At 37.6% G+C, this 132,790-nt stretch overlaps 3 protein-coding genes across 5 annotated transcripts; 1 reads left to right on the top strand and 2 right to left on the bottom strand.

The window, feature by feature from the left end:
* Window positions 1–22,357: 22,357 nt before the first annotated feature.
* Window positions 22,358–111,541, bottom strand: znf385a (zinc finger protein 385A). Of its 3 annotated transcripts, none has more exons than XM_065285623.2 (9): window positions 111,215–111,541; window positions 56,628–56,773; window positions 55,714–55,839; window positions 46,751–46,861; window positions 36,805–36,979; window positions 29,322–29,651; window positions 25,235–25,419; window positions 25,033–25,125; window positions 22,358–24,921 (listed from the first exon to the last, which is right to left on the bottom strand). In XM_065285623.2, exons 1-9 carry the CDS (start codon window positions 111,468–111,470, stop codon window positions 24,694–24,696), a joined length of 1,650 nt encoding a protein of 549 aa, XP_065141695.1. In that variant the 5' UTR covers window positions 111,471–111,541; the 3' UTR covers window positions 22,358–24,693. The 3 variants fall into 3 exon arrangements, with proteins under 3 accessions (XP_065141695.1, XP_065141697.1, XP_065141696.1); XM_065285625.2 differs by lacking the exon at window positions 111,215–111,541 and adding an exon at window positions 99,469–99,997; XM_065285624.2 differs by lacking the exon at window positions 55,714–55,839 and having other exon boundaries at window positions 111,215–111,535.
* Window positions 111,542–114,301: 2,760 nt separating this feature from the next.
* birc5b (baculoviral IAP repeat containing 5b) lies at window positions 114,302–115,581 on the top strand. Its single transcript, XM_065285628.1, has 4 exons — window positions 114,302–114,474; window positions 114,866–114,975; window positions 115,255–115,372; window positions 115,475–115,581. The coding sequence occupies exons 1-4, from the start codon at window positions 114,349–114,351 to the stop codon at window positions 115,553–115,555; spliced, it is 435 nt and encodes a 144-aa protein (XP_065141700.1). The 5' UTR covers window positions 114,302–114,348; the 3' UTR covers window positions 115,556–115,581.
* A 10,370-nt stretch (window positions 115,582–125,951) lies between these two features.
* Window positions 125,952–129,102, bottom strand: neurod4 (neuronal differentiation 4). The gene is made up of 2 exons (XM_065286669.1): window positions 128,932–129,102; window positions 125,952–127,718 (listed from the first exon to the last, which is right to left on the bottom strand). Exon 2 carries the CDS (start codon window positions 127,710–127,712, stop codon window positions 126,660–126,662), a length of 1,053 nt encoding a protein of 350 aa, XP_065142741.1. The 5' UTR covers window positions 127,713–127,718; window positions 128,932–129,102; the 3' UTR covers window positions 125,952–126,659.
* Window positions 129,103–132,790: the final 3,688 nt, after the last annotated feature.

Here is a 132,790-nt window from a genome sequence, read left to right as displayed (position 1 = left end):
ATCGCATGATTCAACGCATAATTAGCCAAAGTCCGTATATTTATACAGGGGCTGCATTTTTTGTCGCAGCATAAATTGCAGATTTCCATGCGCGAAGTATGTGGGCCTTGCATGATTTCATAATCCCCGCATTTTCGTAGCAAAAATCAAATATATCGTAGAAGACAGTTAAAAAATGTGGTATTTACTTCACACAAGGGCAGCCATGTCCATTGTTGCCATGGGAACCGCATATTCCATCGCATTTTTTAAGAAAACGTGCCACAAGATCAAGGATTTTTGCCTGCAACAATCACAAAAAAACTCTGCGACTGAATATACGTAAAATAATAAAAATTACTACAAAAAACATTCTTCTGTACGCGCATGCATGACGTACACATACAAAGTTGCATGTACACTGCGAGTGTACTATTCTGATGACAAAATATGCATCACATTCTGATGACAAAATTTGCGCCACGTGCACTGAACGTGGACCCTAGCGTATGCGTCAAAACTGAACTATACTTTTGGCTTTAGAGGGAAACAGACTTAAATATCTTCATGTGCAGTCAATATTGTCCACATGTGGTCTAATTTATGTTTCATTTAGAAATGACACATTTCACCTTTATGCAGAAAGTTGAAAATGAATTGAATTATTTAAATGTAAATATCTATTATAATAAGAATATCCTTTTAAAGGCCCGGTTTAACTGGGAAGTGTGCAGATAAAGCTTAACTCATGATAAAACAAAATTAAATCCAGTGCCATTTTCTTGTCGACTTCCTTCTTTCATCAATAAAATGCTGTTGAATAGCTAAGATATGCCCTGTTTTACTTCAGCTGAATGTACGTATGTGGTGTGAATCTGCAGCTACCTCCATAAGTGAAATTCAAGAAAAGATTGTGGTAAACAAAAGGTAACATCACGACCTCCCATCCGCGCGAAGATAAAAATCTATAAATACGGAGGCAGAAGGCCGTTGTCGTTCATTTCTGCTGTGTCGGCTAGGGCCATGAGACCCCTATTTCTACAACTTGTATTAGACTTTTCACATTAAAGTTCAAAGGCATGTGTCTATTGAGGCATGGTATGGTTGGAATGATTGTCACCTCAAGGACAAAATGACAGCCTTGCCGCATATCTACCTCACGTCTCCTCGCAGTTTTTTGTCTGCTTTTATGTATAGCGAATTTTTTCACAGAGATTGACTTTTTGTTGCAGAAAGCCTACACAACTCGAGAGTTATTTAAAAGTCAGGGCGGAGGAGTGTCACCGAAGCTGCTAAGCTTAGGGGACCTAAATGTGAAGACAGCATCCAGCAGGGCATCCAAGGGTTGATAGCCAAAGAAGCGTTGGGGGTGGCCGCGTGTGTCGGGACGTGTCTAACAGTGGGGTGAGCTCAATGTAGTGCAGAAACCCCTGCTGCTCGTGTCACCCAGAGGCGACACACCAGTGCCAGAAATAAAACGGACAGGAGAAAGTCCAGTCCTTTCCACTGTATATGTAACCTCACACACACTCATTACACTAATTTGATTGATTAGCTGTAATAGCTTGTGAGACGCAGCCGTGCCTCCTTTTCAGTTTCTGATACCCGTGGGTCTTTTGTGATAGACTACAACCTCACAGTCTTTTCCTCCCGAGTTTCCCTCTCATTGACTTTTAAGGTTTTATGGTCATCTAAATGTTAATTTGAGTCTGATTGTTTCCTCTTATCGAAAGAGATGAGCGTTCTGCACTTCGAGACATTTAGGGCTATTATATAGGCACCATCTGTCATCCCTATCTCTTTAATACACTCTCCAAATCAGTGATATGGGACAAAAGGAGTCATGTAAGTGGAAATGCAAGTCTTGCACTTTTTTATTTGGCCCATCAAAATGCTATTTAGGCATAGAGACTTCAAAAGAGAGAGTCTTTGCTACATTGTTTATTCATAGTCTGTAATGCTAATGCTGGAAACTGTGTCGTGATATCCAAATGGGTTTATGCGCAGTTGACTCTTTTGCAATCAATGCATCTCTATCCATGGTTTTATATGCTTATTTGGGATAGCTATGCTGTGTGAGCAAATGTAATCTTTAATCATCACTTTAAAAATTTTTTGGTTGTCAACGGATTGCCTCAAAGCACTAGAATCCTGCCTAAATCGTCACATTAAACAACAGCAGTGGTGAGCACAAATGTTGTTTACCAATCTACCATGGCAAGAAAGCGTCAACCAGGATGCTTTATTTTATTTCTTTAGCCATACGACATGCATCATTTTACTTGCAAATTGAAGAAATGGCTTTGCTACCCAGAGGCAAGCAACATTGTTCAATAGAGGGTTAAATATGTTGTTGCAAAGTTCTTGTAATGGTAGCCATTGGAGAACAACAGTTCCTATATGCATAAAGGGCCGAGTATATGCAGGACGGCATTTCTGAGCAGGCATGAGCACATTTGTGTTAATCTATTACGACAAAGTTTGTCAGTCTGCACTTTATAAAGGTGTGGGACAGTGGCCGACAGCAAAGTTCCTTGCTTGAGCCTGGACTGGGATTGGGAGGTGGAGGTGTGCATGTTCTTGCTGTATATTGTCCCATTCAGACAGCACTTTGAAACTTTTAGTAAAATTGGTAGAAAGACTTCTGTGTGAATCTCCTGGGATCGCTCCCAAAAAGTGGACCTAGTAACATTGCCATAACATTCTAGAGGCATAAACAATGCCGTAAGGTGGGTGCCGCAGTGGGACGCAAGTCATCGCAACTTGAAGTTATGATTCAGCTCTTTGACACAGGGATTTAAACCCAGATCAACATTCACGTCTAGAAATGTCAGAAAACTGGACTGAAGCAGAGATTAGTGAGCTCATCACTATCCGCAGAGATCAGTGAGCTCATCAATATCCACACTGAAGCTAAGAACATTCACCAGCATGACAGAACAGTGCATCATGTGTTCCTTATGATCTTGTCATAAACTAAAATGCACGCACATGGTTTCTCGAGAGAGAAATCATGGATAAGTAGCGAACTTTAGGTGCTGTGTAAAAATACGTCACATATTTTTCTTTACGGGATCCTAAATGTGTGTGAATGCACGTACAGATTCCGAAAAATCATTTGCAGTGTGAATGAACCAAAAATCAAACAATCCGGGACAAATCCCGGACGCATTTTCTGTGTATTTTCTGTAATCTCTGTGTGAAAAGTGTTTCAATGTGGGTTTACTCTAGATAATGACATGTGGACTAGGGAACCTGGAGATGCCAAATTGTCCTTCCCTAACTTGTGTGTAGATTAACCAGTTATTGGCATGAATATAGCCATAGATGCTGGAATCGTAAGAAGAAATAAACAAAATTTTACTTTACAAATGTCTGTGTGAACATTTTATCCAAGCAACTTAAAAGTGCATTTAAGCTATAAGTGTGCTTCCTGGGAATCGAACCTCTAACCTTTGCGTCGCCACAACAATGCTCTACCAATTGAGTTAAAGGAATTGAACAGGTTTATCCATTACTCACAAAACAACTGGTAAATACCTTTCTTTTTAACGTTCATAAAGGATAGCAGTTGTCCCAAAATTAGACGTCAATCCACAAACTAAGTTAATGGTTAATTTTAAGATTGTATGCTGCAGTGTAACAATCATAAGGATTGATTTTAAACAACATGCTCTTGCTTTTGATTATGCAAAGACACAAAAGGAGTAACAGATGGTTTTGGGGAGCCTACATGAAATTTGGGAAAAGCTGTCAAAGCTGTTGAGGGAAAATTTTATTTAGTTTCTCTTAGTTTTTCATTTTTATCAACAAATACACTCTAAGAAAGGATGTGTTAATTTTTAACACATTGTTATGTGTTATTTCATGTTGATTTTGTGTTCAAATAAATAAAAGGGACAACACAAGATGTGATAAAAACAACACAAATTTAAATGTCTTGTCCTTAACACAACATGCGTCGTTTTAACACATTCATTTTTAAGAGTGTAGACTTAATTTTTAGAATTTTTTTTTCACTGTTGATTTTAGTTTGTAGCAATCTTGCTGAGACCATTTGTCATTTATATAGTTTGTGTTTTTTTAAACTAATTAGCTATTTAGTTACATTTATTTTTATCTCTACTTTAGTGTATTTTATTTGATTTTAATGAACATGTTTTTAATAGTTTTAGTTAACAATAACTTTTATAGACAATTTATTTTCATATGAGTAATACTTTCATACGAGTAATATTTTCATATTTAATATTTTCATATGAGTCATTTTCAGTTTTACATCATTTTTGACATCATGAGGACCTAAGCAAGGGCCACGAGGAAGCCAATCAGTGCCAAAGACTATTTGGCAGTATTTTTTATTGTTCTTCAGCTGGATAAAAAATACTCTGAAAGTGATTCCAACAATATCGTTCGGTATACTTTAACTTTAAAATAAGTTTGTATTTGTTAACAGTTTAGTTAATGCATTATCTAACATGAACTAACAATGAACAATACTTCTACAACATGTATTTATCTTAGTTCTTCTTAGTTTCAATTTTAGCGTTTACAAATACATTTTTCAAATAATAGAAACTGCTAACATCAGTCAATGCACCATGAATTAACATAAATATTGACATTGACTAACATTAACAAAAGTTAATAAATGCTATATTGTTCATTGTTTGTTCATGTTAGTTAATGCATTTACTAATGTTTACTAATACAACCTTATTATAAAGTGTTATTGTTTTTCAGTATTTTTCACACTCAAACTTTATCGCCTTAATGTGAACAGATATTTAATGTGTTTTTCACAGTAGACATGATTGACACAGTAAACAAGTCCTACTGTATGTATTGAGCAAGGCAGATGCTAACAGCATGGCCACAGTACTATAAATACAACAGGAATAGATTTAAGAGTTGTGAGAGCCCTGTTTTGAGCTTTGTAATGTGTTGACTGTTCGATGAAGAGGAAATCTGTGATTCAGGGAGTACTCACATTGCTTTTTACAGGAAGTAGTTTAGTGAAAGTTTTATATGCGTATCCCGTCATAAAAATATCAGGTCCGAGATTTTTGATAAAATTAAAGGGCAAAACTCATTAGCACATGGAAGATGTTTAAGAGGTTTTTGTGCTGCTAGGGTAAAATAATCCATCCAAAATGCACTCTCTTGCCAGCATTTAGTCTTAATTTGTTAACACGGACTGTAATTTTTCTCACTTCAGGGAAAAACATTGCGCTGGCCAATCAAATTAGAGGATTGTAACTAACTATTGTATAATACATATCGTTAAGCAATTCTCACAATACAGCCTTTTATTAAAGTGCAAAACAAACTACTGTTTTGTAGTTCAGTAAAAGTCTCATCTGGATCATTCTGTTTTATTTATGTCCTCCTTAATCTAATTAAATACTTTTGTAAGATCGTAAATTAACACTTTAACTGATAAGTAATAACCCATGTTGCTTTATCAATGCAATAATGTATCTGTTAGACCTACTCATAATGAAGTCTCAGTGTTATAATAAAACTATAGCATCCTTTGATACCACCTTCTTATTCAAGCTTCTTGACATATTATGTTACTGATGAGATTCATTCTTCTAGTTATCAAAAAGGTTCCCACTGGGTTTACAAAGACTGTCCTATTTTATGTGAAAAAACCATGCCACAACCATATCACAACAGTAGATGTTTTTAGCACTTCAGACAGGAAATGGTTGTGTAACTCAATCAGTATGACACAGAATGTGATGAATATATCTGCTCTTTTGATGCCAAATAACCTTGCGGCTTATTTCAGTGATATGCACCATTTGCTACTGACCAATCACTTCCTAACCAGCCTCAGATAAGAGCCCCATCGCTCTCGACTCCTCCGCATCCAACGGCGCTCATCTAAAATGTTTAAGGGAAATTGCAATACTGCAGGGATCAGGATAGGCCAAGCAATAACAGAAAGTCAGATTGAAAAGGATTAAACTTGTCTGACTGCCATTATGCATTCCCTGATTGCAGAAGGGGGATCAATCTTTACCTGATTTCTTCTTCTTCATTTTCTTCATGCTCAATTTGTTCCTTGCTCATCGTTCGACCCATATATGCCACAATTGTGTCGCCACCCAATCGGCCCCACCCGACAACATCCATTAAATATTAAGATGCCTGTCAATCGTGCAATTATTTAAGACCGATCACGTCTGCATAACTTCAAATTGGCCCAAAGCTTTGTTTTTGAATGATCTATGTCGTTTCATGTTCTATTGGCTTTATAAACCAGAGAATTGAATGCGTCTGTAAGACTGAAGGATAAATGCACCAATAAACAACATGGTCAGACTCGTGAATAACCAGTAGGCCCTTAGGCTTTCCGGAAGGTGATTTATTGCTATAGCAAACCATGGCTTCCATGGGGTAAAGGCCACGGGTATAAAAGTAATTTACAAAGCAATAATACGGCTCTCACCTACTCATTACTTTTGACATTTTTCTCTTTTGTTTCCTTTTTGGAAATTGAGCATCTATTAAAGACATTATTCTTGCTCTGGAACCTAGATCCATTACACACACATACATATGAATATTGCTTTGGATACGTTTGGATATGATGCTTAATGATTTCTGACAGAACGCAAGGGATAACTCCACCTGAAGCTCTGCCCTTGAATTTTCTCATTAAAGTTTTGCGATGAAGCAGAGGTCATATTGGTCTAACAGATTGAAAGTGAGGTCTGAGAGTTGTCAGATTAATGATGTCCATAAATAAGGCATTAAGAGATCTATTTTTCTCATTTCTTTACACATTCATATTCTCTGTATGTTTGTGTAACAGTTTGGTTTCACTTAGCTTAACCAAAGGTTTCCAAACAAAGCTAAGTTCCTGTCATTTTACAGAATAACTTGATCTTATTTGGCAACTTTTCTTGCCTGTCAGTTGGGATGAAGCTATTTGGTGATGCCCAGCATGTGAATTTTCGTCTGCGTAGATTGATGCTTTCGGCTAAATTGACGTCTTTCGCTTGCTCGGTCACGTTGATTGAAGTAGATGAAGCACATGAAAAGCTGGTAGTTTGTCAACACCACTGACTTAAATAAGATGGTATGATTGAAAGGTTACAGAGCAATTATTAACTTAACCATGGATTCATTGAAATGTTTACACTAATTCTTTCTAAATATATTTGTAAGCAAAGTTGAAATGTTTAATTAATCTGTCTGGGCAAATAGCTGGAAACAGATTGTGATTGTCCTCTGCCTCATTAGCTGGGTTACTTTTTCAATTACAGATGTAGATGATGATGATGCTTTCAATGCCACTTCTCATTACTCTGAATCAGTGGCAGCGGTTACTTTTTTCCCGAGGGAATATGATGCGAAGCTCTTCATAATATTTAGCACGTCATGACTCATGTGCGTGGTTCGTCATGTCAAAATATGTGTTTGACGCATCATGTAAACCATGTGCATCAAGCGTCTTGTCAAAATAAGTGCCTGCTGCACATGCGCCTAAAGGTTTATGATAAAAGTGACCCTTGGGTGATTCTCACGAAATCCAGGTTTAGAAGGTGTCCAGCATCAGAATTTTTAAAAAGCCCTTGAAGCCAATTTTTTGCACATAAGATTTCTTCTTATGAACTTACTATATCCATTATTTTTAGATGATTTAAAAAATATTTCCTATAGAATTATTAAAATGTTTAAGATTATCATTATAAAAATGTATCATTACCGCAACATGATATTATATTAAATATATGCATTTACAAACTCATGTTTCGGTAATGAGAACTAAAAAGTTGTCTAGGTACTATGCAAAACAAAATTTTAACTTTATCTGGAGAGATAAAAAGAAAAACTGCTTATCTGGTAGCCATCTTGAGTGTCACAGTCAATTATGTCCCTTCCAACAATAAAAAAAAGGTTAGTTTCTTGAGGGCTTAAACAATGATTAAAAATTGTTGCGGAGGATGAGAAAATTGGTCTTGGACACATTTATATTCATTATTATTATTTCTACATTTACCAGTGATTATCAAATACCACATGTTTCTTTACTGTAAATGTTTATAGTATAACATGCACTGAAGCTTTTTATTTTTTATATTTTTTAATTATAAATATTTCCATGTCAAAGAACCCAAATCCAGTCATGGACACGTTGCGGTAATGAATATTTTCCCCTTAAATTTGGAAAAAACATTTGAAATTATGTGCAAAAAAGTACATGAAGAAATGTTTATAACTGTATGCTTATTATTTTGATAGCATTTACTTTTATTATCAAAATAAAACCCTAACCCTAACCTGCAAGTCTAATTTCGCGATAATCACCCGCCAGATACTCACTTAATCTCATGTGCAATCAGAGTAAGTGTCTTGCGAGTATTTTGTGAATGTGAGCGTCTCTTTTATCATAAACCCACAGCAGGCACCAATTTTGACAAGATGCATGATGAACATGACGCAACGAACACATATTTTAAAATTACGACTTTATGACACTCGAACACATATTTTAAAATTTGCGCCCCTCGGAAGAGAAGTCACCAGCCACCATTGAATTATAAAGAATGTTTATGGACTGGATTATCTCAGGCACTTATTCATGATGGTGATACAACTATGACCAGATATACTTGCTGTTCTGTATCTTCATCGATACATTGTGTACTCGTGATTTTTATATGTGTGGAGTCTGGTAAAGATCTTTCTTTTGGCTTGACAGGTTGTTGATGGTATCATGCCCTAATTTCCCACTGGCCATGCCCACAATACACGCAAATGAAACACACACATGTTCAGTTGCACAGACCCTCACACACAGAATGTCAATTGAATTCAAAATGAATGACCACAGGCACTCTATAACAGACAAATGCCATTCATAACAATCAGTCCAGCCCATCGTGATTTGATTATTGTCATAACACACACAGTCACTGTAAACAGCCTCTTCTCTAGCCATCTGTCACCAACTGGGGTGTTCTAGGAATAAATCTGAAAAAAAAAAGGTAGGGTAACTGAAAGTTTTGAAAATATTTCATGATGTGGTCACAAGATGCTTTTCAAACTTAAAAGCATCCAGCACAGTTTTTGCTACAGACTAAACGATTACAGTACTTTTACAACTGATCAGATTAAAAAAAAACTGTATTTGATTTTCAAAGATTTATTATTAAAAAGAGAATTTTTTCAGCAAAATGCAATAAACCTTTTAAACGAATATATAAATGTGCATTCATCTTTGCCATGTTATATTCATTTAGTGGTATAAACTGATAAAAAAAATGGCATTAATCAAAACACTTTGTCATATTAATAACACTATCATTGCTGCTATCATCCTTGAGACGTCGTCGCTGAACTTTTTTGAGTTCGTTGTTAAATGTTTTGGTCCTGCTCGATTTCGTTGACTTTGAGAAAATAAAGGAAAGTTTTTCGTAAGATCCTCTGCGGTCAATGTGTTAGCATGACAGAAGCTTGATGCTTTATCAGGTTTATTAATGCCATCAAAAGTATTATTTTGTTTTTGTTTGTTTGTTGATCACGAAGTACAAAGTAGATGAGAAAAACTAGGATTCCGTGTGTATTCAAAGTCCCGCCATTGTTGTTTACAATGCGTGGAATGGTGCGCTGTGATTGGTTAAGCGGATTTATTCCATTCTGCAGAGAAGGAGGACTGGTGTTTGTTGCGGTTTGGGAAAGAGTAAGAAAAGATGACAGGATGACACGGCGAATATCGGATTTTGCATAAAATTAAGAATTTACTTTTTAATACTGATCAGATACAATACGGTAACATTTTTTTTAAAATGGCGTTTTTCACGCTTTTTTGCATCCAAACTCTTTATTTAGTATATAATTAGTGCTGGGCAAAGATTAATCACGATTAATCGCATACAAAATAAAAGTGACTTTTTGCTTATGTGTCTGTGTTGTGTGTAATAATTATTTATATTTAACCACAGACACATAAACATTTCAGAACATTTTTATTTATATATCAATTTTTTTTGTTTATATATAATATAGAATATATAAAAATATAAATAAATATATATATATACACATGTAAATGTTTCTTAAATACATTTAAGTGTATTTATATATAGATAATAATAACACACAGCACACACTCATATCTTATGCAAACATCAATTTTATTTTGTATGCGATTAATTGCGATTAATCTTTGCCCAGCACTAAATATGTTTATATTAATAATATAAATATAATATGCGATATTATTTGACACTTTTACAAGAATTTTTATATTTCTTTCTAGTATATCTGTTCATTTAGATTCTAGTTCAATCAATTCAATAAATTTCCATATTTCTTTACCAAAAAATAATTATGGTTCTTAGTGATGTGTAAACTATATTCTGTTCAATGGTCTGCAGTTTAAATAGAGAAACGCAGGTTTTAACCCCCATGTTATTTTAAAACATCTTTGTCTCACAACACAAAGATGAAATCTGTGAGAGATTCTTTGCCTGCTTTCCTGTGTCCTGTTGTGGTTTCATCCGCAGTGAATGCCCGGTTCAAAACTGCGTCCTTGAGACGTTAATGGAGGACAAGCAAAGAATTATATTGAACAGAATGTATAAGGTCTGATCCAAATCAAGTCACCTCTTTTCTCAGAAATTGCATTTCACTACAGTAATTGGTTTACAGTAAATCCTGTGAGGCCAAACCACCTTAATATATAATATATATACACAATAAAGCTCTGCGTTTTCATTTGACAAGATAATCATGTATATTTTCCAAGCTAAAGCAAATCTAACAGTATGTGATTTTGGCTACTGTATGTACAGTACATCTAAATGTATACATTTAAAGTCACAATGAAACAGAAGTAGCGATTGTCTTATTTAACGTATATTCGAGTGAAAAAAGTAGGGCTTGACTTGAAATCTTCCTTTGACATTTAATTGGATCGTTGGAAGTTGATACAAGTTTCTAATTGCTAATCGCTGTAATATTTTCCCGGGCCCCGCCCACCTGTCATTCCTCATGACCGGAATGAAAGAGAAATTGTTTCGAGGAGGGAAAGAGATTCATTTTTTTGATGAAAGAATATGAGGGCATGATTTTTTTTTTAAATAATGAAGCTCAGATAAATCATTTGTAAGAAAAATAATACAATATTCCAAAAAATTTCAATTTTAGCCCCAGTCGTTTATTGTTTATTATGTCTTTTCTAGTTGCTAAAAATGTTGTTTGTGTCAGTCAGTACAGTTGTGTATAGAAAGATTAGTTTAATTATCACTGTAATAAGCTCACACCTGAACCTGCCAGCTTGTATTGTTTAGTTGAAGCATCTCGGGGAATCTGAGAAAGATTACAACGTCCTCTATATTGAAGACATCTGGATGCAGACAAACACTCACATATGCACGCAGGCAGCAAAACAGAACTTCTGTCATGTGGGGGAAGCACAGAGTGATGATGGGGGACCGAGCAATTGCAAGACTGTCATACCAAATTAGCACATCATAATTTCTGATGTGGGAAGTTTTTTTTAACTCTTTCTGTATTCTGCAGGTGTCACAAATAATATCTGACTCAATCACTGTAAAGTTGTTTTTGCTGTCTTAAATTTTTTTTATTGGCTGTAAAAGTCTTAATGTGTACAGTATAAAACAAAACATATCAGTTTACATTATTAAGATGCAACACCGTAAACATAGTTTTAATGAAGAGCGTGCATTTTTCATTTCATATTTGTGTGGCTTTCAAGCCGCTGCCACTTGAGGGAGAGCAAGTTTCATGCTTAGGAAATAAATTCATTGTGATCATTACAGGCATCATAATGGACCTTTTTGCTTTTCATTATAATTAAACCTCTTCAATTACCAGGATTGTTTGCTTTCCTTTGAAGTCGGATTGTAAGATACAAGCACGATTCAAATTGATCATTGAGGCAGGGTCACTCAGAATAATTGTGACAAAAAAAAAAATCCTGTCAAGTGTCCTTTCCAACAGCCATCAGGACACCCCCTATACCCCAGGGCTGTGAGTTATCCAAGCATTGTTGCTCTCTCTCTCTGAGGTGCGTGTCACACTGTGAAATTGAAAGCTCTAGAGGAGTGTAGCTTCCAGCATTCGCTTGACATGTTTGATGCTACCGCTGGGATGTGTGTGGAGTACATAAAGCCATGTTCTCTAACACAGATGAGAGCAAACAGAGTAACACGGGAGAGGAGAGCACTGCATCTCTATGGGAATGAAGGGAACGGCTGCTGAAGGGAGAGGGGAAATCAATACCTTAGTATTTAGGCATAGTGCATGGTCAATTAACTTCCCAGAAACGTAGGGAACGCTTGTGTGTGGAACGCAAGGAGATTGGACACAGATCCAGCTACAGTATAGTAACTGATGCTTTCGGGTAGAGAAAACGGTTGTTGGTATTTAAAAAGTTGCAAAAGAGGGTCCCTGTGGCAGTCATGAATGTACGGCATGGCGAGGCATAAAATCAATTCAAATTATTGAAATTAAAATAAATCCACTTACAATGGCACACCATGAGCCCTTTATTTTCTGTTTATTATTGAATGTACAACAAATAGAGATCACAGCAGCTAAAATAAAATCCTTTTCTTTCAAAATTACCATTAGGAAGGGAATTCATTTAAAGGGAATTAAGTGCTGTTTATGGTTTAGCTTTATTTAACAGACGATTTTTACAGAATTTTTTTATAGTAGTGTATTAATTTAATTACTGCAGTTATTATTAATTTGAAGGACTTTGTAATATAATTTGTATGCATAAATGAAAAGGCAAAGCAAAACGTGTTTCATGTGTTCACAAATGTGCACAGTAATTTTACACAAAATCTAAAAAGAAGAGTGCACAAGAATTAGTTTGACTTTAAAAACAGTAGACTATAAAGGAAAATTTATAGTCACCAATGATCCGATTCACAATTTTACATTTCCTTTGATGTGTAGGTGTATTTTAGTAGGGGAGAGCAGGGGCGAAAGAAATTTTTTTTAGAAAAACATAACTTTAAATAATAATGTTTTAGACAGAGATATATTTTTGCTGTGGTCAATAACTCACAAGTGTGGTCTATCAATACCAGGTGAAATTTTTAACAAATGTAAAACGACTTCAGTATAATTTTACTTTGAACATAAGTAGCACATTTTTATTTTTGACCCTGTCAACAGGGATTTTAGGAATTTACTTATCAAGGAAATAATGTGATATTTGTCAGCTCTGCCAAAGGTTGCGTGCTAAAGATGCTGTCATAGTTTGGCATGCAAATGTTTATCAGGGCTAGGAGAAAACCGCTTTGTTACTTTAGTCCGGCATTACTTTCGTGCTGGTTCTCACCTACATTTTAATGATATGCAAAAGGTACAAACCCCAAAGTAAACGATGGCACGAGTTATCGTCTCCAATGTAAATCTCTTTTCTTGGACTACAACAAACACACAGATTGTAGGCTGTAACAGTTTACTTCCTGTGATTGGTGATGTAGATAAGGATGACATTATCATAATTCCTCCCACTTTGGACTCACAGCCTGTAGCATTGCAATTTGCGCAAATCTTTCAAACATGTTAAGGAGCGTCACATTTCTAGGCGACGTTAGATGTATTCAGGCCAATCATAACGTACCGATTAGCTGTCCAATCAGCAGGGCAGGACTTAACAGGGTGGAGGCCCCTGGGCTTGAATAAATTTTGGGCCCTACACTATCAGAACAAAAGCTGTCACTGGGACGGTACCCTTTAAATGGTTCCTAATATTGACCATTTAGGTACAGATAGGTACATTTGTACCCATTATATGCACTCTTTAGGTACAAAGGTGTACTACTTGAAAGGGTGCCACCCCAGTGACAGCTTGTGTAAATTATCTTCTGAGAGTGCACACATACAGTAAATAACCTAAAATAAAAAATATATCATAGAACTAAAGCCTATTTTAGGGAAATTTCCCAACAGGGTTTAGATTAATCCAGCACTAGGCCTATTGCTAGGTTATATTAGGGCATTCAAGTTTTTACAAACAAACCTTACAAAAAACATTACTGGTGTGCGTCAAACATGCATTTTAGTCTGGGACTAGGATAAGACCTGTCTAGGAAACTGCCCCTATGTCTCTATAGCAGAACATAAGCCCAGTCTAAAATTAAATCATGTATTTTTAGGGATGTCACAAATCCAAATTAATCATGCACATTAAAAAATACCCCATAACAACATTTAAAATCATTGTGTAAGGCTTAGCTTAAGAAAAAAATGATATGTCTTGATAAACATTCACCTTATTACACACCATATAATGTTATAAACATAATCAACAAGTGTATTTTGTGCATATAGTCTAAGTGGTGCAGTGTTTACCAATGAAAAACAAAAGATTTTAGGATGTAATTTAATAATTATGACAAGACCATCATATTAGACACCAAAAACCAAAGTGGAGAAGATGATCATTAATTAATTTTTGCGTCTGATATGAACGTAATACATTAAAACCTTGAAGGTAGATATAAAAATCAACACTTTTCAGAAGTTTAAACTGTGATTCTGTTAGCAAACATGCTGAAAGAGAAACTACAGGAAAGTTAGGCTAGCTAGTATATTATTTTAAAACCATCAGGACATCAACATGGCCATAATTTAGTGAATCCTCACCTCCAGATGAAGTAATAAACTGGACTGATGATTTAAATGTTGATATAATATCATGTGCGTTGTTAACTCTCCGGATTTTGTTATGTTTCGTAGCTCTACTACACTCGTTTATTTCTCCACAGGGACTGTTTGGTTAGTGTCGTGTGAGCTGCAGACTGCGAGCAGATTGGATTTCATTTGGCGCTACGCAGACCGCTTGGTGATGTCAAAGTACAGCGAGAGCGATTAGAAAGCAGACTTCTCTGTGTGATTTCTCGAATCGCTCTCGCGGTACTCTGATGTCATTCTTTTGTGAACAACATGAATACACCCGTCTGCTTTACAGTCACTTTTGCGCCGTGATAATTTGATTTCATATGATGATCGGATCGCGCAGTGGCGCATGAAGTCAAATGCACCAAATACCAAATAGCCGACTGTATATGAGGTTAAACCCGCCAAAGTAGCAATTGGAGCATGCGAATCGTGAGTGATTCAGATGTCAATTTATGAATGAAAGTGTCAAAGGTTTGTCACACACTGTTAAGTATTGTCACGCTTTTTTAATGGGTATACGAAAATCCTTGACCATTAGTGGGTAAATTGCATATAACGGCGTATCGTTAGATTACAAACAAACAAGAAAAAACAGAGTTACAAGACCATAGCCTCCTCTAGTAATCTTTTTCATACTGAGCGCTTCATTTTCGCGTTGCTCTTTCTCATTATCTGTAAAGCTCATTCATGACTCCCATTTTGCGTATTCGCTACTAGCATCTATGGTTTTCAAAAGCGGTAAACTCAGCGCGTCATGTTCAGCACCAAGATGACTGACATATATATATTAACGAATTAGATGCAGCACCAAACAATTCCGCACCAACCAATAGGCTCTTAGGCTGTAAAATAAAAAATGAAAACGACTGAACAAATTAAACGAACACAAGCAAGCAAGTCGGAAGGCCCCTATTGGCCGGGGCCCCTGGGCTCAAGCCCAATCAAGCCCAAGTCCGGCCATGCCAATCAGGGACGCAGCGCTTTTAAAATCCGTGCATTTTAGGCAGAGTGTGAAATCTGGAGCTACAAAAATGTACGGTATTTGAAAAATAATGTTTTTTATCCAAAAACCATGCGAACACATTGTATTATACCAAATTCACATAATAACGTATTTTAGCAATGAAATAGATGCTCTTTAAGTTATATGAATGTCAGGTATACAATAGTGTCAAGTATAATAGTGCATTAAACTTCCACCTCCAATCTACTGCACTTCTCCTTCTTGCTCCCATTGTCTTTAATTCTCTAAGTGTCTTTCACTTTTCAATGTATTGGTGTTACTGTGTGGATAATTGAACACAAGTAACAAATACATTAAGGTTTGGCCTAAAAATCTTTTATAAAAGCTCAAGCACGTTTCTCGGCTAATGGAGTTCTCCATTTGTTAAGCGCGTGAACATTTCAAAATCTGACATGCTGTCGTTTAGAGCTGTGTCTCTCTGCTAGAGCTCTTCCTACTTATCTGCTCCTCACCTGTCCTCTTTACCTCTATCAAAAACTCCAAATGTGCTCTCTTTAAGTCTTGAGTATCATGGAGTGGATCTAAACAGACCCACATTTCGGTACAAAACAGTTCCAGATTTAAAAATAAATGAAGGGATCAAATTTACCAGAAAGTTTGGACCTCGGGTACACCCAGCAGTAAAGATTCCTATTATGCCTTTATTTATTTTTTTTAATTTATAAAAAATGACAATCAGTGTTGGACAGCATGATAAACAACCTGTAATCCAGTGGCGGCTCATGACTGCTCATCCACAGGCCGCAAATTCAAAATAAGTGTTTGGAGTGTCATGTGTGTTGCTTGCGTTTTCAAAATATGTGTTTGTTGCGTCATGTGAACCATGTGCATCTCGTCACGTCCATCATGTGCATCACATCAAAACCGTTTATGATAAAAGAGATGCTCTTGTTCACAAAATACACGCAAGACACTCCCTTAACAGTAAAATCTGATTACGCATGAGATTATGCGAGTATCTGGCAAACCCGAGCGTCTCTTTTATCATAAACCATTTAGACGCGTCTGCAGCAGACACTTATTTTGACAAGACACGTGATGCACACAGGATCTCTCGACGCGCAGAACACACATTTTGAAATAAGGAACCACACCGATGACGGGCTACATACATGTTGTGACGAACTTCACATTGAGTGCCCTCGAAAAAGAAGTCACCGGCCGCCACTGCTGTAAACCCCCATTTTATAATAGCAGTCTGCCTGTATACTCTAAGTATTACCCAGTGCAAAATATAAAATAAATAAAAATAAAATATGATAAACCTCACTGTGCTGTGTTTATCATTTTGAAATGCTTTCTTGAAACAAAAAATTGATGGCTAAACTGACCAAACACGTAGCTTTCAAAGCTGTAAGCCTTTGTCTATCATTTTGAAAAATGTGTCTAATAAAAACAGTGACCAGCAAGATCACACAAGTTCAAAGTTCAATTCTCATATGGCAGGAAAGATAAATCTGAGCCCTGCAGCTAACAATGGCACCTGACCTCCCATACAAGCACTATTATGATATTATAAACTGAAATGTGTTCATGGACTTGCGGATGAAAAGGGAGGGATATAAAACTTCATGTGTTAAACTTTCACATTCAAGTGCTACAGAGCAATATTTAAAACATTTATGAGGGGTTTAGCATTAAAAATGTAATCACACTGCAATTCAGAACAAAGCACAAACACAAATATCTGAATAACAGTGTAATTCAAGACATGCTAATGGTCATTTGATCTTCATCTCACTATCAGAACATAAAGTTTGGTCTTTGTGCAATAATAACAGAAAGCAGTTTTTTTTTAAATCAGGTTTATGCTCTATAAACAGAATATTTGGTTATCGTCAGGCTTAAATAAAAATCAGAGTGTATCCACGGAGTAAGTGTCTGATGCATTTAGCTTATCAGTCTTAGTGCGCCATCTAGCGCTGTGAAACAGATATTGCACACAAGTGAGACATTCTCAGTCGCTTTGGTACATTTCTCGATTCATCTCGACATTTGCAAAACAATCAGGGCATTTTTCAAAACAATTTATACAAATAGAAAACACTATGGATAACCTGCAAAAGCTCTTGCTCAAATTCCTTAGTAGTTCATCTTTCAAAAGTAAATATCTGTGTCAATGAACAGTCAGTGCAATCAGAATAACAAGTCATTGTGTATGCTCCAACAAGTCCAATTACTTAGTCATGTTATCAATATAACAGTTTACTTTTATGACAATTATTGTGTAGGTTACACCTTAGTGTAAGTTATGTGGGAGTTTGGTTGCAAGAGACTGGACAAGATTCACATTAACGCTTTTACTGTTTGTACTGTAATTTGTTGATAGACCATGTTAGACAATGTCTAATGGAAATGTATAGAAATATGTTTGACCATACCCTGTATTATGTTCAACCATTTTGCATGCAAAGACTTATACTATAAACTAATGCCTACATTTTGTGGGGGGTGAGACTGTTCAACAGAGGCCCATTATAATAGACTTTGATCAACATGACATAAGCAACTGATAATGTAGAAAAAAGCTGAGAATTGTACATAATCATTTGCACAGATGCACCAAAGCATTTGCAACTTCTTCAAAGAAATGTGAAACTGCTTTTTGGATGTGCACAAGTGACACAATGATGTGAAGATTGAACAGGTTTTTTTGAGAATTATAATTCTGATATGTACCAAAGTGACTGAGAAAAACTGTAAAAAAGTATACTTGAATGCACTACAAATAAACTTTAAAACCAGCAAGTAATTTTTTTTATTTCTGTGCATAGTGGAAACGTTACACTTTACTAATTAAAAGTTAGTAACTTTAAATTTAAAATTTAAATAAATACCAGTACTTAAACTGATTTTTAGTGATATTAAAATTAATGGTGGTTTAAACCTAATTACATCTAAGTGCTATTTTATCTTAGAAGGACTAAAGACATACCAGTAACGCTTCCTTTCCACCCTCATTTTTCGATGGGGCTTTTAATATTTGGAAGTCTCAGGGTCTAGTTACAATTGATCAGCTATTTATCGATAACACCTTTGCCTCATTTGACCAACTTAAAGATAAATTTTCTTTGTCCAACTCACATTTATTCCGGTATTTTCAAGTTCGGAGCTTTGCCCGTAAAAATTTTCTGGAGTTCCCCTCTGCCCCTCCAAGAGGTATTTTGGAGTGTATATTAGACCAGCATAAATGCATAAGAGGTTCCATATCAAAGATTTACAGTACAATAAATGACAATCAAACCCCATCTAGCAGGGCATTAAAATCTCTCTGGGAACAAGACTTGAGTATTGCGTTAGAAGATGAAACCTGGCACACTATCTTAAAAAGGATACATTCTTCTTCAATTAGCTCTAGGCATAGGCTTATTCAATTTAAGGTAGTGCATCGTATTCATTGGTCTAGGGTGCAACTTGGCAAGATATTTCCTAATTTTGACCCCACCTGCCCACGGTGTGTTGCTGAGCCAGCCTCTCTTTTTCATTCTTTCTGGTCCTGTCCTAAATTATTAAGGTTTTGGGGAAGAATTTTTAGTTGTATCTCAGAAATTCTTACCACAGTAATAGATCCCAACCCATTGACAGCTTTGTTTGGGGTCCTTCCGGATAATGTTAAACTTACAGCTTTAGAGAGCGATAATATTGCACTTTGCACACTGCTGGCTAGAAGACTTATACTAATTAATTGGAAGCTGCCATCTCCACCAACCTATCGTCAGTGGGTTTTTGACCTACTTTTTGCCCTCAAACTGGAAAAGATAAAATTTGGAGTTAGAATGAAACCCGATCTTTTCTTTAAGTCTTGGAGCCCTTTTTTAGATTATTTCAAGGAGACAAACTCTGGATAAAACCCTTTGGTTTTTTTTGTTTGTTTTTTTTTCTCTCTTTCTCTGATTTATTTAGTTGTTTATATGTATATTATGCATATGTTACTATGCTTATGTTTATTTGTATACGAGTATCTTTTATGCATGTTTAATTCTTGTTTTTTCCCCTTCATTTCATTTTATAATATTCTCACACTTGTACTGTGCTTGTGATGCTTTTCATAATAAATAAAAAAAAAATAAAAAAAAAAAAGGAATTACACTTCTAATTGTTTAAAGCATTAGAAATATATATGTGCAAACAAAAAAATGTCATTTAACATGTTTTTATATCTTTAAAGTTCATATATAATCCATTACTGTTTTGTTAAATTTCTGTATAAGCAGTTTAGATTAACATATAAATTATTTATGACTCAAAAAAAAAAAAAAAAAAAAAAAAAAAAAAAAGAAGGACTAAAGACTAGTTTTTGTATATTACGGACAAAATTAGCACATGAAAATTGTACATTTAAGAAGTGTACTTAAATAAAGTGTATTTTAGTCCACTTTTTTCACTTGGGGTTACTTGAAGTGTTTCTTAAATTTTTTAGGGCAACAAGTTTGCTTCATTTTTTTAAGTAATGATTACTTAACAACTTGAGTGAAGTTAACTTAAACATAAGCTGTTCTAACAACAATTTGAAGTGGAATAGACTTATTTTTTTTAATTTCTTCCAATATCCTTGCACTCTTAACCCAGATTAGTTGACATTACTAGAATTTTGTGAGGAACCCTGTTGCACTAAATAGCATACGTTTTTACCACTTTATATTACTTTTGGTGTTATAAATGGTATTTTAACACAAAATTCATGACTGCGTTTAAATCAATAATTGAATAAACATGATTCTCTAAAGAAAAACACACAAAATTGTGTTTTTGACATGCATTGTCAGTACTGTGGAGAGAAATACAGAAAAGGTTCTGAACAGTTCATGTACGGAAACACTGATCACCTGAACGGTGACTTCACAAAATTATAATTTACAACAAAACAACATTAATAATATAAGAGCTTAAACCTATATGACATTTTATTAACAAAAGTTCTTATCAGTTTTTATTCTGTGAAAAAGCTGAAAATAATCAAAATATTCAGGGGCAAAGGATTATGGGTATTTCTCACAACACGAACTAATAATTTTAAGTTCAGTTTACTTGAATGTTTTAGTTTAATGAATTTTATACTCTAAAAAGTTTTGGCTTCAAAACACAAAATATTAAGTGACGTTTACTTCATTGTTTAAGTAAAGACAATATTTGAGTTAAGAGTGTAGGGGACTTAGGCCCACTAGGGGGCGCAAGATTATTTAAAATAAGAATATATATATATATATATATATATATATATATATATATATATATATATATATATATATATATATATATATATATATATATATATATATATATATAAATCTATAACATTTAGATTTTTTTTAGTTTCTAGTTATGTCAAACTCTAGAATTGTTTTTGGTCTTAAAGTATATATTTAGAAATAAACAAAATCTAATAATATAAGAAATTATTAAACTATTGCAATACAATGTACAGCACATCACTTGAAAAAAACATTACACATGAATTTTAATATTCTTTATTGATTTATAGACATTGATTTTTTTTCTTTTTTCCCCTGTGGTAAATCCAAGTATCTCTGATACCAAGTATTTCCATAATGTTCCGCGTTTTATTTAATTTACATCTATAATATTTTACTCACATATGCATCTATTGGTTGATTTCCTTATTGCAATAAACAAGAGTAGCCGGTATGGGTTGAATATTGCTACGTTCCATCACACATGTTTTCCCATCTCACGATTCAATTTAAAAATAACATTATTGGCAAGACGAGGTTGGACCAAGGCTTCTCCATCTTGAGGCTCCTGGAGAAGCTGGGGTGGAATAAGGCTACGGCTAGACTTCACCACTAACATTACACCTGCCCTGAAAGGTTGAACAAACTATTAAAGAGCTCTAGACAATTCTGTACAATGATAACACGCCTTCAGGTATGACTACGGGATGAGCATGGTCTTTACAGTGTTGATGAATGGGACTGTGTGGAGTCGGAGTGTTAGCTAGGTCTTAGCTTTTAATCTGATTTTTAATGGGGCACTGGACATCCGGTCTCAAACTATGGGTCAGTGCACAAAGCGTTAAAGTGATAGTGCACCCAAAAATTCTGTCCTAGTTTACTTATCCTACTTAAACCAAATCAGGAAGGCCAAGAATCTGAAAAAGTTTCAATGTGCTATCCATACAAATTTAGCACAACATAAGGGTAATGAAATTTATTAAATCATTTATATTTTAATGCATTCCACTAGGGATGCACCGATAGGATTTTTTGGGCCGATACCGATACCGATTTAAACAGACAACTTCTGGCCGATACCGATGCCGATACCGATATTAAACACTTGTATACAATACTATACAGTTGGTCTATTTGCTAGTTTATTTCTGCATCAAATTATTTTTACTGAACATGGATTGGATCTAATTAACATTCAACTGACCAACATAATAAGATAGACACAAATTAAGCTAAAACAAATATAATAAGACAGCATGACAACCTTCAAAGGTGGTTTTTGCTGTTCAGCATTTATTTTATTAACAACATTAACTCTTTTTTTTACATATAATGGATTTCTTTATGCAGTTAATTAATAGGCCGATACCGATTGTTTTTCTCGTGCTATTGCCGATATGCCGATGGTTTCAAATTCATCAAAAATCGGCCGATAAATATCGGCGGCCGATACATCGGTGCATCACTACATTCCACTTAAACTGCACATCTCACATCACCTGAATATATTGCTTTAGAGTAAATGGTGACAGAATTTTCATTTTTGGGTGAACTATCCCACCAATTCCATATTTACAAATATGGCTCGCCCCAGGCTATCAAATCTTTTTTTCCCCACCGGGTCCTGTCTGAACGCACACAACACTACACGATACACACTGACATGAACAACAGCACTCATATTAGTGCCTCAATAACTAATAAAAAACAAAATACATCTCCAAACAGAGGTAATTCCATCAAAGCACAATGGTGGATGCTAACCGCAGCTAGCACGAAGTAATGGCATTATCATGATGACGTACGAAACCTGTTTCTCACACGCAAACAATGCCACAAATAAACAAAGTGAAACTAATCTACATACAGGTACGTAAAGGCTATGGCTGACTTATACCCTGTCACCCACTCAGACATTGATAAGACCCTTTAATATGAAGAGCCCGTCCCTTGAGTGGCCCATTCTTGCTTTAAACTCCCACCCTTTGTACTGTAAAGGCTTATATTTATTTCTGTGGAAGAACATGAAGGCCTATCTGCAGGAGTAAATACCCATTGATAAAACCCGGTACAGTAGTTGTACGCTAATCTACAACAAATGACACAATTCGATTTCTTATTGCATTGCAATATCCAAAGTACAGTAAGACGATGCACTTTTCTTGTCAATGGAAGGGTTCATCTCCCGGATGCGTACGATGTGTCCATGTTTAATCCGATCCCACCCAAGTGCACATTTGCAATCTTCCATAGAAAAATATTCCCGTTTTTTGTTTAGTTTAGAATTTCCATAACAACATTTGTTCAACGTAACAGTGTGCTATGAAAACGAATCAAAATACAATAAAACAATAGCAGTAATCCATCATAACAAAACAAGAAATCATATGCATTGCATGGCTTTAGATTCACAACAGGAATACCAAGAAGAGGGAAATTGCACAGTCATGTCCGCCGTGACCTCGCGTCCTCACTTCTGCCACTGTGTCAGCCCACATCTTAACTCCATAATCACTTTTATTTAACTAAACCGTTCGTCTTGTTGGAGAGGCTGACATGTGCCGTCAGTCCTTGATGTCTTGTGAGACTGAACATAAAAATCGTGCAGAAAATGAGAAGAGGGCCGTATTGCTTGTCAGAAACTCTTCACTCGGGGTTGCATAATGTCCTTTCTTCACAGAAATACATAAACCATAGAGCATTTATTGTACATGTGTGTGAGTCCAAGTGTGTGCTTAGGTTTGTTGCCTTTCTCTGAGTATCAAAGTCTACCCGTCTGTCTTTTCAGCTTTTGCTAACAGTTACATCATTCTCTAGATTTTTCCTTTATGAATATTTCCTATCAGTTTGGAGGTTCTGAACTAAACTACTGTACGCTACATACCAGAATAGATAGACATAAACTGATCTTATATCTAAGATCTAAGAGGGGTATGGAGGTTTTCAGTGAGGTGACATACAGCTATGTGGTTTCTCTGGCATCTTTTTACTCCTTAAAAGATGCAACTGATCGGAGGAATCTTTTTGACAATGCATCTAAAAGGTAAATTTGGTCAAGATGCTTCTACACACTACCAGCATAAGGAAAGAGTTGGGCATTATTAGACTTCTTTTCTCATGTTTACCCATAATCCCCTGCTCATGACATAGCAACTGGTTAAACTGCATTAGAAATTGCAGTTTGTTTTGCTCTTGAAGGCATCAAGACGCTTTGGGCATCTCCAAAGCTAAAGCCAGACGGGGCATGAGCTGAATACAGCGAAGACCAAAACCTTTTTTTATCTTGGTGTATTGAATGAGATGGACAGAGAGGATGAAACAGTTAATTGTAGTCTTGGTGTGTATGTGTCTGTTGTTGTTTTGTTTTTTGGGGGGGGGTCTTATAAGACCCCAACCCCACACGTACCTAACCCATTTCCAGCATGTGTGGCTACAATGCTGCCAGCTCACAGTACAGTTTTTGTAGAAGATAGAATGTGATAAGATAATGAACGAAGATGTCAAATGCATCAAGCTTATTTATTTATTTATATATTGCTCTATTCCAACAATCCCTGCATGTGTCCAATCATCCATGAGTGAATGAATCACTCTATCCGGCAGGTTGGGATGATGGAAATCGGGTTGGAATGCCTACTGAGGTCTTTTCACACCCGCCCTCACCATCTTTATGATTGATTTTATTTTCAGTGAGTCGATTGTTGTCATTGCTGTGGTGTTTCGCTATTATTTTCTTGAATTCTTCACAGTGTGCTTTTGGAGGTGAGGCTCCGGACTGGCTGTGGTCGGCTAAGGGGGTCGGGGGTGGAGTCAGTACGGAGAGAAGAGGATCGGCCCGTGCGAGGTGCGGATGGGTCCGGGGGCTGGTCTCAGGATGGCGTGGCTAAGGGGTGGGCCTTGCAGGAGGTGATGATGCGGATGGGGGGCTGGAGCTCCGGCGCGGAGGGCAAGCTGGTTGGATGAAGCGGCAGCGGCCATCGCCGCGGCAACAGCTAGGGGACTGGGCAGGAGGCCGGCGCCTAACGCTTTGGTGAGATCCTAAACAGAGATAAAACTTGGTTAAATAGAGATACACTACTACTGTAGTATTTTAATGTCTTACACACTATTTATAGATCTATATGCCATTGAAAAGGATTCGTGACCTACCGCAAGGTCAGCTCCCCTGTGCTTCTTGTGTCGGCTTAGGAGAGGGTTGGGCTTTCCTGCCACTCCGTCTCGGTGCCTTCGACTTGATATGTGCTGGGAACACAGACCAGACATACCAATATTAAGACAGTAGAGCAAATATGCATAATTTTAGATTTAGTAGCCCTACATAAACACACAGATTGGCCATGTCGACCCACACCTGTTTGAGCTGCAGTTCTGAGTTGACCCGCACATTGCAGATCTCACAGTGGAAGGTGCGTTCCTGAGTATTGGGGTCCGTGGCCCCGCCTCCCTGCTCACCGCTGGGCTTCGGACCCAACCGTGGGTATGCCTTAATAGGGCCCAGTCCACTCCGGGCTTCCAGGATGGTTTTGTGTTTAGTGCCTGAGGAACACAGAGATGGTTTATAAATTAGTATTTTTATTATTAGCTCAATTGGTAGATCACTATGTTCATGTACGTCTATAGCAGAGCTAAATGCCTTTTGGGTTGATCCCAGGAAACACACTGATAAAAGCTTTTACAGCTTGTATTGCACTGTAAGTCGCTTTGGATAAAAGCATCTGCAAAATGCATAAATGTAAACATAATATCACATGTAATTATATCATAGTTTTATACTGTATTTTAGTACATTACCAAGCACTGTTATGCATCTTATATTGCACTGAAGGTACATTTTATCAGTCTCTGTGGACTCAAATCTAAAATCTTGGCAATGGTAGTAGTGACATGCGTTACAGTTGAGAAACAGAAACCACTGTATTTATTTATATATAAAGTTAACACAGATATACAGTACAGTTCATATTGTACATGTATACCAGACAGCATTGTAATATCCAGTCTCAACCACTAGAGGGATCTTGAATCTTTCACTTTGAATTACCCTTTAAATACTGCGGCTGCTCATGCCTGTTCTTATTCCTGTATAAATGTTTCCTCTCTATTCATCTCTGTTTTGATTGGATGTCATGTATGAATCATCTACAAATGACATCCGTTCTGATCATATGTAAATCACAAAGTATACAAATGTTTAAACTGTCTTACATTTGGACATTTGGCAGACACTTTCATGTGCATTCAAAAAATACATTTTTATCAGTATTTGATTTGAGTTCAAACCCACGACCTTTGATCTTAAAACAAAGCTCATTAATTTTCCATTTCCTATGTTTGAATGCTTGTAACACATGGATCTTATTAAATGTCTCACCGTAATGTTCCTGGCCTCACAGTCAATAAAAACACAGCTTAGATGTAGACAAAAACACGAGACACCCACACGCTTGGGCAGCGGAGCACTGGTGTCTATTTTGAACGAAAAACATTTCTACACGTTTTATGCCAAACCACAAAGTGCAATTAATATTTTTCCTTTGACCGCCTTTTGCTCTTGAATTTGGGTAATAGCTGGAGAGTAAAGAGAGAGAAATAAAAAAGCCAACATACAGTAAATAACCCCTGTGACAGAAAAAATGTGCTCTTGTAATATTTCCATCTAAATTTGTTGCGGCTAAGTGAAACAACGGTTGTTTATTGTCTCCTGTCTGGCTGTTATTTATAAACAGCATTGCACGAATAAACAAAAGGATGATACAGTAAATGACAGCTCAGCTGAGACTGTACAGCACATACATACACAGCTTTAGAAAAAAATAACCAAACAACCCACGCCTTAAACTTTTCATTCCAGGAACTCCTAAACTCTCTGTGCTCGCCTGCACAACATCTGATTTGATTTTTGGCCTTGGTTTGAGTGTAATTTAGGTAATGGACCATATTGATTCCAGATTGTGATTATAAATTTGACTTTTCCATAACAAGTTTTTAAGTTTACAAACAGAAATGCATGGATTATTTTAAAACTCAGCGTTGGGTCAAAAAGCAGGGTTCCCACACCTAAGTTAACTTCAAGTTCAAGGACCTTTCAAAGACTTTCCAGGTCCAATAACCTCAAATTCAAGGAATAAATGTGGGGACACGTTTCAAGTGAGAGCAAGGTTACATTGTGTTACCTTTTAAGATACATTATTACAGTTCCCTTTCGAGGGAACTCGCGCTGCGTCACTACAGTGACACTTTGGGGACGCCTCCAGGGGTAAATGCGTCTGAATGTGTATATCAAATTCAACCAATGGTGAGGCTTAACGACAAAGACAGGGTGACGCGGGAGCCAGGAAGTATATCGCTATCTGATATATTGCCAAAGACGGCGTTACAGGGACGCAGGAAGTATGGCAAGGGAGACGCAGCGTCTCGTTCCCTTCTCAGGGAACAACAGTTACATACGTAACCAGAGACGTTTCAAACACAACTATGCAAAAAAGCATTTAGGTATGAATCAACATTCGCATACAGAAGATGTAAAAGCGAACAGTTTAGCACATGTGCTTAAAAAGTCTGGAATTTTTATGATATTATCCTACACTACACAGGGAATAATATAGATTTTTTCCAGAAAACTTCTTGCATAAAATAGATTCAAGCACTTTCAATGACCTGTATCTATGTATGTGGATGTTCAAAAACCTCTCAGGGCCTTACATTTTCCCCCCCAACTTTCAAGGATTTCAAGAACCGTGGTAACCCTGAAAAAGGGACAAACACGGTGGGGTTAAATTAACCCAGAAATATTTTATATTTAACCCAACAGCATTTTGGGTTGAAACAACCCAGGATAGGTTAAAATTATAACCCAACCAGTCTGGCTCGTCCCTTTTTGACCCAAAGCTGGTTGAAAATAACCCAGCATTTTTTTTGTGTGCAATAATGGTGTGGAATGACTTCCATGTGGCGTCCGTGTGTCAAAGTGCGAATGTGTGCTTTTTAAATTACCAGACAACGTAAACAATGCCAAACGCCTTATGTAAAATGCATTTGTTTCATTTGGCCTTATGTCGAACTATTTACAAGCCCAACATGAAATATTTTGAATCCCTGCTGTTTTCCTTTATTAATAAATTATGAAATCAATAATAAATTAACAGATGCAGTTGTGTGTCTGTCAACATCCGTCCCCTCCTCAAACAGAGTTATTTATGTCGACACAAACTGAATAATACAGCAGAACGACAAAGATCTGCACAGGCATTTGATAAACCACAAGTTTTTGCACCTCACTGTGGGGAAAAAACTGATCTACCTTTTGTTTTGGGGTGCACTTGATAGGATTAAATTCAGATGTAACACTGTGTGATTTTAGACGTTTTCGGAGGTTGTTCGGTGTTGGATGTAATTGCTGGTTTTCCCTTGGGTGATGCCTTGAGCTGCAGTATGCAAAGCACATTTCTGCAGTTCAAATCTTGCATTTTATCAAGGCGAGTTTTTAAAAATGATTATGTCTCTAGCAATACTTGCCGTCAGGGAAGAAAGAATATGAATTATTCATGAAAGGGACGATTCTGCTGACACTATAGAATTGAGCAACATCTTTCACTGCAATTTTTATCTGGCTATTGAGTTTACAAAGACAGTGAATAAACGTATTTTAAAAGCATGTAGGTGAGTATTAGGGATGCATAATGATTAATTACGATTAATCTATAGCAGAATAAAAGTTTTTGTTTACATCATATATGTATGCTGTGTATAATAAATATGTATAGATTAATATGCACACATGCATGTATAATTTTAAGAATTTCTTTTTTATATATTAATTATTTATATTTATATATAATATAAATTATACATAAATATACAAATGTGTATACACATGTAAACATTTCTTAAATATATAGATGCATAGGTGTATATTTACTTATACAAAGTTATTATACACACATCACACACACATATATGATGCAAACAAAAACTTTTATTCTGCTACAGATTAATTGTGATTAATTGTTATGCTTACCTAGTGAGTATTCATGCTTTTACTGCTAGGAGATGCCCAGTTTCAATTTATCAGTATTTAATGGTGTGACATGTAAGAACATTAAGAGCATTAAAACCATTCTTGGTTAACACAGATGTGTATAAATCACATCTTGGATATGCTTTAGCACATCTGTATTAAAAAATACTCATGTTTTGCAATCAAACAGCTGTGCTGCATATGACATTGTGGAGTCAAAACACGAAATAGCTTTGCGAGAGATTTCCATCATAGCGGTAAAAATTCAGAGATTGCGTACTCTAGGTTGGCTGAGAAATCTGTTCAAGGAGCATTTGAATTTATGTATGAGCTATGAGTGTCTTTTTACACGATAAAGGATGTTCGGCGCAAGTCAGCATGATAAGTTATTGAGTGTAGGTATTATTGAACAAATCTTTACCTTTATTGTGGGCCTCCAACTGGGAGAGCGAATTGACGGCCACTTTGCACAGTGAGCAGTAAAGCAGCTTTTTGGCTTTGTCCTCTTCAGTCTCAGGATTGCCGGGAGTGACTGATGATGCTCCAGGGGCACCGTTGCCTGTTTGATCCGAGTTGGTGGAGCCACAGCCGGGGGATGAGGAACTGGCCGGGGGTTGTTGAGGTGTAGCAGGGGTGGAAAGAATGGGACAGGTAGAAGGGTTTGGAGAATCTGGGGATGGGGGAGCAGAAACAACCACCGGCCCCGAAGCCACCGCAGGTCCGTTTAACTGTAAAGCTGACTGCATCTCATCTGCAAAGCAAAGAACAAAAACAACAATTACATGGTGTATTTAAGGGAGTTAATGGGCTTTACCTTTTCATCTTGAAAATAACAACGCACAGACACCACAGAAAGTGTTTCTTTCCTGTAAACTGTAAACCAAGCCTACCTCAAATCGCTTGTTTCGAAATACACAAGACCAGCTTTTATGGACCACATTACTTTGTAAACTGTAATTATTTGCACATGTAGGGATTCTTACCCTGCTCACAAACCGAACGTTACAGGGTCAAAAGCAAATCTTACAAAAACATAAGGAGTTAATCATACAAATTAGCCATCTCATAAAATAAGTATGAATTGCCAGATATGTTGCTGTTTTTGTTGCTAAACTGAGAGAAGGACAACGTAATGCAGTGTTCACACCAGACGCGGTAGAGGCGGCAAGCGCGAGTGATTTACATGTTAAGTCAATGCAAAGATGCGATTAGGCATCCTGTGGTGCGGTACGGATGGTGCGTTCCACACGTATTGAGCGTTGCCGCGGGAAACGCACCAGTTTGAAAAATCTGAACTTCGGCGGATTTCCGCTCCGCGTTAACCAATCAGGACCTTGCTGTAGTAGTGACGTGTTTACAGGAAGCGAGCGGAGTCTCAGCGGAGTCGCAGAACCCAATTGCATTACGCGAATTTCCACATGAATGTCCCGAATTACTTGAATTTCACGTGCGAATGAGGTGAGTAAACTCAAATGTTTGAGCATCCAACTACGCTTGAAAAGCCTGTTTTTGTCACGTTTGAGGCGTTAAATTCGCGTCTAACGCATCTAGTTTGCTGCTTGAACATTTTGAGTTTACTCGCTTCCTTTGCGCGCATGAAATTCTAGTCATCAAGAAATTAACGTTAGCGTCATGGGAGGGGCTTCTGCGAATCCGATCGCTTCCTGTAATCACGTCACTACTACAGCAAGCTCCTCATTGGTTACACGGCGCGTGTTTCCGCTAAAGTTAAACATTTTCAACTCGCGACCTCTAGTCACGCGTCAACGTGTCTTCACATCGACTTAACATTGAAATCACTCGCTTGATGCCTCTACCGCGGCTGGTGTGAACGCAGCATTAGAGATGCCTGAAAAGTGAAACGCCTTAGTAATTTCCCTACATAAAGTTATTACAGAATTAATCAGACACACACGCACATGCTGCATACTCGAGAGCGATTTTAAGGGAGGAAACTGCATACGCAATAGCTTTGGAATTTACATTACTTGAGTACATCCAGTACTAAAACCCACACTTCCAGCTGCCCCTTTCAGTTAAAATTTTGGGATATCACAACAATCCAGCCCCTAGATTAAGGTTTTAGATGGATTATATGAAAGTATCCCCTAAACAGTGACTTCATTCCACAATTGCCTTGCGAGCATCATGTATGTTTTTCTCATTTTACAAACACTTGACTACATGGTCCAACATAAATTATTAGTCACACGGTTTCATCTGTCTCCATGAGCACCATAAACAATCAGATTAGTTTGACCTCATACTGTCTGTATAATATAACCCAGAATTACTTTTATATGCAATCACAGAAAGATCAGATAAGGTGGATTTTTAAACAAAAGTTTTACACGATCTACAGTTTTGAGTAACACAGAAATTATCTTTTTTTACAGTTTAATAGCCTCTGCTATGGTGACTAATCCATGAATGGCAGGTGGATTAGAGCCAATCAGATTCCTCATTTAAAAACAAAACATTCCTCTCTCCAGTGTTGTATTCAAGACCAGCTCAATCTCACTGGACCATTGCGTTTTATTGCACCGCCATGGGTATGTCAAGTCATGGCAGTGCAAAGGCCGAGTCAAAATGCTCACGAGTCCATGACAAGACCAAGACAATTTAAATATGGTCTCGAGTCTTGAGTACTACAACACTGCCTCTCTCTTCATCGAAAATCCCTCTCTCTGTTTGTGGAGCAGATGAAAGCCTGTGCTGTATTTCTTTTGGTCCTAAGCTACTTTCAGCGGCTCGTAAAGATCATCTGGATCAAAGCTTAAGGGTGACGGCACATTGCTCTTGGAAGATACAGGATGTTTCAGCAAACTGCCTGGCCCTTGAAAGAACCGTCAACGCTTGATCTTTGCGTGAAGACTTGTGGCTATTTCAGAATAAACGATCCGGAGGGTGGGATTTGGACTATAGGTGCAGGTGTGGTACTGAATAACCTAAATATGAACTCTGAGCTAAGATTCCCAGTACTCCTTTTACACAACCCGCCCATTCCTTTATACCCCCCACCCACCCTTATTCAAACACTCACTCGGTTACACATTACGAAATATGTGGGTTTGGCTGCACGCATGTGGTTTTGGTTAGTGGATGTTTGTTTCAAGGGAGTGGGGTGCGTGTAACGGGGATTTCAGAATCCTGGATGTTCTGGATGTCCGCCATAGCCACCAACATCATTTACATGTTCCTGTGCTGTACACCCGCCTGCCCCCCGTTTATTCTTTGCTCTGCATATTTAAGAACGTGGTTACACAACGTGCGCTCATATTTATTTCATAAATCACAAGTGCCTTCATTTAGCTCCTGCAGAAGTCAGACACTGTAAACACTAGGAAGCGATGACATAAATATTTGCTAATAATGCTAATATTGCTTGACTGTTCAAGCTTCGCATGCCAAAATTGCACATGGAATAGCAAAATTATGGCATTGCATTACATTTATGTCATCCAAAAATATTTTTTATGATATTCGGGTCACGGTCGGGTCGTTTGAAATAAAGATGCCAATAGGCTTTATGCCCAGCTGCACTACTTTCTGAACTTCAGCCAGCTCCTTGTTTCCTGTCTGCCATTATTGGACAAACTGATTAATCCAGGTGTGTCTGATTAGTGTTGTTGTGACCACTGAGGTCAAGCACACCTGGATTAATCAGTTTGTCCAATAATGGCAGACAGGAAACAAGGAGCTGGCTTAAGTTCAGGAAGTAGTGCAGCTGGACATAAAGCCTATTAACTATTTGAAACAATTACTATTTTTAAAAATTGCGGGCGGGGTACAATATTTTTATTTTATTTTTTTGTATGTTGTTTATACATGGACCCGTGCATCACTGGTTCATATCCTGATAGAGGTATGACACAAAATGCAGTGTGCAATGCGGTAAGGCGGGGGTCTGATGGTGACCCACGTAGGTGGATCAAATGTTCCAAGGGTTAGGTAAAAGCTCCCACCCTTCCCAACATCAATAATTAATAAACCCTGAAACAGGACACTCGAATGAGCTCCTGGATTTATTAAATATTCAGTCGGGTGCATTCGTTTACCACGCTTAGATCGCTGTTTTCCAGATGCATCGTACAGCAGGGTGAATACTTGTCGTTTTTTTGGAGTCTGGCTGTAGTTCTTTTGCCACTGGTTTAACACCGCAGCAGCCGTTGACAATGAAAAAGACAGACACGCATGCACGAAAGTGTCTGTTTCCAGATGTGTTTATTTCAGCAGGTTGGGCACAGAGTGCTGGACAATTCAATGCCAAACCTCCCGCGCCACCTGCCAAGTGTCCCTGGCATTGCAGGACCTGTTAGCCACATCCAAAGCTTGTAAAAAAATCCTAAATACTCCCCACAACAGGAAATGTAAAAAGTTAAATATAAGGAGCATGCTTACTTCAGAAATGCCTTCTAAAAGAGAGCAAAATATATACTGTAGGTTTGGCATTAATGTTCGGCTTCAATTTCATCTTAGACATGCAGTAGGCAACTCGATAAGCTCTTAACCAGTGACACCAATGGTCCGAGTATTGTCTTTCTCGCTCGAAGAAGAAGCCGTATCTGCTGATGTGTGAAGAAAAAACCATCAATAAATTACGTCTGTGGCAGACGAACTTCAACACGGCCTTGTGTTTCTCATGAAGCGTGGGAATCTGCTCTTGTGCCTTCACACACACATAGAGGAAAGCAAGCTGTGTAGACAAGTGAGTTAAAGAGGTTAGGGCCTCTGCTGCATCCCCAACATCAGTCACAAGCATTTAAATTCACACAGACAACACTGTTAACAAGAATAGAGAGATGTCGAAAAAGCCGGTGAGCTCTAACCTTGTACAAAATGACTTTACACTGTACAACCACACACACATTTCTCTTCCTCTGCGCAAAGGGCTTTAAATGTCCAGATGGAACTGCAGCTGTCAGGACTCAAGGGCTAGAAACGCAATTAAGACACTGTTGTGAAAGTAGTTTACGAAAAGGCATCAAAACAAACCGATTTCTGGGATATACAAGCAAGTGAGCATTTGGCCTGCAAGGGCCGAGGTCACGGCGGTGAGGTTTGGACGGAAAACAGCATTCTTTTAAATGGATCTGGTTTCCCGGATGATTTGCTTTGGCACAATGCCATCAGAATTCTTCCTGGGATCAAGACTGTAGTTTTTTGTATGCAGACAAATCCCTCAGTGAAATAGACAGCTGTAATCTCATCTTCGTCCATAGCAGCCATATTTTCCTACTTATTTTAAAAAGGAGCTGAACTCCAGTGACTTCCGAGGGGTGTGAATTCAAAATATGTCATGTGTGTGGCTCGTCATGTCAAAATATGTGTTCGGTGTATCATATGAACCTATGTGCAAAAAAAATCGCAAGACACTAGCTTAACACTAAACTCTGATTACACATGAGATTAAGGAGTATCTGGCAACTTTTTATCATAAACCCCTTTGTAGCATCTGCAGCAGGCATGTATTTTGACATGACGCATAATGCTGATAGGTTCACATGGTGCGCCGAACGCATATTTTGACATGACGCAAGCCTTCCGTTAAGTGTTAACGCTTACGGCGCATTCACACGGGACGTAAGCGTAAACGCTTAACGGAAGGCTTGTCTGAAGCGTGGCCAACAGCCAAGCACAGTGGCCGCTACACATGCTCTGTTCTTCCATAAATGTAATTGGCTGGCTCTGCCTAGGTTATTTGCATAAGGCGATCTGATTGGCTGACGCACGTGTTGCCGCTTGAAAAGTTGAGAAATATGTTCAACTTCTGCCGCAAGCAACGGCACTGACGCGGTGCTGACTAACTATGTAGTACATGCTTTGGACGTGTGCATTGTAATAATGTACAGGGAGACTTGTAAAGTGATGTTTTATCATTAAAATCTGATAACGTCCATTGATTTAACAGAATGGTTAGGCATACCAACATGGCGGCGAGTGGCTTCACAATTGTGACATCATTCGCAATCCAGTCATTTATATAGATCAGTGGTTGAAACGCACAAAATTAATATTTGCACAATAATGTAATGTCTTAAAGGAAAACACCAACGTTTTTCAATATTTTACTATGTTCTTAATACAAATTAGATAAATTAATAATGATAATGATAATACATGCCTTTCTTTTTTCAATCCGTACACTTTATCTTTGTACAGCGCGTCGTGAATGTGTTAGCATTTAGCCTAGCCCAATTCATTCCTTAGGATCCAAACAGAGATGAATTTAGAAGCCACCAAACACTTCCATGTTTTCCTTATTTAAAGACTGTTACATGAGTAGTTACACAAGTAAGTATGGTGGCACAAAACAAAACGTGGTGATTTTTTTAAGCGGATAAAAATAAGAACTATAATGTGTGGCGGAAGAGCACTTAGTTTGCAGCACTTCGACCTTGGCGCACAGTAACATCATCACTCCTGACTACTCCCCCTCTCGTTCAAACTTCTGTCAGTATTACTGCCCCCGAGGTCGAAGTGCTGCAAACTAAGTGTTCTTCCGCCATACAATATAGTTCTCATTTTTATCCCCTTAAAAAAATGCCACGTTTTATTAAACTTACTCCTCTAACTACTCTTTAAATAGGGAAAACATGAAAGTGTTTGGAGGCTTCTAAATTCATCACTCTTTGGATCCTAAGGAATGAATGGGGCTAGGCTAAATGCTAACACATTCACAATGCGCTGTACAAAGATTAATTGTACGCATTAAAAAAAGATAAGTATGTATTAATTTGACTAAGTTGAGGTAAGAACATAGTAAAATATAAAAAAATGGTGGTGTTTTCCTTTATTTGGGGGCAATATGGGGGCGATACTAATTTGACTAATTAATCATCTTATTATTCATTCAATTAAATGTATTTATTGATTTAGCCTTAGTAATAGCTATAATTTTTGTCTGATACACATTTCAGTGGTGAAAGTGCACATACAAATACAGCTAAAAGTTTCCAAGAGCCATTAAATCAATAATTCTTCTTAAGGCTTTTTATATGAATTTGTTTTGGCATCCACGGACAGTTGTCTAAAAATGAAATCCAAAAACATTCATAAAAGGCTACTAGATGTGTGTGTTCCTGATGGTTTTCATCATTCGGCAATGATACAGTAGAAAAACCTAAAACAGACCAAAACAGACGAAACCGAGAGAGACATGATTGATAACTGATGACATTATAAACTCCACACCTCTTTTCACCTCACCACTATTAAAATGCTCCCAAAGTTTAATCGCTTCTCATTAAAGGAAGATCATCTGCCTTAAATGGTTAATCCTCAGACCTCTAAACGTTTTATTTATCTACCCTCTCCCTCTCAACAACCCTGTCCTTGTCTGACTCGCTGCTCACCCTTTGCACCAACCCAGCCTTCTTAATCCCTAAGTTTATCCTGATTCAGAGACAATGTGCTTCTAATATCTCATAACACAAGTCCTTCAGCTAGGCCTTCATAATAAAGCTGTAAAACACGTGGCTTGCAATAGAAACGCTTTTATTGTAAAATTAGGCTCTGGATGTTTGATACCCTCATCCAGACCTCCTCTGTGTTAATGTTTCAGGGCAATTGCTTGTGACAGATCCCAGGCCTTCAATGATAGGAATGTCTGATTGGCTGGCTCTTATGCGTGAAATCAGACCACACAACTACAGAAAAATATTTTGTGTCTTAGTCTGACTCATAGAGTGAATTAACATTGTTTTGCTATATTTGTTCTAAGGATTAAAAAAATCCACCACGGCATGAAGACATGATTTAGTACTTCATATTGTTTAACTTAGTGTAGAGTGTTTCATTTTGTGCAACCCAATAATTCCTTTATAAACTAAATATTGACGTTCTACATGCCGCATGTGTAATTCATTACAGTACATAAAAGCATGCATGCACCAAAAGTGTACCTGATTTACTGGGATCCGTGTCCGAGGATACGGCCGGCAGAGATCCTGTAGGTGACGGAGAAGAGACGGGTCCGGGAGGTGGTTTGTCACTCTCTTGTGGGCGGCTTTTGGACGTCTCGATGCCTTTAAGTCTCCGAGCATGACGGTTCCCTTTATAGTGAGCTTCTGCCTGACTCTAAAAGTACAAAAGAGGAAAGAGATATGCTTGATCAGTCTATGAGTGCAAATTTTCCAATCTAAGAGGCTAAAAAGATCTGCACCCAAACAGAAGTTAGGCTTTACAGTGCAAATGGAGCCTAATAAACCACGTATAATACTTTTTTTGATATAAAATAGTGTATTTAGTTAGCTGCTTTGGTTATATGAACATCACAGAAAACAGTCTTTATTTAGCTGCCTTAGTGGCTCGAATCAAACCAAGAAAAACATAAAACAGCTGACTATTGTGAAGCTCTAATCTACATAAACAATTCTTTTCTCCAATCTAGTCCAGTCATTCATCAACGTGACCTCTAGTAGGAACACATGAGGGATAGGAACATGGGATATTTTTCCAAAAAAAAAACATCTATATACGGCATTGTCCCGGCAGATCGCTTCAAACAGATCACCTAGCGGCAGCTTCCCAGAGCTCAAACACAGGAATGCATCCCATCAAGACAGCCATGATGACTATTAAGTGGCTGGATTATCTGTGCACGAAACTGAGAATGAGTTGACAACAGCTCAACAGACACTGGGAGCTGGACCAAGAGATTCATGCCAGAGTGTCATCCAAGACTTGGACGATAACAATATAAGAGATTTATTTATACAGTGTTTGGGATTGACAACTATTCTGTATTTACTGACAGGTGTGAGTTTCATACTGGATACAGACATACAAAAGTGCATACAAAAACGCACACAAGAGCAAATGAGATAATGTATACGCAAGATGACCACTTGATAATGATAAGCTATATTAAAACATTAAATAATTAAAGGTTATATTGTATCTTTAAAGGAAAACACCACCGTTTTTCAATATTTTACTATGTTCTTACCTCAACTTAGATGAATTAATACTAGGGCTGCACGATTTGGGTAATTTTTCCCATTGCGGTTATTCGTGGTAATATTGCGATGTGCGGTTGCGATTATAATAAATGGTATCATGAGTCAACTTGATGGGTTTTAACGAAAATACACACACAGTTTAGTGATAATGCTAAAATGTGTATTTGTAAAACTAGTGTCAGTAATCTTAAATCCAAAATACCGCCATATAACAGACATAGAGTTTTTTTTAGCTACCAGATCACTGTCAATCTCCTCTGCATCCATCTTCGCTCTGGTATTTCTACGCTGCGCACACACAAGTGACGACGCACACCAAACACGTGCATGCCACACATGCACTGCCTTTTTTGTTAGTTTTTCTTTCTTTTTTAAACAGCAAGGAAAATCTTCAAACTGTTATCAGAAAGTTTGTGTTAACAAGTCCACACATTTATTAATTTAATATAATTGCAACATTTTGCTATCATATAATTGCACAGGCTGACATTGCGATTGCGATTGCGATGCGATTAATTGTGCAGCACTAATTAATACATACCTATCTTTTTTCAATGCGTGCACTTTTAATCTTTGTATACAGGGCTTCCCGAATGTGTTAGCATTTAGCGTAGCCCCATTCATTCCTATGGCCCCAAACAAAAGTTTTATTTTGTGCCAACATACTTACTCGTGTAACTACTCATGTAAAAGTCTTTAAATAGGGAGAACATGAAAGTGTTTGGTGTCTTCTAAATTCATCCCTGTTTGGAGCCATATGAATGAATGGGGTTAGGCTAAATGCTAACACATTCACGAGGTGCTGTACAAAGATTAAAAGTGCACGCATTGAAAAAAATAGGTATGTATTAACTCATGAAAGTTGAGGTAAGAACAGTGGTGTTTTCCTTTAAAGGTGTTAATAATAAACAAGTTTCAAATACCTCCTCTTTATTTGGTCATATACTGTAATGGTCTCTCCCAAAACTCACACTAGGCTATGTATTATTACCAAAAAGCATACTGTATTCTGCAGCTGTGTGTGTGGTGTAGTTGAGAACTTACTGGGAACCTTGGGAATTGAATATAATAGGATAACCCACAAAGGCATTTGGGGTACATGTGAAGTGGGGGATGACATTAGGCTGGGTCTTCCTGTCTGTGGTGGCAGGTTGTGGGTTGTAATTGGTGATGACGGAGCCTTATATAGCTGTGGTGGTCTGTAATCGAAGCCTTCGGGGGTTTGAAGGAGCTGCCTGTCTAAAGTACTAAGATCAGTGCGGAGGACACTGAGGGGAAAATGACTAGAGGAGAACAGATCTCTGGGATCAGGAGAGAATGAGAAGAAAACCCGTGGGATTCATAACCCTCACCAGAGCTCTATTGAGTACTACTGAATTAGTCTAAAGGTATATACTGTATTTATAAATGTTTCACCTGGCCCTGATGAATTGGACTGAATAATGAAAAAAGCAGCGAATACGGACCCATGGGAACTCCTTCAATACTGCACAGTCAGAATAAATGGTCCAAAGATGTCACTGCGGCAGTACCCTTTGGAAAGATCTTAAGATGTAGCATTTAGGTAAAGATATGTATAAACTTGGTACCAATATGTACCTCTAAGGTACAAATATAAACTCTTAGGGGGAGTGCACAACAAGGCATTTAACCGCTGCTGAAATGCCAGGTGGACGCCGACTATAGGCGCTTGCCAGCTTTTTTCAGCTGAGCGCTTTGGTTATGATACTTCTGCTTTGTTTATCAGTCATTGAACGATGCCCCGGTTGGTTGTTGTGATATTTCCCCGCCCCACCTCTACTGTGATTGGATGGCCGAGTGAATTTTATTTTGACAAAACACGTGATGCACACAGGTTCACTCGACGCGCCGAACACATATTTTGAAATTACCATCCACACACATGACGGGCTACATACATGTTGTGACAAACTTCACATCGTGCGCCCTCAAAAAAAGAAGCCACTGGACGCCACAGCCCAAAGTTAAATAATTTTCAAACTCTCGGTGCTCAGCGCTTAGCGCAGAAAAAGCCTGCCAGCTGCTGGCATTTTTGGAAACAATTAAAAACATACGCCGGCCGCTGGCGTCAAAAGCCTTTGTGGGCATGCCCCCTTATACTGTAGTTGCAAATGTGCAGGTACTGCTCCAGTGAACCATTTTTTGGCAATTTTTTCTGACAGTGTGTTTTAAAACATCTTAGGGTGAGAACTTTAGAAGCTGCTTGATAAAATGCCAACAAAGCATTTTTACAAATCAGGCAAGGGTGACTAAAGATGCAACATACCGTAACATACTGCAGTTTTTCACATAATGCCCAAAGTTACATTTTTGTTATTTCACAATTTTGATAAGCTTACCATTATTCTAAAATGTGCAAAAAATGTTAGTAAAGATTAAAGAATTAATAAGTGACCATAAACCTTTGACCGGAAGTGTGTACAGTATGTGTAAATGTGTATTAATATACTGTAAACCTACAGTAATACTAGGCAATTTGAACACAGTGCGACAAAAAATAACAATATATTTTTATGTTACTTTAACTTAAAAATCAAGTAACAAAAAATTCTGTTTGATTTTATAAAGTATGCCAAAACTTAAAATTGACTTGCAAAACCAAGTTGTTTAAACTTCATGCTGCATTTTTTTTACAGTGTGCCAAATTTGCAACACATCCAAGAATAAATCAAATACAGGATTGTTGTCTATGACTTGTGCAAGAAAAAGACTTAAAGCAGTCTAGAGTCGTAATTGCAAACATGGGGTAGGGACACTGTTGGAAACAGCTAAAAATAGCAATAGCATTCCTAACATATTACATTTTTCAGTAGCATGACAGCTGTTTAATGCTGCCATGCTTAACTAAATCATCCCTTTTGTGCAAATATCTTAAACACTGAGCTTTTGTGTTAGTAAAAAGGTTACTTGACTGTAGTTACTTAAGCTTTCCGTGCAACAAGATGCTCATACGGTAGCTTAAAATGGCTTCAACAGGACTGGTAAGGGAGATAACAACATTGGCAGGGCCACAGCTATAGGAATGATGGGTGGCAATATCTCTATAAAGGGCTACTGTTAAAGAGACACTCCACTTTTTTTGAAAATATGCCCATTTTCCAGCTCAATGAGGTGCAATAATATTACATAGTGCGTGAAAATAGTCCCCTGCTATTGAAAGATACTAAAGGGACTATTTTCGGCTGCTGCGTAATATCATTGCACCTCCTGCAGCCATGTTACAGCAGTAAAGTCTTTGATTATTACCCAGAATGTGAGTATAGTTCCTAGCCATATCTGCATAAAAAATCGCAACTTTTAATTTTCTGTCAGTCTTAGTACATGATGTAACTACAGAAGAGTCACGTTTTGAATAGAAAACTAGTTTTTAAATAGGAGATTAGTTTCTCAGAAGTACACATTGGTGTCAATGTATACACATCTGCACCTAATGATACATACTGTATTAGGACCTTTTTAAAGGGGACCTCCCCAGTGACAGCTGGGGTACATATTTTGACCATGCTGTAAGTTCAAAGGGGCTCACAAAAATCTTAGCTATGGACTGAAATATTGTAAGTGATAGCCTGTCGAATAAAATAACACTATTATACTTTAGAAAGATACTTGTGTTTAGTAATCATTTTGGCAGCTAACTAAATTACTGCAAAATGCAAAAATGCTTAAATGGATGTGAATTAGCAATACAAACTCAATTATCCTACTTAAACCCTTTGAACTCATATACAGAATTCAATCATTGAATTTCTCAGTGAATGCTTTCTTAATGAGGAGAGTGCATACATTATGTGTGAATAATACCTCAGCCATTAGATATGAATACAAATTGAGCACCATGCCAAATTCAAGATATGCAAGCTCTCCTTTGAGTGCTGTGATATCTACAGAATAAAGAAATGAAGAAAGTTCATGCCCCGAGTTTTTCATAAATGAGATGAGTTAATCCTGAGAGCGTGGGATGAATTCTTTTAAGATCAAAGATGGAAAAACAGAGCAAGCGCACAGAACTTTTCCAGGGACAAATGAGGACACAAGAAGAGTCCAGACTGTCCTCATCTCACCAAATCACGTGTGAACACCATGTAACAAAACATACTGTACGCCAACCTAAATATAATCACCACAACAGATTTGCACAAAGAAGACAGCCAACATATGGAAGTCTAATGTGAGCCAGTAATTGACAAAAATTTTGGAGGCCCACTGCAGTTCTGGCAAGAGGGAGACGCAGTCGACCCTGTCCTGCAGTAACAGTGACACAATGTCATGACATCATTTCTGCAACGCGGCAAGGTTATGCCTCCATCTTGCAAAGTACGCTGGCTGCTTGCGACTACACTCCGAGCCCTTAGTCTGATGAATGCTTTACATAATACACGATGGCGGCCGACAGTCTGCTTTTTCCACAATAAATGTACTCGGTTATCGACAGTGGAGGTTAGGAATCTATGAATCCATAATGGAGCGTGAAATGATGATGGCATAGAGATGAGGGAATTGATTTTTTTTAAGGAACAAATGCTTTTCTTCATTCAGGACATTGTAGGAGAAAGCACATTTATCGCTCTGCAAATCCACATAATTGAAATAAATAGTGGCATTGTATCATTTAATCTACAATCATACTGTAGTTGAATAGTTTCCAGTGCAGGAGTGCATGAAAGATAATAGCCAATCAGAAAATATTAAATGTATTGTATAATGCTCAGGAATGAGGAGTGAGATTTAGGGCTACTGTGAAAAAGTGGGCGGAGTTATACTGCATCACAGAGACAGAGCCGGCCTTAAGCATCTGGTGGCCCGTTTCAATAACTAATAGGAGGCCCTACCCACATAAAACATAAGCATAATAGAGCAAAAAGCAAGGATTCCTGTTGGTTTGCATCGGTATATTATTTTATTACGTGCACTTTTAGCTTCACGAACAGGCAGCTCAAAAGAAATGATCCAACCTTATTTAATTACAACTATACAATTATAGTTGCCTCGCCCTTTCATGGACGCTAAATTCTCTGCTTAATTGATTTGCGCAGTATATTTTCAGCTGTCTGGGCTGACTTTAAAAAAAAACATCTCAAACATCCCCTCAACTTGAATTATTTAACAAAAGCAAACAAGACAAGTGTCTGACTGACACTGAACCGAACTTATAAATAAGGAATAATCCACCTTTCTGTGTTTGGGTGCTGAGAATTCCCTGATAAGTTTATCTTTGTCCAGCGATTTTGTCACCTCGTGCTCAATAAAAATCTGAACGAGAGCTGACGGCATCTATGTTCAATAGGCTATTATAAAAACAGTTTACATTGTTATGCGGGAGCAAAACAAAAATAGACGATTTCCAAGCCACTGTAAAAAAAAATCACCCCTCATTTATCTAAAGTTCTTGGTCATTATGTTCATTTAATGGAACATTGTGTGGATGTTGCGTTAGAGGAAAATGCCGTCATGCACAAAATATATTAAAGGCAGTCAGTAAATGCACACAGATGTTATACACATATTTTAAATACAGTTAAATACTGCATTAAGGTTAGTATAAAATCCAATAATATTATTTAAAAAAAACCCCATTGAAATCAGTCCCTAAAATAATGTATTATTAAAAACCTGGAATCGCACTTGCACAGACAAGCCTGATGAGAGAGAGCATGGTCGAATTCAAAACTGCGTTTTTGCGCCCTTGAAGGGCACTTCGGGAAGGGAGCCGCTTAAACTTTCACTCCAGATAAAATGAAAATGACGTTGCTTTCATTGCTCTATTCTCCAAGTGTATTTTAGCGGTCACAGTCACGCAATGAGACACAATTGCGCAACTCTCTGCACAGCTCTGATATTTAAAGGGAATAAATAGGGCATATAGCGATGAGTACTTCAAATTGATATTCTCTCCATTTGTGACGGAAAATTTGTCGGAATGAATGTGCACGGGCTAACTACGACAGGTAACACATTTAAGAAATGTCGGTTTTCACAAAAATAAGGCTATTAAGCTCTCGTCTAGTGATCCCGATGCTAAAGAATAATTAAACCTCTAGAATTATCCACATGTGCACGTTTTCTTAGAGTTTTTATGAAGCACTGTGATGCTGCTGTAAACGATTCTACATTGATTTATAAAAATGAAAGAAATTACTTTTAAAAATAATTTAAATGACATATAATAAATATTAATGCAGTTCTATATTTTTTTTATAAAATACATTCATTTCATATTAATAATCCGATTTCTACAGGCTAAAGCGCGTATGAACGTCCGAGAGAAAATAAATAGCAGAAATTAATTGATTTAAAATGAAAGATATGTGATTGCTTAACATCCACAGGCACTGACAATGTGAGCTCCCCCGTGCAGGAATCATAGCCCCACGTTCAAACATTCTTGCGCCGGGCTGGGGCCCTCCTTTAGGGCGGGGCCCGTTTCAATTGAAACGGTTGAAACATAGCTAAGGCCGCCTCTGCACAGAGATAGAAACTAAGTTATGATCTTAAGTGGTTAGGAAAATGATAGCAGGCAGGGACACATGCATACAGGGGTGTTGAAATGACATGCATGACTTTTACAAATCAGGGCAGCTGCTGGTGTCCGAGATGTCCAATCAGTGGTGCTTAAGGTTTTATTAGACAGCATGCATAAGTATTTACAAGCATGCTTGTACAAGTGTCAAACATGTTTGACTTGAAGGTCATGAACTGGGCTGTAAACTAAGTATTTCTTTGAAGGCCAATTTAGGATACAGAATTTATAGCTCATACAACAACTATCTGGGAACCAAAACAACATGACACAACACGATCAACTTACATTTTTGGACATCAAAGGGACACTTCACTTTTTTTTAATTGTCATTTTCCAGCTCCCCTAGAATTAAACATTTGATTCTTACCGTTTTGGAATCCATTCAGCTGATTTACGGATCTGCCGCTAGCATTTTAGCATAGCTTAGCATAATCCATTGAATCTGATTAGACCATTAGCATTGCGCTAAAAGATAACCAAAGAGCTTTGATGTTTTTTCTATTTAAAACTTGACTCTTCTGAAGTTAAATTGTTTACTAAGACCCACGAAAAAAAGAAAAGTTGCGATTTTCTAGGCAGATATGGCTAGGAACTATACTCTCAAACTGGCGTAATAATCAAGGACAGCCGTAACATGGCTGCAGGAGGCGTAGTGATATTACGCAGTGCCCGAAAATAGTCCCCTGCTATTGAAAGTAAACAAGGGGACTATTTTCAAGCAGTGTGAATCTTAGTATAGTTTTAAATAGGAAAAATATCGAAAGTCTTTGGCTATTTTTTTGCGCGATGCTAATGGTCTAATCAGATTCAATGGATTATGCTAAGCTATGCTAAAAGTGCTACCGCCAGACCCGGATATCAGCTGAATGGATTGAAAAACGGTAAAAATCAAATGTTCAACTCTAGGGGAGCTGGAAATTTAGCATATTTTCAAAAAAAAGTGGAATGTCCCTTTAAGTGAAAAACTTTTAATAATTATTTTAATTGCCAACACCTAAAAGCTTTGTCAACTTAAAGTAAGAAAATGTAAGTTAAAAAAAACCTTTGAAACAATTGAATTTTTTTTTAAAGTTGGTCCAGGTTAAACTTTTTACAGTGTGTGCAATGTACAATGTGACCCTGCCTATGAAAACCCAACAAAGTCATTTACTGTTTTTCACCTAAAATCATCCTACATAATGTAAAGAACATTCTGTGAAAAATAACCTTGATATCTTTCATATTGACTGATTAAGAGATAGAAATCCGACTTGATGAAAGAGCACCCTCTGAGTATCTAAAGAGACCTCGTCCCTGATGTGAAATATTACCTCCAAACATTGGCCTAAAACTATTGAGTCCAGTTGTCTCTCAGAATTGCTGTGTTGTCTCAAATTCTGTCCCCATAATTTATTAAAGGCGAGCTGGGCAAACAGCTATTTTTGCAGGTCTCCACAGGCAAGCTGGGCCTCTTCGTCTTCTCCTTGCCTTTCATTGTCTTTGGCTGTGGTTTAAAGTGGCTCATACATCTGCTTGACTGGAGACCCGAGATTACAGGCTCACACCAAGAAAGCCACTTTCTGCCCATGATTACAGCTCTTGTCAGTAAAAATAACCCTGGCTAGTGAGGCACTCCCAGGTCCTGCTCTCTTACTAATCTGAGACAGTACAATACATGTCACAATGTCTGCCACAGCTGCAACTGAATTCAGCCCAGAAGTTCCTATAACAAACCATATCAGCCTTTTGGTGCTTTCTTTGATGTGCAAGTAATACTGGATGCTGAATAAATTATTGTGGCAAGTTAAACATGCAAAAGTTGAACGTAGTAGGATTTTTTTTTAAACTCGTATTCCAGCCGAATAAAGAAGCTTTCAAACATGCATAAGATCATAACATGTGTTAATGAGATAGTTCACCCCCAAAAAGTAAAAACAAAAAAGATATTTTGAAGATTGTTTGTAACAAAGCAAATTTGGGACACTATTTACCTCCATAATGTAGCACGAAAAATAATACTATGTAAGTACATGGTGCCTCAGTTAACAAACATTGCTCAGAATATCTTTGCGTATCTAAAACATGACAGAATTTTAAACTTCCTCTTTAAGAGAGATGTTTATAACCTTAGAAAGAAAAACTCAAGCTTTGACATGCAGAAACAATATTTCAAAAGAGATTTGCCATTGGCTCTTTTCAGAGAAAGCGCAGCCAAAACATAATAGCCTTTATGCACAAAAACTCACGTGAGGAACACGTTGTACAATTTAGACCTTCAAATGGTTATAAATAACAGTGACACGCCATTTGAATAAGGCACTAAACATAACATGCACAAAATCAAACAGTCCGCATCAAAGATCGTACCTCGGAGTTAAATCGGATCTGGCAGACATTACAGGAAATGACTGGTCGTTTGGTCTTGACCAATGGCACTCCAAAGGTGTGGTTGATCACTGCCTTCTGAACAGGATCCATCTGGATTCAGGAAAAGAGGGAAAGAAAAAAGGAAGAGTGAAACTAAACTCTTTCCTATTATAGACAGACAAGGTCATTAATCATGTTAATGGAAAGGTCTAGGTGGCAGGACGGTTACGGCAGAACATGGCTACAATCAGGGGCCTCATTCATAAAATGCTGGATATACACCATCTAAAATTTGATAAATGGGTATGTGTGATTCCTACCGTAAAATGAATGTGGGCACAGCGCACAGAAAACACACATTTATACATCTATAAATTGCAAATGATCCTAAATTAATTGCGCAGCTACTCCAGATCTCCACTTGTAAACGATGCCTAATTAAAGGAATAGTCTACTCATTTTCAATATTAAAATATGTTAGTACCTTAACTAAATAGAGTTGATACATCCCTCTATCATCTGTGTGTGTGTGCACGTAAGCGCTGGAGCGCGCTGCGACGCTACGATAGCATTTAGCTTAGCCCCATTCATTCAATGCTGCCATTTAGAGATAAAGTTAGAAGTGACCAAACACATCAACGTTTTTCCTATTTAAGACGAGTAGTTATACGAGCAAGTTTGGTGGTACAAAATAAAACATAGCGCTTTTCTAAGCGGATTTAAAAGAGTAACTATATTTTATGGCGTAATAGCACTTTTGGGAGTACTTCGACTTGGCGCAGTAACACCCTCCCTCTCCCATTATGAGAGTGAGAAGGGGAGCGGACTTTTCAGGCGAGTCGAAGTACTCCCAAAAGTGCTATTACGCCATAAAATATAGTTACTCTTTTAAATCCGCTTAGAAAAGCGCTACATTTTATTTTGTACCACCAAACTTGCTCGTATAACTACTCGTCTTAAATAGGAAAAAGGTTGATGTGTTTGGTCACTTCTAACTTTATCTCTAAATGGCAGCATTGAATGAATGGGGCTAAGCTAAATGCTATCGTAGCGTCGCAGAGCGCTCCAGCGCTTACGTGCACACACACAGATGATAGAGGGATGATTCAACAGTTCTTAGTTAAGGTAATAACATATTTTAATATTGAAAATGAGTAGACTATTCCTTTAATGTCATTGACATACAGTATAAAAGAGCACCTGTCAACGCATAAATCCTTTTATGAACGTTTTAATCCGTTTTCCAACAATGGGTTTTATTTCCAAAAAAGCACTAGGAGAAGCAAAAGTGCATACATCTGCTCAAACCCTGGTGTGGCTCTAAGCCAGTGTTTCTCAAACTTTTTCAGCCCAAGGACCACTTTATCTTCCAATTTTTTTCTAAGGACCACCTAACAGAATCCCACTCTAACACGCCCCCAAAAAACAACAAAATAGGAAGGATAAGCTAAATTTAAGCTTAATATGCAACTGTTTCAAGTCAAAAACTAATTTTTTAAACACAAATGCAGTGCTTCAGAAATTATTATATGATTTTTATTTCATTTGAACAAGTAAATGAGTTACAGCTTAATATGAACAACAAACTGCACATATGAAAAAAACTGCAATTAAACATAGTATAACAGCCTAGGTCCCACTTAATGTCATTCCAAAGAGCCCTTAGTTTATAACTGAGGTGGTGGGTATATGAAGTCTATGGTTGTAACTATGGTAACAATAAAATGCTAAAAAAAATGTTCCCCTTAATGTCCAAAATCACTGAAATTACAGGGATTTTACACATGAAACAAAAACTAGTACATTACAAAACTAATAGATCTGTGGATTTTAGCTGCTTTCAGTTGACGCTTGATCCTTCTTTTGACTCCTCTTTGGTTTAGCCACCGATCCATTTTTACGTTATTAAAACAGAATGGCAATGACGATTGTATAAACACTTGCCTATAGGTCATCTTTTGGGGGACCACTGGGGACCACACTTTGAGAATTACTGCTCTAAGCATTTCGCCATTTCAAAAACCATTTTTATAAATATGAACTCATCTCTTGCACAAATATTTGCCATAGTTATTTACAGTTACCATATATGTTAATAAAAAAAGACATAATTACATCCTTACTTATTTAAGTGGGCGCTTCTCGTCATTTTATTTTTTACTAAGTAGCAAATCAAAGATAATATAAAGTAATTCAAAGATAATATAAGTAATAATAAAAATTTTAATGTCAATAAAGTAATTCAAACTAACTCATCTGGTAAATCTTCACTTCTCTTACAGTAGACCTCAGATTATTTTTGTTTCAGTCTTCTCCGTATGAGATATTAGGCTTTAACAAAATATAATTGCCTGGCTCAATTACAGCCATAGAGCCAATAGTTAAGCCTCCATTTATTACCAGCTTAAAGCACAAAGCCTGATGGGCTACAGTTCAAAAATCTTCGGCACTGGAATGCATTCACAGCTTCATAATTGCAACACTTCATCATCTGCATGATATATTTTAACTTTATTTCATGAAGTATTTTGTAGCACTTTATTTTACAGTAAGTGTACTTACCTTGTACATATATGGTAAATATGTCGTACTTACAGACAAATGTGTGGTACTTACTTTTGAGTATCTACATGGTAATTAAATGGTATCATCACAGTACTTACCAGTGGTACATACCTGGCAGTTATTCTGTAACTCAAGGTAAGTAATGGGTAATACCAGAGACATACTTATAGTGTAGATATACTGTAACTAACAAGAAACACTACCGTACTTACAAATGAATGTACAATATGAGTATTAAGTACTTACAGGCAAGTGTGGGTTAATGACAGCTACTTATATACGTATATGATAACTAATAACAAACTTTAGATACTCAAAAGTAAGTACCAAACATTTGTCTCATTTTTACCATATATGTACAAGGTAAGTAGTAAGTACATGTACTATATATATATATATATATATATATATATATATATATATATATATATATATATATATATATATATATACAGTATACTGTAGAGACAGAGAGAGAATATGGCAGTGTGTTTAATTCTGACAGCTAAGAAAAACATTAGGACAGGCCAGTCTCTCTAAAACATCCTTTCTTGGCTGGAGAGAGGATAGGCTGAAAAGAATATTCCCTTCCCTTAATGAAACAAAAACATTTTGATAATTGGCACACAGATTGTATCCAGGCAACACCTCCATCTAACATTCAACACACGGAGGGCTTAGATGTGGTACAGAGTGACAAAGCAAACATCTGTTGGTTAACAGACCTCACACCGGACGTCCTCAGATATCTCTTTTGGCACGTGTCTGAAAATTCATTTCAGATCTTAACCATTGAGGGCCCTCATGCCATCGGGTATGCGTAAAGTCAACACAGCATCAATCAGACAGACACTGGATTATCCACAATGAGGTCGTTCTATAGCTTTGCCTTCATGAATCTCCAGAGGATTAAATGAATCTGACAGTTAGCTGCGTAATCACAACACCTCCAGCTACAGTAAAACACATCAATAGATACAACTGTCACTGTTAACATCTTAAGGTGGGGGTCTCTGATGGGCTTCATTAAATAGTCAAAGCTTTTGAATGTCTCATAAGATTACTGTAGAAAGTACTCGCGCCTCTCAACGGCCTTACACTAAATATTTAACATCATCCATAACTTTAAAGTCAAATGCCTCCCCTGACTAAAATTCTGGATGTTGGCCCATCATGCATCTCAATCCAAAGTACAATAGCATGGTGTTAAAATGATATTTTGATGTTGGTGCTAAAGATTTGTTTATTTTTTACTTTCTTAGATGACAAACATCTGGGAGATTCTCACAAAATTAGACTTATGAGGTGTTATGAAACATTTTGATAAAAAAGTAAATGCAAAGTAAGAGTATCAAAATAAGAAGCATACAGTTAAAAACATCTCTTCATGTACTGTTTTGCACATGAGTTCATATGACATCATACAAACCAATTTTGTTGTTTTTTCCACATTTAAGGGGAAATTTTTCATTACCGCAACGTGTCCATGACTGGATTTGGGTTCTTTGACATGGAAATATTTAGAATTAAAAAATAAAAAGCTTCAGTGCATGTTATACTATAAACATTTACACTAAAGAAACATGTGATGTTTGGTGATCATTGGTAAATGTAGAGACAATAATAAGGAATATAAATGAAAAAAAAGAAAACTTTTCTCATCCTCCGCAACAATTTTCAATCATTGTTTAAGCCCTCAAGGAACTAATTTTTTTTTATTTGTTGGAAGGGACATAATTGACTGTGACACTCAAGATGGCTACCAGGTAAGCAGTTCTTATTTTTTTCCAGATAAAAGTTCATAGTACCTAGACAACTTTTTAGTTCTCAGTACCGAAACATGAGTTTGTAAATGCATATATTTAATGTAATATCATGTTGGGGTAATGATAATTTTTGATAATGATTATCTAAAAAATGTAAATAATTATATTCTGTAAAAATAATGGTTATAGTAACTTCTGACCTTAATCTTATATGTGCAAAATAAATTGGCTTCAAGGGCTTTTTAATAAAAATCTGATGCTGGACACCTTCTAAGTCTGGATTTCGTGAGAATCACCCATCTTGGCTCATTTAACTTAAATCATGCAATGATGCGGATTTATAGTAATGTCTAATATATCCACAGCTGACAGCCCCCCTAAAGGCCAGTTTGTAATATATAGCTGAAGCAACGCTATCGTGCTGTTAAATCTTTATGGTGTTGGCAAAAACTACGTCTGCTAATTATTAAAGTGAACAATTAAAAGCAGATGCAAGATTGGCAAGCGATGGTCAGTGTCTGTCACATGACCTCTCGATGCTCCTCTGGAGAAATTAACCACATCCCACACATAGATAACTCAGACGCTCTTAAAAATACAGCAAACTTTTATTATAAAAAAACCCTCACCTAAAAAATAACCATACCTAACTTAATTGGTCTTCTCTTACACTTTGGATACAGACTAAAATGCACAAAGTAAGCTTAACAAAGGTGCCATACCAGATAAAACACCGTGTGAAGCAGATGTAAGTCCCTGAATGCTGTTCAGCGTCCAGCACAGAGAAAAGCACCTTGCATTGTTACCGGTCTCTGCCTGATCTCCTGATAGCTGGAAGGCACTCACCATCGTATCCTCAGCGCTGCCTGGATCTCTCAGCTGCATTGGTTTTATCCTTCGTGAGGGAGCTTGTGTTTGTATGTGGGAGGGTGTGAGAGTGTCATTCACCCAGAAGTGATCCCCGCTATCCCAAAACACCACCTGATTCTCCCACGCTTTTGTGTTCACACACACATACGCTCCTCTGGGAACGACAGCAAATCCAAATTGGGATGTACAGTCCTTACCGGTCTGGGATACAGTCAGAATTTCTCTCTTCAGTCTGCTGTCGTTTTCTCATTTTCCACTTGATAATGTCATTAACCGTCCTTCCATTACTCCTCCTTCCTCTGACACTTTACATACAACATGCCAAGACTTAGTTCCTGGTTGGATGTCCTTTCTTCATTTTCCTCTGCGTCTCGGCTCCAATAACGAATACTCTCGTTCCTTCCTGTATTCCGATCTCCTTCCTCGCACAGTTATTTTGTCCAGATGCACTAAGAATGTCATGCACTCCCTTCGTTTTTCTTCCTTTCACTGTCCAGATCTTTCCTCCACTCCCTGACTCTATCAAAAGCACCAAGGCGCAAGTTGCCGGTTCCACCCCCACTCCATTCTGACGTTCCTCTCGCCACATGCTCACCACTACAACTCATGTGGAACCAATCTGGCATCAATTAATAGGACTCCAAAAATATCTCAAATCATCAAGCATCACAATTTATGCTTTCTGCCATTAAAGCGGATCTGAGCTATTTGGGGTGTGTGTGGGGGGGATCATCAAAGGTGAAGGCAGCTAAAGGAATTTTGTGGAGCATGGAAAACTGGAATATACCTTGGGAAGCTGTGCGAATAAACTTGCACTGTATCACATGAATGAATGGGTTTGAGTCGAAGGATGCTGCAGGCAACAACTTAGCACGCAGGCTGTCCAGTTTAACACCTGATTCTGCAGAATAAGCAAGTTTCGGAGGTCTTCTTCGACCAGATGCTTTGTATAAATAATTCAGGTGCCTTGCCGCCTGCAGGCACATTGACCTAGCCAGGCAGGTAGAGGCCAAATCACGTTAAAGTCAGGTTACAGCTAGACTTTACAGCTGAGCAGATGACTGCATGATAAAGCCGTGGGTAGCTGATTAAAAGCATATGATCTTGGTTAAAAGGTATTTTAAACAAAGCAAAGTGATTAGTTTGCCAAACCCACAAAATAGGAGAACTAGATTACAGTTTTAGTTGTGTTTGATCAGGCTATGTTACATTCCTGAAGAATTCCAGCTGATGAATCAGATGTTTATTTAGATCTGCGGTTTGAAGGTATAAACTGCTTGACTTCATTGAAAATCAACAGTAATCAGGATTATTGTTTTTTTTTTGTGTGCGCGTGTGTTAACAAATTCCTTTTTTTATCCAGACTTGCTGGAGACATAATTTTAAATGGATGGGAATGACCGGAATAACATTGCGCACATTTGTTTTTAAACCGAAAACATCACTCCCATGACAAAACTATGGGTCAGTGCTGTGTACAGTATACTCATCTACTTTGATCTTAAACCAAACAACAGATGTCAAAATTAGATTTTATAATGCTACTGCACATTTTCTTCATTACACCACACGACAGCTGTAAATAATCTGCTTCGATAAAAGTCTATACGTTACTACCTGGGTGAGGGACTTGTAAATGTCAGTATTCCATTAGGCAATGGCGTAAACACTGCAGTGTCCTACACAGGGAGGTCAGCCTGTCCTTCCAGCCTCTACAACATTGCCCCCTACTGGGTATCAGCAGAATTTTCTTTTGGACACCTGGTGGTCACTCACACACAAAGTCTTTAACTAGTCTGATTTATAACGTGCTGTAAGGCTGCGACTGCCACGGTCTTAAAATTTACAGCCCAGCTGAGTGTCTAAGTATGAATGCCATAACTAAAAGAGACGGTAGTTAAGCTCTTAGCTGCTGACTTTCCCATGCACATTGCATGATAAATAATCTTAGGCTTTTACTAAAAAGATAACAAATGTGGTGAAACTGGATGGCGAGGTGTGATGCATATTTGTGCTGGCATGGGGAAAGGTTGGGGGCAAAACCTCTTTCTTGCAACAACAAATGCAAGCAATTATCCAAACTGTTGAGTGAATTTAACCCTTTCCATTTGGGAAGGAGGTGTTGTATAAAGCCATTTTTTTAGATTAGCTGTTTTCTACATAAAATCATCCAAGATAATGTAAAGAGCGTTCTGTAAAATATAACCTTGATATCTTAAATATTGACTAAGAGTAAGAACATGTCAAAGATTGAAATCATAGTGAAATTAATGGCTGAAATCAAACTTTTATGCTTAAAACTTTTACCTTAAAAATTGATTTTAAGGCACCACACCACAATGCTATAACTAGGGTTGCAAAATTATGTATATTTTCTATGCTGGAAACTTTCAATGGGAATTAACAGGAGTATATGGGAATTAATGGGAATAAACTGGGAATTAAAAAAATTGCAGAGTTGCCTATAACAGGGAACTTAAATGTAGTTAAAAAAATCTTGCAGCATAATTTTTTTAAACAACAAGTTTTAATGCAATTTCTACCCTCACTCAAAAAAATTGTTTGTTCAATCAACATAATTGAATTAAGGAAAACTTTTCCACGAAATTAGATTAGGCTTGTACAGCAAGAATACAATATGTGAATATAAACAAATAATATTTTGTTGCACCAACTTAATAAATATATTTATATTGGTCATAAAAATATCTTGTTCAATAAACTAAATTCAGTTGAGTTCATGTAATTAAAAATATAATTGAGTTCATGTAATTTTTTTTTATTTAAGCAGATTGAACATTATAAAAATAGGTTAAGACAAAAAAAAATAAAAATTGTGTTGTATTAACTTGTTTCATTTAAGTTAATTAAACAAGGTGCAAAAATATTTTTTTTGAGTGCTGCACATTCTTTAGTCATATGCACACTGCTTACTGAAGGGCCATTGAGGCCGCAAAGAAGGATTTTTTGATTAAATAAATGCATGATGACCGTAAGTATCAGAATTCTTCAAAATTTGTAATACCTTGCATGCATGTTTGCTTATGACCAAACAAGATGTTTATTTATGTTTGTATATGATATAGTTTATATAAATTTCCCTAAATATCCAAATAATTCCCATAAATTCCTGTTAAGTTTCCAATGTGGAATTTTCCAGAATTCCCCAGATTAAGTTAACATGGAAAGTTTCCCTGGAAACTTTCCACCCCTTTGCAACCCTAGCTACAACCGAGTGTAGCAGAAATATTTTATTGTATATCAGTCGCGGCCGGTGACTTCTTTTCGAGGGTGCTCGATGCGAAGTTCGTCACAACATGTATGTAGCCCATCATGTCTGTGATTCATTTTTTCGAAATATGTGTTCTGCGCATCGAGTGATCCTATGTGCATCACGTGTTTTGTAAAAAATAAGTGCCTGCTGTAGATGCGTCTAAAGGGTTTATGATAAAAGAGACGCTCGCGTTTGCCAGATACTCGCAAAATCTCATGCGTAATCAGAGTTTGCTGTTAAGGGAGTGTCTTGCGTGTATTTTGTGAACGTGAGCGTCTCTTTTATCACAAACAGTTTTTAAGTGTGTGCACTTATTTTGACAAAACACGTGATGCACATTGTTCACATGACGCAACAAACACATATTTTGAAAACACAAGCAACACACGTCACTCCGAACACTTATTTTGAATTTGCGCCCCTCGGATGAGCAGTCACGAGCCGCCACTGTTGTATAGAATGTAAGGATAAATTAGGAAAAGGAGTACGATAAAGGGATGGGGTGTTAGCCAGGTTGGTCTGGGGTCCGATGTTGGATGCCAGACAAGACTCAGAGTAGGGGCATTGTCTCGGTTAGATGTAGGCCGAGCGATTGTGGCCCCCCCTGGTGCAATCTGGAAGGGAAGAGAGAAGGGTGTTTGATCTGGATGTAAGGAGAAGGGTGAAAGGATGAGAAGGGGGGTACAATAAACTGGGGTTGAGAGGGATAAGAGGGGGGTGCGTTTGAGACAAGAAGACAAACTGTGCTGAGATGGGTGTCCTGATATACTGTATGTAAGTTCAGGGGAGTGAGATAATTGGTTGAGGCGTGGCCCTGCTCCCTAACCTTGGTTAACAAGTCCATTTATAGTTTACATTATATATAGACTTATAGTGCATTAAATTTGACATTTTGTCCTAATCATGTGTGTTCCCTGGATTCAAACCAGTTTGCGCTGGTGCTCTATAACCCAGAATGCTCTAATTCAGTGCATACATACAACAGTTAGCTCGGGCATGGCCGCCTCACACGACTAACCTTTCTCCTTCAATTTGCTGACCAATATCCTGATTTACATAACAGAATGCAAGCTGGGAAATGTGCTGAAGAGACTCGCTGTAAAAGTGCTGAGAGAGTGAAATGAGCTGCATGCTAATCAAAATAATTAGCAATAAGTCAGAATGACACGAGAGATCTCATTTGGCATTACACAGCTTTGAACAATAAACAGTCAGACAAATTCAAATAAACAAGCCATCTGTTTCGAATAGTGTTTGTGGAAAATATTAGACACAACAATGTAGCAAATCAAACCATGATGTACTGTAGCTTAAGGCGATACGGTGTAACAAGTTGCCTTAAGTAATCAGATTACAAACAAGGAAGGCAACACGTTACATTATTAGGTGTGTCATATCTCACCGTGTTGAAGTTGTGAAAAAGCCCAACGCTGTGTGGTGAAGGGGTCTCCATTGGAAACTGTAGGAAGGGTTTCATATCCAGATGAGGCTGGATCATTGTAGGGGTCCGCAGAAATGTAGGGATGGCCCCCGTTCGGTTGATGCTTCCTGTAAGAGGAACAGTTACATAAGATAAGCTTTGATTTCAAGCTTGAATAAACCAAATATTGACTTTTTTATGACATACAGAGGTAAGACACATACACTTAGAGGTGGCTGTGTTGAAACACTTTTTGTCAGCATAAATCTCATCAGAGAGATGTCAAACCTCTGCAACACCCGCTAGCTAACCACGTCACTGAGCCTTGCTCCCTGTCAGACTGTCTTATCCTTTACAACCTCCTGCATGAGACCCTCTTTCCGAAATGAAGCTTTAGCGAGCAGTTACTTTAAGCTGCTTAAATTTGATGCTGGATTTTCCTCGCTTCAAATTCCCTCCAGTCTTAAATCTGTTCCTCTCTCTCCGCCCGTCTCCTTTTTTAATCTTAGATGATTTTTCGCCTTTTATGAGATCTATTTTTGCATTTCAAGTTTCTGCTCTCTACATGAGATGCTTCCCCTCATGTAGAGAGAGTCATTAGGCTTTTCCGTACTAGGGGCTGCTGTGGGCATATGTGGAAAAATGGAGGAGAAATAGAGATGAAATTGGAGAGATATGCTGTCACTGTCTGGACACAGCTGTTCTGCCTGCTGGGGCCTTAGGTCTGGACGAGCCCTGGCTTCATTAACTCAAATTAGGCATGCAAGACTCCTCAATGAGTGCATGGCAAGCAGGCAGATAAAGAAAGAGGGATGAAAAGAGGAAGAATAAGAAGGCAGATTGGTGCAAGGCTGCTGGTGAGAGAGACAGAGAGAGAGAGAAAGAGGGATGGATGGATAGAAAAAGTCTCAGTGCCGCTTGTGGGCACTGCTGGTCCCTGATGCAATGCTCAACAAAGTCACATGACTATCCTCTAAATACACACTTGATCCAGACAGTTCTCTTTAAAAGTGCCGCAGTATGTCTTAAAGCAATAGTACATCCAAAAATAAAACATTTAGCATTGTAGAATTGTATGCCCCAGGGGGTTTTAAGCTTAAAAACCAAAAAAGTATCATAGGAACACTCACGTTTATGCATTTGGCAGAAAATTTTATCGAAAGTGACCTACAGTGCATACAAGGTATATACATTACAGGGTTCCCACACCTAGTTAACTTCAAATTCAAGGACCTTTCAAGGACTTATCCTCAAATTCAAGGACTAAATGTGGGGACACATTTCAAGTGAGAGCAAGGTTACATCGTGTTACCTTTTAGGATACATTGTTACAGTTCCTTTTCGAGGGAACTCGCGCTGCGTCACTGCGGTGACACTTTGGGGACGCCTCCAGGGGTAAGTGCGTCTGAATGTGTATATCAAATTCAACCAATGGTGAGGCTTAACGACAAAGACAGGGTGACGCGGGAGCCAGGAAGTAAATCGCTATCTGAAATATTGCCAAAGACGGTGTTACAGGGACGCAGGAAGTATGGCAAGGGAGACGCAGCGTCTCGTTCCCTTCTCAGGGAACAACAGTTACATACGTAACCCGAGACGTTTTCATGTGTCAAACACAACTATGCCAAAAAGCATTTTGATATGAATCAACATTCGCATACAGAAGATATAAGCATTTAAAGAGAACAGTTTAGCACGTGTGCTTAAAAAGTCTAGAATTTTTTTCATATTATCCTACACTACACAGGGAATAATATGGATTTTTTTTTCAGAAAACTTCTTGCATAAAATAGATTCAAGCACTTTCAATGACCTGTATCTATGTATGTATATTTTCAAAAAACTTCCCAGGGCTTTGAATTTTTTTCCCCCAATTCACAAACTTTCAAGGAATTCAAGGACCCGTGGGAACCTTGTGATTAGTTTGTGTGTTCACTAGGAATCGAACACAAAACTTTTCTTTGACCTGCCAACATAATGCTTAACCCATTAAGATAAAGATACATTACAATAAAAGTAGTTGATTTAACTTCAACTTACAAAGGCACAAATGTGAACAAATGATGATCAAATGATGATCAAATGTTTGTGTGAAGTAGAGAAAAAACAGCTCGACACCTGAACTGTGACCTCACAGCTCAGTAGATGCACAAGCACTATCATTTACATCTATGCATTTTATCAGTGTGTGGTCCTTGGGAATCAAACCCATGACCTTTGCATTGCTAATGCAATGGTCTACCAACTAAGCTACAGGAACACTTTAGGAGCTCACTGCAAGGGTGGCCTGTGTGATCTTGTCACTTTAATACAGCCCTGACATAATTCAAGATATGACTGAGTGGGTGAGGGGACCCAAACCCCTTTAGTCTGTTCACATGCCAGCTGAGAAACGACACAGTTTAGCTGACAGCCAATGAGAGATGAGAAAAAGAAAGAAGCACAGGACGCGGGCGCAGCAGACTGCTGGGGGAAGTGTGTGGAGGACAGTTGTCCTTGCAGTAGAGTCAAAGTGTGTGTGACAAAACACCACGGCCAGCATGCGTAAATCAGGTCCAGGCTGCTTCCTGCCCCCAGTGTATAATTACCTTATTAAATTAAACAACACTTTCAGGGCTCAGCTCACACTGTAAATCACTATGACAGGGTAAGGGCATGCATTTGTGTGTGTGTTTGTATGTGTGTGTATGTCTGTGTGTGTGATTCATTTTGACAATGCTGCAAGATAAACAGGAGAATAAAAATTCATACTTATGCAGGGCCATAACCAACACAGACAACTGAATGAGGCAGATCACCTACGGTATTCATACAGTATTAGTGGTCAAACAACATTGTTTTCAGAATCTTAAACTATAAAAAAATTTTACAAGGTGGCTAATACACTGTAAAAAAAAAAATTTGTATAGCCGCACAATAATTGAAAACTAATCAGGATTACCATTACAAGTGAAACTTAATCACAAAAATTACATAATCACAAAAAGTTTCAATTACAGCTGTCCATTAGTGCTCATTTCTGTGCGTTCCGGCAGTATGTTGACGAACTTCACATCGTGCGCCCTCGAAAAAAGAAGTCACCGGCCGCCATGTTATTGACATTTTATTATTTAGTTTGGATGTTTATAATTTTAACCATGCTGCTTCACAGGAAGTTATAAAACATTTCAAAACTTTAAAGCCAAATCTATTAATCCGCAATAATAACCGCAATTACAAAATCAATGTCAATAACTGAAAAATCATGATTTTTTGTCATAATCGTGCAGCCCTAATTTGTTGGTTTAACTTAAAAATGCAAGTTACCTGGATGCCTTAAAATCTTCGGTTAATTCAACTTAAAAAAATTTGTTTACTAAAATTTTTTTAAAAATGTCGTCAACTACTATTTTTAAGTTGAATTTAACTAAAACGTTTAAGGCAACCAGATGACTAAAATCTTTTTACAGTTTATTAAGTCGTAAAATCTCATTCATAAGTTGTAGCACACTGCAAAAATCAATTTCTAAGTGTTTTTTGGGTTTTCCAATATAAACAACTGAAAAGTCTTGAAGAGGACAATTCACAAGACTTTTTTAAAATGTAAAATAAATCTTTGGTGTCTCCGAAGTACATATGTGAAGTTTTAGTTAAAAATAGCATATAGATTATTTATTATAGCATGTTAAAATTTCTACTTTGTAGGTCTGAGCAAAAATGTGCCGTTTTGGGTTTGTCCTGTAACATGCAAATGAGCTGATCTCTGCACCAAATGGCAGTGTCATGGTTGGATAGTGCAGATTAAGGGGCGGCATTATCCCCTTCTGACATCACAAGGGGAGAAAAATATTAGTGACCTATTTTTTCACATGCTTGCAGAGAATGGTTTACCAAAATTAAGTTACTGGTTGATTTTTTTCACATTTTCTAGGTTCATAGAAGCACTGGGGACTCAATTATAGCACTTTAAAGGGATAGTTCACCCAAAAATAATTCTGATGAACACAAAAGAAGATGAAAGAAAAGAAAGAGGTAAACACACAGCATGTAGTGTCCATTGACTTATTTTGGAAGTATTGTAAAGAAAATATTTTGATAAATGATGGAAAGCACACAGTTGACAGTACCCATTAAATTCTATCATATTTTTTATTCCTACTATGGAAGTCAATAGACAATATGCTGTGTGTTTACCATCATTTCTCAAAATATCTTCTTTTTTGTTCATCAGAAAAAATAAATTCATACATGTTTAAAACAACATGAGGATGAGTAAATAATGACAGAATTTTCATTTTTGGGTGAACTATCCCAAAAGTCAGATTTTCATGAGATGTCCCCTTTAAACCGAAATTAATTTACCTCAGAAGCAAAAATCATCTTAGATTAAGTCTTGTTTCTGAACAAAGTGAAATGGGTTTATGCTTATGCTTGAATTAAGTTTTATCTTTTTATTAAGTACTTCATTTCAATGTTTTTCTCAATTTAAGAATTTTTACGTATTTGTACTGAAAAACAAGACAAAAATACTAAGTAAGAAAACCAATTTTTTCAGTGTATGGTTAATTCTTGCTTTTATACTTAATATACTTAATACCAAACAATAAGAATTACCCACCTCATACTCAAATTCCCATACTATCAGACTGGTTTAGTTACAGCTCATAACCACTAGTGTGTCCTCTATGAAGAAAACGTTTGGTTTCATGCGGTCTTTAGCAATGCAATGAAAAGTACAGATGTCTTTGATCACACGTGTATCTTAGATCACACACTTCAAACATGAACTCAAACAAGAGCGTTGATTAGACACCACAACATTACAAGATCTTCTGCTGATGGACAACATGTCTTGATAATAATACTGTCAGTCGTAAACAGCCTCATCAAACCCATGTGGCGCAGGGGGAGATGTTGTACTGTCACTGTATGAATCTCTTCCCCTAACAAGCTGCAGTAACCTGATCACAGCAGGGGTGGCGTTTTGGGGGGTGGAGGACAGCGCTGGTTGTTGTTTAAAGCCTTTGACACACGCCAGGAATCCTGCAATGCAAGCCAAGGCCATAATCACCATATTTAAAGAGGCTGCAGTGCAGGGGTGGGGTTTGGGGACAAGTGCATATGGGAGCCGGTGTGAAAGGATCCTTCGGCGCAGGTTTAAGAGAGGATTTGGTTGAGAATGATCCAAGGTCGTGTGTGAATATGGTCAGAAGTGAAGCAGAAAGAGAGGGCGGAGGGATTTATAAATAGAGGGAAGGGCACTGGAAGATCAAAGGCAAGGGAAAGCGACTCAACCAACTCCAATAATTTTTGTGCCTGTTTGGGCCTGATAAATGGAATCTCAGGCGTGCCCGTCTTTCTTTAATACTAAAGCTCGGCAATCCTATTTCTTTGCATTTGCCGTTGTCGTAATTGTTGGGAGCGAGCGGAGAGATAAGGATGAAATGGTTTAGAGATAAGGAATGATAATCATGAGGTCAACACTGACGAGGTAAACGGAGGAGATTTCTGCAGTGACTGAAAAAATAATGTTCATAAGACTCGCTCGCACACACGAGGTTTATCTCATTACGGCCAATCACCTCCAAACTGGGAGGTCAGTAGTTTAATTGATTGCATTAGGATGAAAACAGCAACTTCATTTCTTCAGGTGCTAAGAGGCACCCAAGGGTACAGAACCCCATTTCTGGAAGCCCTGGGAAACATTACGGGGAATTGAATACATTCAGTACATTGCTTTTTACTCAGGCATGCTGGGTGCTGTTATACTCAACCCATCAGTGTATCTGCTAGGAATGGGAATCGTAAGGAGTTTAATGATTTCGATTGCACTTAATGGTTTCAGTCCTTAATGTTTCCATTAATGATCTTTTTATTACCCATATAATGAGTTTAAACTATCATAACAAAAACAATGAAAACAATCTTTCCCAACCAAAGTATTTCTGTAGCTAAATGGGTAGAGCATAATTTCAGCAATCCCAAGTTCATGGGTTCGATGCTCAGTGAAACACATATACTGATAATAAAGTACACATGCACTGTAATTGACTATTGATAAAGGTGTCTGCCAAATGCAGAAATGTAAAAAGAGGTTGCCCAGGGGACATAACAGAGTTAATCTGTTCATACGTTTGAAGCTAATTGCATGTGTCTCCAAAAGAGGACATATAAATTTCCTCTTAAGATTCCTCTTACATTTCTGCTACATATTGCAATACAATATACACTCACCTAAAGGATTATTAGGAACACCTGTTCAATTTCTCATTAATGCAATTATCTAATCAACCAATCACATGGCAGTTGCTTCAATGCATTTAGGGGTGTGGTCCTGGGCAAGACAATCTCCTGAACTCCAAACTGAATGTCAGAATGGAAAAGAAAGGTGATTTAAGCAATTTTGAGCGTGGGATGGTTGTTGGTGCCAGACGGGCCGGTTTGAGTATTTCACAATCTGCTCAATTACTGGGATTTTCATGCACAACCATTTCTAGGGTTTACAAAGAAAGGGAAAAACATCCAGTATGCGGCAGTCCTGTAAGCGAAAATGCCTTGTTGCTGCTAGAGGTCAGAGGAGAATGGGCCGACTGATTCAAGCTGATAGAAAAGCAACTTTGACTGAAATAACTAGTCATTACAACCGACGTATGCAGCAAAGCATACACAACACGCACAACCTTGAGGCGGATGGGCTACAAAAGCAGAAGACCCCACCGGGTACCACTCATCTCCACTACAAATAGGAAAAAGAGGCTACAATTTGCACGAGCTCACCAAAACTGGACAGTTGAAGACTGGAAAAATGTTGCCTGGTCTGATGAGTCTCGTTTTCTGTTGAGACATTCAGATGGTAGAGTCAGAATTTGTCGTAAACAGAATCATGGATCCATCATGCCTTGTTACCACTGTGCAGGCTGGTGGTGGTGGTGTAATGGTGTGGGGGATGTTTTCTTGGCACACTTTAGGCCTCTTAGTGTCAATTGGGCATCGTTTAAATGCCACAGCCTACCTGAGCATTGTTTCTGACCATGTCCATCCCTTTATGACCACTGTGTACCCATCCTCTGATGGCTACTTCCAGCAGGATAATGCACCATGTCACAAAGCTCAAATAATTTCAAATTGGTTTCTTGAACATAACAATGAGTTCACTGTACTAAAATGGCCCCCACAGTCACCAGATCTCAACCCAATATCTATGCATCTTTGGGATGTGGTGGAATGGAGCTTCGTGCCCTGGATGTGCATCCCACAAATCTCCATCAACTGCAAGATGCTACCCTATCAATATGGGCCAACATATCTAAAGAATGCTTTCAGCACCTTGTTGAATTAATGCCACGTAGAGCGAAAGGGGGTCAAACACAGTATTAGTATGGTGTTCCTAATAATCCTTTAGGTGAGTGTATTCATACTCTAGCAACGCTCTCAGACATATTGTGTCCGAAACCCGGGAATGATTGCAGTTTTGTTCTCCATCTGAAACCTGAGATCCCTTACAATGCTTCGCCTTCTTCCTTATCTTTAAATATAGTAAAAACATGCAATATATGAGTGAAGATATGCAGATTGAATGAGAGAGTAAAAGGAAAACAGGATGGCAGGGTTTGGATGAACACAGATGTCCCCTGGCAAGTAGCAGTGGCCCTGAACAAATTGCAAAGATAGACAGACACACACACACACACAGAGAGAGAGAGAGAGAGAGAGAGAGAGAGAGACAGAGTCCCACAGAGCCTCTCATTGAGCACCTGTCATTCAGGTGATCTGGAGTGAGACTGGTGCAAATGCAGAATAATGAGATGAAAGATGCAGATAGACGTTTATTTCCTTCTGAATCCACTGCTATATGTGTGTGTGTGTCTCATTATTTGTGTATTTTAATCATGACTATTCAGATAAGTTTGAGCTTTTGGTCTTAAACAGATCTTATGTGACCACATATAGATTAAAAAGAGATCATAAAAAACCAAACTGTACCTCTAAAGACCACCTGCACTGTATATTTAAGAACAGAAAGTCCTGTGTATCTACTGCATATATTACAGTAATCAGGCGCCATCCCAGTTTCTCTAGAGACAAAAAATGATTTGTACATTTTCATTATTTTGAACCCCTATGCTTCTGAACTCCTAGATGTTTCAATTATTAAATCAAACAGGGACAGCCAGGTACACTCTGTAAGCAATTCACATTGTTGTCTCAATAGTGTTTGCAGGCAGCTTTGCACTTCATTTACATTTGTTTCTAGCAGATGCCCTTTACCATATTTGCAATGAAAGCCCCAGATAGGTAGGACTACAGCAATTTTTGTTATTTATTTAATATGTGTCCGTTTTTGCAATGCATGTGTTGTTTTTTTGTTGTTGCTTTAATTAGCTGAAATCTGAGAAGGCCACACGAGACGATGTAGCGATACGTTTTCTCCTTCAAGCGTCTACAGTTGTAAATTAAAGGAAAAACAATCAAATCAGCTCTCAAAATTGATCAAATCTCATCACGTCTGTTGATGGAAAATTCACATACTGTGTGTAGAAACAACCTCCCAGAGCAAATTAATTTCTTCTTTTTATTCCTCTGTAAGGCTCCAGACCTGTTTCTACGTCTCTCCTGTCCTCAGCTGTGACCAAGGCGGCAGAAATGGCTCATTCATTTGACCAATTTAGTTCCAATTACAGTGACGGCTGCATAGGGCTGCTCACTATTCCAGTCCCGTCTCAAAACAGCAGGAAGAGACCGAATGCCCCTTACCTGACCGTCAAAGCAATCTGCTACCAAAACCAGCCACAGGGTATAAATATACCACCCGCATAGACACACATATGCAATCCTATCAAAGCTATAAGCTAAATTACTGTAATGCACAACCGAAAGGGGCTTATTGGATTTATCAGGAGAACAGCAATATGATAAAAGACACCAATGTTTGATAAATCCTTATATTGTTATATTCAGTCTATTGCATCAAAACCATTTGTAATGTGATGAATTGATTGCAATTGATTGTATTTAGATTTTACAGCTTTAATTATTCATTTTATAAACTTAAACTTGCCATAATAGCACATCCCTGCACTTATATCTGAAGTGGCTGCCCGGTGATCAGCTGTCTCTTTAACACTGTGGCTGATGAAAGTATCTCCAGGTCTCTACAGAGAGCTGCTCATTAACATTCTCATTTAATTAGTGTGAACACACTTCTACAAACATCTGCATTTCGGCTGGCTTCCTTCAACTCGAGGAGGGTAGAAATACATCAACTGTGACAACTTAAATGACCTCTACTTATAATTTCTATTCCAATTTTGTAAAAAAAACCTTTTGGCAATCTATAAATATCTATCTAAGCATTTGGAAAATGTATAGGTCACCCGACTGTCAGAAAAAATTGACAAAAAAGGACCAAAGCTCCTAAAAAGGTCCTAATTAGTGCGGGCATAGATTAATCTCACACAAGATAAAAGTAATTTTTTGCATAACATATGAGTTTGTGCTGTGTGTAATTATTATGTATATATAAATATACACGCACATTCATGTATGTTTTATGTTTTAAGGAACATTTACATGTGTGTGTGTATATATATATATATATATATATATATATATATATATATATATATATATATATATATATATATATATATATATATATATATATATATATATATATATATATATATATAAGCTAAATTACTGTAATGCACAACCAAAAGGGGCTTATTGGATTTATCTATATTGTGTGTGTATTGTGTGTGTGTGTGTACGTTTAAATATAGATAATATTTACACACATCACAAACTCATTTTATTATGCAAAAAATTACTTTTACTTTGTATGAGATTAATCTAGAATCTAGATTAATCTATGCCCAGCCCTAGTCATTTAATACCATTTAGGTACAGATATTTATACATTTGGTACTATATGTGGTCATCAATATGCACACTTTGGTACCAATATGTATCTCTGAGGTTCTAATATTAACTATTTAGGTGCAAAATGTTAAATATTTTGAAAGACTACCACCAACGCAACATTTATTGACAATTTTTTTTCTTACATTTATTGACCTTTTTTTTCTTATCTTCATATGGTAGCATCCCATAAAAGACAAAAATAACACACAATCATCACAATTATTTATCCTTGATAACAATGAGAACAAATAGAGAGGGAATGGAAGATGGAGATCATAAAGGGCCCATATTAGCCTTTGAATTGAGACACAGCTTAAAAGGGTCATATTATGAGATTTTTTAAAGATGTAAATTAAAGGGGGTCGCACAGTTCAGCGTCACGCTGCGTTGAGTCGCGTCTAGGACAACTCGAAGGTATCGTAAACCGGAAGTGCACATTAAATACGCGAGCTTCGTCAGATAGCGTCTACTTCAAAATTCAAAATATAAGTTAGCAGCCAATGTTAATCATTAATGATTTGGGATAAATATGATGTGATTTAATGTTAAACTATGTGAGTGGCGCTATGTGGCACGACAGGGATTTGAGCAACTTCCTGAGTCTAAGCTGGGTATAGAAAACAATAGAAAACAATGTGTTCGATTTTTTTAAGAACGACGATCAAACAAAAGTTTTATTTTGTGCATACTTACTTGTGTAACTACTCATGTAACGGTCTTTAAATAGAGAAAACATGGAAGTGTTTGGTGGCTTCTAAATTCATCCATGTTTGGAGCCATAGGAATGAATGGGGCTAGGCTAACTGCTAACACATTCACGAGGCGCTGTAAAAAGATTAAAAGTGAACGCATTGGAAAAAGATAGGTATGTATTAATTAATCGAGGTAAGAACATAGTAAAATATTGAAAAACTGTGGTGTTTTCCTTTAAATTAACAATGTTTAAAGCTGAAGTGAAATAAGCAGAACATCTCTAGTCACTGGAAACATTTGGCTTATTAAACTGCATCACATGCTCCACACGCACATATGGAAAAGAAAAACTATATTTGACCACAAGGAGGAGCTGCTGTGACCTTGCTTACTGACCCTTCCACAGATATCAAGCAAATTATAAATACTTTTAATCCTTCTTTTAATCAGTTAGTCTCCCCTTATAAATCTTTAAGCCATGGAAGTCCCTACAGGGGTTCGGATTTTAAATACAAAGTTTGGCATAGAGATAAAATCTCACCAACTATCACATACTGCTTGTGCTCAGCGCTTCAAAGCCTTTAAAGTCCATCATCCCTTGCTATGTGAGCTGGATGACGTTGCTGAGGTGAGACACAACGCCACGTCTGCACTCCATGTGTGTGCGCTGGGAGTGAGGTGAACAAACAGATGATTGGCTGTGATAAGCATTCGAAACGCTACAGCACAGAGGCGTGCGGGAGGCTGGTATGAGTCCCAGCATGTTTGACATTAATCTCAGTCATACCTACACAAACACACGCAGTAACACACTTCAAATGCACCGAATGAGAGGGAGAGAATGGTTGAGATTGAAAATAAGTGTGAAGCTGTTAAACGATTTGTGTGTTTGGGTATGAGAGACAGACAGTAAAAAAGATAAAGAATGTGTATACCGACAGACCTATGATTTAAAATGTCACCACAAATGACACGCTTATGTTAGACAAACCATCATAATGACCTAAATGTTATACAGTACGCATGTGCTATAATTGTAGTGTTTAATTTTAATTTACTCCAGTCTAGATTATACACTGGGTTATATATTGTGCTCTCACATACAGCGGGGAAAATAAGTATTTGACACATCAGCATTTTTATCAGTAAGGGGATTTCTAAGTGGGCTATTGACACTAAATGAAATGTAGCCATCAAGCCAAATATTGAATTCATACAAAGAAATCAGAACATTTAAGTATACAAGTTGAGTCATAATAAATAAAGTGTAAAAATGCTGATGTGTCAAATACTTATTTTCCCTGCTTTATGTACTCACAGTTCAACACATCCAGGCACAAACACTAAATCATACTGCATCGCATTAAAGCTAAAAAAAGCTTTCTTGAACCACCCTATCATTGATCAGACAAACTGTTACCCCCACCCCAAAATCACACTATTTTGCTGCTTAAGGCTGGACGCTGAATCAAACAGAACCACGTTTAGGGGAAAAAATATTTTGGGGGGAAAAATATCACTTCTGTAGATTGACATGGACATAAAAGGACTTGCAAACCAAGATGTGTGCCCCCCACCTCCTCCCCCCAAAACCTTATAATAACATTGCAGAAAAACACAGGTTGTATTCATTAATCTTCACAAACAAACAGATATAAATATAGCCACGCACAAACACTATTCTCAGGGTTCCAATGGCTAAATACGGCTGAAGTAATGATAGAGAATGTGTGTAATGACACACTGGCTGGATAATAGATGGCTGTGCAAGAAAAGCCCCCGAAAAGACGGAGGCTTGATCTTATAAGCAGGTGAATCAAGACTGCTTTAATTACCAGCCTGTCTCTAAAAGAAAAAAATGCTGAGTTTGTCTCTATAGAGTTACAGGAGAAGAACGCAGCCATACTGAAAGAACATTGGCTTGGCTCTGAAACTGATTAAAGTTAAAAAAAAAGTTTACAGGTACTTTCTTTCTTTAGTTCACCTCTGTTGGTGAGCCCTAACTTTGCTCTCCCTCATGGCCCTGTGCATGTGGTTTGGGCGTGGAAGCAGATGTACAACCTAATCCTTTGATAAATCTGGTCTTGGCTTCAACATGGGGCCTGATGATGGGGCCCCTCTACAGCAAGAATGACTGAGAGACAGGATAGCTTGTGGGAGGCGGGAACTAGACACGCTTCTTCATCAAGTCCAGACAGGAACAGCTCAAAGCCGGCTAGAATGTTGGCAATGAAGCAAAAAAACTATTATAAAGCAAAAAAAAATAATGCATTCAACAAATAATTTTTATTCAAAAAGGCAGATGATCCTTATCTGATAAATCCAGACTGATCTCACAGAAAGTCGTGTTATAGTCACGCAAAATTTGACTAATTTATTCATGTCCGTGGCATGAAATTCAGCTTTTTTCATGCATTGGGCACGAATTTTTCGTGTCACTCGCATGAATTTCTATAAATCGTTTTTTGTGTCCGTTGCACAACTTAATTTTATGTTTTTTTCCTATTTTCTTACCATTGTTACTTGGGGTTGGGGTTAGAATCACTTTCTGATTTGTGATTGTTGCAGGCAAAAATCTTTGATCTTGCGACACGTTTTCTTAAAAAATGCAATATTTATGCAATTTTATGCGATGAAATTGCGGGAACTTGCAAAAATTGCCGGAACTTTCAAAAACTGCAGTTGGGGTGTGCAGTTTTTCAAAATGTTCACGTTGCATAATTACGTCACTTCATAACGTTCCCAAAGCAACAGGGGACATGTCTGCGCTTGTGTGACGTAAATGCTACATTTACATTTAACTTTCTGCTAAGATATATGTGACTTTTTGCTACGAAAATTCAGGGATTATGAAATCATGCAAGCCCTGCATATTTTGCATGCGGAAATCTGCAATTTATGCGACGAAAGTGCAGCGTATTTGAAAAGATGCGTCCCCCGCATAAGTATGCGGACTTTGGCTGTTTATGCATTGAATCTGAATGGTTAGCTCCAGTCCTTGATTCTGATTGGTCTATAGCTGTCCTTTATTTACAATAGAACACAGCTATGACCGATGCATATAACGATTATGTGTATCATTGCGCAGCACTCTTAGCAACGTAAATATAACAGTCGACCATAAAACCACTCATAGGTCAGACAGAAATCCAAAAATACATTTTTAATTCCAAAAATCATTAGGATATTAAAGAAAGATCATGTTCCATGTAAACAGCCTGTACATTTCCCCACCATAAATATATAAAAAATGTGTTTATCATTATATGTGTTGCTAATGACTTCATTGGATTATTTTAAAGGCGATTTTCTCAATATTTTGATTTTTTGCGCTCTCAGATTCCAGATTTTCATATAGTTGTATCTCGACCAAAAATTGTCCTAACAAACCATACATCAATGGAAAGCTTATTTATTCAGCGTTTAGGTGATGTATACATCTCCCTTATGACCGGTTTTGTAGCCCAAAGTCAAACATTCTCGTCGAGAAATGGACGATTTTTTTACAGTGGAAAGAAGGCCTTCACTGATTTTTTATTTGATATTACATAATTTAATATTAGATTATTTTCACTTATCAGGTGCTGGTCACAGCTGAGACATGTTTTCAGCCAGCGCATGATTACTTTGGCTTTATGAGAAGAACCAAATAGATGTATTGAGGTCAGAAGCTCCAACTGAAGCCCACTCATTATTACTAAGGGAAAACAGAGAGACCAGCAAAACAAGAGATATGAGATTACAAAAATATAATTATAGCTCACAGAGATGCTGCAAAGTCTGACTCATACAATACCCATACAAGTACAATAGGGTCCAACACTAACACTGAAAAATGATTTTGTTTCTTTAAATTTTAGATAAATATAGTATTGTTTTCATTACGATGTATATTAGCAGCTTAATTTAAGTAAAAAAAAAGACAATTAACATGAATAATGGCTACTTCTGCATTCTTCTCATGCCAAAATACTACAGTTGGACGGTGATCTCCACAAACTGTTAAAGAGCTGTGAAACTGACTGATGACTCACTTTACATTAGCTTTCATTAATCTTTCTCGCCATACGTCTTCCTTTCATCCATCCTGAGCTGTTCCTCAAGTTCCTATCATTTTCCTCCCGCTGTCATAAACTGTCCACGTTTGGCTGAAGGCCAGTTTGACTGGTGAGATGATCTCCTTCTTATTCATCTATGTGAATGTTGCTGGCTGAAGGGCAAACGGATGCCTTTGATGCGCATGAAAGAAAAATAAATATATGGTAGGAAGGGGACTTTCTAGGGGGGGACTGCTAATGATCTAATGCTTTTCTGAGCTTCTCTGGCTATTACAAAAAGACACTTTTCTAAGTGATTGAGTCTACATTATGCGGCCGTTACTCGAGTTCAGTGGGATGATCCTGAATCAGTGTCTCCTTGAGAGTCTCCGCACTGACCCTGTGAATCCGTTGGGTTCCGGGAGAAAAAATCACCATAAATTTTCTTCACAGACAAACTGATTTTTAATGATAATGTATAAACCTTTCAAGACAAAACGATCATGAATCATTTGCAATGCTTCACGGGATGCATAGTTTATGGCTTTAAAAATGATGCACTGATTTCCAATCATGTTTTTCTTCAGATGTTAAGTTCCATTTTTCTAAAGGATTTTCTTTGTCATTGTAGCGCTTTGTTGCAGTAATCTTTTTTTACACCTGTCCTGTTTTCTCCCACCACAAAGAATCATTGCAACTTAGTTTTGTGCTGTGGAATTTGGCCACATCCTCTCTCATGCACCTGTCTGAACCTCCCCCCAGCCATCCTCTCTCAACCCCCAACCCCTCATTAAATGGTTAAAGTCTGGGGTGCACGCCTAGGAAAAACAATGGCCGTCCTGTCTTTCTTACTCGCTCTCTCAAAGCCACCTGCCCTCAGGTATGAAATCCTATCACTCAGCACAAATGGCTGGATTAGCCCAAATTCATCTGCAAGGGGGAAGAAAAAGAGCTGAGAGATTCCAGCACAGATAACAGAGAGGAACGAGGGTAAGATGATACCTCTACCTGTTTATTACTAGTTACTGGAAACCTCCATGTAAGCCACTGTTTCTTTAACAGAGAAACCTGCAGTCTTGGTTAGTCACATCAGAGGTCATAAATAATTAAAAAGGATTTGCACAGTAAAGGAAGGTTCGTCCGTGAAGTGTTTTTTTTAAGGCAGAAGTGTATTTTTCATGCAGGAGATACTCTAGCCATGTACCATTAGTGCCAACAGTCCAATATCTGTAAGTGCTTTGAGCTCTTTGTACATCACTCATCGTTGATGTCCATGCAAGTATGAATGTCCTCAAGACTTTTGTGCTTTTACTTTGATGACAAACAACAATTAATATGTCATGTATGATTAGATTTGTACATTTACTAAAGACAATTTTTCTTCACTGCAGTGTTGCCCTGTGAATAGAAAATTCATTACTAAAGTATACAAGCACAGCCTGGGTCCTTGCTAGGGTGTTACTGGGCAAAAGAGCATCTTAAAAAAATTGGCATATGTGCAAAAGTTTTAGGCCACCATCACCAGACTTGTTGTTTTAGAAGTTTTAATGTCCATCCATATTTATTTTTCAATTGTATTAAGATACAAAAAAAAAAAAAAACAGGAAATATGTACAAAAAAATAAAAATGCCTAAAAGTAATAGCACACCTCTAAAAAAACTGCTTAAGGTACAGAGTCATTCATGCCCAAAGCACAAACACATTTCATACTGTATGAGAATGAGCAAAAGTAATACGCTGAGATTTGATCTTTCAGATGCACATAAATTATAGCAAATTGTAACAAATTTTTATACGTGTTGAAACGTGTTTTACTGCTCCTTACAAATGTGGCAAGAATGTTTGATTTACTCTTAAAAAGTAAAGGTTACAAAAAGGTTTTTGTAAGACTGTATGGACATGAAGCGGAGTGCTGTAACACCGCGTGTGTGCATTATTTTCAAATAATTCAAAATAATTCAAAGGAGTCAATTATTCTTTTTAAAGGGTACAAACCCAGTGACAAATGGGACCATTTTTATCAGATAGTGGATATGTACTGTATTTATTAATTAACAAACCAAATTAAACTTTCTTAAAAATGCAGCTAAACTGCCAATGATTGTCAGGTATTTTTAAATAGCAGCTTTAAAACATTTGCCCTGTGTTATGGGAAAAATTTGATGATCACAACGAGCAGTTTAACTTAATCGAAATGTGACTCTAAACCAGGGTAAAAAATAGATATTTAAAAAAATTATTCATTCAATTTACTCATTTTTTTAAGTTAAAGTGGTCGCAATCAATTTATTTAAGCTACATTTAAACAAAACAAAAAAATAGAAATACAAAACAAAACAAAAAACTTTTGTTTAAATGTAGCTTAAATAAATTGATTGCAACTGCTTACCTTAAAAATTTGAGTAAATTGAAATAATAATTTTTTCAGTGGTCTGAAAGATTAATAAATAAGCTTTTCATCGAGGTATGGTTAGGATAGGACAATAATTGGCAAAGATACAACTATTTGAATATCTGGAATCTGAAAAATAAGGGGGCAAAAAATAAAAATATTGAGAAAATCGCATTCACTGAAAAAATATTCATTCAATTTACTTAATTTTTTTAAGGAAAGTGGTTGCAATTAATTTATTTAAGCTACAATTAAACAAAAGTTTTTTGTTTTGTTTAAATGTAGCTTAAATAAATTAATTGCGACCACTTACCTTAAAAAAAATGAGTAAATTGAATGAATAATTTTTTTTCAGTGTTTAAAGTTGTCTTGATGAACATTTGACAGGTCAGGTGTGCGTTTATCAAAAAATAATGCAAACCTCTGGAACATTTCTCAACCAAAATAAAACATTCAACAGCCCCATGGTATAAAACAAAATAAACAACACTAAAAACTAAATTTGACTGATGGTATTTTTAATTATTAAAATATACTGAAAAAAATTATTCATTCAATTTACTTAATTTTTTTAAGTTAAGTGGTTGCAATCAATTTATTTAAGCTACATTTAAACATAAGTTTTTTGTTTTGTTTTGTTTTTCATATTTTTGTTGTTTAAATGTAGCTTAAATAAATTAATTGCGACCACTTACCTTTAAAAAATTAGTAAATTGAATGAATCGTTTTTTTTTCAGGGTTTAAAGTTGTCTTGATGAACATTTGACAGGTCAGGTGTGCGTTTATCAAAAAATAATGCAAACCTCTGGAACATTTCTCAACCAGAATAAAACATTCAACAGCCCCATGGTATAAAACAAAATAAACAACACTAAAAACTAAATTTGACTGATGGTATTTTTAAATATTAAAACAGATATTTCGATAATATCACCATTGCTTTTGTTTAGCCAAGATAACGAGTAGTGAAAGTCTGATATTAAAACAGTCCTAATTGCATTACTGCGAGGAACCGTTTAACAGCCTTTATTTTAAGAGTATACATTTCATCAATAAAACTGAGAGAAGCAGAAACTGAGAAATCATGGCAGAGAAACAAAGCGATACATGAGCTAAAACGAATGACAGCCTGAGAAAACAAGCAGGAAAGTGTGGGTTAGTCTGAAAACACATTATCTTTGAAAGTTAAGGTCCCAACGGTGACGTGCAAACAAAACAGCAGAAAAAACGGGAAGGGGGGAATCCTGACCTGCTTCTGTGAATCTTCCAAACAGCACTTCCTTTAAAGTGTCACTTAATATAAGATCCTGAAAAAGTGTGTCTCTGAATGAAAAGCATTTACTTAATGCTCATTTGCCATTGATTTAACCCCACCCTCCACAGTGAGTAAAGGACCAGCTATTAATAATTCTTCCTTAGGCTGCTTGTCAAGCTCTAAAAAAATACATCCGCGGCCCCAGGAGTATCTAATCCCCATTTAACCTTGTGTGTCTACTGCCTACATTGTCTCTCTTCTACCCTCTCTCTCTCTTGGGAATCACATGGATAAAAATTACACACATATACACTAACGTATACTGTTGGTTTTCTAGCCTAAAGACCTTGAAACAGAGAAGGTATAGATGTGGACTGCTGACATAGCAACCTCCACTCTCCTGTTTACCTCTGTTGTATTTTGTAACCTCTCCTCTTTTCTATCGCTCCTCTCCTCCAGCTAAAAAACACAGACGAGGGAAGCGCTCTACCGCGGCATAAGGCTGGAGGGTTGCTGTCGCTCCTTACTTCAATGTTGTGATGTATTTTTTAATGAGTCAACTGCCTGTCTCTGTATTACAAAGGCCTGATTGAATGTGGCATTCCATTATCATGCAGAAGAGTGGGGCTTGATCTGTGAGCTGCTGACTGACAGCTGATATCATCTGAGTAATTGCACTGGAGACACAGACTCGCCCGCTCACAGTTCGGCCATGGGATCGGAGAACAGGAGTTTTCTGGGACTGCAGTGTGGGTGTATGTGGAGGCAGTGGAGAATCTTCTCCGCCAGGAAAGTCTTTTAGGATGAGAGCTGCGTTTATGTACTGGTAGTGTGTGTGTGTGTTTTGGACTATTACACAACACTGCGCAAGAATCCTCTGCACAAACACAGACACTAAGGTGGGTGGTAGAACAGAAGGTGGACAGCAGAAAGGTTACATCTGGTGTGAGTAAGCAGAGGAAAACAGAAGCTGCAGAGGCTGGACCCAACAGAGCATACGTCCTCAAGCATCTCTCAGAAACACAAATTTACATTTATATTTACGCATTTGTCTGATACTGTTATCCAAAGCGATTTTCAAGGATGCATTCGAGGTTTACATTTTATAAGCATGTGAGACCTTTACACAATGCGTTATTAAAGGGACACTCCACATTTTTTTTGAAAATATGCTCATTTTCCAGCTCCCGTTTCGATATTTTTCCTATTTAAAACTTGACTCTTCTGTAGTTAGATCGTGTACTAAGACATACGGAAAATTTAAAGTTGCGATTTCTAGGCAATATGGCTAGGAACGTTACGCTCATTCTGGAGTTATCAAGGACTTTGCTGCTGTAACATGGCTGCAGGAGGCGCATTGATATTATGCAGCACCTGAAATAGTCCCCTGCTATTGAAAGTGACCAAGGGGACTATTTTCTGGCAGCGCGTAATATCACTACGCCTGCTGCAGCCATGTTACAGCAGCAAAAACCTTGATTAATCTGCCAGAATGAGAGTATAGTTCCTAATCATATCTGTATAGAAAATCACAACTTTTAATTTTCCGTTGATCTTAGTACACGATGTAACTACAGAAGAGTCGTCTTTTACATGGGAAAAATATCAAAACTCTTTGATTATTTTTAGCGCAATGCTAATGGTCTAATCAGATTCAATGGATTATGCTAAGCAATGCTAAAAGTGGTACCACCAGACCCGGAGATCAGCTGAATGGATTTCAAAATGGTAAAAATCACATGTTTAACTCTAGGGGAGCTGGAAAATGAGCATATTTTTTTAAAAAGTGCAGTGTCCCTTTAACTGAGCTACACACTGTTTAAGGGTGCACTCACACTATCCAAACCAAACCGCGTTCGGGCGCGTTTGACCCCCAAAGCCTGGTTTGTTTGACTAGTGTGATCGCTCTGTTCCGTGGCCGGGCGCGGATTGTTTAATCGCGCCGCGGCCGGGTTGCAGAGGTGGGCCGGAGCGCGGTTCACTTGGGCTCAGGCGCAGAAGGCTGTGGTGTGAGCGCAATCGCGCCTGAGCGTGATTCAAAAGGTGAAGACGTCAGTTGCGCGACCACTCACGTTCATCTGCCTCCGTAAAAACCTTTTGCTTCGAGCAGCGGGGTAACGTGAATGTCCGAGCTGCACACGTGACACATCAACTAAGCAATATGATGACATGTGAGAGGGCTGTCTGTAATCGCGCACCAAATGACTCAGAATAAAAAACACAGACTTATCATTACGGTGAGTTCCAGTGTTAAGAGAGCGCTTTACTTCCTGCTTTTATCAAAACAATCGCATGTTAATGACGAAAGCGCGCCCGGACTCGGATCGATAAGAAGTACAGTGTGAGTGCGTGCATCTGGGGGAGTAGGGAGGGGTGACGATCGCACTGGGGCATGGTTTGGTTTGGTTTGGATAGTGTGAGTGCGCCCTAAAAGGAGAGCAATGGCTAAACAGCATTTCGTTGCTTAAAGATCTACATTAAGGTGACCAGTCCTGTTTTTTGGTGTTCTGTCCTCCACAAACCCACAATGATAAAAAGATGAAAACATTCAAAAATATTTTGACCATTGAACTGGGAAATGTGCCTGCTCTAAAAAAAAAAAATCTGATCACCTTAATCTACATAAAAGGACCATACCCAGTCTTAATCAGACCCCAGCATATAAATTCATCCTTGTGTAAGCTGATCTTTTATGGACGGACATGTTGGTGCATCATCTCTGCGCCATCATTAACTGCCTGCCTTTGTATCTCCAGCAATTCTTTCCTCTTCAATCTTCCCTTTCAAATTCCTTTACTTCCTCCTTCCTGGATCACTGAACACCCCTCCTCTATCTCTCTCTCTCTCCCTCTCTCTCTCTTTCTCTCTCTCTGCAGTAAATGATGATTGAGCAGACAGTGCACTGGAGGAGGGCTGCAGAAAAGATGGTTATCCGGTTATCCACGTGCCACGCATCTCAAATCAGCCACCTCTCTTTTCTTTTCTGTTTTTTTTCTCTTTTTTTCTCCATCAATTATAACCCCCTACCCCGTTTTCTTTTCCTCTGTGGCTTTGGAGATAAACTGTCAAAGTGTGGCAGTGTGCAGCATGTGACAAAGAATACACATTAACCCCAATACCCAGCTTACCCAGGAGAGAGGAAGAAAGGATCGAGAGACAGAGAGGAACCTGCATGGTGTTGAGCTGTCCCTGTGTCACCTGACATCTACAATGCTCAAATGTTTTTATAATGGTTCAAACCCTGCATGGAGGAAAGAGGGGAAAAATACGCAATAAGGGATGTTGAGAAGATTTCACTTCACAAGGAAAGATATCCTTGCTGTCATGTCACTGCTGCTATCGTATAAACGTCTTCAGTGGATGTTTGATAGAAACTCTAAGGCTGTGAAAGTTGCCTCATGTTTCACATGTTATCTGTTGTTATTGCAATAGGCATAGCATCTGTTTCAAAGGGAAACAACTGTTTACGGATGAGAGTTTTGGCATTGCTCATCACACGTCGAGATGATGCGTTTATAAGCCTGTGCATCCAGTAGATGTTCATTTAATGCTGTTGACGCATAATTCAGCCTGCCGTGGTGGCAAGCGCTCTGATGTCTTGTTTATGTTCGCTGGCTTTTCTCCGCTGCCTCTTTCATTAAGTCATCACTTTTTCCCTAATGTGAGATTAATAGGTGATAATGAAGGGCAGCAGCGTACGTCTGTGACAGTTTGATGGCCTTTAATAAGGGGTGCCATGCACTTATTTATATTTATTTATTTATACTGTTGGCAAATATGTGTTTGTCTAAAATGCGTTGGCAGAATATTTTCTTTCTGCAGATCATTTGTGAACCTGGACCACAAAACCGGTCATAAGTCGCACGGGTATACTGCAAGAATACATTGTATGTTGTATGAAAAATCTTTCAACCGTGATCTTAACCTTCACCATGAAGGACATTGACGGTAAAAACCTTTCAGTGAAATCTCCCCTCTCATGTCCTCTAGTAGTTATATACCGGTCATGCAGCACTGTCGACCCCATCACACGGGCCATTAAATTGATGTGTATGTGTTATCGGTCTTGCGTGGAACAGACACAACAGGCAACCGAGTCCATCATGTTTCCAGTAATTCTCACCATAATGACTTCCCGCACGAATATAGAGATCAGTCTTCTTATTTAAATGCCAGCATGTTTGTATTAAGCATTTAGATCTATCATTGATACAGTCGTTTATAAACGGCCTCCATCGCAATCAACTGGCCCGTCTAAAGGGCTCCGTTTATCTGCTACTATTATCCTTTGAGTAATTCTCTTCTCAACCAGGGTGGAACAAATTGGAGAAGTCAGGGTTTCTGATTCAATGAATATTGATGTGTACCTCTGGCCACCACTGACATATGTGGGCAACATGGCCGCTGATCCAGAATAATACCAGGGCTCATCCAAGGAGCAAACGGTCTGAATGAAAGTGGAAAGGAAAGCGCAGTCTATCTCTGCCTTTGTTTATTTTGTCTCTCTCGCCCTCTCTCTCTCCCTCTTTTTCTTCTGTGTAAGGATTGTTAAAGGGATAGTTTACCGGAAAGTTAAGAGTTTTGTTGCTCAATACCTGTATACACTCACTTAAAGGATTATTAGGAACACCATACTAATACTGTGTTTGACCTCCTTTCTCCTTCAGAACTGCCTTAATTCTACGTGGCATTGATTTAACAAGGTGCTGAAAGCATTCTTTAGAAATGTTGGCCCATATTGATAGGATAGCATCTTGCAGTTGATGGAGATTTGTGGGATGCACATCCAGGGCACGAAGCTCCCATTCCACCACATCCCAAAGATGCTCTATTGGGTTGAGATCTGGTGACTGTGGGGGCTATTTTAGTACAGTGAACTCATTGTCATGTTCAAGAAACCAATTTGAAATCATTTGAACTTAGTGACATTGTGCATTATCCTGCTGGAAGTAGCCATCAGAGGATGGGTGGTGGTCATAAAGGGATGGACATGGTCAGAAACAATGCTCAGGTAGGATGTGGCATTTAAATGATGCACAATTGGCACTAAGGGGCCTAAAGTGTGCCAATAAAACATCCCCCACACCATCACACACCACCAGCCTGCACAGTAGTAACAAGGCATGATGGATCCATGTTCTCATTCAGTTTATGCCAAATTCTAACTCTACCATCTGAATGTCTCAACAGAAAACGAGACTCATCAGACCAGGCAACATTTTTCCAGTCTTCAACTGTCCAATTTTGGTGAGCTTGTGCAAATTGTAGCCTCTTTTTCTTATTTGTAGTGGAGATGAGTGGTACCCGGTGGGGTCTTCTGCTGTGTTAGCCAGGGCTCTGAACCGGTTCAAGGAACGAAAACGAAAACGAACGAAATTTTAACAGGAACAAAAACGAAAACGAAAACAAAATCAATTTTAATCGTTCTGAACAGAAACGTTTATTTAAAATTACCATTAACCGGTTAATAACATTATTTTATCGTTTTCTTTAATATTGTACTTATCAGTGACCAATCATGATTTGAACAGTACAACACGTGACTTTGACACATAGCGTGAGTGAAATGCCCGCGCAGCAGTCATCGAGTCTCCGGCCCGATAGCATTTGTCTTAAATAACCACAAAGCTACCCATCAAATGTTCAGAGTTATGTTTAAGTTAAAACTTGCTTGGAAATATGAAGATGCAAACTGTAACTCAAAAAAGCCAGGGGACTTATAACTTTTTAGATGGGTCGCCACCAAGAAATTCCTTTTCGTTATTATTTTTCTTACGACAAGCTGTCTTAACAAGTCTGTCTGCAATATTGAAGGATGTGGGGGAGAAGTACAGTAGCCGGGAATCACTGAGGTAACTTACAGAGGCACATTTAACATAAACATCCAGCAGAGTATGCTGCGGTTTCAACCAGAAAAAGACATGGTTGAAAACGGGTCTTTTTTTCAGCTGGTTATTCTTAAAATGAATGCAGGTATTTCTTTTGTGGTTTTAACAATTAATGAAATGTTGAAGTTTAGTTATATCATGTGTTATGTTATTATTTTTGTGTGAAAATTAGTCTGGATGCATGCATTTGTTAAAGTATAGCCTGAATTAAAATAACGTTATTAACCGGTATTTTTTCTAAGTAAACCGTTTTCGGAACGTAAATGTTCAATGAGGAACGCAAAAACGGAAACGTTAAAATATCGATTCTGCTCGGAGTGAAACGATTGATAATTTTTTTCGTTTTTAAGCCCTGGTGTTAGCCCATCCGCCTCAAGGTTGTGCATGTTGTGGCTTCACAAATGCTTTGCTGCATACCTCGGTTGTAACGAGTGGTTATTTCAGTCAAAGTTGCTCTTCTATCAGCTTGAATCATCAGTCAGCCCATTCTCCTCTGACCTCTAGCATCAACAAGTCATTTTCGCCCACAGGACTGCTGCATACTGGATGTTTTTTCCCTTTTCACACCATTCTTTGTAAACCCTAGAAATGGTTGTGCATGAAAATCCCAGTAATTGAGCAGATTGTGGAATACTCAGACCGGCCCGTCTGGCACCAACAACCATGCCACGCTCAAAATTGCTTAAATCACCTTTCTTTTCCATTCTGACATTTAGTTTGGAGTTCAGGAGATTGTCTTGACCAGGACCACACCCCTAAATGCATTGAAGCAACTGCCATGTGATTGGTTGATTAGATAATTGCACTAATGAGAAATTGAACAGGTGTTCCTAATAATCCTTTAGGTGAGATATTGTTTGTGCTGATGAACACAAATGAAGATATTTTTAAAAATGTTACTAACCAAAAAAATCTTTGGGCACCATTCACTTGCATAGTATCATTTTATCTTACTATTGAAGTCAATGGTGCCCCAGAATCTGCTTGGTTGCAAACATTCTTCAAAATATCGTCCTTTGTATTCAGCAGAACAAAGAAGTTTATAAAAGCTTGGAAAAAGGTGAGTAAATAATGACAGAATTTCAGTTTTTTGGTGAACTATCCCTAAATTGTTTGACTCTGTGGACCCTGTACCGGGTCCAGAATTATCTTATTTTGACTTAATATAAAATATTCCTTTAATTTTTAATGGTCTGTCATGGACCCAGGACCATACTGTTTGAAAGCTTAGACTCTCTCTACTTTCTGCAGATATGCATCACTTTGAGATATGTTTTACTGTAAGAAAGTAATTTACACTTAATTTACACTATCACCCCCCCACAATTTTTTATATGATTTAATATTCACATATTTCATATTTTTCAAATATGACAAACATGGGCAAGTCTTATATCAAATAAAAGAATAAGGCTACATCGTTGTTTGTTCTATTATCATCACATATCCAACAATCGTCTAATGTATAATGAGGTAAAAAATGGTCGAAACTTGAGTGTGAACTGCCTCAGATAGCACATATAGCCACAAATGATACACCATCTTTTATTTTAGGTCCTACTCTAAAAAATGAGTCCATTCACAGCATTTTCTTTGGTTGTGTGCATAATTAATCCCTTGCTATTTATTATATGTGCAAAAAATTAATATTTATATGAAAAATGTATTTTCGCACCCTTCAGTAAAATAAGAATATCTTTTGAATGCGACATGATAAAGAGATCATTCTTTTTTTGGGTGTTTACTGTCTGCTGCTGCTAACAACCAGAACTGTCTGCAGTCTGCTAGAGCACACAGAACCAGAGTTATTCACTATCAAAGACAGTGTTTACAACATAAAAAAAGACAATTTGGTGTTTTTATATCATATGAAAAACAACATAAATAACTATATTTGTCACAAACAGCAGCTTTTTATGTAACTTCAAAGGGTTTTCTGCAAAATGATATAAAGATATTGCATTTATTCCACTGTATGTGGTTATGGGAACACTTCAAATATTTTTAGGTGGAAATTAAATACAAAAAGGGTATTATTCCTCCCTTCGGTTGGAGTAAAATAACTTTTGCATTTATTATGATAGAGAAAAAAATCCTTTTTCCTCTGTAAGCTGGCAATTGCTGGAATCAATCAAAACTGTCTGCAGGTTTCGTTACCACGCAGGGCCAGAGTTATACACTTTTAAATACAGACTTCAGAAAAAAAAAAAAAAAAGCGCCTATTTATTTTTGTGTTTATTAGAGGACTGACAACACATACAACCATGTTGAGCACTTTTAACAGTGTTTTATGTAATTTCAAAGGGTTTCCTGTAAAATGATACCACACTTTTTTTATGTGGGAAGCTTTTGAAATTGGGTAGGCCAAATCCAGGCGGAAATCCCCAAAATAGCCTCAGAAATGTCAGTAGTCTGAACTGACACCAATGAAATCCTACAATTCGCAATGCAGTGCACAACACCATAACAAAACCAAAGGTAATTGAATACACTCAATTTAAAGATAAATATGATTGTAAATATCAACAAATTAAATTAAAAATAGCATGTAGCTAATTTGAAGACAACACATTAAAGATACAAATCTTCCTGAATTAGTTTCGGCATAAAAAGCATGATGTATTAAAAAATGGAAATAAATCAAAAGAAAGTAATGAGTTAAAAAGATTTGTTTTAACTGCATGACTTTACGGCATAGTTATAAGATAAAATACTTTATTGCTTTTAATATTTGACTGAACAGTAGGCTAACAATTAAAATGAGTCATGGAGAAACAACTGACACATGACAGAGATCTGTGCTCTTTCTTTGTGTTTTTATCTGTCTCCTTCTCTTCACCTGTCTCTCCTTGCTGCTATTTTAAGACTATACACTGTCTCTCTGTAGCAAAGGACATGCACATATAATTTAATGCACCTTGGAGGTCTCCCCGGCTGGCTGGATGGGCCATGGTGCATGATGTCACACGCGCTGCGCATTTTTCTCCGGTGTGCGAGTAAAGAGTCAGGGAAAAATGGTTGCGAAGAACACACAGCAGGCTGGGATTGCGGGGGGGAGGAAGACTGCATGTAAAGGAATGCAGATATGCAGCACCGTCAGCATACAGTGAGGCCACCGGGAGAGACAGATATGATGCTTTTTCTAAAGGGATTTCGAATCATAACAGCCCTCGCCTTTGCAGTTTATACCCACATCTCACATTTTACCCCCTTTCTCTTTTTGCTTTCTATTTCCCCCTCCCTTTGTACATCCACCCTCGCTTGTGACTGCGGCAATGCGGGGCAGTCAAGTGGAAAATCCACTGATTGTTTCTGACAAAAATAGAGGGGGTGACGGAGAACAGATAGATGGTAAAAGAAATTAAAAAGAAAGAAATGGGATGGAGAAATCGAATGGTTGGCACATCAATAGCAGAGAAGCACATTTGAAGAGAGGCAGTTTTAGAGGTCATTGGTTTTGTGAGCCGAAGCTTTTGGCGAAGAAAGAGTCACCTGTACGTGCCGGTGTTCCTGATGAGATTTGATAAACCCACATCAAGAGTTCACCGCGCCTGACGAACGCTGATTCAGCATCACAAACTTCCTTTTCCGCTTCTCTTATTTCCTCTGTCAAAGACCAATTAATATTTGATAAGAGAGTACTCTTTTAACCAACATCATACATCTCCCCAAAGTATGCGCTTTGAAATCGGTCATGTTCGCTCGAACTTTATAAGCCAGTTACCCACCCTAAAGGGCTAATCTACCCTTAGTAAAAGTCACTAGTAACCCCAGCAAAAATCTGAAGCTTTACAGCCCGTGTAGGTTTTTTACGCTCTCAACAGGTTTAAGAACTGAATGATCAGCAATCCTAATATGTTATTCGGTAACCCCTTCTCTCCCCTTCCTTCGCCTCGCTCACTGTCGTATTAGCCTCTCAGGCTCCTCACCGTGAAGGTCATCATCCCTGCAGCTATGGATTACACAGCTGCGCACAGACAGGCAGAATTGGATACCGTCCTTGAGGCGAACGCCTTCTACCGAAACCAAGGTGTTAATGGTCGCAAGCCACTGGGATTTACCCACTGGGATTTACGAATACGTACCGATAAATATGCTGCGCACTTTCCAAAACATTATGTGTGTTTCTCATTTTACGAGAACAATGAATCGTTTTTGTACCCCTTATGTAAGCATACCGTTCGAAGTACACAGACAGTGACAGAAGAGCAAGACTGATATAATGCGTTTGTTGGAGATCTCCGCAATCAAGTACCACAGAACAGCACGGTATGAGTCACGCTAACCCCATTCACGAGTAATACGCTTACTCTCTCTCACTCTCAGTTCTGGTTCGTATCAAAATACGCCCGAGTCGCACATCTCAGATGCACTTCACATCTTCATTTTCTTGTCCTACGCAAGTTCAAAGACACCCATCACCTTTCATCACTCTCTATATGAACAATAGATGTTTGGGCCTCTGGGGAGAGGGCGAGGATCGAGAGGGGGGTTGATTAAATGATTATGACTCCCCAGAGTAAGGCAGCGACAGGCATCAACTGTGTTGAAGGTGGACGGGGAAGCTTGGTGTACCACAGGCTGTCCATCGCCTACTGTGACCTTAATTTGTTTTGTCTCAGGTCATCTGGGCTTCCTTCAGGGAACAAAAGAACAGCTTAACAGAAGTAAGTATGATAGCAGACGTGTGTGTGTGTGTTTGTGTCCAAAGTAGGGCTGGGCGATATGACTCAAAAAATTATCGAGAAAATGTTTTCCATATCAGTCGATATCGATAATTATCATGATAAATAACAAATCTTTACTCCTGTCAAATTTAAAGGCAGATTTTTGCTCCTGAATGAAAATTGTAAAAACCAGACAGTTAATATTGGTTTTAAACTACTTTTTATTCAGAACATGACAAATACAAAAACTAAAATCTTGTTTTAATGCATCTGTATTAAATGTAAATCTATTTGTTATGAAATCAACACATTTCTGACACAAAAGCAGCAGACTACTGTTTCAATATACTGAGTAACAGCTGTTTATGTTCACTTAAACAAGAAAGAAAACTTAGTTCAGTGATCACGCGTGTGTTATACATATACGAGCTATACACGCTGATAAATGGATGTCAAGGGTGTCACTTTGCTGTGGGAGCGCACATACCCAAACACTATATTCACTGCAGTGGTGGATCTGCTGCTTTTCCTCAGTTTCCTGAATTTGTGAATGTCCTGTAAATATACTTTTAAAGCTGGGCGGACGTGTGCGTGCGCAAGGCGGACGCTGAATGAAAGTAAAGTATACTGCACGCACCTGTGTCTGCTGTGTTTGACGAACCCTGTTTGCGCGTCCAACATTACACACAAGAAAATGTTTCCGCGCATTTGGATTCCGTGATTCCGTCCGCGTTATCCGCATCGCGAAAATCATAGGTCTCTACTAATAAATGAATAACTTGCCTCATCTTCCACTCCTTCAAGTCTGACTGTAAACCAAGAGCGCGTGCCGCATCCGGAAGTGCTCGCGCAACATTACGCACAGTGCTTAAACATTATCGATCACTTATCGAACTGTCCTTATCGTTTTATCGAAAAAGTTTATATCGGTAAAATTATCGTTATCGAATTATCGCCCAGCCCTAGTCCAAAGTGAGGAAGAAAAAGAAGAAAAATCACAAAATGAGGTCGGGCCCAAGGAGGAACCGTGTGGGATTCATTTCCCACAGCAAACCCACTAATAAAGATATGTAGCAGTGTCTGTACTGTGATTATTGGGGTGCCACAAAGCCAAATCACCCCCATCGCCCAAGATAGTAACAACTTATGTGAAAATAGACAACAAAAGAACACTACATAAGATAAATCCTTAGTTATGCCTTACAAAAACGCAATACTGTATAATATCCTCTTTAATGCAATCCAGTCGTTTATTGTATCTTAATTTTGCCTAACGCTACAAAAAAGTTGCACATATGAGATCAGCACAAAGCATTTTTTTCTTTAGAGAGGATTGTATTCGCTCTGCAGGGGCTGCTGCGTCGCTGCATTTGCTAAGCTAATTTTATGAAAATGGCCCACGTCTTTTTCTAAGCTGCTACGCTGTTCATCACAGATTTCTCACAACGTTTGTAAGCCACTGCTCGCACCTAAAAGGTTGTTGAGAAGAGTGCATTGCTATTTGAAAGCTGTTTTAATGCACATGAAAGGGTCCTTTTAAAAGACATGATACTGACATAAGGCCCATGAGGGATAAAAATCACATATAAAATCTAATGAATGATCTCAATTGTTTCTCCTAGAAAGCACTGAGATTTAACAGAGATCAAATGAAAACTTTGCTCAAGTGTCTGGATATTTAGATGTTTCTCGACACCTTTAATCTCACATTAAAGACATATTCTCCACTGGTATTTCGGAGTTTAAAAAAAGTCCCAGAACTACAAACAAAAGTCAGAGATTTCTTAACATTGAACTTAACATTATTATACTATAAGCTATTCCATCCACAGTAATTGTATTGCTCTATATTTTACTGTGCTTAATGGTCTTTTAAATTTCTCCAAAATACTTAAAAATATCTCAAATCGACTGTAAAGGTACATGAAGTCTCCTGACCATTTTTAGTAACAACCTTTTTCTTTGTGAGAAAATAAACTACTTTATTTGTGTGGGCACTTCTGTGCAATTTCATGAAATAAATAAAGGCTTCAATCAATATGAGACTGAGAAGAAAATTGAAAATTTGAATTGATATATATCAGCCAATGCACTCAAATACATCCATCACCAAAAAAAACCCAGCAGTACTGGAAAGGTTTTCTCACCTTTTACCGCTGTACCCGGCTAGCCATGTCAGCCTGGCGCACCAAGTCTAATATACACACAGACATGCGTGTGCACGCACACACGCATTTACCTTCTGGGCAGGGGCAGGTCTCAGCGCAGTTCCCCATCCAATGCCCTTTGCCAGATCACAAAATGAAAGAGGGAAAGGTAGAGGCGGAGCAGGTGTGCATACCACAAACTTACAACTGGCGCATCACTTTTATATCAAGCTACCTGCAAGCTAGCCAATGACTCTATGGCACCGATCCAAACCAGCTTTAAGCAATGCACACTGTCAAGATTCACATTTATACAGAGACATGTTCTCTTATTATCTCTCTTCCACACACACACATTAAACATTCAGGCAGGTCTGAGCTATATACCTGCATAGTTGGAATGGCATACAAAATTCATTAAATTACCATCGTAAATCTTGATCTGGACAATAAATACCTGCAATAAATGTGACACTGCCTATGAAATACAGGTTAAAGTCTCATAACCTAATTATTAGATTTGGAGCATCAACGTTTGGTTTCAGGCATCGATTTCAATCTTTGACATGACAATGTCAATTTAAAGAGCACCAATTTTACATTTCCTTTGGTGTGTAAGTGTGTATTAGAACATGTTGACGATATGCAAAAGGTAAATACCCCAAAGTATACGATGACGCAAGTTATCATCTCCAACGTAAATCTCTTTTCTTGGACTACAACAAACACACGGATTGTAGGTTACAGTTTACTTCCTAGGATTGGTGACGTGGAGAAGATCGACATTTTCATAATTCCTCCCGCTTCGGACTCACAGCCTTTAAGTTAACTTCTAGGGTAAGGAGCGTCACAAAATTATATCTGACGTCAGAGGTATTCAGGCCAATCACAACGTACAAATTAGCTGGCCAATTAGGGACAGAGCTTTTCAAATCGATGAGTTTTGTACAAAATCTATGCATTTCAGGAAGACAGGGAAATGTACGGTATGTGGAAAATAATGTGTTTTTTAACCAGAAACCACACAAACACATTGCATTATACCAAATACACAAAATAAAGTTTTTTAGCAATAAAATATGTGCACTTTAAAGATATCAAGATTATGTGATTTACATTACATTGTTCCCTATAAGATGTTTGACTGCTCAACAGGACTTGACCAAAAATTTGATCTGTGTAAACTAACCGTTTCTAACTAAACTTACACCCCTCACTGTCTCAAGATGTGTGAAAGGCAAAACTTACTTGTTTATTGCCGAGGCACAATAGATTTACATTTAAACAGGGGTGGGCAGTGAAGTATTTTTCATTTTACTCAAGTACATTTTTTAAGTACTTTTACTTCACTAGATTATAAAGCACAACATCTTACTTTTTTCCCCACTACATTTCATTAAATTTCATTTAATACCTAATTAGTCATTACATTAAGACAAAGTAAAACGTTTTATTTAGGTAAAAGTAAAAAAATACTAGATTTTTATGTATTAAATGTAAAACAACAAATGCATGCTTAGTTTATGCTATTTACAATAAGCTGAATATAAAAACAATTGAATATATGTCAATTTAGATATGTGTGCATTTATACAGTACTGTGCAAAGGTCTTAGGGCACCACCACCACCACCACCAGCTTTGTTGTTTTAGCAAAGCTTTAAAGTCCATCCATATTTATTTTTCACTCTTTTTATTAAGATACAAAGAGAACAAAATGTACACACAATTAAAAACAAAACAATTTTCAGTACGAAATGTCTTCTTCAGGCATCAGTCAGTATTTAATGTGACCTCTCTTGGCACAAAACACATCTTGAGCTTTTTTGAGGAGACTGAAGTCCTGAAGTCATTCGATTAGAGTTAGAAATGAGAATTTAATTTCATTTAGGTTTAAGAGATCCTGCAGTTGCCTGCTATTGCTCAAGTGGAAGGGGAGTTACTTGACACTTCAGCTTATACTTCTATACTGTTTTAATATACACATTTCCTGTATTTTCAGGTTGTATTCTAATAAAGAGACAATAAAATTAATTATATATGATCACTATAACATTGCAATAACAACAAATGTAATGTTGGCATGGTGGTCTTTTGCACAGTACTGTATAGCAAGCCATTTGCCATTACGGTGACTTTACTTCCTGTACTCTGTTATAAAAATATAAGGCTACATGAACATTATTTTATAAATATCTTCTTTTCCGTTCCACAAAAGAAAGTGAAATACTATAAAGTCATAAGTCATAGAATGAGTAAATAAATGATGTAAAAAATATCATCTTTGGGTAAACTCTCTCTTTACGACACTGAGCAGACACGCTTATCCAGACTGACTTTAAAAAATGTGCTTTCCTTAGTGTATACATCCAGAAAGGGTATTAACAAACCCAATATGCCTGTCAGGAAGAAAAGATTTCTCGCTCTTTCCTGCAAGCTATCGCATCACCACCCCCTCCCTCCCTCACTCCAATGCATCGACCTTCCAGAATTTCAAGGAGAATTGATTTTGTTCCTCTTTTTTGAAACCTTAACAACAGTGGGAAACAATGTAATACCAGCTGTACACTTCTGCAGACCTTCTTTCCTTTACTGACAACCACTGAACAATCTATCTCACTTGCAAAAAACCTGATGATACTAGCTTCATAATTCACCCAGCCTTCCAATTTGTCAAGGATTTGAGCTTTAAACTACAATAAATGTGGGCTGTTTGTAGATGGATGTGTGTGTTTATCTTCCACACAGGTTTGGCATATTTCATAAACTGTCTCATTCAAAGGATGACCCCAGTGCTTCTATTCTATAGTCAGGCTTTTATGATTTGTTTGTTCACAGAGTCCTCACTATAGAACAAAATAAATCGTAAGGCAAACAAGGTGGCTCTGTAACAAAGCCAGGATCAAACCGGCCATGTGCATTTGAGCAAACACAGATACTGGAGTGCAGTTTGCTAGGAAATGCACGATATGTTACAGGATCCCACAGAGGGTTGGCCATGCGCTTTAAAGAGCAGCTCTATTGGACACCTGGCACCGGCAAACACACTGCGCTTAAACCATTAGAGCGTCCACGCAGGCCAAGAATTTGGTATAATGTGCTTGAGTGTGCACACTTTTACTGTTTGGGGACAAATTTGTCGCTGGAACGACAATATAACACAATACAAATGTTCTTTTATAAACATATAAATGTGATTTTATTTTTAAATACAAAATATTTTCTGTTAATATACAGTACGTGCTCAGGAAATAATGTACAAAAGCTTTCACTTGGACAGTACCCTTTAAAAAGGTCCAAATGGGTGATTCTCGCGAAATTTGACTTATGAGGTGTCATGAAACATTTTGATAAAAAAAGTAAATGCAAAGCAAGAGTATCAAAATAAGAAGCATACAGTTACAAACATCTCTTCATGTACTATTTTGCACATGATTTCAAATGACATCATACAAACCAATTTTGTTTTTTTCCACATTTAAGGGGAAATTTTCATTACCGCAATGTGTCCATGACTGGATTTGGGTTCTTTGACATGTAAATGTTTATAATTAAAAAATCAAAAAAAAAAAAAAAAGCTTCAGTGCATGTTATACTATAAACATTTACAGTAAAGAAACATGTGGTATTTGGTGATCATTGGTAAATGTAGAGACCATAATAAGAAATATAAATGTGTTCAAGAAAAATTTTCTCATCCTCCGCAACAATTTTCAATCATTGTTTAAGCCCTCATTTAACTAACATTTCCTAAAAAAATTGTTGGAAGGGACATAATTGACTGTGACACTCAAGATGGCTACCAGGTAAGCAGTTCTTATTTTTTCTCTCCAGATAAAAGTTGAAATTATGTTTGTCATATTACCTACACAACTTTTTAGTTCTCATTACCGAAACATGAGTTTGTAAATGCATATATTTTATGTAATATCATGTTGCGTTAATGATCATTTTTGATAATGATAATCTATAAAAAATGTAAATAATTCTATAGGAAATATTTTTTAAATCCTCTAAAAATAATGGTTATAGTAAGTTCAGACCTTAATCTTATATGTGCAAAAAAATGGCTTCAAGGGCTTTTTAAAAAAATCTGATGCTGGACACCTTCTACAGTAAGTCTGGATTTTGTGAGAATCACCCAAATATTTACCATCTAGATACAAATGTGTATATGCTTGGTACCAATATGTGTCTGTGAGGTACCAATATGTACGTTTGAGGTACTAATATGGACTTTTTAGGGAACAAAATGTGTACTTTTGAAAGGGTACTGCCCCAGTGACAGCTTCTGTACCTTTATTCCTGTGTAAAGCCTACTGTCTTACATTAGTTAAAGTAATTACAAAAAAATGTATATAAATAGAATAGAATATGAGTCCATTTATATACATCTGCAAGTGTACATTAGGTGCATACAAGTGTATGCTTGATCAATTTCAACCAAATCAATTTCAATTAACGTGTGTAGCACTTTCACAATACATTATAGTGTGCAAGCCAGATGTTACAGTGGCAAGCCACCAAACCCACTGAAATGCACTGATTTACCAATATTTTGACAATGGTTGCTATTCACACATGACTCGCATTTTTGAAAAGGGTCTAACGTCAAGAAGTTAATGTCATTACAGCAAATGCATGCTAGCATAAAAACCATGGGTGTCTATGAGATACCAAGACTAATGCAGTCAAATGAACTTGTGCGTAAAGATGAAAACACAGTTGGGACTTTTACGTCTTTCAGTCCCGCAGTCTGCTGGACCTCACACAGCCAGTAATGCATTTCTGCCTCCCCGAGCTCCTGTTATAGCCAATTCATTAGTGTCTGTTACACCCACTATTGACAGCCTGCTAGCACCCAGCCAGTCCGTCTGTCCGGTCAAGAGTAATGGCAGGATTTGAAGAGGAGAGGGAGAGATAGAACAAGATGTAAACATCCTTTAGAGCTCAAGCAGTGTGAAGATCAAGTGCAGTTAACTTGACATGTGACAGAATAAACTGACCACAAACCAGATGCACCACTGCCTGGGAAACAAAAATCACATGCTGTCCTCGCCTGCCTAATTTATAACATTGTTTCTCATTTCTTTAAAGTTTTTTTGTATATTGTATATTGTTTTTTTATTATTATTCCGAGGACTGGAAACTAGCCAGCTGAGACAAAACAAATATGTCTGGGGATAACGTAAACATTTGATTAGACTATAAAATGGGGAATGACGGCTAACCAGTAGTTATTCAGCTAAACCACAGGCAGGTGCTTAGCTTTAATGGGTTCTAAACCACACATATAATCTGTTAAAGCTCAAGTGAAGCTATAGGCTACTGCATGAAAACAGACGTTAACACAACACACAGGAAAAACATAAGAGTTTGAAAGTGCATTATGTTTAGCATACAGGTATAATTTAATGCATTTGTCACAAGAGCATTGAAAAAAATGATTCATTGAATTTAATCAATTTTTTTAAGGTAAGTGGCTGCAATTAATTTATTTAAGCGTCATTTAAACAAAAAATATTAAAATATAAAAATTTTGTTTAAATGTAGCTTAAATAAATTGATTGCAACCACTTACTTAAAAAATTATATATTAAATTCAATGAATATTTTTTTCAGTGAGGCTGTGGAACTGATGTATTATAAATTAAATAAAAGTAAAATAATAGCTGGGACTGCAATCTACATTTATATTTTATATGTATTTTTTTACGTTATAACCAGTTTTGGGTGTAACTAGTTACTAACTAATTAGTTACTGACATTTAATTCATTTTCCTTGAAAAGGTTTAGTAAGGTATTTCTCTTAATTAAATTACAGTTTCTTTACATCAGAAGAAACTGTAATTTAATTACTGGGAAAATAAGAGAAATACCTTATTAAACCTTATAAATTATACAATTTATATTTTCACATTCAATTGGTGAGTTAATAGGAATAATGGTAACAGATTGTAGTTTTCAATTCTCACTATTAACAGGTTGGTTATTAGCATTAATAGTACTGAGATATTGGCTGTTTACTTATAAAGCACATATTTATGTCTTATTCTGCAAAACCTTATTCTATATCCTTAATCCTATACCCAATTCCTACTTAAACTTAACAACTACTACTTTACGTAACTTTAAGTATTAATAAGCAGAAATTAGGAATATATTGAGGCAACAGTAGTTGTGTATACACATCCATGTGTATTTGAGAAGTTTTAATGTCCATCCATATTTATTTCTAAAACTATTTTATTAAGATACAAACAGAAAATGCAGTAAATATGTACAAAAAATAATAAATTACATTTTCAGGAATAAATGTTTTCTTTAGGCATCGTCTGTGTTTAGTGTGACTTCTCTTGAGCGTTTTTGTGCAGAATGAAGTAAAAAGATTAATTTCTTTAAAAATAGAAATTAGGTTTAAATTTGATTTAGGTTTAAGAGATCCTGTTGTTTTCTGCTATTGCTCAAGTGTAAGGAGAGTTTACCTTAAAAACTTGACACATCAGTTTACATTTGTATAGTTTTTAATACTATAAACACATTTCCTGTATTTTCTTGATGTATTCTTTTAAAGAGACAGAGAAACAATTATATATGATCACTATAACATTGCAAAAACAACAAATCTAATTCTGGCATGGTGGCCTAAGACTTTTGCACAGTACTGTATATATATATATATAATATGACAAACATACATATGTAATATATATATGTAATGTAATAGATACATAATAATTACACACAGTACGCACACATAAATTATTCAAACACAAACTTTTACTTTGTATGCAGGTACTTTGTATTTTTACTTTGTATTAATGGTAATTAATCTTTTGACAACCCTAAAAAAACTTTTTTTATCAAATTCTTACAGTATAAGAACATGTGATCTGGGATATGTAGTCCAGTGTAATTTTGTGTGGTCTTCTGTCAATAACTTTTGTATTTCTACTAAAGAACTGTTGGAGAAACATCTAAGAAAAGTTAATACTTAAATGAAATACAAATATGATTTCAATTATTCTCATCAGATATGACCAACCTGATCTCACAAAGTTCCATGGGATAGTCACAGAATTTTTTGCAAATTTTTTCGTGGCATTCTCACGGACTGTCTTTTTTCGTGGCATTCTCATGGACTGGTTACTCAACTGCTTTTTCCTATTTTCAAACCATTTTCGCTTCGGTTTAGGGTTAGATTTGGTGTTTGTGTTAGTATGTCACTTTAACTATTGGTTTATACTATTTTTTCTGATTTATTCTTTTATATTTTCTAAACTTTAAACAATTGTCACCTGGCATTGGGGTTAGAGTTGGGTCATTTTATGTAAATCTAACCCTAAACCGAAGCGAAAATGGTAAGAAAATAGGACAAAACAGTTAAGCAACCAATCCGTGAGACAGTCCGTAGCAGGGCCACGGAAAATTGCAGAGATCCGTGAGAATGCTACAAAAAAATTAGCAAAACATTCTGTGACTATCCCATGGAAATTCGTGAGATCAGGCTGATATGACAGAGTAACCTGTGAGTAATATCTGGCTCTGGATAAAGATTAGGAAAAACTGTCTGAAAACATAATTATTTGGAAGTTTGGTAATGTTGCCGAAATTACACACTTAACCTTTACGTTGGTGTGTAAGATGCAGTGTTTGCCTGATATATGAAAAAGGTTTTAGAGGACAGAACTTATAATTGCTGTGTCATTCAGTTCCCGCCATAAAGAAGAGGTGAAAAAACAAAAAATGCTGAGCTGCCTAAACAAACAAACACATTCTTGTTACTCAACCTCTAGGGGCAAGTGAGTGTTAAGGTCGACCACAGCAAGAAAAAAGAAAGAGAGGGGGGAAGCAGAAGGTGAGGTGGGTGGGGATATATGACAGATAACCAGGTAGACAGGAAGCCTGAAAGCCCACCGTATCATAAAGACAGATGTGCTTGCAACAAACATAAAATCAGAGCACAGACAGACAGAGAGACAGCTAACACATCCAATGACCATGGGCATTGTGCCTACATGTCAGAAAGCATAACAGATCCCTCTGGGTGACATAAATAAGGATTGTCACTATAAGTATAGACAAATATTCTCTCTCTTTCCTTCTGCAGTACTGTATCAACTGTATTCTGTGGAAAGTATGGCATAATGTTGACTCTGCCCGTTTCAATGCAATAAAAGTTGAAGTCAAGGTAAAAAAGAAAAGAAAAAAACAGCATATAAGTATTTCCCAAGTCTGACGGTTCGCTTAAACAAACAGAGCAATGTTTTTACAGCCCAACAGAGCCAGTGTTTACACTTTTTAGGGAAATCAACCTACTGTATGAAAGGCATCCTTTTAACGTCAAACAAACTGCATAATTCAGCTATAAATTTTCTATTTGTGTTCCTCTACCGTGAAGGTATTGTATGGCAGCAGACAGCTTGGAAAATTATAAAGGACCAAAAATAAATAAAAAAAACTTCCTACTTTGGTGTACTGTCTCTTTAAATGAACTATAGCTCTAAGAGCTTTACTTATCTCGGTGTGCACAGACAGGTGTGCAGGTGCGTATGGAGGAAAAGGGGGGACGTTTTGACTGCCTGGCCACAATGGAGACTCCACACTGGGCAGGCAGCAGCGAATGCACATCGCAGTTCTGCTACTCGGGTTACTCACCTCTTCTTCAGCAGCCAAACCCACTCTTTGTCTCCGTCTTGGTGATGAAAACACAGGGAGCCAGGCGGCATGCCATGGCTCCAGAGAGCCAGCGTGTGTGAATGTGTGTTTGACTGTACGAATACACGACTGTTTGTCTTTATCATCCTTCGGACTATAATTGCATTTTGGATGAGAACCCTGACAGGAACAACAACACATCCGTAATTAAACGTAGTCACCCACAAAGCTTTGCTTGTGTGCGTTTATCAGAGGTTAAAAAATTCTGTCCTCTATGTAAACTTGACCAAAATGTAAATTGGCACTCGACCCAGGTGTTTAAAAAGGGGGGGCTGCCTGCTCACTTTTCAAAAGCACCACAGAGAATACGAGCATGCACGAGAGAGATAAAGTATAAGATTAGTGAGTAATGCAAAGGGTGCATTATAAAAAATAAAGGGATAAAGGGTGTTTTTTCAAGGTCATTTAGGGTACATTTAGATATGGGCTTTAAATGAGCAGTCACACACAGACAAGAAGGTAAAAGCAGTATTTGCATCACACACTAGCAGTATTTTACTCTTGTAACCTGAGGTGTGTTATATAATGTGCATTTTTTAGCCATGAGACAAAAAGAGCAAATACATGACGATCCGACTACATCTGCTATCTAAAGGTCACCACAATGACAAAAGTCCTTTGATCGAATTACCACAAGAACAACCACCACAGCATGAAAACCTCAGATCAGATGATCAATATGACTTTACAGCTACTTGACTTTACCTACAAAGTGGCAAATGACATAACACGAGCGTGCATCCTCATAACAGTCACACACTTGCGCTTACAAACATGTAATGAGCAATTATTTGCTTATTAATAGCCAAAGCAGCATGGAAACCAGCAAACCTTTGTTTTCAAATGTAATGGATTAGATTTAAGTGATGCAGCTGGGTTAATAAAGCCATTAGCCCATCTCGGCAGTCACAAACATCGTTTCTGCCTCTTTTGGTGGAAACAGAGCATCACGTCTGGGCTCATCAGTTCGTACAACAACTCAAAATTGTACAACCCATTGCACACAACTTTAACCTCCTAAGACCCGAGCGTTGGTTTGTCTTTTTTTTCAGATTTCTTCCAGTTATTTTGGGGTTAGGAACAACCAATAAATATAACAACCAAATATTTTTCTTTGAAGCAGTGTAATTGTCTATGTTTTTGTACTATAGGTTCCAATGACATAGAATTAATTATTATGGTGCAAACAACCAAAAAATGTGATGTCCACTTATGCGGACATCCAGGTCTTAGGAGGTTAAAGGAATAGTTCGGCCAAAAATGATATTAAACCCATGATTTACTCACCCCCAAGCTGTCCGAGTTGCATATGTCCATCGTTTTTCAGACAAACACATTTTCGAATATTTTAGAAAATGTTTTAGATATTTCAGTTGATTAAATGTAATGTTACGGGGTCCACCCATAGTCTACGACCTTCAAGTCCAAAAAAAGTGCGTCCATCCTTCACAAATTAAATCCAAACGGCTCCAGGATGATAAACAAAGGTCTTCTGAGGGTAATCCGCACGGTGTTGTTGTAGAAATATCTATATTTAAAACTTTATTAACAAAAATAAATACCTTCCGGTAGCGCCGCCATCTTAGATTCCTCTGTATTCAGAAGAGAGTATTAGCGTAGTGTACGCACTTTTCTTAGTGACGTATGACAAATTCGGAGGGCGGGGGCACAGAGCAGCAGCAGAGTAGCCTCCGTAGGCTGCGTAAGCTCTCATCCAGAATGCGGACGTGACTAAGATGGCGGCGCTACCGGAAGGTATTTATTTTTAAGTTTTAAATATGGATATTTCTACAACAACACCGCGCGGATTACCCTCAGAAGACCTTTGTTTATCATCCTGGAGCCGTTTGGATCTAATTTGTGAAGGATGGACGCACTTTTTTTGGACTTGAAGGTCGTGGACTATGGGTGGACCCCGTAACATTTAATCAACTGAAAGATCTAAAACATTTTCTAAAATATCCGAAAATGTGTTTGTCTGAAAAACGATGGACATATGCAACTCGGACAGCTTGGGGGTGAGTAAATCATGAGTTTAATATCATTTTTGGCCCAACTATCCCTTTAATGAAAAGTTTATTAAAAATTTAATTATGTTTTAAAAATACACTTGTAGATGGGTTGACGTGTAGCAGGCCAACAGAAGCTAGAGATTGTTAAATATACATTTAGTATTTTAAGGCTGACTATGGTGCAGAACTGTATTGGGCAACTATAAATCCTTTCTGCGTAGTAACTCTGCCGAATACGCACACACAGAACAAATAGATCACACGTAACAAACCCTATAATCATAGCGCTAAAACATGCCCTTAGGAAAAAGCCGTAGCAGCCCGACTGTTAAATTAGCCCAGGCATGCGTTAAACAATGCGGCCTCAACTGGTGTTCCCTCATAGAGCATAACGCAAACACACACAGTAACACTTTTATAACACACGCACGGCTATACACACGATGATACCAGGTGCATTACAGGAAAAGATCCGTGCATGTACAGTTTTCATGTTAAAAGCATAAGTATTGGAGTGAACCTATGACAAGTGCATCTATCTATAGTGCATCTAAATGAAGCCCTGCAGAAGTCTGAACTGTCTCAGATGCTGCAGCCTTCAGTCACTACATATACACACATACACACATCTTCAGCCTCACAGCAATGGAGGAACTCTCCAGAAATACACACACATACACATTTTGGAGATGCAAAGTAATTTTTCATGCACCACAGTAAAAAGGTATGGATGGTATATCATTTCATAAACAGCTAAAGTGAGTAGATACATAAATATTAATGTAACATATCAATAAAATGCAGGTCATATGACATAAACAGCCACAATGAAAGAAGTTTTTTTCATTTTGCGCCTCAATCAATTTTTCCTCAATGAAATTCCTCTGAGAAAAAGACAGCAGGAGTCTGGGAAAGGGTAAACTGCTTGTATAACTGGACACCCATTGCTAAAACTATGACCTTCACCGTCAGCCAAAATCATCTTGAAGAACCTGCTATCCACTGTGTTTCAGCCAGACACACTTTTGAGATTTCCTCAACTTTAAACTTATTCAATATATATTCAGTTCTCACTTTAACAGAACCCTACCCAAGCTATTGGAGAACGTACCTATGATCATCCTGCACAGCCTTGCTCCTGCGATCAGGACCGTCTCTCTTTAAATTCCAATTCCGAAGAGCACAAGTTCTTCTCGGCGCTCCTCTTTTTCTCTTCCCAAAACAGAAGTGAGTCAGTCAGCCAGTGCTGCATGAGAGAGAGCATAGCTGTTGTCCATCCTGTGTCTCATATGTCCTCTCTCTCCAGGTGAATGAGCAGAATTCGGAGGGGAGGGATCTGCGGGTCCTCTGTTATCTTCTCTCAGGTGAGTCAGAGGGCAGCGTGGGGGGAGGACAATTGAGTGGTGGTGGGGGGGGGTCGGGAATGCCGGAGCCCTAGTCAGTGAATGAGCCAAATTTCCAGCAGACACACCGGGATGCAAAGTGCTTCTCTGTGGCAAACAGCAGATGAAAAATTTCCCTTCAATAGAAACATTTCTCAGATACCATAAAGAAATGCCTTAGTAGCACAGTCAAGCCGGTGTCTGCGCTGCATGCAGTCTCTCTTTCTCACTCACTCTCTCTCTCCCTGCTTGTTTTTGGGGTTGGGTATAACCTAAAGGCACCTTCTCTGCCTGTGCTCTGATTGGTGGCATTCCCAACCAATTGGAGAGGGAGCAGCCGCTTGTCATCCTGCAGCGTGGAAAGCATGGAAGCAGTGCCTCTCTCTCTTAATTTTTCCCTCCATCTCTTTCTATCTCAGGCTCGTAATCTGTATGTTTATGGAAACGACTGGCAGTCCTCTCGTTCCCTCTCTTTCGATCTTTCTTGGTGCAATGAACTTGTAAGAGGATTAATTTCATTCATTTTCATATCTATCACAGGAACGCTCACTCTGCTACGTCATCCCCAAAAGGTGAGTTTTGGGAAAGAGACGAAAGCGGTGCGAGTATTCGGAAGAGAGGCAACAGAAAGCGACGGAGCGGATGAAGGAGGAAAAGGAGGGGGAGATTTAACTAAATTCGAACTGACAGAATGATGAGGGCGCATGGAGAAAGGACACAGACGAAAGCAAGAGAATCAAAGGAAGGGGGTAGAAATAGTTAACCACTGATAAAATTAATTCAGGGTTCCCACACCTTAGTTAACTTCAAATTCAAGGACCTTTCAAGGACTTTCCAGGTCCAATACCCTCAAAATCAAGGACTGAATGTGGGGACACATTTCAAGTGAGAGCAAGCAATTGTGTTACGTTTAAAGATACATTGTTACAGTTCTCTTTCGAGGGAACTCGCACTGCATCACTGCGGTGACACTTTGGGGACGCCTCCAAGTGTAAGTGCGTCTGAATGTATATATCAAATTTAACCAATGGTGAGGCTTAATGACAAAGACAAGGTGACGTAGGAGCCAGGAAGTATATCGCTATCTGAAATATTGCCAAAGACGGCATTACAGGGACGCAGGAAGTATGGCAAGGGAGACGCAGCGCCTCATTCCCTTCTCAGGAAACAACAGTTACATACGTAACTAGAGTGACTTTTTCATGTGTCAAACACAACTATGCGAAAAAGCATTTTGATATAAATCAACATTCGCATACAGGATATATAAGCATTTAAAGCGAACAATTTAGCACGTGGGCTTAAAACGTCAGGAATTTTTTATATTATCCAACACTACATAGCAAATAACATGGATTTTTTTTCCAGAAAACGTCTTGCAGAAAATAGATTCAAGCACTTTCAATGACCTGTATCTATGTATGCATATTTTCAAAAACTCCCTGGGGCCTTGAATTTTTACCCCCAGATTCACAAACTTTCAAGGGTTTCAAGGACCTGTGGGAACCTTGTTAAATTAACACAAGCAACAGTCACATCAAGGTCAATATGAGCATGTGTTTTAAAAATTATCGTGACCCTGTCTGTGAAAACAGACATTTTTATAAAACATTTTTATGTATATTTTTACATAAAAAATCTTACATATTGCAAAGAACATTCTGTAAAAATATATTCTTGATATCTTTATTACTGAGTGAGTAAAGCCATTTCAAAGATTGAAACTGAAGTGAAATCAATGTCTGAAATCAAACTTTGATGCTTCATATCTCGTAGATTTTGAGACTTTAAGCCGTAAAAGGTACACGCCCACATTTTTGAAATTTAGCTTATTCACCGTATCCCCCAGAGTTAGATAAGTCCATACATACCTTTCTCATCTCTGTGCGTGCTGTAACTCTGTCTGACGCAGCCCCCGCTAGCTTAGCTTAGCACAAAGACTGAAAATTAATGGCTCCAGCTAGCATACTGCTCCCAATAAGTGACAAAATAATGCGAACATTTTGCTATTTATGTGTTGTGATTTGCATAGTCACACCATGTACAAATAACAAGGTCATATGAGACACAGCTATCTTTTAACAGTAAACATACTGGGAACTATAGCGAAGCACTGCTACTTGGGCGGAGTGATTTACTCGGAGCAACCGAAAAGCCCCTGGTGAGGAGCAGAGAGTTCGGTCAGAGTTGTGCAAATCACTCCGCCCAAGTAGCAGTGCTTCGTCTTCTGAGAATATAGTTCCCAGTATGCATAATGTTAAAAGAGGGCTGTGTCTCATATGACCTTGTTATTTGTACACGATGTGACTATACAAATCACAACCCATAAATAGCAAAATGTTCGCATTATTTTGTCACTTATTGGGAGCAGGTCACCTAAGTTTACTTGAATATTTTTCATAATAATTATGCATTAATAATAATGTAATTATACTTTATAACATTGTAATACAACTGTAATTTATTCATTTGTGACAAGAGTATGCAGAAAAACAACACAAACCTCAGTTTTTTTATAATTTTATGTATTAAAAATAATACTATATTACATTTTTATTTATTACAAAATTAATGTAATCTGCCAAAAAAAAAATATATTTTCACCTCCAGACACTTCCGTTAAAAACGTGTTTTCTTTAAAACAAGACCAAAATTAGGCTTCTAGACCAAAAGTTATATTAATTTGATAGTACATCACCTTTTCATCACCCCCCCCCCCCACTCAAAAAAGGCTGCACCAGTTAAAGGGTTAACCTGGAGAAGGTAGCATAAAAAAGGCATGAAAATGCCCTCATAATAAATTTCGAAATGCCTTTGTGTATAAACAATTATTTTAATGCAACCCACCATGCATACAACAGCAATGCAGAAAAAGCTTATTTCTATGCAGGAAAGCCATGCTGCAGGGTTGATGCCATTTAAAAAGAGAAGTGTCAAAAACGAATTCTCTAAAGCCATAAACTAGTACACAAACAGACATCCTCATAACCACATGAGTCAAGGGATAGAAAAATTGCAGTCGTTTTTGTATTCCTGTTTGTTCCTTCTCTATCTCTCTCTGTCATTGTCTCAGGCTTGTGCAGTAAGTCAGCGAGCGGGGAGATGAATACTAAAGAGGCTGGATTGCACTAGTACACACTGCACAGGGACAGTGTAGATTGAGAAAGAATATAAAGGAGGCTGGGGACATTAAATGTATAAGCTCCATCATCATAAAGCTACAGGTACAGTATATTACACAAGCACTTATGCACGCACAATGACATTTGATACCAAAAGGCACTTGAACACGCTAATAGACAAGCACCTGAGCAAACAGCTCATATGTGCCCTGTCAATGGGTAAACACATTGATACAGGTGAGGCTCTTTATACAGATCTTTACTGATTAACTGCTCATTATTGGAGCTTTGCTTAATCATTCACTTTGTAAAGGTCAGGAGGAAGATCGGGCAAGTTGGTACTGCATTGTGTTTGCAATAGGTGCGATGCCCATACTGATAAAAGTGTATAGCTTGAATGCACTGCAAGGCAGATGCATGAATGTTAATGTAATGTAAATATATAGATAGATCAATTCCACCACTACTGAGCCTGGACTTGGGTCTTACTCTTTTCTGCAGGGTGTGTAACTATTCAGTATGGATATTTGTTGGCTGTCCAAGTTTGTGAATATCAAAGCACTGATAAACAGGTTGATTATGTGGGGTGATTCAGTCGGACAATGTTTCAATGTAGACGGCAAAGCAGCACCCAGAAGGTTGTGTGACTGTGTGTGTGTGTCTCATCAAACGATGGGATAGGGTTTCCTCATTAGTTGTGTTGGGATCAATAATTCAGAACAGGGCCTTGTTGAGCTCAATGGTCCAAGCGCTAATGTGCTGTCTACCCGCTAGGGACTGGGACCCAGCAGGACTTTAATGGATGTCATGATGAGAGGGTGAAATCCAAGACTGGGGATCCACTTGCACCCATGGCTCAGTGTGGTTATGTGTGTTGTGAGAGGTCTGGGATGGGTACAGTCACAGGATGAGGAGAGTGACTATCAAAGAACAGGTGTGAAGATGGATGGGAAAGAGCACCAGGTTGACAAAAAGATCTGTAGACAACTTCCTCACCCGCCGTCATGTGTTTAACAGTTCTACCACCATGGACGCCATACAGTATAAGCTGAGGAACAGATATATAGTCTGTTCCTTTTATGTGTCATGTTTAATTTTCAAAGCACATTTTTTATAGAAAAATGTTAAAACTTTTTATCCCAGAATGTACGTCTAGACCTCATTCTGTTTTCAAATACATAAATATGATGTGTCCACACATATTAAGGTCTATTGGACAAGGAATCATTGTATCTATCTGATATAGGCTAAGAGAGGCAATAAAATTAAGTTTGGTTGGTTTAACCAAAATAAAAATCAGCTGCATGGCGTAAATACATAACATAATTTTTGATATCATTAAAATAAAACCCACATATGAGGGCATTCAAGTAAATTTGCTTACTTAAATTTATTTAGCAAAGACTGTCTGTGTTTTTATTTTAGGTTGTATAAAGCAGGGCCAGAGTAGGACTTATTTTCAGCCTTGAAGTTTCATGCCTCAGACAAGCCCACTTTAGTTCACGACTGACTATATTAAAGTAATATCATTAAATCCTCAGTAGCCTATATAAGTCTTCAATAGTGTACCGTTCTCTGCAGCAATTCAGTGCTAATACAGTAGCCTAAACAATTATAATTTAAGTTATTTTAATATTATTCAATTTAACTTATTCAAAAAGGGAACACATGTGTTTGTTTTCCCCTATTTTTCTTTTTTTTTAAATAGTGGGTCCTGAGATTACCTGTTGGGTTAAAAAAGTTTGGAAACCCCTGATATACAATACACAAGCAAGATTTCTGAAGTAAGTAGGGGAAATTGTAAGGAAAACTATGGAAAAATATTTTAGTTAATTTTAGTAAATTTTTTAGTACTTAGATCAGGTATATTGCCAGATAACATAATGTTTTCCTACCTTGTGTCAAAAAAAAAAAAAAAAAAAAAAAATTATATATATATATATATATATATATATATATATATATATATATATATATATATATATATATATATATATATATATATATATATATATATATATATATATATATATACATATATATAATATCCACGGGTCTGTTGAATGCTGTATTCTGATTGGCTGAGAAATGTTCCGTGGGTATGCATTAATTTCTGATAACTGCACACCTAACTTATCAAATGTCTTAAAAATAGGCACCAGAGCAATGTTTGTGGTAACCGTGGTATAAGAGGAATAATTGACTCGCTCCTTTGAATTTTTTGAAAATAATGCACACCCACGGTGTAACCTTAGGTGTGCATTATTTTCTTATAATTCAATGGCCCGTCGTCAATTATTCCTTACATATATATATATGTATAATTTACTTAAGAAAAAATATTCGTCTGAATTTTTACTTTTCCAATAAACTGCATTTAAAGTTCTGCATGTAATACATTTTTGTTACTCTTGCAATAGATGATAATGACAATTCATTGTTACGTCTATGACTTAAATAAAAAAAAAATTACGATTTGTAGATCCTTTTCCTTTTAGAGGCCGTTTGTATCAAGTCACCCTCACGTTTATTTTAAACAGTGGCGGCTCGTGATTGCTCATCCGAGGGGCGCAAATTCAAAATATGTGTTCGGAGTGTCATGTGTGTTAGTCATGTATTCAAAATATGTGTTTGTTGCGTCATGTGAAACATGTGCATCACGTGTTTTGTCAAAATAAGACCGGCCAACTGGGAAAACTCCCGGTCCTCCCAATGACCAATCCATGCCTGGTGTATAGTGTTACATCCCACAGCACATGTTTTTTATTTTTGTACTTAAAGTCTGTGTTAAGTCATTTCAGAGAATTGTTTCTAAACACAATAAAAATATTAGATATGTATTGCGGAAGCACTTTACAAAGACCGTAAACTATGTAGTATTGAATTGTGGAGTTACATCACTAAACAGTTTTTCAATGTTTAGGATTTTTGGGCGGAGCTAAAACGGTGGCTCGATTATGCACTGGAGCCACCGAGCATGGTCCCGCCCCTAACACGATTGCAAGCATTCATTCATGTTGTAACGATATTTGAAAATTAAGCCAGACGACAGCTTTCCCTTGAGTGACCGTGGTTTTAGCCCCAGCATTTAAGAGCAGAGAATTCTGCTTATTTTTCTCAAGATTTTGATAACTTATTTTATTTCCTTGGGGCTTTTTCGTCATAAAAAATTTGGCTGGGTGGTTAATATCACATTTTTTGTGCCATGACAAACTGAGAACACATTTAATATTGGACTTTACACAGATTTAAGAATAATTTAAACAGTTTAAGGAAAAAATATTTCTAAACTACTTATTATTTCAGTAGCCTATATATATTATACCAGTTTGAGAAATAAATACATAAAACACAGTCACAGGGGAATAGAAACATTTTCTGGTGTTTTTATAAAATATCAGCTTAATAAAGTTACTAAATTGTATTAGTAAAGTTACTAAACCTCAGGATACTGTAAACATTTCATACTATAATATTTCATATTATATATAGGCTTTTTCAAACTGGTTCATTTTGGAAGAAAATAGACACACTATTTATAAAACACAGATAAGCACCACTCAGAGTATTTAAATGCAAAGACACACATACACACACACACACACACACACACACACACACACTACACTCTGATTTGCTTGCCAAGCCTATTTTAGGAAGCGACACAACAAAAAAGCAATACACTCAAACACTTAATCTAATTAGACTCCTGTCTCAAGGTTGTCTGTATTATTATGACTTTACATGGACTAGAGGTCATTGAAGGGAAGGAAACCGAGCAATGCTCCCGTCTATATTAAATGCAAGTAGCACATCAATAGCAACTGTCAATAGCAAATCTCTCCCATTACAATCAATGGAAACCATCTACCAGTAGCAACTACATCAGCAGAAACGTATAGTATGCAACCACAGCAAAGTGCACAGAATATTGTATCCTATATTGCAGTGTGCTTAACTTGACCTTCCATTTTTAGTAAGGACTAAACCAGAAGCAATAAACTGAATGTTAACAACGTTATCTTTATCCAAATCATGAAATCCCATACTCTGTTGAGTCGTGTCGGGCTTAGGTTGAGAAACCATCCAACATTTAATAAAGTTCATACTTGGCCAAGAGTGAGTGCGTAAGTCAGGTGCTGCTGTGTGAGCCATGTAATCTGCAGAAACCCTTGCAACCAGATGGAAGGAATAAAGAGAGCTAGAAGACCTACGCTTGCCACCATTCAAGTCATAAAAGTTCAATCCCAGAACCAACCTGCTGTAAAACTCCTTGGGAAATGCGACAGAAATGGGAAAAGCACTCTGCTGCCCTCTGTAGGTTTACAGATGAAGTCACACAGAAGTCTCTTATTTACATCAGAATAAATAATTTTTTTTTAAATACAGACTGATATATAAGAAAATAATGCATTATTTATTCTGAATAAAAATATGGCTTAGTCTGACTTGGTTATATAGCCATTTTTGGTTGTTAAAGGGACACTCCACTTTTTTTGAAAATATGCTAATTTTCCAGCTCCCCTAGGGTTAAACATTTGATTTTTACCTTTTTGGAATCCATTCAGCTGATCTTCGGGTCTGGCGCTACTACTTTTAGCATAGATCTAAAAGCATAATCCATTGAATCTGATTAGACCATTAGCATCGCGCCTAAAAAATAACCAAAGAGTTTCGATATTTTCCTATTTAAAACTTGACTCTTCTGTAGTTACATCGTGTACTAAGACAGACGGAAAATTAAACGTTGCGATTTTCTTGGCAGATATGGCTAGGAACTATACTCTCATTTAGGGGTAATAATCAAGGACTTTGCTGCTGTAGCATGGCTGCAGGAGGCGCAATGATATTACGCACTGCCCGAAAATAGTCCCCTGCTATTGAAAGATACTAAGGGACTATTTTCGGCTGCTGCGTAATAACATTGCGCCTCCTGCAGTCATGTTACGGCAGCAAAGTCCTTGATTATTACGCCAGAATTAGTAGAAATACTTTTTGGTTATTTTTTAGCGCAATGCTAATGGTCTAATCAGATTCAATGGATTGTGCTAAGTAATGCTAAAAGTGGTAGCACAAGACCAGGAGATCGGCTGAATGGATTCCAAAACGGTAAGAATCAAATGTTTAACTCTAGGGGAGCTGGAAAATGAGCATATTTTCAAAAAAAGTGGGGCATTATAAGTGATGCTTATGTATAGGACATGATCCTATATTTATACGTCTTCCTCCTTAAAAATTGACAATTTAACTAAGAATTACGGTTTATTTTGACTGCTATTTTTAAAAGGGGGCTTTTGGGATTCACATCCCCAAACACACTGTATACACTTGTGTAGCACAGCAGCCTGGAGCACTTCCAGACTGGAAACCGACCTCTGCACATTAAGCCTCTCATGCGAACACAGAGCCAGGGACACAAACAAACCTAGGAACCTGGAACTAGAAGGCAAAATGAAACATCGTATCCAAATAAAAGATGCAGAAACATTGAAAGAAAATGAGGAGCTTTCTATGTTGACAACGCAGCTGCAAGGAACATGGTCCATGTGTTAGGGGACCAGGCCAAAAACATGTTGAAGGTTTTCCTGTCTGGCCGAGGGACCAAGGGTCTATTGCAATATTGAGGGTCTATTTTTAATGTGCTTAACTACAGATGAGAACATCAAAAGATTAAATATGAACTTAAGAGTTGGACGGGTGAGTGGACACAGATACAGTATATCTAGAGACAGATGTAAAATTTGTATTTTAACCAATCGTCATATCATCTGTTCTCACATTTTTCTGGTATACTCACATAAAATGAACAGATTAACCACAGTGAACAAACATTTGTTTGTTTTGATATGTACAGCACATACGGCTTTCCAGACTGGTCCTATAGACGTTTCATCGGGCGCACACGCGTTGTCACGCTTAAAGAAAAACACCACCATTTTTCAATATTTCACTATATTCTTACCTCAACTTAGACAAATTGATACATACCTATCTTTATTCAATGCGTGCACTTAATCTTTGTACAGCGTGTCGTGAATGTGTTAGCATTTAGCCTAGCCCCATTCATTCCTTAGGATCCAAACAGGGATGAATTTAGAAGCCACCAAACACTTCCATGTTTTCCAGATTTAACCCTGCGACCTTGGGCGCAGAAATATTAACGGAAGTTTGAGCGAGAGAAGGAGTAGTTAGGAGTGATGATGTTATGGCGTGCTGAGGTCGAAGTGCTGCAAACAAAGTGTTCTTCCGCCATACAATATAGTTTTTGTCGCCATGTTTTGTTTTGTGCCATCAAACTTACTCGTGTAACTACTCATGTAACAGTCTTTAAATATGGAAAACATGGAAGTGTTTGGTGGCTTCTAAATTCATCCCTGTTTGGATCCTAAGGAATGAATCGGGCTCGGCTAAATGCTAACATTCACAACACGCTGTACAAAGATTAAGTGCACGCATTGAAAAAAGATAGGTATGTATTAATGTATTAATTAATTTACCAGAATACCAGTATTTTTTTGACCTTATGGGGACATTTTGAGGTCCCCATGAGAAAAAAAGCTTATAAATCAAACAGAATGATGTTTATTGAAAATCTAAGGTAGCAGAAAGTTTTCTGTGATGGTCAGGGTTAGGGTTTGGGTTAGGGGAATAGAATATACAGTTTGTACAGTATAAAATGCATTACATCTATGGAATGTCCCCGCAAAACATGGAAACCAGAATGTGTGCGTGTGTGTGTCTGTGCGTGTGTGTGTGCTAGCGCAGGGGTGGTGAATTTAGAGACTGCACTGAAAGGTCAAAGGATGACCAGGACTAAGGACACCATAACCGTAATAACCCACAGCAATGGTGTGTCTATCAGGAGAAATCAATGTATGTCAGTAATGGTGCTTATTTGGGAAATCAGTACCATGTGACATATAAAATATTATTCATTACATGGTGCAGATTTCTAACATATCTCACGTACATATGTACATAATAGATAATAGACAAAATCGACATTGTCTTCTAAATAAAAAAATAATGCATGCAAAGTAATAAAGGGTTTTTTGATGTTCATTAAATATGTGTGAGTCCTTCAAGGTTCTTCAATGCCCTTGAAAAGCACCGAGCCAGCAGCAGGTCTATGAGTATCTGTTTGCATGACAGTGGATGATCAGACTAAAATTAGAATATCGATCAAATGTGGATCCATATCAGTTAGGTGCCTCTACAACAAGAAGGAAAGATTTCTGGAAACCTTTCCGTGAATGAGAGGTTTCCAAGGGACAGCTTGTGTGTTAGAAGGGAATGTTGAGGTTGACTGTCACTCTCTCTCACACAGGGATGCTTATTTCACACCTTTGGCAGATAACAGAGACCCTCCTAATACCACGTCTACACCTATCTATCTCAGCAAACATTTAGCCTTAAACATATATACACTTTCTAGCAAACGCATGCTTGCATATACACACAAACATTCAAAGAACTTCAGGAATCGTGTCATGTGCGCCCCTTGAAAGCGATTTATTTTTGCGGGATGATCATACAATTCTTTATTTCCCGACTGAAAACATCCCAGAAAAGTTGAAAATTCAATAGTATGAATATAACCCAGTCCTAAAAAAACAGACTGACCTTTATAGCTAAGCTTCATTTTTATTTTACTTCCAAGCACGGATATTAAAAAGTCATGAAAAGCATTCAAATGGTTTTACTTTTCTTTTTATAGCTTATGTCCTTCACATTGCAATAAAATCTGAAACGTCAGTCCATTCATACTTTTACAGGCTGTAGGTAATTATTTGCTATGGGCAAAATTACTTCAAAAAATGATGTGCATATAATCAAACGCACACTTGCATGTATGTGTGATATACATAGAAAATACAACTGCGTTCATTGTAACCCTGTGTTGTTTGGGGGTGTGATGTTGTGAGATCATCTCAGATTATTTTCTGGCGCACTAAAAACACAACAACAAAACCTTAGCTGTCCAGTTGCTGTATGAGAAAAAAAATCTATTCGAATTCTTTAAAGGAAATACAATATTGCTAATGACAAGACTGACATGACTAAATTAGAAAGACTAGATGTTGACCACAGGCTTAGATATATCACATCACCAGAACTATTAATCTATGTCCTATACATGCTTATGCAATGTATATTAATATTTACAAATTCTGAAAATACAGAATATGGTGAATACAGAAAAACTATTACAGTGTTGTTTCCTCTTAGCCCAGACTCACGGTGCTGCTGTGCATTTCTGCAAATGCAGCAAAATGGATCTCTGTGGAAAACTATTTTATCTCAGATGTATTCACAGGACACTGCAAACAGAAATTTAAATAGATGGTCTTACCTGTGCCCCACATTAAATCCTCTTCCTGCAACACTTCCTGTTGTCCAGCCTCCTCTTTGTGTCTCAGAGGGTCTTTCCACTTGCACCGCGACACTACAAATTCCCAGTGGAAACCTTCGCTGGCATGAACAACGGAGCGCCGGGGTAGCTTGGTTTCTTGAGACCGCAGAGATATTTGGATGAGGAGCCAAAATAGTCCCGATGAACTTTGCACAATTGCACGAGTCAGACAGACAATTTCTCCTGCAAAGAACATGACACGGTAACCAAGACTCACATTTCTTTCTGCCGGCCCATCCCACTCTCCCCTTTTAGTCTCACCACACTGAGAATACAGAACAAGTGCAAGAGATTCCAAGAGCTAATCACACCAGGATCCTAATAAGTGAAGACAACTGCGCTTGGAAGGGAGAGGAGGAGAACAAAGTAGGGAGGGTGGGACATAGAGAGCGGAGAATCGTATGTCAATGAAAGTTCGGATAGGGATGGAGAGAGGGAGAGAGAGAGAGATAAGGGCTGGAGGGCACGAGATACGTACCTGACAGCTGGGTCGATGGGACTTAGTAGCTCAGGACTTTAAACTTTTCTCTGGGTGGTGTGATTAAATCCAGCCGGAACATCCAGACCAGGTCTGATTTCACAATTTGGACAACTTTGTCGATGCACATAGCAGCGATTTTCAGATTATGTGAGAAAATGTGCAACCATGTTCTCGTGTCTCCCGGTGGCCCCTCTGATGTTTCAGAATCCTGCAATTGGAGAAGAATGTCATGAAAAATTTCAATCATGTTGGAGCTGTGGCACATTGTGGAGTGTGTTGCTCATAACAGCTGCTGTGCTCACGGAGACTTTGAGGGTTCGAATCTGGTTTGGTGTATACCTACATTTAGAATGGGATTGATGATATGGTTCTAGCATATCTTTGCATTACAACTTATAATTTTAGTCAATATTTTTAAGGGTAAAACTATTGACTGTGTCTATTTAAGTGTAAACATAATACAGGTAAGCCACAGACAACACAACACGATATCATATAGAGGTCATATAGCAGCTGACAGTAATGTATTCCCACTTAACATCTACGATGAGTTCTGAATGAGTGACAGCTCCAGTGTGGGGTCTTGTCTGAAGTAAATGCGCCAAATGTCATGATGTGAAACTCTACACTGACTATTAAGTGTCAAACTATCACCACAAAACAGATAACAGGCAGTCATAATTCTTCAAAACCTCCGAGCCAACAAATCATTGAGTAAAAATAATCCTTTAAATTTTATAAAAACCACCCTTGTTGAGTGATACATATAGATTTACATATACGACCCTGACGGAAAAGTTTTCAGAAGGGCAGAGAGGCGCAATGGGGCCGCTTTTTGAAGCAGTAAGCACATTTCAACAGCCACGCAGACTGAGATACAGTTACAGGACACGGTGACAGCAAAAGGACCCTTCCCTTTACACACCAGTCATAAACGCTCACACCGCAAACCATTAAAGTTGTACGCCACACACTATGATCTCATTTTATGGTGTGTATTGGCTTACTGTAATTGGCTAACTGAGGCCATGAAGGGATAACCTGCCGATATCAAAGCAGGCTGATGATGTCCAGTTCTGCGTAAATCTATGTTTCTAAACACCTACCACAGTCTTCTGGGACTTGTTAAGGGTTATCTAGTGTAGGGCATGATGTATTTACTGAACTATTTATTTTATATGATTTGTTTTAGCAAGACTGTCACTATTTTATGTATTTACATTCTCACAAAGCTGAATCTTATTACCACAGGTGGAAATATCAGGATTACACATAAAGGGTTTTTAGAGGCTTAGATATTAGGGGGAGCAATTTGGGAGAGATTTAATTTTTTTAAAATAAAAACATGCTAATATACACATATAAAAGACAAATTAAGTTTCTAAAAAAATTTGAATTGCACATTAAAGATCTATCCAATATGATAAGCTGATTTTTCTGATTCACAACAGTAGGTTATAGGGGCAAACATATTTGTATGAGTTGTACCTTTTTGAGTTTAATAACAAGTGTACCCTACTAAGTGTACTAATTACATCTTAAAGGAAAAAAACGAGATAGGCTATTTGGTTAATTTTAGTGAGTTGGTGATTTTAATGAACCAGTAAAAAAACATGCGTGTTTAAGTTCGTCCAGCAGAGGGAGATATAAACCTGCTATTCCAAATGTATCCATGAAAACAGTCTCATTGAAATAAAAGAGTATTTATGTAGTATTGCTTCCTAATATACATAAAATTACAAATTTATACTGTACTTACTCGTAGAAGAAAATTTTCTTCCCTGCCCACATGGAAAAATCATGCAGTTTAGTTTAGCAATTGTTGAAATTGTGTAAAATTGTCTACATAGTAATCAATACATTTTGTAAAAGTACAAAAATTGCTAGGTTATTTTTAAAGTAAGATATACTAGCCTATACACTCTAAAAATGCTGGGTTAAAAATAACCAGCATTGGGTCAAAAAGGGACAGGCCCAGAAGCTGGGTTGAAATTAACCCAGAAAATGTTTATATTTGAACCAAGGGCTCATCCCTTTTTGACCCAATGCTGGGTTGAAAATAACTCAGCATTTTTATAGTACTTGTTATTTTCTATTGTATCCTGTAGTATTATCTTACTGATAGGCTATAATAAATATTGTAATTTAATATGATATGGTTCTAAAGTATTTTTTTTATTTTACCGCATGCATACGCACTAAACGTAGTAGGCTATACTACATAATTTATTCATGTGGGTGCAATTTTCCTCATTTTATTTTACTTATATTACATTCATTAAGCTGTTACTTAACACCGTTGCTTTTCTTTAGGTGTGTATTTTGACTTTATGCGGCGCTAAGCAGATCGTTTGTCTTATGACATCAAAGTAGCGCGAGTGCTCCACGAAACATCTCGCGGTACTTCGATGTCATGCGCCGAACGGTCTGCGCAGCGACGCGTAAAGTCGAGCACAGCTGTCAATGGTTCATCAATTATTACAGAACAACAGGCAGGCAATTAAATAGCGAAATGCGAGCCGCCAATAAAGAAGTTTTACACAACCACACACAGTCAGGTTTATAGTGAGAAGCAGCTCGTGAGCTTTCAGATATGTCTCACTCAGAGGTGACTGCAGCGCGACTTCTGTCATTTGATCAAATGTATAGTTATGAAAAGCGATTGCAGACCTTTTCCGAGTGGCCTTTTCGAGAGGATTGCCAGTGTACGCCAGAACTGGTGAGTATGCCTGCAAAACTAGGAAATACACTATATTTACCAGACGCGTACTGTGAGGTTCACAATCATCTACCTCTCAATGTCAGTGTGATTGTTTTGTTTTATATAGGCCGTTTCTCAATCCGAAGGCTGCAGACTCCGGAGGTCGCCTATGCAGGCTGCCTACGTCATCGATTCTGGTTTATTAAAGTTAACTGAGCATTATATTCGCGAGTCATAAGCATATTACAACAGTTTACTTTTAACAAAGAATAATAGTCGACTTTATAATTGTTAATATTTAAAATAAACAGTTTTAATGAGCCTACAAATGTGACCTCCGGAGGCTACAACCTTCGCATTAAGAAACGCCTATAGAAACCTCTGCTTGCTCTTTCTTCACCTTCATTAGATGGCAAAGGCAGGTTTTGTACACTGTCCAAGTGAGAATGAACCAGACGTGGCCTGCTGTTTCTACTGCCTCAGAGAGCTGGAGGGCTGGGAACCTGATGATAACCCCTGGTAAGCTTCGCCATCCAGAAGCACAACTTTATAATCCATTAGCACTTAATTTATTTAAATTAATTTATGCATTGGCAGATGCTTTTACACACAACGACCTGCATTCAAGGTATACATTTTATTAGTGTGTGTATGTTCCCTAGAACTGAACCCATAAACTTTCGCACTGCTAATGCAATGCTCTATTGAGCTACAGGAGCTTTAAACTGAAACCTACTAAATATAATTGACAAGTTCTTACCATTTGAATGTTTCTTAATGCGTGTCTGCGTCTCAAAGGACCGAGCATGCCAAACGCTCTCCCAACTGCGCTTTTCTTCACCTGAAAAAGACATTTGAAGAGATCACTGCAATAGAGTTCTTTCACCTGGAACAGGAGCGACTCCGTGTCTACATTGTAAGTGTAAAATTTGTATATTCTTAAATTTGCATTTAGTTAATTTTCAGCATAACTCTTTATACGGTGTGTGTCATAAGGGTTTTCTCTTTGCCTATCCAGAAAAAGATGGGTCATATGAAAATCGCCAACTTCCGTGATGAGGTGGAAGCCATCAGCAAAAGTCTGAAAGCTCTTATTTGATACCCACTGATGCTAGTTTTATTTTAAATTGTTATTTAAATAAACGAATTGTAATCTATTCAACATTCTAGTTATTGCTGCTTGACGCACAAGATTATTTGTCTCCGTACCATTCCCGCATCTATAGATGTATTCCTGGGCAAGAACAGGTTAATTATGCACAAACCGATTTACAAGTTGGGGAAGGAATTTGGCATCTTAACACCTAACCTGCATGTCTATGGACTGAAACCTGAGTACCTATGCTGACGCAGGGAGAACATGCAAACTCTAACAACTGCTTGTTTTTGAAATGCTAATGGTATTTAATTTTAAACCATGTTGATGCAAACATGCACGTGTTTCGGATGGGTGGAGTCATTCATAGATTTGGCTTTTTTTTTTAAAAAGGTCACTCGGGTATAACAATCATATTATTTGTGTAAGTATTCTGTAAAAACACTTGACATATTCAACACAATCGCAGTTATGTAGCCATTTTTCTTTGCAAGACCTTTTATATATCCCAGCCTTGACCCTGGGCAGATGGTCCTAGGCCCCTCCCTCTCCATACCAACTGTTGCCCCTGTAACATCTGTCACTGTAGACACTGTTATGGTGCACACTGGGAAGTGACGAAGATTTACCGCTGGAGGGCTCTGTGGGTTTTGGTACTGCGAATTGTTTGTACTGTTGAGGTGCAACCACAAAATAAATGACTAAGGATGTTAAAAGGATGGTTCACTTTAAAATGAAAAATCTGTCATTTACTCATCCTCATGTTGCTCTTAACCTGTATTAATCTCTTTTTCTGAATAACACAAAAGAAGATATTTTGAGAAGTTATGTAAACACGCAGCACTACGTGACCATAGACTTCCATAGTAATAAAAAAAATATGATGGAATTTAATGGGTACTGTCAACTGCGTGCTTACCATCATTTATCAAAATATTTTCTTAGTCATTCATCACAGTACTTCCAAAATATTTTTTTTCCTACTATGAAAGTCTATGGTCACTTACTGCTGTGTGTTTACCATCACTTCTCAAAATATCATCTTTTGTGTTAATCAGAAAAAATAAATTCATACAGGTTTAGAATAACATGATGACAGAATTTTCATTTTAAAGTGAACTGACCCTTTAAGCAATGTTAAGCAGTTAAATGCAGTATTGTTATTTTTTAGGTATGGGACCTGTAGCATACTTGTAGGTAAAGCGTGTGTACAGTTTTTATAATGTGACCTGTTTAAAATACTTTAGCACATATTTCAGATAGGGCAGGCGAAGGATTAGGGATGCTATCCCATCTCCCCCTATGCCCAGGATTACGGTCTAATGCAACACTCTGGACACTGAGCCCCGATCAACTGCTTAATTCTCCTTTATCCGCTCACAACAGAGCAAATAGAAAAATAAGACATTTTTCACAAAAATAAATGATGTAACACTCAACTAGAGGAGGAGTTCAGAGGAGACCTATAATCTATAAATAATGGTGTGGGATTACGTTCACGTTTTTGATTTTGTGGTGTTGCGTAATTTTAAGAGTTTTTTTTTTTTTACCCAAGTTGTACATGTTGCATTGTTAAAGTTCTCAAACATTGCATTTCTGTTTTAAAGGAATGATTCACAGAAAAAATGTCTGCGTGAACTTATGATGGTCATGTCACTATATAGCACATCCAATAGTTTTCTTTCCTCAATTGAAAACATAGAAATTCATACAGTTCATAATAAACATTGCTCTCAACGTCCAAAAATGTATTCTAGCAAAAGCTGGATAAATATTCTTTAAAAACGTTGGGGTTGCGAGGACATAAAAGTAAATTTTAGAGTAACTATTTTTAATCTTTATTAATTCATGCATTATTAAAAATGTGTCTTCTTGACTTCCCTAGAGCAACGGTAAGTAAACATCAAAAACTCCATCATGTCTCATCACAGGGTATGACAGGTGTCCACCCTCCGCACGCACGCAGTATGAGACTGGGGTTTTTGCTCTCTGATTGTGGCATATGGACAAACTGACAGATGTTCCCAACAGAAAGTTTACAACCTGAGAGCGCCAATGGGGCCCATCTGTTGCTGTGTGCGGGTCCTCCCCCTCGGCTCTCCTCATCTTACACCAGAAGAGGCTCTGCCACACACCCCTGCCTCACCTCCGCTCAGCATCCCCTCCTTTCACACATAATTCAACTCCCACCCCATTCAGCCCATTATGACACACTGAGCCAAAATTAATGCTAAGGGACTCACCTGGAAGGGCACAGATTAACTCAGATGTATGGGGACTAAACAAAGACCTATTCTTTCACAGACTGACTCGTTTAAAAAATATTAAAACATTTAAATTATTCAAGCACAAAACTATTGACATACGGTTGCATTTTTAGATTGTATGGTAGGTCGGGTTCAGACAGTAGTGGTTGATGTCAGATCCATCTCTATGGTATTTTGGTGCAAATTTGGTACAACCTAGCCAAGTCAGAAAATGCAAGACATGCCCTCGTAACCAAAAACCACGAACAAAACTATGTGAAGTAAAAATGTAGGGTCTAGTTTAGTGGCCATTTCTATACACTGACCCTTGTCATATGCGTTATCTGTTAATAATAGTTTCCCCGTACGTCAATACTGTATTCCATATCTAATACAGATTATTTTACAACTCACTAAATCTCTTGTTGACCTTTCTTCCCCTCCCCTTTTCCATGTTTTTCTCACTTTTCCCATCCATTTCTCTTTAACTCTCCATTACTTTGCATGGCAATCAGTGTGAGCTAACTGCAAGCTCTCTCTCACACAGCCGGGCCCTCCTACCTTGCTTTCTTTTTGTGCCTCCTTCCATAGGGACCCCCATCTGTCCCTCCTCTCCAGCCATTGTGGGCGCTCAAAGCCGGGCCACCTCCACAATACAGTGGGCGTGTAGAGGGGGGAGGCAGGATAAACACGACAGCATCCCCATCCTATTAGAAGCTCTTTAACTTTGACAAGCCGGCACTCTCACAAAGCTCAGAGTAGACAAGTCTCGCCTCACAATGTCACTTTAATGGCTTGTTCCACCCTACTGTGAACTCTAACCTCGCTGTACCTTTCCTCTGCTGTGGATCGTCTTTGAATTTCTCTCTCTCCCTGTCATTCTTCAGCCTGATCTGAGCTCATGGGCAGGTGCAATGCTTTGGACGACTCCTCTCTGATACTGCAGAACTGAGAGAGAGCTAAATTGGAGACAAAAGCATTTAAATGAGTACTTGTGTGAGCAACTGCGCATGCGTGTTGTATGTACCATACAAGCTACCGTTTAAAAGTTTAGTTGGTCATTATTTAATAAAAAAGTCTGCATATGTGAATATTTAAATTCATTTTAACGACAAAAAACATAATTATGCTAGCACAATCATTTTTTTAAATAATAAACAAAGAAATGTAGGCTATTTTAAAAGATACTACTCTTATGTGACTGAATTGCAAATACCTGTAGCTCAACCGGTACAACACTTTACTTCAAAGGTCATGGGAAGTTGGGAACATACTGGAAAATTTTAAAGATTCAAACTCTGTTTATGTCGCTTAAGATACATAAACGCAAGTGTCTCATTTAACTAACAGAAATATGTCACGTGAAATATCCCTTGCCTTTGTTACTAAAAACTGCAAACAAACATTTTTAGGCAATCAAAACATTGGCGCCTTCATGTGGCCTCAGAAGCGGAGCACGTGAGTTTGTCTTTTGGAGATCGTCATTTTAAAAACAATCTTAAGTGGAAATCTAAAAAAGTTCACTGTTTAGATTTATTTTAATTTTCTTACTTGTGGTGGCGTTGCTCTCCATGTGAAATGATGACGCCACGGGCGGCGTGCGGTGCGTGTTTTTGTGGGCGGGGTTATTTTGGCGCTCAAGCGACAACGTCCCCCAACATTGACGACAATTACTAATAATAATTTTATTAATTAAAATGATTTTTTTTTAAAATCGAAATAATTCATAAACACCGAAAAACTGTAAAAGACGATGAAATAAATTCAACAGAATAACAGACATTGTAATGATTATAGGGAATGTGGAGTTGACGTCACGCCGTGTGGCATTATGAGTAATCCGCCATATTTGCAGGATCGCCTCCTATCCCGCTGTATTTGAGTTAGTGTGTTGGAGGTTGTTTTTGTATTTTCTGTCGAGATTTTAATAAACTTGGATATGTTTAGTCAGTACTGCTCGATCAAGAACTGCCACAGCAGGTCACACGATCGTTCAGGGAGGAAACTGAACAACGGAATACGTTTTTTCAGCTTTTATTTGGGGGAAGCCGGTGGAGGAGCTGACGAAAAGACGCCGGATCGCGTGGTTTGCCTGCCGCAATCAGGAGAAAAAACTTTTACTTTTCAAAAAAATCCCTGCATCAGCTATAGAGTGTGTTTGCTGCATTTTCAGTCATTCAGTAATTTGTGATTAATAAAAGCAGAACCACTTAAATTGTCTTGTTTTTATGCTAACACTGTCAAACTAACTTGTAAATGTAAATTATGTAACGTTATTCATTCATTTCTGATCAACATAACCACACGAGTTATAAAAATAAATCTTTAGACAATTTTGACGATTATAACAAATATTTTTTATTAAATGCAACTGCTCAAACCCACTGCTTGTGACTCTTTGAAATAACAGAACGTTAGCTGAATATTTAGCATTTTGTTTGTTTTAATAACTTGGCCAAGAACAGAAGAGCCATCTTATACATGTGTTGATTCATTGCACAGAATAAAACGGATATTTTTTTATAGATTCATTAAGATACGTATACATTGTAAGTAAATGGCATATATCTTTTAGCTGGTTTGCCAACCGTCATAAAACTCCGAAAGAAGAATGTCATCTTACTATGAGCTTGAAGGGATTTATAGCTCTTAAACTCCTGCAAAGTGTATCACTCAATCCAAAAACAAGGTAATAATAACAGATATGTGAGCGGAGGTAGTTCGTCTGGATCCGTAATCCAGTCATGGGCTGCTAAATCAAATGGATCTGTTGTTTATTTGTCCAAATAAAGTTTTTTGGCAGTAGCACTTAGTTTCTCCCGATAGGGTCCCTTCTCTTTTTCTTTCAAACTCCTAAATTTCTTCGGTTCTTCTTCAAGTTTACCTAGTTTTAGCTTAACACACCCACAATTAAATGGCATAGCGGTCGGCGGTGCCTCTAAACATGGCGCCCACGTCCCATAATGCAACACTGCGGTGATGTACATTAACAATCCCTATAACATAAAATGTAACCATTGTTTACCATATTTTACAAATTTGTAGTTAAACTGTGGTCATACAAATGATCAATCCCTCAAAAAAAAAAAAAAACTTCTTGAGCTACTTCACTTTTACTATATTAAAACGATATTTAATTTTCCTAAGTGTTGCCAATGTGACAACTACCCCAAGTTCCCAGCATCAGTGTAATATTTTTGGTAAACATTGGCATGCATATTTTGCCATGGATTTTATTGGTTTCTTTGCAATTAATTTTAATTCCATAATATATTTTGAACTCTCATATTCCCCATTTATCTTGCCCACTATTTTTCATCTTTGTTGATTCTCCTCCACTCTCCTTTTCTTTCCATGTCCAGCTGCTTTTATTGAAAAGCCCTATCAGTTTCATTGTGCTCCAAGTCTCTACCTTGACCTCACGCTTCTTCTCCGGCCCATCCGGTGTGTTTGTGTGAGCGTGTGTGATGTGACTCATGAGGAGGAGGATCACGGTGTTAGCTGAAGCTTAAAGGCAGAGGATTATGGCAGCACAGACACTGATTAAAGCCTTCCAGCCTCCTATGGCCCCATTAATACAATCTTAATCACAATGCTTTATCCCCTATCTCCCCCCATGGATCAGGACCTTTCATTTAGCGGGAGCCTGCGTTGTTTGGCCAGTGGATTAGTGCCACAGAGACAAAAAAACTGGGGAGTGAAATGGGTTTAAGACTGCACTTTAATGTCCCATCATCCACTCCTCTTCCCCGATTCACTTTTATAAAATCACAACTCCATTCAAGCAGATGCCTAGTGGTCCATATCTAACTATTTTATGCCGTGACTGAAGATCTGCTTATTTAACTGTGGTCTGAAAAATTGTTTTTGGACACCTACAGTATGACACACTTAAAGAAATATACATAAGGCTCCTACCACTCACTGAAAATGTTCAAAATGTTGGTTTCTACAAAAGACATGATTTGAAAACAGTATGCCACAGATGCGTTTTATTGGGGTGGTTTCCCAGTCAGGGATTATCTTAAGCCAGGACTAGGCCGTAGTTTAATTATGAAATATAACTAGTTTTAACAAACATGTCTTACAAAAAACATTACTTGTGTGCATTTTCTCAGAATACTGATTTAAAAATTAACCTATTTCATTCTATATAACAAAATAATAATATAAGAAAAACAAATCTTAAAACAAATTGTGACTTTTTCTTATAGCCCTTGCAGTTTATCACAAATTGTTTATATTGTCACCAAGAACATTTCAATACCAAAAGTTTATTACATTTTCAATAAAAATAGATATAAACAGAAAAAACTGAATTAAAAATGGGCTTGTTAAATGATTTTACAGGTTAAAGGGTTAGTTCACGCAAAAATGAAAATTTCGTAATCATTTACTAACACCTTAAGTTGTTCCAAACCTGTATACATTTCTTTGTTCTGACAGGCTGCCATCAAGCAGTTTCGGGGGCACCTTTGACTTCCATAGTAGGAAAAAATACTATGGAAGTCAATGGTGCCCCAAAAAGGTTTAGTTACAAACGCTGGTCAAAATAACTTTTATTTGTGTTCAGAAGAAATGATAAAACAATTTTCATTTTTGCGTGAACTATATATTAATGAAATTATGAAAAAATATTTTGCAATAATGTTTATAAATTTTTAAAGGGACACTCCACTTTTTTGAAAATATGCTCATTTTCCAGCTCCCCTGGAGTTAAACATTTGATTTTTACCGTTTTGGAATCCATTCAGCTGGTCTCCGGGTCTGGCGGTACCACTTTTAGCATAGCTTAGCATAATCCATTGAATCTGATTAGACCATTAGCTTCACGCTAAAAAATAACCAAAGAGTTTTCGATATAATTCTTGCTTACAACTTGACTCTTTTGTAGTTACATCGTTTACTAAAACTGATGGAAAATTAAAAGTTGCAATTTTCTAGGCTGATATGGCTACGAACTATACTCTCATTCTGGCGTAATAATCAAGGACTTTACTGCTGTAACATGGCTGCAGAAGGTGTAGTGATATTACGCATTGCCTGAAAATAGTGCCCTGCTATTGAAAGTAACCAAGGGGACTATTTTCGAGCAAAGCGTTATATCACTACAACTGCTGCAGCCATGCTACATCAGCAAAGTCCTTGATTATTACGCCAGAAAGAGAGTATAGTTCCTAGCCATATCGCCTAGAAATTGAAACTTTTATTTTCCAGCGGTCTTAGTACACAATGTAACTACAGAAGAGTCAAGTTTTAAATAGGAAAAATATCGAAACTCTTTGGTTATTTTTAAGCGCAGTGCTAATGGTCTAATCAGAATCAATGAATTGTGCTAAGCTATGCTAAAAGTGCTAGCGCCAGACCCAGAGATCAGCTGAATGGATTTCAAAATGGTAAAAAAATCAAATGTTTACCGCTAGGGGAGCTGAAAATTAGCATATTTTCAAAAAAGTGGAATGTCCCGTTAAGTGTCAAAATGCCCTTTGGGTATGAGGCTGGCATGCCTTTATTTATCGAAGTGGTTACAAGGAGAATGTTTAAAGTAATTTAAAACAGTAAGCGATATGGCTGTATTACAAATTATTTACATTTCTCATAGAAAATTTTTTGGATTTTAAAAACATCACACTAATATTCTAGTATTGAAAACATTAAATAACGTCTGCATGGGCATTTGCTGTGGCACTGAGGTCATAGCAATGACCATCTGCCCTATGTGAAATCACCACACTACACAAAGTCTGCGCACCCCTTTCTCTTCCCTCTATTCCGTTTTCAAATGATTGTGTCGACAGCAGCTGACAACTCGGAAAAAGTTCCCTTATTTCAACCCTGCTGAGTTCTGCCCAGACGGCTGATGCATTAGCAATGAATAATGTTAAAGGCCCTCTCAAAACATTAATGTTGTTTCTTTTGCAAAGTATAATTTTAGCAGTGTCAAAATTTACCTTTTCATATGAAGTAATGCACACGTAGCTATGACTTTGCACTATATAACACATTTATTTATTAGAGGGGAATTTAGCACAATATGGTTTCAAATGTAAAAGTAATTGGACAGTTTATGTTATTTTCAAACTTTCTCACACATATTGCAATTTCTTTTTTATATGGGCATGCATAAAATTATAGATTATGATGATAAAATTATGATCCCCTTATACCAAAATTGTCATCACACCAAAGTCCCCGATTATTTCATGCACTTGACACCTTGCCTGTCATTACCAGCCTCTGTGTAAAACTATGTGTCATTCCAATGCCCGACTGACCCACAAGAGGTTAGGGAAAGAGGTCACCTAAGAATGGGGTTATACAGAATCTCATTCACCTCATCTGTTTTGGTTTACACCCTCTCCCACTTTCTCTTTCCCCTTGCCATCTCTCTCTAGTTTGGTCCCAGCTGTCCGTCAGCCCCCCGCAGTTCTCCCAGCTGTCTCAGCTCTCCGAACGAGCAGGCTCACAACAATGCAGGTCAGAGGTCAAGAGAAAGAACACACTGCACTTACAATAGACCAGTGGCGCCCAATAAAACAGTCGCTCCCTTTTCTCCATCACTTCTCTTGGTTTGCTTGGGCTGGAAAAGACAAACCTTTTTGAGCGGTGGGTGAGGCGAGGACCACTTCAGGCACAACAGCGTCAGAAGCACCCATTCTGATCTTAGTGCCACTCTTCACAATAAACACACCTTCACACACTTGTATTCTGGCATTGCCTCCCATTATCTCTCTGTTAGTCCCTTTGGAGTGGTATTACATTGTACAATATCAATGCAAAAGTCAACGTGGCAAAAGGTTGACAATGAAGTAGGCCTACTTGGAGGAATTATGTAAAGCTATTTGACATGCAGAGTTTTGGGAACCGTTATTAATACATTTTTCAAAGGTTTTTCCCATCGTTTTTTGTGTGCATGTTTTGCTTTGTTGGCAATTTTGCCATTGAAAAGGCTGGGAAAACACAAGTGAGAGTGAAAGGGTATCCCATGACACAGTCACCTGTTCTGCAGCTATGTGTTCCCATGGCTCCACATGCTCCACTGACTCCCATCATAACACTAATATTAATGACCAAAACATTTATTATTCATGGACTATAATCACCTGCCACGTTTACAAAAAGATTTGACTAGCAATTTTAAATGGAACTTTGTTTTATCTCTTATTGTTTAGCCCTTTTAATGTTTCTCTGTCAACAGAATCCAGTAAAAAAAGTTTTATAAATAAATTCTAGTTTGTTGTATTAACCATAGTTTGTGACTATATATAGTACATGGTAATGACATATCGTAAGCCTCAAACATGATTGTTTCCTCCTTCTTATGTAAACTTTGTGCATGCAAAAATTCGCTGGAAAACAGGCCAATCTCAACATAACACCAACTGTGACGTTACAGTCGAAATGTACGCCCCAACATTAAATTAAGAGTACAATGTTACAATGCTAAAAACAAAGTTGTGACTGCTGAGTTAGCGCTAGTTAATGCTATATGCTAACGTTAAGGCTGAAGTTCTACTATTGACGTTTCAGTTACGTTTTGCAGGTCCATACTGAACCCCCCCCCCAAACTTACTCAGAAATGTTCATTAACAATTGCCAAACAATGGATTATTCCTCAAATTCTATATACAGACTCAAACATAAGGTCTGTTTACACACACACAGAGCTACTGAACTGACTGCTCTGAGAAACAGCCAATCAGAGCAGAGCTCAACATTAATATTCATGACCCTTTCATATAACGTAATAATAGACCATTTTATTGTAAGGGTTGTAAATGGACATTTAAAACTGTCTCTGGATAATCTTTGCACTTATAAAGAGACATACCTTCTATGTAGATATCAGAAAACAATTTAAAATATTAAATTAATGCATTCTTTGGCACCTTTAATAATCTAATGTAATAATGTTTAAAAAAAAATTGTTAATAGTAGATGCAGTGTAATGTTTAACTTTTAAACTGATCAAGTGATTCACTATATTTCTGTTATGTTTGAATCTTTAAATCATAACAAATCAGAAAAGTTTAATAAAAACTTAAATAAAGAAACGAAAGAGTGTCATATTGTATAAGAATATTTATTTTATTAAGTGCGAAACAGGTAAATATATACAAATGCTTGAGCAAAATTACAAATCTTGTGGAGAATGACAAAAACACATTAAACAGAAAAAAATCCAAATAAATAAATTAGATACTTTATGAGTATTGGTAGCATTGACTGGCAGTGTACCAAAAAACAATAAAACAGTGCCGACAAATTGCTTGTACAATTGTCATTAAAATAAATATTAAATACAGTCATAAATAAATGTTTTGTTATGGCAAAAAGTATTGTGCTAAATTTATTTCCTTTTCCTTCATTCTGTCGTTTTGTTTGTTTGGGGAAAAACTTATTAAAATCAGCATCTGGTTAAACAGGGCTGAATATATTGAGTTTCGACTAAAAACTCATCATACACGTCTAAATTATTTTTTATTTTGTACCTTCCAATAACCCACTAAGAGGAGCTGTTTGTGTATGTGTCAATTTGCTGCATTTTTATGGCATGTGCACAAACAAAATCTTCCAGTTTGATGGGAACATCACATGTATACAGAATAGAAATTCCAGAAAATGACAATTAAAATAGTAACAAACTCAATAATGACAAAACAAGAATAAATTAACAAAAAATATGCATCTCTTTCTCAGTACTTCAATTGCCACAGGTAAGTTACATGTTTCTCAGTGATCGCTATATGGTCTCTTAATAGCTCAGACAGGATACATGCAAAGTGTCTCCTTAAATGTGCCGGGCCCCTGGAGGCCTGCTGAGGAAATGGATTTGCTGAATGTCTCTGGTGGTCATTTGTTCATTCGCTGTAAATGGTGCTTATCTGTGATGTCACCACGTGCGATGGGGCAAACGGCTCGAAAGCCATTTCTAAAGGAAGCTCGTAACGGGAGCCTGGGAACAGTGTGTGACCCTGAGGAGCTGGAAGACCTGCCAAGGAAGACGGTGGGTAAGGGTGTGAAGAGAGGTAATGGGCAGCGTGAGGTGTAAAGTTCCTCTCTGTCTCGTGTGGTGAGGACTCCCGCTTTACAGCGAAGTTGCCGCTGATGCTGAGAGGAGGCGTGAGAGGGCCGTCGTAAGGTGGGGTGCCACTGCTGCATTCGTTGGGTGAGGAATTCTCATAGACAGCCCCCTTGAAACCTTTTAGATGTAGTAAGTGTGAGGCCTCCAATGACCCATAGGGTGGGCTGGGCAGTCCTGGTGAGGGATAGCTAATGGGGTGACCCTGCTGACCCCCCGCACCCGGTATGGCACACTTCTCATCCAGTTGGTTCAGCAGCATGGTTGAGGGTCCCAGTTGGAGGCAGCCAGCCACTAAGTTGCTGGTAGGTTGTGAAAGCCCCTTGCATAGCATTTCTACAAAACCATTGCTCTCAGTTGACTGGCCACTCTCCAGAGCCTCAGACAGGGCCCAGATGTAGTTGCGGGCCAGCCGCAGGGTCTCGATTTTGGAGAGCTTTTGGGTCTTTGAGTAACAAGGCATAACGCGCCTCAAGGTGTCCAGTGCGTCATTCAGCCCATGCATGCGTGAACGTTCCCTGGCGTTGGCCTTGACGCGGCGTGCACGGAAACGTTCCTGTCTGGCTTTGGTCATTTTCTTCTTTTTAGGACCTCTCCGCTTGGGTGCCTTTTCTCCATCAAGACCCACTTCGTCATCTTCCTCATCATCTTCTTCCTCCATATCCTCACTGCCCAGTTCCACAGGTCCCCGATTAGTCCTGTTCAGTGCATATTGATCTCCCATTTCATCTGTCTGGTCACCATCCTGTGAGCTGAGGTCCTCTTCCATCCATCCAAGGGAGCTGACCAGCTCAGTCACATCCCCTGGTTTTCCATAAGGTTTGCTCATCATTGTGATCTGATGGCACAGAAAATAAGTGTTTAATTCACATAAATTAAGGGCAACAAAACATGTTAATAAATAAACATTTTTTTTATATAAATTCATATAAATGTTTGCCTTTTGTGAATGCATCAACATTTAATATCCCCCTGCCATTAAAACATAATTTCTACTTCTATTCTGGAGAGAAAATACTGTTTGGATGTTCACACATTTAATATTTCACCACTTGAAACCGTACAGCTCAGATCAAAGACTTATGAATTAGTCTTTGCATTAGTCTGATTGGTGCTGGTACTCGGTTTTGGAAAGCAATATCAACATGAGTAAACTATAAAGAAGGTCATTGAGAGAGTCAACAGAGAGTAAGATTATTGTGATGATTATTATATGGCTTACAGCTTTAAAATTCCATTTCTTCTCTCAGTTTTAATGCGCGATCTAATGGCAAAGACTTTTTATCCAAACCCTTTGATTTCCGACCGCTGCGCAGTCATTTTGGAGACGCTGTCAATCTGGGACACGACGGGATTTAGTTCATAGATAAAGCGATCGGATTTAATTTGAAAGGAGCCTGTAAACCGGAATCAACAAACAGAGGAGAAAGCCACGCTAATACAATAGTTTTGAATTTGATTTGATTTAGAAATAATCAAATCTTGTCTCCAAAATGTGTTATATCACGTGGAGCCTCTTTACATTTCTATAAATCTTAGGAAACATGTTAGCAAAATTTTAATTCTCACATACTATTGCTGTCCAGTTTACACATGGTCCCAGTTAGTTAGTAGGTATTGGTGATTGTCATTAATTTTGATGCAAAGGACCAAAGTTTGCAGAGTTAATAATAAATGCATTATTAATAAATAAATTAATAAATTATTATTACTTTGGATTTTTATAGGCTATATAGGCTATGTTTCTTGTTCCTCGGTTATTTATATTTTAAAAAGATGTACAGTAAAATTGATTCATAAAATCATACAAATCTGATGGACTAGTGTTTTTCTATTAAAACTAATTTGATGTGAACATCCTTAGAATTAAGAAACTTATTTTAAAAAACAAACAATCAAACAAATAAATAAATAATAAAACACATTGTTACATTACATCAAAGTTCCCTAATTACAAATCCTTTCCTCACTAAATAAAAACACCATTACATAAAAAAATGCTAAAAAATATTCAAAAGTACATATAAATACATATAAATAAATAGTCGTACCTGTTAACGTAGCACTCTGTGTCACTTCAAATAAAATGTAAAAAAGTGTTCAGAATTCCTGAACGCACTGTTAAAATGTAAAAAGAAAAACGCTTTAGGATTCTCCGTTGAGTATGTAAATATAACGCTCTCGTACAGTTCCTTAGCTCTCCATCATTGATGCATCAGAGCGCGTCTCGAGTCTCACTGAAGCGCACTGATTCCCGGCTTTGACTTTCTACCGAGTCTCACACAAGCCCCGCCCACAAACACCCCACCTTTCCAGATGATCCGAAAGCGCGTGGCTCGCTCGTGGCCAAAAGTTTCACGACTTAAGTGCGCGCATTCATCCTCGGGGCTTTGTGTGCGAGGGGTGTTCGCATTTGAGCAACTTCCCTTTTATATTAACCTTATAAATATTGCAAGGTGGGCATATGAGAAGCTCTGCTTTTCATTTATCACTTGTCAGAAGGAAGAACATTACAAAACCTGTGCACCTGTTACCATAAATGTTGTTTTGCATAAACAAGTGTTTTTTCTTTCTTTCTCTTTCTTTCTTTCTTTCTTTCTTTTAATATTACTTAACCATATTATGTAGCCTAAATTAGCAGCTGAATTTTTGGGCATAATGTACATTTTAAAAATGCTGGTAGTTTGGGTCAAAAATGTAATCCTACAGTTGGGTTTGTCCATATTTTACGCAAGCATAATTTGAAATATCCCAGCATTTTCAAGTGTGTCACTGTGGTTGAAAACTAGCCTATCATTGGGATTGGGGCGATACACAAATATCGCCCCTTTTTCGTGACCTAACGTAATTTTCTGCCCCAATAAAGCCCCTCAGTGCTGGATTAATACCCTTGAGCCCTATTTGGTTTATGGTGAGGTCAAACGTTGGTCTTAACTCTAATTACAGTAGTGTAGTGTAGAAAGACGCGCGCGCGTCGCAGTAAATGATTGTGACAGCTTGCTGCAGTGTGAGCAGGTGTGTGTGTTGTTCACCCGTTTCATTCATGCGCTTCGTCCGCTCATTAGCGCCCTGCAAAACATAACGCTCCAAAACTGCTGGATTCATTAAGCCAAAACGGTTTTGTTTCACCAAGATTAATCACTAGACTATGCCTACCCAAGGGTGGGTAGATTTGCCCCATGAAACAATTTTTTTTACTTTCAGTTATGTTATAGCCCAATAGGCTATAATATTATAATGCATTAACAAAGTGCTGTACCCTAAATACTAAATTATACCAAAGTGTTCAATATTTACGTTAATAAATCAAAAACGTTTATAAAATATGCATTACTTGCTGATCAATACAGCTTCCTTCCTGTTGCGTCTAGGGCTTTTGATCTATAAAGATATCTGTCCCATGTAATAACAATGATTTTTGTACTTTATGGAACACTTAAAAGCACAAAAGCGTTTTGCAAAGATATAAAAGTTTAAATAACTATGATCTCAGAAATAAATTTAGAAAGTGTTTGTTGAGTTTGACTTTATTTGGCAGAATGATGCTACATGATGTGTTCGTATCACAGTAGGGGATCTATTGTCGAAGTGCGCTATTGACTGCGGGGCTTCAGGTCACACGTGTCCTCACACTGATCCCATTGTACACGCCAAGTGTGCACATCTGTGCCCTATAGACAGTGCGCTTACGATTCCCCTAAAAAGTTTTGAAAACACATTATTTCATTTTAACAAGAGATATAAGGCATAATGCTTACAAATACAATGCTTGTAAAAACGAATGTGATCAAGCCATGACAACTTATTATGGTTTAACATCATTTTAATATTTAATAAATATTTAAATATATCATAAAACTTTTAACATATGATATCCAAATCTACACTCAGAGCTGCTACTGTTGCTGTTTTGCACATGACGTTTGCTATGACGTATTCCACAAGAAAGAGCGTCTGTTTTTTGTAGACAATTATTACAATCTTACGTTTTTTATGCGTGATGCATTATGTTGTCGCTTACTGCATAGATATGTAGTATTTCAAATTAGTTTAAACTTTTAACTCTTTTAAGTCTGACGCAAAAATGAACAGATGGGCTTAAAGAATGCGTCTGCTGCACCACCGCTCACGCGCCAGTCGCCTGCCTAACATAATCTCTCGCGCGACAACACAATCGGTATAATAGGACAAAATCCATAGCGCTAGTTCACTCGGGTGACGCTTCTTTCATACAATGTAGCTTCCACTTGGCGGCATACAACAAAAGTAATGTCAAAACAAAAAGTTTAGATCCTGATTGAAAGGCTTTGCTATGGTAACAGTCAACAATCAAACTACAATTCGTTTAGATTAACTTTATTTCGCAAATTATTATAATTAAGTTTAAACGTTTTTTAAATTTTATCTCCTAAACACTTTATTGTAACTGTTCAGGTAAAATAAAAGTATAAATGTATAGGCCTAGTAATTTAGTGCACTTGACCAACTATACTAAGTATCAGTAATACTTTTTTTAATGAATTGAAATAAATGGTGCCTATCTCAAAATATCACACCTATATGTTCTTACTAAAGATTCTTTTTTGTATTCTAAGTACAAAATTAGTGTAAGAAAATAGTAGGCCCTACATTAAATACTTAAATAGTTATTTTAGGAAAAGGTTCTTATATGAACCAGTGAAAAAAAATATTATACAGCATTTCTGCAAAGAACCCTTAATAAAATTAATTGTTATACTTTATTTATTTAAATGCTTAAATGTGGTCATACATAGAAGTTGTGCCGCTGTCCCATGTGATCCAAGGATCACATGTGTGTCAACAGTACATGCACCCAGTAAGTGTGCCATGCTTCCCCAAAGATCCCAAAGTGATCCTGTGTCTCCACAAGCTTACATCCCAGGAGTGTTTCACAATGCTGTGTCACACCTGCAACCTGTATAGGGAATTCCTGCGCTGAGCCCAAACTCTCCTCCCTTGTGCCCTATATGGACAGCTAACATGGGGACTTTAGGCCTGCTGCATTTTCTAGTCCATCTCAACCAGAAGTGAACACTACAACCACAGGAGAGAGCTTCCACTTTTTTCCATCTGACCTTAATGCTGATGGATTCATGTGTACGTCAGGTTCATGCAGCAAGTCTTAGGGGCCTTCATGCACATCTATGAATCCATAGACAGTTCATAATTATTCAGTGGAACAGCACACAGAACTTTTTTGACCCATTTTGTTATTCAGAATAGCAACAGCACTCACCAAATCCCATGCAGTTACAAGGTAAAAAAGTATTGACTGAACAAGTGTGGACAAATCAAATTCTTGTCTGTTATTTGTGAATCTTTCATAAGAGTAACAGAAAAAACCCGTTCAGGCCCATCCACCTCCTGTCGTCCCATCAACAACACAAACAGGCTGAATGCATCTTCTTCCCCCAACAACACTTTAACAATATCCGTACAGTTGTTTACATTAACTTGTTGTGATGCTGTTGGAGTCCTTTTCTCCAAAAAAAAAAAAAAAAAACGCCACACACCCACAACTATTGCCACAAGTGAGTTATCCTTTTCTGCTGTCCCAAGGGACCTGTTTGGAGTGGGTAGGGGGGATTCGTTCGCCTCTCTGACAGATGGGTCCTTGTTTCTGTCTTTCTCTCCCTCACTCCCTTACACTCCTGAGCTCAGACACAGACACACTCGCTTAGACTTAGATTGAACGAATACAATAGGAATTAAAGCCATGCACACATGCTCCCTCTATATGTCTCCTGAAAGCTGAGCCCCTTGTAATAATTATAAAAGCAGGGGTGTGTTTGGGTAATGGGGGCTGGGCTGTTGGGGAAAACTTTGATGAAAATTTGGACTTAATGGCTTTATTGTCCGTTACAAACAAATAGTTTTGCCTGTTGCAAA

This window comes from Paramisgurnus dabryanus, chromosome 21 (assembly GCF_030506205.2).
Source record: "Paramisgurnus dabryanus chromosome 21, PD_genome_1.1, whole genome shotgun sequence".
Lineage (NCBI taxonomy): Eukaryota > Metazoa > Chordata > Actinopteri > Cypriniformes > Cobitidae > Paramisgurnus > Paramisgurnus dabryanus.
The sequence above is the reverse complement of the archived record's forward strand: the minus strand, read 5'-3'. Positions and strand labels throughout refer to the sequence as shown.

Bases quoted from the DNA above. Each gene is read 5' to 3' on its own strand.
- znf385a (XM_065285623.2), bottom strand. From the start codon at position 111,470: ATGTTCTTTGCAGGAGAAATTGTCTGTCTGACTCGTGCAATTGTGCAA. The intron at 29,652-36,804 runs GTACACTTTTGG...TTTGCTTTGCAG, and splicing joins CACGGATCCCAGTAAATCAG to ATGAGATGCAGTCAGCTTTA. The intron at 25,126-25,234 runs GTGTGGGTCGAC...CTGTGTTCCCAG, and splicing joins CAGAACTGCAGCTCAAACAG to CACATATCAAGTCGAAGGCA.
- birc5b (XM_065285628.1), top strand. From the start codon at position 114,349: ATGTCTCACTCAGAGGTGACTGCAGCGCGACTTCTGTCATTTGATCAA. The intron at 114,475-114,865 runs GTGAGTATGCCT...CACCTTCATTAG, and splicing joins GCCAGTGTACGCCAGAACTG to ATGGCAAAGGCAGGTTTTGT. The intron at 115,373-115,474 runs GTAAGTGTAAAA...TTGCCTATCCAG, and splicing joins AGCGACTCCGTGTCTACATT to AAAAAGATGGGTCATATGAA.
- neurod4 (XM_065286669.1), bottom strand. From the start codon at position 127,712: ATGATGAGCAAACCTTATGGAAAACCAGGGGATGTGACTGAGCTGGTC.